Raw genomic sequence first — 144,179 nt, forward strand, 5'->3', positions numbered from 1 at the left:
ATGTCCCAGGAAGCAATACTACCATGTAAAATTTTAGGTATTCCTCGGATCCACGCATCTCCTTGAGCTCCCCGAGGTTTTGAGGAGGCTAAATTAGTCAACAAGATACTCACCTCCATTTTCAATGATAAAACATGTTATATTTTTGGTTACAATGCTGGAACTATGGTTACTCCTCCAGCAGTGCAGCCTTTCTACAATCTCTCTAGCCCTTGATTCCTTACTCTCTCAACCATCCACATGGGATAACCCTCCTTCACCAAATCTTTTCCTTATATAAATTAAGGTTTAGCTCTTTCCAAATACCTCGGTACTCAGCAGGTACCCATAACAGTAAATTTCTTTTTGTACCCTTTACCGTGTTTTATACTACATTTTGGGGGAAATGGGATCAGCTTTGCTTTACCGATTGCCCTGCAACTGCAGATTTCTTCAGGAGTTTAAAAAGCTCCCTGCACGACAGCTTCCATTTTCAGTGGCAGGAAAACAATAGTAAGCGTTATGAAGTTCTTTTTCACCCGTGTGTGGTAAGAATCCCCATACAGTCTGTCCAGAAAAAGACCAGGTATTTGTGCTATTCTTGAGAAATCCTTAGAGAACTTAGGTCAGTATTCAATAGTTAAGAAATCATTTAAAAAATCTGATATCTGAGAAATTATTCCAATGTTCTCATTCCATTGCAACCCCACTACTACTAGGTGTGCCATGCAAAAAAAATCCCTGCATTGTCAGAAATTTTACCTTTTTGATGTTAAACTTTCTAAAAGATCAAACCTATGAAAAAAACACTGTTTTAAAAATGTTAACTTTTATTACAAACTTTTTTAATGTATTCCTTTTATTTTTTTTTTCCATCATTCATCAGTATACAACATCTGAAAGACTGGGATTCAAGAAGTTATACAGTTATAAAAAGCTTACATATATTGCTACAACACAGGTATATTTACAGGACAGTTTTCCAAATCCATAAAAAAAGGATTACTTTTCATTAATAAAAAAAAAGAAAAATTCCAGCCAGCTGATTTGACACTTGTATAAAATTAAAGAAAAAAAAAAGGAAATAATTCTGAGGCACTCAAGAAACACAATTTCATGTTTGAAGTCTTAAAAATACACAACTTTCTGGCTTTATCTGGGTTAAAAAAGGCGATGACATTTCTAGCCTTTGCCAATATGACTATATGGGAAATAAATATCACATTGTGGGCTTTTAAAGTAGCAATTCTCAATTAGATATAAGAGACTGAATTGTTCATTAGTAGCATAAACTGTAATAATGAGATGACTGACCAGAGAGTTCGGGGCAATATAAATCTTTAAATGAAACCAAGTCACTAACTGAGCAATACTTATTTTTAAGACATTTAGTTAAATATGAATTTCACTAACTATTGTCAGACTACATATAACCAGCCACACACAATTTCTGATCTAAACTGTCATGTCAGCCCAACATGGTATAAGGAAGAAACATCCTATCAGATTGGATGTTCATTACCATATATAAAACGGTTTCATGGTGATTACTTTCTAAAGTTACGGTTTTCTGCCCAGGAAGCCATTGATTTGAATATCATGTGTGATGTTAAATTCTAGTTCTACAAAGTCCACACTATATGGCCGAATTATAGGTTTCTTTCCTGCACTTTCACAGAATGCTTTTGGACTGTCTCTACAACCATTTTTTTTTTAGACGTTTAAGATTTGACCAAAATATAGGCTAAATTTCACAAGGCCAATTTCTATTAAAAAACAAAAAGACCACACACATTTAGTTCCTCCATTTAAAATATATCTACAAAGATGACCAGATTTGCAAATTTAACACTACAATAAAAACACCATAGACTTGCACTAGAAGTGTTGAAAAAAGGTCTATATTTGTAGTCTGGTTACCGGAGGTTATTCCACAGACAATTTTTTATATGGTGTTCAGTGCAATGGCATTTATATTTACATCTTTAACAGGGAATGTATTTGGAGTTTTATCTGCATCCAACTAATTAGTTGTTGGCCTGTCCAAGAAAATGTATCCTAGGTCTAAGATTCTTTTTTTTTTTTTTTTTTAAATAAAATGGCAAAACATTTAAAAGTGTCAGCAATTATCGAGGCACACAGTTTCATCCTTTATGCTACAAGGTATGTGCACCTGCACCAAAAGGGAGCTAATGGTTAATAGTCTATTATAATCTTCAAGGGATGAGATATCATCTAAACCTCAGCAATGCACCACAGCTGCTGTTTTCATTAAATCCCATGCTATTCTATTATTTGATGAATGTGCTTTGTCTATGGAACAAATCTAGATAAAGTTTCAGAAAATGGGAAATTGCCTGTTGTATGTCCGCTGTATTGGGGAGATTGACAACTCAAGTTCTATATAGCTTGACCAATAAGGAAGGGAAAAAAAAAAAAACACAACTAAAACTGGGTTTAAATAATATTTTGTTTTGATGTTCGATTCCCTTTAAATAGCAGGGGGTTGGAAATGGTAGGACAAGGGCTATGGCAGCCACATTTGTGTGCAGGAGTGCAATTCAGGTACAAACCCAAAGACATACACATAAGAGAAAACAAAAAGAAAATCTTGTGGGCTGGAAACATTCAGTAGATCCTACAAGTCAGTGAAATGCTTAGACAGTGAAAGCTGAACTGATTATTCAATCAAGAGTTGTGCATCTTGAAGATCTAACTGATATAATAAGGGAAGCACATAAGACTACACAAGGTAAACATTAAAGGCATTTGTGCTGTAGGTTAGACAGTCACTACTAGTTTCTCAGGAAAGTATTAACTTAGATTTCTATTTTCCGTATAAAATCTGCAGTGCTCCAAGTCTCTAGAGCTTGCAAGAAATTTTTTAGGATACCTGTGATAATTTTTTATGTCCTACCCTGAGCTGCACAAGATCCCTGCATTTCCAAGCAATCTTACCCTTAGATGTATTATGTTATATATATTTTTTTCATACAGAGAAAATTCTACCTGTAGGTGCTACCATAGGTGCTACCAAATTCACCACCTAAAATCATTACAACTAACAAATTTCTTTAGAATACGGCAACTTATTCAGATGAAGTAATAAACCATAGGAAAGGTAGACAGCACAGTGATTGAGGTAATTTAGGGCATCAAGATAAGGATAGACCACTGTAGCTCTTGTCTATATTTTCGTTTAAAAAAATTTTGTTCTGAATTTTAATAAAAAATCCATTGCTAAAAACAGAAACCTGAAAAAATATTCTCTATTTGTTCTAACTTAAAAAAAAATACTCACATGCCTTTATTTTAAATTGTATTTGTTTTCCAACAAAAACAAAAAGTCTCTTGTTTTTGTCTTTAAATTGTAGGCACAAGGTTGGGAAAATACTTCCAGCAGGGGCGGATAACATCTGGGCAAGCTTTCTACAACTTCCACCACTTAAATAAGTTCTTATTTCATTAAGGCAAATTCCTTATGACTTCTCTTCTTCCTTTAAGCACAAGTCCAAAGTCGAGATGTCAATCCAAGTCAGTTTATTTTTATTTTCTTTCCACTGTAAAACTGAAGAGTCCATTTCTCAGGAAAGTATATAGTCAAGGCCACAAAGAATTCCATGTCTCAAAGTTTTTTTTTTCCCCCCAAACAAAAATTGTAAAACCTTTTCAAAAATTAGAATTATATATATATATAAAAATAACCCAACATATGAAGTAAAAAATCCAGCAAACTTGATGAAACTGTGGAGAGAAAAATATAAAATTACACACATGCCTTTAAAAATCTTCTTAAATAAAAGGTCCTGGGGTGGCATGAAAAATATAAAATCTGCTATATTCATCCCTCTATGGCTTCTGTTGTATACAGGCACAGGGGTGATGCGACCATCAACAGCAGAAGTTGCAGGCTGTATCCACTGCACGAAGATCAAGGGGAAATCACCACTGAGGCCTCTGTATGCCAACAGATGCTGGTGCCGCAAACTGAACTGGAGTGCTAGAGAGGTGCCAGAATAACTTGTTATTTTCATAACTTCCAGAGTGCTAAATGTAAGAAAAACAAAAAAAAAACAAAACAAAAAAAAAAAAACAAACTGCCCCTGCAGGGAGTCAAGTTATGCAATTTAAAGGATCAGCAGGGAACTTATTTTCACTTCAGGTTGCAAAAGCCCATTACAATTGGATTGCAAATATGTCTACTTTTTCTGAGCAAAAACACATCTTTGCAATTCAATTGTAATGGGTTTCTGCAACCTGTCAGGTCCCTTTTAAGTACAATCAAAGAAATGCACCATGAGTCATGTAGACATCACTGTGCAGGGTGGTGATGCATGGAGATCCTAACTTATTGTAAATGTAGTCATCTCAAGTTGATTTAGGAATTTTGACATGTGATATGAAAAAAGACACTTAAAATCATGTTTTTATTTTAAAATGTACTTTTATAAAAGTTAAGTCATTTTGTAAAGACATATTGCCTCCTTAAATATGGTATACAAAAGTGGTTGTCACTTACTTCACATATGGCCCACAGGGTTATGAGAGTCCCCAAGACCAGGCAATCCTCCAGGCAGTCCCATCTGTGGATCCACACCAGACACTTTTTCTTCCTCACGCCTTTTCAGACAAGCAGCCTTAGGATTTAGGTTTCTTTCTATGAAACAGGCCAATAATTAAATTGAGTGGTTTAATGTGTGAACTTAAAAAGGGAAGATTACAACTCAGGACTAGACTGGCATTTAATTGATTAGGAAATAAAATGTAGATTCGAATGCAGTATCCCCCCAAAATAAAGTTAAACGAAAAATAAAAAGGTACACAATGTAAATAATAATTGAAGCAAAAGTTATGAACTTTATCAATTCCAAACACAACCGAACCTTTACCAAAATTTACATAATGTACCCTTCTAATGGTCCCGAGTATACTTACCAAAAAAAAAATAAAATAGATAAAAAGCAGGGGGACGGTTAGTATTCACACTGCACAAATTAAAACATTTTACTATATGTATATAGTGAGACAGACGCACTAACACACAAAGAAACATACACTAAAAAAAAAAAAATTGTGAAGGCAAGAAAGACAATTTGTAAACGTAGTGTTTATACAACCGGAGACCTAGTGTTACATGAAAGTCCTCAATTGATTAACATAGGGCCAAGTAAAATATATGAATAAAAATTCCTATAATGTTCATTTCTTCTTCTTAGAGCAGGGGTTTCAAACTCATTTTCACCATAGGCTACACTCTTATGGATGCCTTCAAAGGGCTTATCATGATTTTTAAGACCTAATAAAGTCTTAAGCGTGTGATGGGGTATGGTGATACCCTCCCACGTGGAAAGGAGTCCTTGCATTATTAGAGATATAATGCAGGGACCTTCCCTCTACCAGCTGAACAGCGCATCAGAACTGTGCGGTTGTTTGACTGGCAGAGGGACTGTCCTTGCATTTTATTTCCATATAAATGACAGGACTACCGTCCTCTGCTCAGTGTGCAACCCCCCCCCCCCCGGATCGTGCCACCATATGGCATGTTTAAATAGGCTGCACACATTTGTGTGTAACAGGTGTTACAATTACTCTTCGTGGCGGTAAGATTCTCCTCTCAACCACCACATCCTCTCTTAAGTTAAACCCTAGGACTTGGCACACGTCTTTAGTCTCTTCCAAAGTAAACCTAAAACAAAACTGCGCTACAAACTTTGTACAGAAACCTTGGTTTATCTGAACAAAGTAAGGGTATATTCACAAGCATGTCTGCGGGGATGTATATGCGGTCACAAACTTGCAGGAATGGTAGCCCAGCGGCTTGCTTTATCTTTCTCCCTTCTGTGCGGAGTGCTATTTTCTATGGAGAAGGGAGGGGTAACCCCACCTCCTCTCCAGCGAGCCGATGTATGCCCGCCTGGCTATGGCCAAGTGGGCATACGTGTGTGAATGCACCCCAAGGGTTTCCATCCTATTATGTATGTTCAGTCTGTGGGATCTGACCAATAGATGGTTCATGCAGAACGAAGAACTGATGTGACAGAAGTTGTTTGAAAGCATTGTTGTAAGCTGTAAGAGGAAGTCAGTCATCACAAATTTTATTTGACTGAATTCATTGAATTTCTAGCAGAAAGGTTCATTTAGATTTTCTTTAAAAAATGTCCAGCAAATTGACTTACACTGTTACCTGCCCAGTTTACAGCGCATTACTAACTTTGGTCAGTCACTGAACATATTTGATAGAGCCTTTTCTTTGGCTTTCATAACTTACTATTTGATATATACAATACTACCACTGCAGATCTTCAACAGCATTATCCATTACTAAATGGTAACGGAAGTTTATTTACTGTGGAACGCCAAATCAAGTCTACATTTTACCTATGTAAGGAAATACAAAAGGTCATCTGCATTTACAAAGCTATCCATTCTCTAGAAGAATAGTTAATGAATATTGCTAAACCAGAGTCGAATAAAACTCTTATTTCTGTTTGTCAACAAACAGTCAACATTTGGCTGGTCTACAGTTTGCCAGAAAGCTTCAGTGCTCTACTCCTATTGGCTCACAACTAACTATATAGATAAAATACTATAAGGGCACAAATGCTTTAAGAAATAACAAATTTCCATAATATTTGCCAGCATATATTTCAACACCGAATTGGAGGTAGAGAGGATCTAAATAAATCAAAATTTAGCAATGGATGAACCACCACATCCCATAGGTTCCCATTTACAATTAGAAGGGAAGTAGACAAAGAAGTTTATATTTGGATGTGTAAGAAAGCAGAAACACAATTTCAAAATAAAAAGGCTATTTTCAATCGCAAAAAACATGGAAGCCACAAAGAGAAGGGATAAAGAGTTTTTAAAATAAAAGCAAGCAAGATGAGAAGAAAAGAAATGTGCTGATGCAAGGGAGAAAATTAATTTGAACATAGAAACTAGGGAGGTAGTGGAGGATACCTCGCACTTGCTGCTCCAGGCTCATAATGACCTGCACGGCCTGCTGTAAGATGACGAGCTTGGTCTGGGCTTTGTCAGCTTTTAAATGCATCTGCACCATGCGGCCCAATTCCTTGAAAGCCTCATTGATGTCTCGGACACGCACTCGCTCTCGCGCGTTGTTTGACATTCTCCTTTCACGATCTCGCGTGTCCTTCTCCTCCAGAGAGCTGCCCTCCTCCTTACTGCTTCCACTGCTGCTGGACCCCAGGAAAGTGAATGGTTAAATCGGGGAGGGTTAATTCATGGCCCCAATAAACCTTTCATTACCAGGGGTGCCAAACTGTATACTTTTTCTAAGAAAGCATTACCATTAACAAGCTGTCTATATACAGGCAATAGAAATCACTTAAAAATAGGACTAATTAAAAAGGAAATCTACCATCAAAATCAATCATGATAAACCAGGGGCACTTCATCGATCCAGGCACTATGACTGTGGTAATCTTCTTAGATTATTTTACATAGGTCATGGATAACCACATTTTTTTTAAAATGATGCTAATAAGCCTAAAAGACAACTGGGGCCGTTCCCAAAGCCACTCCATGCTGTAGATTCAATGTGCAAGAAGCACTTTCCCCTCCCACTGTGTGCTAAAACATCCTGTGCTGCAGTGCGATTACATCACGTAGAGGGAGGACGAGACAGTCTGATAGCCTGTGAAGCTACAGCATGTAGGGGCTATGAGAATGCCCCAATAGCCTTTCACGCTGATTGGCATAATCTTAAAAGTTGATTTTAGAAAGGAAGGAGGCCATGGTTTATTGTGCCTGATTTCGATGGTAGATTTCTTTTAAACTACCTGTATATGTATTCAAATTAACTTTTACATGGCACTTGTATTAAAAGCGATTTTTTTTAAACTGTTGCTTTACGTCTTACATCAGCTTTGCTTGTATTTGATACCAATATGTATATCAGATTTTTAAGAATTATTCGGCTCACAAAGTGAAACAATAAAAGTGCCACTAAACCATAGACCAAATCAGATACTGTGCATTCACAGCCCATATACAATTGAAACCATGGTAACAAATTTACTTTGCCAGTATAGTCAGATTAATAATGGCTCTGCTAACAATTAAAATACTGGAGGGGTTCCTTTGATCCAGACTGGCCTAGTCAGAAATGTTCTAGTTGAGATCCAGTCCAAAACATTAATGTGACAAGACATTTACCAAAGTTATAAAGTTTAGACTCCAAACTTTAGCATTAATAAAATAAAACTACTGTACTCTGGACGGAAAAAACAATTCTACCGATGGTAATAAAAAAAAAAAAACACACAATTAAGCTTCGCAAAATTATTTACAGAGATGTATGCAATTTCACTGTCAACCACAGACATTTTCAATTCAGTCTAAATGTATTTCCCAAATGAGTTTTATCAATGAAAGGGAAACTAAAATACAACTACAAAATGGGTTTTCTAAATAATATAGGGAAAGTATGAGTTCTATGTGTAAATTTTTTAAACATGAAAGATAAGGTGAGATCCTGGATAGGATTACTCCATATATTAAGGTTAAAACTTATTAAACATGTGCACTATTCAAGTGTAAACAAAGTCTAACAATTTGAGTACAGTTCCTAGTCTTTTACTCTGAAGGACAACTATCTTTTGAAAATATATATCACAACACATTACCATATAAATTACATGGTTTACCACCTTGTCTGCAGACTAATTCTCTTTGCTCAATATATTAGATGTTCAATAATTCTTCTCCTCAGAGCAAAAATTAGCAACTGAGCTCTTCTTTAGCATTTCAATGACATGAACTGGTGCAGCAAGTAACAAGGGGCAGTACCTGTACTGCGCAGTTAGGGGTTTCTCTGGTCATCGCAGAGGAGCATTAAGTGCAAAGTCAGTGGGACAAGGAGTGTGTGTAGGTGGTGGGGAGAAGAGGGTTGAAGAACTGTCTGAAGATAGGAAGGAGCAGTTTTTTTTTAAAAGAAATGGTAGCAACAAAGATGAAGTATAGACAATGACAATGATGTACTTCTATGCATTTTAGAATATACAAAGCTGCGTGCCAATTTTAAATGAGTTGTTGGAATAGCAGAGGTAACAACCGTAAAGCTCAAAAAAGGATTTGCAAAGAAAAGGCAGTATGAACCCCCCCCCCCAAAAAAAAGCATGCACAGCCAATGAAAGCACTCACATACACACTTTAAAACACATGCTAATAGTGCAAAAAAGCCTCCTAAAAAAACTATTGTTGGGTTCTCATCGACCTTTGGTTCTTTTTATGATTGCTTGCGCATTGTAATATTTGATTTGATTTATTAGGGCATTACAGCACAAATGACAATCTATACACGACTGTTATACCGCTGGAGTGATCTTTGTTAGCCATATGTTTCTTGCTAATTTCACCCCACCTCTAAATACAGGGGAAGGTGATAGCCTTTTAGGTTTAATTCAAAATTCCGGCTCTTGACAACCAAGTCCCTAAAAACTCAAAACAAATAAAAAAAAGGGGGGTGGGGGGAAGCAAAGGCAAAGTAACATTAGCAAGCAGAGAGTGGGGCGGTAGGAGAATATACATGTACTGTTCAGAGACGACAGACTAAAGCAAAGAAGGAAACATGTATATCTTTGGGGTGGAAAATATAAAAGGACGGGATAAGGAAAAACAGACAGATCTGTGCCCCACCACTCTTATAAAGTCCCACTCACCTCGCACTTGCTGTTCCAAACTGAGGATGACAGACACCGCCTGGTGCAGTATCAAGAGCTTGGTCTGCGGTTTCTCACTGTTAAGGTGCAGCTGACACATCCGTCCCAGCTCTTTAAAGGCCTCATTAATGTCCCGAACGCGAAGACGTTCTCTAGCATTATTAGCCACTCTTCTTTCCTTTTCACGCTCAGCTTTTTGCTCTGGAGGAAGGTTATCGTCATCATCTTCATCATCTTGACTATAGGGAGAGCCAGTCAGCATAATTAAGTAACAAATTTCAGTAAGGTTTTGGGGTAAACAGAAAAATAATTCATTTACTAAATACTATTAAAAGTGCAATTCTTTTGCACAAGAGTGCAAGCTCTTTTGCACAAAAAAAAAAAAAAAACCTCTCAAACCCCACAATAGACTTAAAAAGGAGCATAATGTTTACTACCATATTAAACCCTCCCAAAGATTAGCAAGACCTGTTTATGGAGCAGCGTGTCCGACTCCTTTGAGGTTTAGAGTCCTTCTTCTCATCATCTGATAGGTCGTCTACTGACCTATTTTCTTCATCCTCTTTATTTTCCCTTTTTATCTCAGAAACGCCACTTGACACAACTGACCTTCCCAGCCCTGGTAGTCCTGGCAAAAAAATTGGCATGTCAACAAACAAAACAAAAATAAAAAGATTTTAAAACAAACAATATATAGGAATAAGTGTGGAAACAAGATGCAGGATTAATGGAAAGCACTCCTGATAAAAGAACATTCCCCTATTCACTAGGGTCGCAGGCTGGCGCCTGCATTTTGTTCATGTGATAATGCCTCAAGAAGATGACACAAGGTTTATTTTAAAAAATAATGGTATTAGGAGCCGCAAAATAATTGGATCTCTGCATCTTGAACACCTAGTCGGAAGAGAGAATCATAGTCCTCCACATTATAAAAGTGGAGTCGGGGCTTGGGACACTAGTCCAGGGATAAGGAACCTATGGCTCACTATCCAGATGTGGCTCTTGATGGCTGCATCCGACTTGCGAGTGAAAGATTCTTTAATAAATGGTGATCAGCGCTTTGCCCCAATTACTGGACGTGCTGCCTGCATCATTGGCCACCACCATCGTTACTTAGGTTATGGGGTCTGGGTCATATAGAGAAGTTGATGGCCCAAAGCAATGATGGTGGTCACGGGTAGAATTCCTGATTTTAGACTGCCCTAAATTACTTTGTGGTCGCATTTTCTAATTCAAAGGAACAATTATTCTTGAATCCCGAAAAATGTTGGGTTGTCATAAGAATCAATATTAACACTAAAGCTTCATTACAGACACACTTGATAACTGTTATAGCTGTTTATTGTAGCCTAGGACTAAAGTACAATAAATAACCAATATACAGGGGTCGTATGCAAGTCGAGTGTTCTTAAGTAGGGGACCGCCTGTATCCAGATCCTGGTGACAGCTATATTGGAAAGCTTTTAAGATAATTGACGCTCCATGGTCCTTTTCTGCTGTGGGTGCCCAAGTATGCACTAGCATAATGACCCAAAGCTGGGGAAAGAGCAAAGTATTTCTCTTTTTTTTTTAATCCACCTGGGGGCTCCTCTTATGCTGTTCAGTTTGTATTTTAAAGATTGGAACAATGCAGATCGAGCTGGGTATGAAACAATCCACTGGCCAAAGCAGGACTTTGGCTTCTTTAACATGCAGTCATCACAAGTTTAGCTCAGTGCTTCTGAATTGAAGAGGGCAGGCCGCCATCAGGGCAGTTGTGGTGGCAAGTCATAAGGGGCCATGGGTCTGTCCCCTATGCTTAGCATAATGATCAGAACTTCAGTACTCAATGTAACCACGAGATGGTGCGAGAGTACTTAAAGGGGTTGTCCACTTTCAGCAAATATTTCTAAAACTTTTCCTTACACAAACAATATCAATTTTACAATTCAAATCAGTCTACTTTATGTACCAATCGTCAGTTTTTAGATCGTCACAATTTTTGCTTCTATAGAAAGCTTCTAAATTTACTTCCATTGGATAGAATCTGTCCATGTGATGTGATGCACAAGCCGTTATTATCGTACTCTCAGTGATAATAACCGCTCATGCACCTGCAAATCCTCACCAAGGACAGATTTTTATCCATTGGAAGAAAATAGAGACGCTTTCTATAGAAGTACAGCAAGGAGAGATCTACAAAAAAACATGAGGAACTGATACAGAAAGTATATTGTAAAATTATAAAATATTTCACTTATTTATATCAATTATTTACTGAAAGTTGCCAACCCTTTTAAGCATTGAAGTGGTTCTCCAGTTTCAGTAAATACATTTTTCTAAATCTATGTGAACGTGTGTAAATGTATAACTGACAAAATTAGAGCATTCTAGATTTCACCTATAATTTTATGTACATTTTACATAAATGTTTTAGTTATACGCAGCTCATAAAAATAAAGGGAACACTCAAATAACACATTCTAGATCTAAATGAATTAAATATTCTCATTGAATACTTTGTCCTGTACAAAATTGAATGTGCTGATGACAAAATTGGAGTCAGCCACAAAATGTCACCACACACTATGGGCTGAGCCAACTGTGATGTAATGTCCTTAAAACAAAACAAAATGAGGCTGGGTATTGTGTGTAGCCTCCACGTGCCTCTAAAGCATCCAACTCATGGAGAGTGTGGGGCACCAAGAAATTGGTGGATAGAGCAAGGCATGATGTCCCAGATGTTCTCAATCGGATTTAGGTCTGGGGAAGGCGCAGGCCAGTCAATAGCTTCAAAGCCTTCATCTTGCAGGAACTGCTGACACATGCCAGTCACATGAGGTCTAGCATTGTTCTACATTAGGAGGAATCCAGGACCAACTGCACCAGCATATAGTCTCACAAACGGTCTGAGGATTTCATCTTGGTACCTAATGGCAGTCAGTCTACCTCTTGCGAGCACATGGAGGGCTGTGCCACCCCACACCCTTATGGACCCACTGCCAAGCCGGTCATGATGAAAGCTGTTGCAGACAGATTGCTCTTCACCTCGAGTGTGAAAGCACCAACAACATTTAAAATTGACCAAAACAGTCTGAGCATTGGTAGTGAAAATTGGTCTATGGTCCCCAGCTGCAGAACCAGTACTTTATTTAGAGCGTCTATACAATTGTCTGTGAAATTGATTGACAATCAGTGTTACTTCCTAAGTGGACAGTTTGATTTCACAGACGTTTGATGTACTTGGAGTTTAAGTGTTCCCTTTATTGTTTTGAGCAGTGTATATTTCAAAGCTCATTTAAAACAAAAACAATCCCCCAAAAAAGTCAATTCTGAAATCTCTTTGATAGTGCAGAAAATTGCTGTTCGATTTGTGGGCCAACCAAGGTGTTAATAAAATAAAAGGCCATTTAAACTCATTAACCCGTTAACGCTCAGCGTCCGATATATCGGACGCTGAGCTCAATGACTTAGCGCTCAGCGTCCGATATATCGGACGCTGAGCCCATGCCAGTTCAGCTCAAGATCTGAGCCGAACCGGCATCGGGAAACACGGGGTGCCGGCTGTGACTGATAGCCGGCACCCCAGTGTAACACCCGCGATCGGAGTTGACTCCGATCGCGGGTGCTTAACCCGTTAAATGCCGCGGTCAGCGCGACCGCGGCATCTAACATGCCTCTGGGGGGTCTTTCCCCCACGATCGGCCCCCCCGAACCGTTTTCGGGGGGCGCCGATCGTTGCCATAGCAACTCTGGGGTCCAGATCGGTAAGATGGCGTCTTTTTTTTGCTTTTTCGTTATTGGGGCATTTTTTTTTATGGGATTAGATGCTTTTTCCAGTGTTACCATTTTGGGATTGGTATTCCCTATTGTTGAAAATTTAGGAACTTTTTTTTTTTTTTTTTGAGGGCAGGAGTAGAAAAGCATCAATTCTGTACTGGATTTTTTTTTTTTTTTTTTTTTTTAAGGGTGTGTTCACCATACAGCCTAATAATCATGTTATCTTTATTCTATACGATTACAAGGATACCATAGGTGAATATTTTTACTCACATTTTACTTAATTTACCAAATAAAACTCTAATGTGGGGAAAACTCTATAATTTTTGCATTGCTGTCTTCCAAGTGGCATAACATTTTTACTTTTTTGGCTACGGAGCTAGTTGATTGCTTATTTTTTGCGGGTCATGTTGTACTTTGCAACAGTATCATTCTGGAGTACATAGATTTTTTTTATCCCTTTTTATAGCATTTTTTGTTGTATTGAATAGGTAAAAATCATAATTTTGGCTCCCTGCGTCAGATATAACGGACGCAGGGAGCCAAGAGGTTAAAATTGATGAAAACAAAGAAATGGTAAATGTTAGTTTTACCACCCAAATCAGTCACTTACTGTCTGAAGGCGCTCATTTAGAAATTCTTTTTATACATAAATGCAAACTATATCAACCAAAATGTATCACTAACATGAAGTGCAACGTAAAAATAAATCTCAAAATCCCTTTGGTAAATTAAAGTGTTCTCAGGTTATAACCATATAGAGAGACATGTCAGATTACAAAAAAATTGGGCTGAACCTCAGGCTGCAAAATGTTTGTGTCAATAAGGAGTTAAACAATAACACTTAAATGCTGAAACTGGACAACCCTCTTAAGAACACCCATAATATTACCATTACTTGTCATAGCACTACTGTGGTGGGACCTCAGTACCCATTCAACACATCTAATTAGGAGGACAATATGGGTGCGCCAGCAGACAAGTCATTTTTTAGGGGGCCACAAGACCATAAAATATTTTTAAATCAATGTAATTATAGGTCAATTGCAGAAAATTACTGGAGAAGACCACCTATTGCCTACAAGATATATTGTATCCACAATTATGAGAATAAAAGCTTAGGGTTGCAGAAAGAATATACATAAAATTATATGTAGAATGTAATGTAATTACAATTATTTATTTACAAGGATATATCATTGATTAGGGGGAGGAAGAGTCATGCATATAATAACATTTCTTTATGGGGCTAGGGGATTTATATATCAAACACTTTAGAATAGGGTTCTGTCTATAATGTAATTCAGGAGGTTATTGTATATAAAATAATTCAGCAGCCTTGAACAAATAACATAGTATGCCCCCAAATAAAAACCATATTCTAGTTTAATATTTAGGGTGGGAGGGGTGAATATGTTATTGTTGTGAGGCACAATGTTATCCAGGGGACACTATACTGTACGTGACTCAGGTATTCTTACTTGCGCAGTGTGGGGATTTGATACAAGGAGGCAAAAGACATCTAGAGGAAAATTCAGCAGTGACATGTCACGACCAGAAGAAATCATCTTGAAGGTCTTGATTCAAAGGATTGTAACCTGTAAGTTGCTAGATAGCACTTCTACTTGTATTTGACAGCAGCCAGTAATTAACTGTCTTCTGTGTGAAACAATTATATGTATGAGTTCTGGTGCAGTTTAATAGCCTATTTGCTCTATGATATATGGTTGATTTGCTAACATCCAGGTTGTTACACCTCATTGTACAAAAAGGTGTGACAAGGAGAGAGTGGGATGCATGGAAGCTACTTTTAAATCTGTCAAATATTTCTAGTTTCTTTACATTAGAACCTTATGGTGATAAAGGTAGGGAGACATCAAAATTATGAGAGGCAGTCACCCCCTCCCTTGAAATTCCTCTTCTCTTTCCTAAACCAGGCCAGCATACAAGCACCCAAGGAAACCAGACAACCATAATACCAAATGGTCTGGTGGCTGAAATTCTACCGACACCCTTTACAGAGGTCAGCAATAGGTTCTCTAATTTACTATAAATTAGCCATCTGTAGCTTTTTAGCAGCTAGTAGAGGTTTTACCTTGCCCTACCCCCAGGCTACTCTCCATTTGCCATGCTTTCTGGTTGGCATGAGAAACGGTATAGAACAGTTAGAGGACAGGAGGCTCTTTGAGTCTGTAGCGCCTGTAGTGATGTCACAACCAAGTAACTCATCACATGCTTCAGGCCGGTCATTTACAAACAAGTTGTCCTGCATCATTTGAAAGCACTTGTGGCCCAAAGGACATTCAGTGAAGTCACAAGCATGTGCTTCAGATGGGCCAATTACAAACATCCCCTACTCTTCTGGCTTCAGTGGGGTGAGCGGATGTCACAACCAGGAAGTGACAACCCATATATCTCGGAATAGGAAGAAGCCAGCAGCATGATACAGGTATCGGAATTGTTATCAAAGGCTCTCTCCATCTGTGCTAAAACTATTCTTTGTCAATAACTTTCAGTTGCGCTTTAACAAGAGCCTTCTTTTCCATTAACTCAGAAGAGAAGTTACCTAAATTGATTACACTGTAACAGTGTACAGTTACACTGTCTAAGTCAAGTAAGCCTTAAATAAAGATGTTGGAAGCTAAAAATCACTTCGCTCTTCGACCCACAAATACCTGTGAGAGGATAGTACAGTGTGATCAGACATGCTCCCTTCCTGAACCCAAGTCCATGATCTTGACAAACATTATCAGACCTGGTAAACTGCATGAAGCTTGCAGAGGTATACACTTTTCACTTTTACACTTTCACTTAGCTAGTTTTCTGTATTTTGATTTCATTGCTTACCAGTGAAGGAGTCTGTTTGCCGAGTCAAGTCAGACAGAGATCCAGGCTGTGTTGAAAGAGCAACAGGGTTATGAAGCAGACTTGGAGTATTTGGTAGACCATCCTCTGTTTGTGATGTCACCTACCAGAAATGGAGGTAAACAAGTAGTTAACATGATTTAGGTGCACACAACATTTATATCAGTATGGATGACAAATAGTTATTGGTTAAATCAGTACTTCACTGTATTTGGCTTCCATTATTAATGCACATGCAATTTCCAGCAACATGTAAAATATAAAGACTGGGTCGACTGATTATTACCATAGAGTGTCGGTTTGCCAAAGAGAGCACTGCAGCAGGGAAGTTAGCGCCAAGTACTCCTGCAGCTGCCCCAAGGAGGGAATGCATATCTTCATGATTTCCCGAAAGTACACCCGTTTGCCCCACAGCATGACTCCTTAACACATGAATGGCTTCATCAAGACGATCTTCCATTTTGTTCTGCTGTTGATGGAAGGCAAAATACGTAAGGAAATGTCCTTTTTCCTTAACTCACTGACCAGTACTAGCCATCAATAAGTATTAAAATCTACTTACTAATGTGTGTAGTGTTCCCTCATAACTAGGTGACAACGCACCTGGCCCAGCAGCTCTTGGCCACTGTCCTGTTCCTAAAAAGAGAACATAAATATACATATATTGTTTGACTAGATACATTGAAATTGGATATTTTCTCATTACGTTTACATTTTGACCAGACTTAATTGCTCAGTACTATGGAATATTACAAAAGAAATCAATATAAAAAACTTTGTCATTGTGAGTTGTTTGGTACAAAGCCTAAGCAAGCCCACAATTTTTTACACTCCCATTCAAAACTCCATTCCTTACCACCGTTAAAAAAGTAAATAACGGAGGGTTAACGCATCATTTAAAAATTCCATTAACATCTATGTAAATTTTATGTCATCTGTTATGTTCAGTAAGGCAGTCATCCATTATGCATGCATTCATGGCTGCAGAACTAGGTTTCCGTTTGAAAAAAAAAAATCCATGCATAACAGCTCATTTGTACATTGAAATCAATGAGAGACATTGACAGAAAAATAAAACACTGTTTCTAACAGTTCCTATCTGTTAACATCAGCAAGGCAAGCCGAGGCTCCTACTTTTACCCCCCAAAAAACTGGGAAAACCTATTGACTAGGGTGGGAAATGCATTGGTCATAGCCTCCCCCCTACAATATATAACCAGGCCACAATCGCCCTGTATATAGCCAGGCCCAGTTTGCCCAATTCATAAAAGAAATTAAGACAATACCTCACCTTTCCAATGCCCCCTGCAGGTCTTCTCTTCGAGTCATCAGGCAAGTCCGTGTGGCACAACGGCTCTGACGTCAGCCGTCGAGGACATCAGTGTGTGCCGACACACACAATATTATGGCAGCAGCGGCTGACGTCAGAGCCAGTGAAGTTGCACGGATCGAAGGGGAAGGTCTTTTATAGCTAAGATATAGCAAAGCTTAAGTATGTCATTATGTGTTATATGCATCTCATCTCTGATCTGTCACCTCTCTTCTTCTTTAGATACTAGTAGAATGTTCAAAAGCTGAATAAAAATGTACATAAACCTGTACTCTGATAATCTAAACACTTGCATCTTACAGCACAAAAGGGATCATAATGTGACTAATAAAAAGAAAAAAAAAATAATATCATAATGTGACTGCTTAGAGAGTCCCAGATCACTCTATGGAATTTTACACTGACCATTGGCGAGTTATAGGAGTAAATAAATAAAATGAATCAAAGTACAGGGGTAAAAATTATCTTTATTGTGTAACCACCACTAGGGGATTAACATTTGAGAACTTTCTTTCATGGGAAAACTCTTAACGTCCTTAAGGACGCAGCCCTTTTGTAGGCTATAGAATTTTTGCTGGTTATTGGTGCCACATGATTTTTTTTTTTTGTTGGATGAGATGCTTTTTCCAGTGTTACTATTTTGGGGTTGGTATCCCCTATTGTTGAAAATTTACAAACTTTTTTTTGAGGGCAGGAGTAGAAAAGCGCAAATCCGGTACTGGATTTTCTAAAAAATTTTTTGTTGTTCACCGTACAGCCCAATAATCATTCTTTATTCTATGGGTCAATACGATTACAGGGATTTACAGGGTAAATTTGCCAAATACAACCCTAATGCATCGCCGTCTTCCAAGTGGCATAACATTTATAATTTTTTTGGCTACGGAGCTGGTTGATGGCTTGTTTTTTTTGCGTGACATGTCGTAGTTTACAACAGTATCATTCTGGAGTACATCTGATTTTTTGATCACTTTTTACAATTACACAATTACAATTTTGTGGGATTAAAAAGGTAAAAATCATAATTTTTGGCATGTTTATAACAGCGTTCATTGAATAACTTTTTTTTAAACTTTTTTTTATTACTTCCACCATGGGACATAAACAAGCAATCATCTGATTGCATGTTCATGATAATACCCTACAAAACCGATCGTGGGGTAAAGCCTCCCAAAAGGCAGTTTAAATGCTTCTGTCGCGCTAACTGTGGCATTTAACGGGTTAAACACCCGTGATCGGAGACTACTCTGACCGCGGGCTTTATACTGGGGTTTGGCACCATGTGTATCCAGAAGCTGTTTCGGCTCACATCGAGCTGTACCGGCATCAGTTCTTTGTTCGATATATCGGACACAGAGTGGGAAGGGGTTAAGGACACAGTCCGATTTTTCAAATCTGCTACGTGTTGAAGCACAATTTTAAATGATTGATTTTCTAATATGTAAATGTTATCTAACTACCCAAATTGGTTACTAATTAACATGTACCATATGACAGCTTTAGGTTGGAATCATATTTTTTAGCAGGTTAGAAGGCGGCTTTCAAATTGAACAGCGGATTTGTCTACCTATTGATATTTTTTTAGGGTTGTAAAGTTAATACTCACCCCATTTCTAAAACTGCATCTCTAGCAAGTTTATTGACCCTCTAAGCATCTCACAGGAAAACAAAAGGATTATTGTTTTTAGTTTTCTTTTTCTGTCCTACTCTGGGACTTGAACAAGCCATTATCCGAAAGCTTGTTCAGACTAATACACTGCCATATCCTGTCCTTCATCAGGGTTACCATGGAGACCTATAAAAGGTCAAAGAACCGGAATCACATTCACAGCTGTTATAGCAGAGATCCAGACGTCAAACACAGGGTGCCAAAGAAGCAGAGCACGTGCAATCTCCAAGGCTTATGCCACGCACTAAATACAAGCATTCCGGTATGTCATGTTAAGGGGTTAATATGCTGGTTTAATGCATTTTTAGTTCATTTTATAGTTAATTCTCTCATTACCTGTCAGTCCCTGGGGCGACCCCACAGGTGTAGATGGACTTGAGGAAAAGTTTGCACTGGAATGATCTGGAGAATAAATCTAATAAGAGAAATTTACAAAAAAAAATTAATAAATGCTATATAACAATACTAGACACATAAAAATGGGTCCACAATCTACTGCTTAGAATCAAGAAAAATGTGTTTAGAAAAAGGTGCAGGCAACACTTTTACCTCCACTTGATAGACTTACAGAAGCTAATGCTTTTCCTAATGCATCTCCTGAGCTCCCAGTAGCTGTGCCTCTGTTGCCTATAGAAAGGGAAAAAAATCCAAACACATTTAAATGTTAACATTTCTGTATTTGTTTTCCTGACTTCCAGCATTTAGAGACCTGCTACATAGTATCCAAGTGAACCATAAACTGGGTTAACATACACAGATTTCAGTGAAATCAGATTGATTTTATTTATGTTTATAAAACACCTCTTCTCAATTTTGCTAGTCTGTTGTAAATTTCCCAATATAATCTTTCTATACTTTATACAGACATGTTCAGACGTGACAAATATTCCGATTGACGGAATAATTGATTGGTTTTCAGATTGGTTTTCTGGCAAACTGAAAATTTTTTCCTGCGGTCTTGGGAAGTTTTTTAGGCATGTACATTGACCTGTGCCAAGATGATTGTGCACTGAAGCAGAGTGGCTGTGTCCTGGTGAGGACTATAACATAATGGCGCTTTTCACAGGCTCAGAAACTTAGCCCATGCGATCACAGCAGTAGTCCAGCTGCCAGTATATGCCACAGCAGTCTGTATAAACACATCCCTTGATGTCAAGGGAGCTGCCTTACAAGGTAGCTGAAAGAGACGTGGTTTTCCTTATCCCATCCTGGAAACCTCTGCATATTTTCCTAGAATCTCCCTAATAGCTATAAAACTCCACACGCCTACATGGTGGCCTTAATTGGCAGTCTCCGTAAAGAGAACTCTTACTTCCCGACCCCTAAACAGAGATAGAGGCATTTAACTGAACTCAGTAACTGCAGCACCTAAAGATGCTGTGAGGACTATTCCCTAAACAACCCCCCACAGACAGGACCAACAGCCATAACACGCTGCAAGACTTTCTTTTCTGATTAAGATGAACACTGCCTTCCAAAAATATGTTACAAAAAGTAACATATCCAAAAGGGAAGACAAAAAACAAACAAAACAAAAATAAACAGACAAACCACAAATGGGAATCTAGAGACTTTAAAACCTAACCTAGTCCATGAGGGGCTTTATCAGGACTTGTACAGCAGTTTTCTGGCATCCAAGTCCTGAAATAATCGCAATTACTAGCGACCCGTCAGCAATTGCTTTTTTATACCCCTTTCACGCCATCTCAATGCCAAGTGGGGAGACACTGACCACGCCCCTACGCACTCGCTACAATTAGCAATCGCTCAAGCTGAATGATCCCTAATAGCATAATTCTACACAAAATAGAAATAGAATTCAAAATGCAGTTAAGTTAATGAAAAAAAAAAACTGTGCACTTTAAATGTCACCTCCCCTTTATTCTTAGGCATCCCCGTAATCGCAGCAAACCAAATTTATACAAGTTCTAAAAAATTAAACATTTTGTAGGGAAAAAAAAAGTATTTTGCCATATTCTGGCGCTAAAAATTGAACACTTGTTTTTTTTAATTCAAAATTTTGAAGAAAAAAAAAAAGGGGGTTTCGGACAAATGAGTAACAGTTTTCATACATTGATAGATTTGGATTTTTTGGGATGTGGAGATATCCAACAGGTTAGGGAATTTTATTGTAGGTTTAATTTTACAATAAAGAGCTTTTAGGGTTTAAATATTTTATTTTAACTTTAACTGATGACTGACCAACTGTCATGGTGCTGGATTGTCCTCCCCAATGATGTCACAGGGAGCAATAATCACATGCTGGCAGCATGTAAAGGATAAACACCCGCAATTGCGCAAGTTTAGGCAAACACCCAGTCTGTATGGAGAGGTCACAGCCTGTGAGAACTCGCCATAAACCTCTTGCCAAAAAGGGTTAAAGAATACTATTGAATACTGGAGATTCACAAGTAAAACGGCTTCACAGATCATATATAGGCAAACTCTCAAGCTTTTTTTGTCCCAACACACCTATGATGCCATCACCACTACTAATGGGAGGTGTGTGACTTGAGACTCCATACTGTGCAGAAGCAGAAGGAAAACTTGAGGAAACAGCAGGAGTCACCTCGCTGGAATGCATCTGGAAACCCTGAGGAATAGAAGATAAACTGTAAAACGGCACATGCAAGAAGGGTCATCAAGAAAATAAAAAGTTGTCTGAAGAGGTTTTTGGACAAACAACATAACTACTAAAATGTTCGCTTGGTACATCAGTTAAAAAAATTTGTGACACTCGTCTCACCACAACGTAACTGTACTTCATGGTGCAAGGATGCACGCAAGTATAAGAAAAGAATACAGGCGGTCCCCTACTTAAGAACACTCGACTTACATACGACCCCTAGTTACAAACGGACCTCTGGATTTTGGTAATGTATTGTGCTTTAGTCCTAGGCTACAATGATCAGCTGTAACAGTTATCAGAGGTGTCTGTAATAAAGCTTTAGTGTTAATCCTGATTCTTATGACAACCCAACATTTTTAAAATCTAATGGTCACAGAGACCAAAAAAGTTCTGGCTCGGATTACAATGATAAAATATACAGTTCCGACTTGCATAGAAAGTCAACTTAAGAACAAACCTACAGACCCCATCTTGTATGTAACCCGGGGACTGCATGTATAGGAAAAAAAAAATTAAAATAACCCCTTTACTTATAACACATTCAAAACATAGTTTTTGTATATTATTAAAACACTAGCTTATCACGTCAAGCGGACATTCATTAAAGAAAAGCTTGCAAGAAGCTTGGAATGGTGCAACTGCATTTTTTGTCAACTCTGATATATTAGATTTTGGACATTTTGAGCATACAATGGTATACATTGCAAGGATACATTGGGAATTTTCCTGACATATCCTTACAACTGAGGGCATGTGATATGAATCTTGCACTGGTGATAATATATCGGTCTTTAAATACACTGTGTAATGTGTTGCCTGCTAGACTCAAAACATTTACTGGAGATTTTAAAATTACCATTCGTTCATGGGGGTGCAGCCCACTGAAGCCTGCAGGCTGTGAAAGAGAGGGTTGAGAGCCGCCTAGAATAGAACTGTAACTGCCCTGTCCAATCCCACCAGAAGGATTCCAGATATCGGACGAATTATGAAGCCCATCTGTTAACAAAAATAAGAACACATTTATATAGTATTTTCTAATTAGGAGAACTTTAACCTATTTCATCACATAAAAATATTTTGTTGCATGCATAAATTTTTTTAAAAGGCAGCCTACCTGCTCCCAGGTCACCCCAAAAAGGGAAAATTACATTATTTAAGGTAGAAGTATATCAGATGATGAGTGCAGAACCCCCAAGCATGTCAGCTCTAATAGGCAACTAGATATTAAAGTAACAGATGGGAAGATACTTACCCGTCATATAAAATGTACCGGGGTAAACGGCTGGCTTTGAAGTGTAATTTCCACGGTCTCCACTGTATTCATCGCCTGAATTGGCAGGATATACCTATATACAAACAAATAAAATTTCAGCCATCATACCAACTATATGTAGTATCTGCACAAATCTACCCAATTTCTCTAGGTTTTCATCACATATTCTAAGGGGCATCAAATATTGTTTCTCTAAGGCTTTCATTTAATCATACAGTCTCATTTTTTCCTTCTATTGGAGAATCCATTTGTACTCCATAACCAATCCAGGAGAGAAAAAATACTGAATTGCCTAATAAGGAAAAAAAAACAAAAAAAACCCCAAAAACAAAAAAAAAACCACACTTCTCATTTGTTAGTACTAAAATAATGCTGAACATTAGATAATGAAACGGGCATAGAAAACCTCGAAAATGAGCTTCACCTCGGTCAACTTCCATTTTTGTAAATTCACTGAATTTAGCAAATGATTGAAATCTGTATCTATCATTACTGGCAAGTATTTAAAGCATTGTTAGCAAATGGGTTTGTAAGATGTTACTAGCCTGGTGAAAACTAAAACATGTCAAGCATTGTATAAAAATGTACATATGGGTGTTGGACTCGTTTAGCACAAAATAACTCAAATGGGGTAAATAAAGTGATAGGGCATATTTTGTGAAAGGGGAACTTTCCTGTTCTCCAATGTGACAAAGTATCTAGTGCCAACCGACCCAGCACAAGCTTTGTTAAATAATGGAAATTAACCATTTCCAAGGGAGATCCAGTGGCCAATTATGTATATTATATTTTCAGCAAGGTAAAGTTTAGCATTATTATAAAGTTGAAGAAACCACACAAAATCAACAAATCATAAGCTACCAGCCTCTCTTGGCAGTCTAATATCACTCTCTCCTCACTTAACAGGACTGGGGAGGAAAAAAAAAAAAAAAAAAAAAGAAAAGTCACACAAACTCGGAATCAACTCCAAAACAAATATTCAGACAACGAAGAGGCAGAGAGATATCTCGACTGCCGTCTAAATTAGTACAGTACCTCTGAACCTCTATCTCATGTGAAGTAGAAACTACATCCCTCATGGTTATCCCAATCACAGTGAAAGTACAAGTCCTCAATGTAAACAACAATTGCCAAATATCAGTGGTCCCACAAATAAGTGGGCTCCTCGGGGTTACCGTTGTGGATCCCTCAGCTCCAGAGGAGATATTACTTGAGCATTGTTACTCCACAGAAAAGAAAGATCGTCACATATTTTAATGTGTACACAATTACACTACTTCAAAAGCCTTGTTACATTATGCTCAAGTGTAATAAAAAAAAAAAAAAAAAGCCTCAAGCTTGATGTGCTTGGAACGCAAACTTGTTTTTTTTTATAGAAGGTCTCTTACACCTCTTTTAATAAAGTATAACGTAATGAGGCTTTTGTAATATATTTTAAACATGTACTTGTGATTTTTTTCTTTTATGACATAACAGTGCTCAAATCTATAGAAGGCAATGGGCACACGGAGCGACATGGTACCACTCTGTACACGTGGAAAAGATGGGACATGTCCCATCTTTCCCCGTGTGCACTGCTGCACAGCTCTATGGAGAGAGGAAGGTTCGCTAATCTTGGAATTATGCCCGCCTGGCTACGGGTAGACATTTGTGTAAATGCAGCCTTACCCTGAGGGCAATGTTTGTGTGCGAGACCACTGATATGCAGCAATTTGGATCACCCTGTGTGATACGGTCTCTACTCTAAATAGAGGAAAAAGATTACACTACTAATTGGACGCCATTCAGACAGGACATAAGAGGAAGAGAAATATCTAGTCCGTTGTTGTAAAAATATTGCATCAAACGTGTAAATTGTTCTATTGCAGAAATATTGCTAAAAACCATGTGCATTAGGAATGTCAGCCTATGCTGGGGCTGGATCGAGCAGGCACATCTCCTAGGACAGACCCTTCATAAGAAATTTCAGTGTTGATGCCATTGCAGGGAGGCAGGAGGGAGCAATGACCGCAGGGCCAAACCGACCTGTTAAAGTAGGTTTCCGGCTGTCACATGACAGGGTGGGATTGGGTGCAGCGGCGTGCAGAACTTAGGATAGACTGACTGGTTTCTCTGTCCGCCTAGCCCAAGGCCCCTTAGTGACCTTTGGAGAAATCCATGAGTGGATTAGAATTAGAGAACACAGTTTCCTAAACATCTAGGTTATTGTGTAGTCTTACGTGAATATAATAAGAGTTAAATAGCAGTACAAGGAAACCGGTCACCATATTTTTCACAAATACGACAAGAAACAACTTCCCATAGAGCTCTATTAAACTATATGACTCCCCTTCTTTTTAGCAATAAAATGTTTGTTACATCCCCATAAAATCAAAGTCATCAGTCATCAGAGGTGGCATGTCCTGCTTGGCCGACCCCAGCTATTTACTCATCCTGATGCCATAGACCTCTTCCATTCTGCACTTAATGTCTTGTGACATATGCCTCAGGTATGTATCTGATCACATGAAATCATAGCATGCCTCAATGGAGGCATTGGGTTGGGCTGGGGGGGGGGGCCCTCTCTCAATGTTCAAGCAAGGCACTGTGTAAAACATTTGACAAATTTTTCTACCTTGGATAAGTAAACAGAGCTGCAAGAGTCAGCAGTTTAATAAGTATTCGTTCCATACAGCAGCATGTTCCAGTAGTAAGACAGAAACAAGCAGATGGAGCAATGCAAGTAAAATAGCAGGACTCCATTAATATCATTGGAGTTGCATAGAGTTTTTTTTATATGCAAAGGAACCAATCAAGGGTGTGTTTTTAAACACACTGAAAATGCAAGCGTTTTTGCATGTTTACAATGTGTTTGGCTGGCTTGAATGCTGTATTAACATTCACAGCTGCTTAAACTTCGACACATGAATAAAAACAGATTCATACTATTCATTCATGGTGAAAGATGAAAAAATGCATGTGTTTTCAGTTCATTTAAAAATGCTCCGTGTGACAGTGCCCTTCGAGATAGGGGCAATGTTTTTTAATCAGATTTTTTTTATGAAGTATTGATTTTGGGAGGGTCAATTTAAATGGCAGGTTTCTTTAAGGGTTATTGGATAAATTGTATAGATCCTAAACCACAGAATAAATATGTAAATGAGACATTTGAAAAAGAACATTGAACAAAATTAGAAAATCCTGACAGCTCAGCCACACATGGCATTGGTAACTTACAAAATATGAAAAAACATTTCACGTTTTAGGTCAATTAGGATTTACAAAGTTATTAGGAGGGAGAAATATTTTAAAGACATTTTTATTACTTTCATTAGAATTTGGTACCATTGCCCTTTGTCTGTAGTTGGATACTCGTAGACGGTTCTCAAGTACTAGTTCTATACAGCAGCATGTCCTTACAGTTTGACCGGCAGAGTGGCTATTCAGCGAATTTCAATACAGTACTCATTTCATGGTGAATAATAACACACTCTTACAAGTCCTTTTGCTTTTGTTCTTTGGTCTGTAATGTACACGTCAACAAAAGTATGTTAATCTCGGACACAGTACCCGTCTCCTGTGGGATGACAAAATGTCACCAGCCTGCCCAACCATAAATAAGTTAGACTCCATTGATGTGGATTCTTGCTTTTACTTGCTCTTGCAATGACATTCAATCCAATTGACAATCTGCTCCTGACGTATACAAAAATTTCTGCAAACGCCTGCAAGAAAGGCCCTCCCACAATTGTGGGTCTCCTGGGCAACCCTACTGAAAAGCAGTACATATACGGTGGACAACAAAATGCCAATGTATACATCCCATTTTTTCACAGTCATATAGACTTCCATGGAGACCACGTGCCATATAAACGTAAAAAATAGTACATGTTCACGTCTATGTCTCACGTCAGAGTCACGGTATTGTGAAAAACACGCAGATCATATAGGTTGCTGTATTTCCCATTAAAGTGAATAGTGATGTTTTTAGGACATAAAAAAAAGTTATGGTGTCCGCTTTTACATGGAAAAAAAGAAATGCCCCATAACCAATAAACCAAAAGCTTCCATGGACATAACATATGGGTTGTCCAAAATTAATAAACATTGTAAACTTAATGTATGAAAACTTTCAACTTGATAGTAAAGTAATAGATTTTATAATCCTAATTGACCCAAAATGGGAAAACTTTATTCCAATTTTATAAAAAGATGCACTTTTTCATAATGTATCATGTATTCAATTGTAGATTGTTATATATACAGGCAGTCCCCAGGTTACGTACAAGACAGGGTCCATAGGTTTGTTCTTAAGTTGAATTTGTATGTAAGTCGGAATTGTATATTTTATAATTGTAGCTCCAAACAATTTTTTTTTTTTTTTTTTGCCCAAGTGACAATTGGAATTTTATGTAATTGGACCAAGGATTATCAATAAAGATTCATTTCAGACAGCTTACAGCTGGACATTGCAGTCTGGGATTATAGTAAAGCCTCCAGTGAGCTTCAGCAGAGGTCACAGTGGGCAGAGGGGTCCGTCTAACTATGAGTTGTCTGTAAGTCGGGTGTCCTTAAGTAGGGGACTGTCTGTAATCAGTTGTATGCATCAACTAATTTAGGTTTATATCTGTTTAAAATAAACAGGAAACTTTATACCATGCTGTGAATTTGTGCTGCTGTCTTTGGAGCTTTCTAAAATAAATATTTGACAAAGATAATTAACCCCTAAGCGCACCAGGACGTTATAGTACATCCCTGCGGGAAGATACTTCTACTTCCCGCACAGGGACATTCTATAACGTCCCGCTTCCGGCACCGTCTCATGATGGGAGCCGGCACCAGAAGCAGCGGCTGTCAGCCGTTTATTACAGCAGACACCGCGCTCTAACACCCGTGGTCGGAGTCTACTCCGAACGCGCGAGTGTTAATCCCCAACATGCTGCGATCAAGCAAGACCGCTGCGTGTAAGGGTCTTCCTCCTATGAATCGGATCCCCCGTAACACTTACAGGGGGATCCGATCCACTTTTGGGCAGCCCCGAGGGCTGATCAAAGCATCGCCGGTTCAAGTTTAAATAAGTAAAAGCAGTTAAAAAACACTACAATAAAATAAATACATAAAAATATAAGCCCCTCAAATGTCACTTTCCCATAAAAACACTAAAGTATAAAAAGCACAAACACCTAAAAACCCCACAGATATGATTTACATGTACGGTAAATTGGGGGGGGGGGAGATACGCAAAAGAACTTCCCGAAAAAATCGTTTTTAATTAATACCTTTAAAAAAAAAATGCTCTAAAAAGTGATTAAAAAAATGTTACACACTTAATTAAGACTACTAAAAGAAGACAGAGGAGCCGTGCAGGGCTGGCTGGCTATACACCACCGGGAAATGTAAGTTATGAATTAATTCGGGTGCTATGACTATCTGCATTAAAAGTAGAGAATTTAGAACTTTGAAAATAAAGAATTTTTCAAAATTTAGGTTTTTTTCTTAACTAAAGACAAAAAGATTTTTAAACTAAATTTGAAGTACAATATGTCACGAGCAGAGACCCCTAATTTTAACACCAAAAACTGGGAACATCCATTGAATCGAGTGTAAACCGAGGGTGGAAAAGGCATTGGTCACAGCCTCCCAGTATATGGCCAGCCCCCTGTAGCATATAGCCCCCCTGCCAGCCCCCTGTAGCATATAACTTGCCGTTAAAAAATAAACTGAATACTCACTATTCCGAGGGCCCAGGCAGCTCCTCTTCCATCTTCATGTGCGCGTCAGGTCCGTGACAACTCCATGGGCAGCTCCTCTACTTCATGTGCGCCGCGTCCGTATGCAGCAGCTGACATCCCAGTTGTGCGCAGATCTCGCGGACCTGCCGCTGGCATAAAGAAAGAAGAGGCGCTGCCCAGGGAGGTGTTGCGCACCTGCAGCGCACATGAAGATAGAAGAGGAGCTGCCTGCGGCGTCAGAATGGTGAGTACCCGAGTATAAGCAGAGTGGGGAATTTTCAGCATAAAAATTGTGCTGAAAAACACGGCTTATACTCGAGTATATACACAATAAAATAAATGTCAGGAGAATCAATAATTTTATTTTTAAAAGCATGGTAAATCAATCTGAATCAACTAGAAATCATAATGCCATTAGCATGTGGGTGAGTGTCAGTTGGTTAGCTCACACCCCTAGTACCATATGCTGTATTATGGCATTCTGCCAGTGAAAAGGGGCAAGCCAGGAAGGCTTCTTACATACAGTATAAAGTCTATGGGGGGAGGTTAACCAGAAGTGTCGGAGCAGAATTGTTCTAGATGCTCATGGCAACCACAACAGTTTCTGCTCTCAGACACTTCTGATAAGTCTCCCCAAATATGTGAATTTAAGCATTTCTATTAACAATAAGCATATGGCCCAAGAAGGAAAGTTATTGACTAAACATGATTTACAATGGAATATATTTTAACAAGTGATATACAAAGAAAGCATCTACTGGCATTGTGGAATTTAACTCCCCCTCCCAAGAGATATTTCCATCTCTTGTCCCAGACTATAGTGTCAAGTTTCAATGGATACAGCTTAACCCTATGTAGTCTTGTATATTGTTTACCCTTTAATAATGCAAGGCCAGGGGTCGACATGTAATTCCAATGAGGCATATCTGCAGATAACATCTAAGCAAGCATAAATGCATTTCAATTTTGTCAAAAGGTCCATTTGGGACCCTTAACAACAGGTCCAGGTAAATAATTTAGGTTCCAAAATCGATCTGACAGGTCCTCTTCAGCCATCACATATACTAACATTATTAATCTCAGTTTAGATTTTTAGCTTTTTCTAGCATTTTGAAGAAATTCAATAAATACTTCCTTAACATACCCATAAAATCAGCTAGGTGTTAGAGATTTTAAGGTGCACAAAATAAACAAACTTATTATGGTTAGAAATGTATGTAAAGATGAATTTAACACCTTAGCGCTCTGCGCCGTAGCTGTACTGCGCTGAGTCCCGCGATTAGCGCTCAGCGCAGTACAGCTACGGCGCAGAGACGATGCCGGTTCAGCGCTGTATAGCCGAACCGGCATCGCTAGCCGCGGGATTTCAGCGGTAATCTACCGCTGACATCCCCGGCTAACACCCGCGGTCGGAGTGGGCTCCGATCGCGGGTGTTTAACCCGTTAAATGCCGCGGTCAACGCGACCGCGGCATTTAACATGCCTTCTGGGGGTCTTTACCCCACGATCGCCCCCCCCGCACCGTTTTCGGGGGGGCCGATCGCTGTTTTGGCTCCTCTGGGGTCCGATCGGGACCCCAGAGAAGCCTTGGAGGGTTTACCTTTAAGATGGCGTCTGTGACGTCATCTTAAAGGCAAAGTGTCAGCCTATGCATCTGCATAGGCTGGCACTGATAATACCCTGCAATACATTAGTATTGCAGAGTATTATCAAGAACAAGCAATCAGATGATTGCTTGTTCATATCCCATGGTGGATCAAGTAAAAAAATGTAAAAAAAAAGGTTTTTCAATAAAAAATTACTTTATAAATCACTAAAAATGCCCATAAGCCAGAAAACATATAAAGAGACATATAACGCTCAAAAAAGTCTAAATCATAACACAAACCCCACATATATAGTATCACCGTGTCCGTAACAATCCATAGAATAAAACTAAATAACTATTGAACCCATATGATGAACGCCGTAAAAAAAAACGTCAAAAACCCGCCAAAAATTATGATTTTTACCTATTATATCCCACTAAAAATGCAATAAAAAGTGATCAACAAAACATATGTACTCCAGAATGATATTGTTGCAAAGAACAACATGTCCCGCAAAAAATAAGCCATCAACCAGCTCTGTAGCCAAAAACGTAACAATGTTATGCCACTTGGAAGACGGCGATGCAAAAATGATAGATTTTTCCCCACATTAGGGTTTAATTTGGCAAATTTAGTAAAACATAAGAAAAAATATTAATGTCTGGTATCCCCGTAATCGTATCGACCCATAGAATAAAGATAACAGGGTTATTAGGATATACGGTGAACACGGAAAAAAAAAAAAGTAAAAAATCCAGTACAGAATTGATGCTTTTCTACTCATGACCTCAAAAAAAGTTCCAAAATTTTCAACAATAGGTGATACCATCCCCAAAATGGTAACACTGGAAAAAGCATCTCGTCCCGCAAAAAAAATGCCGTCACATGGCCCAAATAACAGAATAGCGAAAATTTTATAGCCTTCAAAAGGGGGCAACCAGAAAACTAAAATCCTGGCAGCTGCAGGGTGCTCCTTCCCTTCTGCGCCTCGCTGTGCCCCCATAACACAAGTAACGGCCACGTGTGGGGGGTCGCTGCATTCAGGAGAAATTGTAGAACAAATTTTATGGTGAGTTTTCTCTTTTTATCTTTTGGAAATGTGTAAATTTTAGGGCTAAATGAACGTATAACCGACAAAATTTGATAAATTTGAAATTTCTAAATTTCACCGCCATTTTGATTCAATTACTATGAAGATCTCAAGGGGTTAACAATCTTTGTAAAAGCTGTTTCTGATAGTTTGAGGGGTGCAGATTTGAAAATGGGTTGGTTATATAGGGGGTTTTGTTGCTAAATATGTAAAATTTGATTTCAAACAGTATTTATCCCCAAAATAGTCAATTCCGAAAATACGGAAAATCGCTATTCGATTTGTAGGCCGCGTGACGTCAAAATAAATTATCCAAACATTTCAAAAATTATGAAAATGTAAAGTAGACAAATGGGAAATGTTATTCTGCAAGTTATTTAGGTGGTAAATCTATCTGCCTGAAAACGCGGTGATTTAGAATTTCGAAATTGGCAAATTTTTCTAAAAATTCATCATTTTTTTCTTTTTTTTGTAAATAAACGCAAAACTTATCAGCCAAAATTTACCACTAAAATGAAGTACAACATGTGGGGAAAAAACAATCTCAGAATCGCTTTGATAAGTAACAGTGTTCAAAAGTTATTACCACAGGAAGAGACACTGGTCAAATTTAAAAAAAAAGTTGCGAGCCTTAACCTGCAAACAGGCTGCGTCCTTAAGGGGTTAAAAGGCATTCAAGCTTAGTCTGAGCATAAACACCTATTACACTGTAGAATGAATAAGGAATTCATGGAGAGCTGAAATAGTTAACATTTACTCAGGAAGCTGTAAATCACACAACCCCCCTCCCTCCCCTTTTGCATCCCCCCTGTTAATGTTGGAATGGGAGGGAGTTCTCTCCCCTCCAGGAAAGTGAAGTCATTTCCTCTGCTCAGTCTGGCTGGGAAAGTGGGACAATGGGGGGGGCGCCATATCAAAAGCACAGGGCCAAGACTGGAATCCTGACAAATGTGATTGAATGTGTAGTTACATTTATACTTCTACTGAATACTATATACCACATGGGGAGTTGTAAGGAGAAACCTCCTGCCACTAGGTGTTTTTTCCTCAGTTTTTAAATGAAGGGATAAGTTTACATATTTAACATAGCAGTGTGGGAAAAAAAAGAAAAAGGACAACTTAAACTAGTGTAAAGACTCATTATTTTCCTCTAATAATAAAACTACGTTCTCAAATCTGCATAACTAGACCAGCTTTGCGATCACTGGAATTTATCTTAAACAAAATTCACATCCATGTCTTGATATCCATTATTAACCTCTTAAGGACGCAGGTTTTTTTTTGGCTCATTTCTCGCTTTCCACCTTCAAAAATCCATAACTTTTTCATTTTCCCTGTACAGAGCTGTGTGAGGGCCTATTTGTACGTAACAAATTTAACTTCTCCGTGGCTTTATTATTCAATTCTGTGTACTGGAAAAAAATTTCAAATGTGCAAAATTGGAAAAAAAAAACCTGTTTGCATCACGTTCTTGTGGGCTCAGTTTTTACGAATTTCACTGTGCGCTTAAAATAACATGTCAGCTTTTTTCTTTGGTTCGGTACGATCACGGCAATACCATATTTATACAGGTTTTATTGTATTTTAATACATTTTCAAAAATTAAACGTGTACAAAAAATTTTCCGCCATCTTCTGAGGCCAATAACTTTTTCATACTTCAGTGTCGAAGCGGTGTGATGTGTCATTTGTGAAATGAGACATTGTTTTCATTACTACCATTTTGAGGTCTGCGTGACATTTTGATCACTTTTTATTACATTTTTGTAAAATGGTGGAAGTCACGTTTCAGACATTTGGGAGCTATTTTCTGTTGTGTTTCACCGCCGGCAATAACAGTTTTTATATTTTTAAAGATTGGGCATTTTGAGACGCGGTGATACCTATGGTGTCTGACTTTTACGTTTTATATCAGTTCTAGGGAAAGGGGGGTGATTTGAAATTTTAGGCTTTTAACTTATTTTTAAAACTTTTGAAACTTTTTTTATCCACTATTTTTTTTGACACATTAACCCTAGATGGTCTGATCGTTCCTACCATATACTGCATTACTACTGTATTGCAGTATATAGCATATATGTACAGTATACATTACAATCAGCCACTGGCTCATTGTAACAAAACTGCAGAAACTAGACAGCCCAGGTCTGACGAAGACGCGAGGCTGTCATGGCAACTGATTGCCCCCGCCCCCTGACGTTCGGGGGAGCAACGATCGGATCCAAAGCATTGGAAGAGTGATGCAAGCAAGCAGTTGTGGTTTGCCGCAATATGCAACAAACCCCATCTGCGTATGAAGAGGGCTCAGCCCGTAAGCCCTCTTCATACAATCCCTGCACCTCTTCGCCGTACACGTACGGCGCAGAGCGTGAAGGTGTTAAAGGGACATTGTCAAACCCACGTTTGTGTGACCGACATGCAGCGTTCAGTTTCATAGTTCAGTGTTCGGCATGTTAATTCCAACAGGGACAGGTAGTGAGGTCACTAATTAAAATAAGAACTGGAGACACGGGCTGTTAAAGGGGTTGGCTACTCTTTTACATAAGTTGCCCATGTTCCTTTACTGCCTGAATAAAAAGTTCCTGCTTCTTACTTGTGCTGTGTGCAGACTCCAATTCTTTGTTTACATGTCTGAGCTACGATAAATAGGAGGAACTGTAGTTCCACCCACCCCTCCCAGTCTGTAAGTATGGACAGACAGTGAAGAGAGAGGGTTAGTCATGAGGACCGCTTAGAACAGTGAGAAACAGCAAGTGCAGAAGTCAGGATATTAAGAACAGGGAAAGGCTGAAGCAGTTAAAGGAAGCAAAGACACAGGTACATATACATGCAGAGACACGTGTAATGGAACAAATTTATCAAAACATGGCCAACCCCTTTAAGGAAATAGTTGGCTATGCTCCAGATAAAATTCCCAACTGTGTCTTTAGAAGGGTAGTAGTTAGTTGCTGAGAATATTGCATGGTGCCACCTACAGGGACAATATTATGTACACAAAAATACACCCCACTCCCACTATTTCATATGGAGTGGTGTCATTTTTAGACGGACAAACCAAATATTTTTCATTGATTCCATAAATGGGAGAGAAAACTTTTTTTTTTTTTTTTTAATGTCCAAATCACCTTTTTTTCCTCCCATCGCATCAAAGCCTCCACTGTATGGAATAATAATTTTTCATTATTTGATACAGGGCATTTTGGAAACACACTTACCTAATCTGTGCATGCAGTCACTCTCTCATTGTCTTAGCAATGAGATAATCTTATTATACGTTGGCCTCCTTTCTTGTAAAAATCAACTTTAACAATTACGGTAATAACACAAAACCTATAAATACTAATGGACCATTTACATATACATAAACATGCGCAATGCAATGCAAGGAGGACACAAATATTGAAAAGATGCTCAAAAGTCAGACAACACCAATAGAAAAAGGAGATGAGCATAAATTGTAATAAAAATGCAAAAATTTATTGAAGTAATTTTTTTAAAAATAGAACATAACAAAAGGGTAGTGTAGTTTTAGGTGCTGGGCAGCGAGCACACAATGGCTGACAAGGAAGTAGACAAATTTAAAGTGCTTAGTGCATAGCCAAAAGGTGCTAATTACATCACAGAAGCAGGTAATGTAGAAAAATATCACAATGCATAAACAAGGAGCGCACAGAGGGAAGTAATGACCTGTACCTGACCTGGTGGGTTTAGAGTATGAGGGCGCTGAGGAGAGGATGCTGCCCAGCACCTCCCCGACACGTGTTTCGTCCGGCAGGACTTTGTCAAGGGTAATAAGCCAGAAAAGTTTTGGGGGGGGGGGGGGGGGGGGTATTGTGTTACCAGAGTCCCTCTGTACTAAAGCTTCACAGGCTGCTACATGGTCTCACATTTCCCCTTCTCCCTGGCACTCCCCCTCCCTCTGTCTGTTTTAATCTTCAGCAAATAAAGTGATGGCGGGGGAGTGCACACTGTAAAAGAACATGTAAAAGAACATGAGAATGGATTTACTATCGCAAATTCCCGTACTATTGCAAGATTTCGGCAGCCGCCCTGCGAGTGCGCTTTGCAAGCCAGCAATGCCCATACCCTAATGCCCCTGAGGGCTCAGGGATGTCACCGGATCTCAGGAGCAAGGAAGGGAGGGTGGGGGGAGGTGGAGATGGGATGCTACATGCCTGCTCTATTATGCTAATGCCCAAGCGCTGTGACACACACAGAAGTGCGTGGGCAATTAGCAAATATAAGAATCTATTTTTATAACTAAACGGACGGATTATATGCCTTACCAAAATATGTTCCTGCATCATCTCAGCTACACTTATGCGCAGGTATGTGTGGTCAGAACGACCATTTCCATATGGTAGGTTTCTTTTAAAGTTAAGGGGTCAGGACAAAATAACTAAATGCACCTGTACATCAAAGTAGGCCAAATAGAACATTTTTTTTCAGGTAAAAATCAGATTTCCACTAATGACACCGATTATTTCTGCTATGATGTATAATGTACACCTGCAACCCTGAAAATGCAGTTCTGTCCTCAGAAATAACGTTAAAGATCTGAAAGAACTGAACATAAACTGAACATATTTAGACCACTATTTTTTTTTACTCTGTTTCATTGTAGCCAAGTGTGAGTGTAAACTCTGAAACCATCGAGAGTCAAGCTGTGTTTAATTAAGCTGATTTGACTTGATTGACACCTGTCAATATAAGACCTTACAGCGCAGGTCAAAGCACATGAGAATCATAAGGCCTGTGCCACACACACCGCTTTGTCTGCTTTTGAAACCGCAAACAGAGACAAAGCGCGGCCCGATCGCATCAGCGTTTCTATAGAAACGCCAATGCGATCTGGCCGCGACCCACCCCGGTAGGCGCGGCTTTGTCTGCATTTGCGTTTTCAAACGCAGACAAAGCGGTGCTTGTGGCACCAGCCTAAGGTCTAAGGAACTAACCAAGGAGCTCAGAGACCGTATTGTGGGAAAACACAGTTCTGGTCAAAGTTACAAAAGAATTTCTGTAGCACTCAATGTTCTCAAAAGCACAGCGGCCTCGTTAAGTGGAAGAAGTTTGGGACAACCACAACTCTTCCTCGACCTGGCCACCCAGCCACACAAAGAAATGGTGTGAAGAGCACTGTGGTTGAGCAGTAGGTAGATGGGGGGGAAATTCCCTAAATCAATTATAACTGCAGCCCACCGCCAACTTTATGGCAGAAGCCTCTCCTTGGTGCAAAACATATAAAAGCCTGCACACGGTTTGCAAAAAACAAACACACATGAAAGACTCCAAGACTAGAATAAAGATTATCTGGTCTAATGAGATGAAGATTCAACTTTTTGGTGTTTTCCAAGTGGTAGGTGTGAAGAAAACTAGGCACTGCTCATCAACTGCCAAATACAATCCCAACAGTGAAACATTGTTGTGGCAGCACATGCTATGAGGGTGTTTTTCATCTGCAAGTACAGAACCACTGGTTGTCAAATAGAGATATCGTGGATGAAAACCAGATCAACTCTGACCATTCTTGAGCGCTGACCTAAACCCAATTGAGCATCTCCAGAGAGACTTAAAAATGGCATCCACCAACATTCACCATCCAAGGGAGCTGGAGAGGATCTGCACGGAAGAATGACATAGGATCCCCAGATCCAGGTGTGAAAAACTTGTTTCATCATTCCAAAGTGAGGCTGTACCATCTCAAAAGTGCTACAACTCAATTCGGAGAAAAGGATCTGAATATCTACATTTCTGGTTATTTTCTGTCAAGATGTGGTGTACATTAATGAGCCAAAAGAGAACTTGAAACAAAGTGAAAAATGTAAAGGGGGTCTGAATACTTTCCATAATCACAGTATATAATGTTATACAGAATATTTTCCCACAAATGAATATATTCAGTATAAGTAGTCCTGAGTATAAGCCGGGTCTCCTAATTTTTCACAAAAAACCCAGGGAAAAACGTATTGACGCTAGTGTAAGCCTAGGGTGGGAAATGCAGCCGCTACAATTTAATACAATGTTCAACACCAGCCCCCTCCGTTCTAACCTCCGGCTTACTCTTTTCCGCACACTGGCAGAAATCTTAGAAGTGCCTCTGCCTGAAAATAAACTAGTCTTTTTCAGCAAAAAATTTTTAATAACCAGTGGCAATTATAGTCACATGTGAATATCTGTTGGGACTCAAAAATGACATCACAGGGGAGTCCACTATTTGGACATCTATGCCCTGCTTTGTGCCCAAATATGCCTACATGCCCCATATATGCATTGAGGGTTATCCCAAACGTCATATGTGGCTATAAACTGATTTTAGGGCACAAAAGGGAAGAAGTGCCATTTTGACTTTTGAAGTCAAAATGAAGTTTCATTTTTTAGATGTGATGCAACTTTCTGTGGTAACAATAAATTGAAATGCCAGAAATGTGTATTCCCATCTTAATTAACTATGACATATCCACAGGATATGTTATAAATAGATGATAGATGCAGGCCCAACTTCTGAAACGGAGGGCTGCCGACCTCCTGTCCGCAGCCAGTGCCACACATGCATGGCCATTCTCTATTCAACTATGGGAGCACAGACAAAAGCAGAGACTATACACTATTTTTCTCTATGGAGTACTTTGAGTGTAGCAGCATAAGAGCAGCCCAGCAGCAGGAAGGTGGTCCTCAGACCTCAGTTCACAAGATGGTTTTTAGGGTTTTCAATTGCACAATCTATAAAAGAAATTTTAACTTTATAGCTTTCAAGCTTCATCTTTTTTATCCCCCTGGCAGAAAACTCTTTTATAACTGTATGACCCACTTTGGGCTGCTTATTTTATGTTTATAGGTACCATAGGCACAGAGATATCCGCTGTTAAAAGTAAAGGAGGGAGTGTAATTTTCATATGCAGCTTTAACTCCTGACTAATTTTAACAATGGATTTCTCAGTACCTACGGCACCTAGAAATAGGATTCAATACTTAAGGGGCGATTTTCCTCTTTGAAATGACACCAGAACTTTGTTTCTTGGGACCACAGTTTAGAAGATATCTCTAAAGTTTGCCCACTCCAACCTGTCAGCTGAAGGCAGCATAGTAGGTAGGAGAGAAATGAAGTGCACTACAACACGCTATATGGACAAGAAGGGCTCATTCAAAGAAACTGCCATTGCTAGAGAAAATGAATCCAAATTATAGTCACTAAAAATTCAAACATATGATCATATTGGAGTTAGTGTGTTTTTTCGTTTAAGAATAAATGAATTTTAGTCCATGGACATCCCCTGAAAATAAGCTTCAACCCATTTTTGAAGCAAAAAAATACCAAGAAACACAGTACATCCTGGTGTCATATTAAAGAGGAGATTATTTTCCTTAATATCAGAGATACCCTCTCAAAATTGCACTACAAATGATATTTTTATATTAATCTATTTAATGAATATCTTCTCTGTGTTTCTAGCTGCAAAGGTTCAGAAGATCTAACTGTTTGAAGTGTGCCCACTCTAGCCTGACAGCCGATTAGACAGTGCTACAGGGAGACATAGCTTACAGAAGTACAAGCACACAGAGACATATATTTCACCAAATTTTACTACTTTTTAAAAATACTTTAAAATTGTAAGAAGGCAAAAAATGCATGTTTGTTATTTTGAGCCATGTCGCCAAATTAAAAAAAAAAAAACGCATCTTATCAAGTTATAAAACTGTAGGATTTTTAAAGCTGTTCAAATTATATAGTTTAAAGGTATTGTCTTTTAAAGAAGAGCATAAAAGAAATGCAAAGCTTGACCTTGCCATTCAGGTCACAATGACCCTTGGTCACAAAGGGTTAATGAACCTCGCAACCTCCCGGTTTGTTTGATGTGAAATAGTTTTACATCACGTTTATGCAATTCAAATTTACTTACAGATGAAGGAAGTCCTGGGGGCACCTTTCGAACTTTCTTAGGTTGCACATCTACATAACATTAAATGGTTAATTAACAATGGGATACCAATATCAAAATAAATCAAATGAAAACAGGCAAGAGTTAATCTGTAAATTCTGTTCACACCACAAAGGGTTCTACAAAATCCCGCACATGAAGCAAAACAAATATCTGCAGATTTCATGCTGTCTATAAAAATTGCTGCAGTGAACATGTATGTTTTTTCAGTCATATTAACTATGCATTTACACTAAGAAGAAATAAAAGAAAATAAAATTAAAATACCAAGGTTTCCATCTCCGGGACGACGGCGCGAGTTGGTTGAATAGGAATAATATTGTGAGGCTCCTTTTCCTCCACTGGGTGAAAGCGTATTGGTGCTATTCATGCCGAGTTCACCAGGCAAAAATCCAGGCTAAAATTAAATGGGGGTTAAACATAAAATATAAATATTACAAAATTATTTACTCTGCCTTCAGAAACATTTTAAATTAAATATGCCATCATGACCACACATTGTCACCTAATGACAGTTTTATGGGAAGTTTACTAGCATGAAGAGAGCTCATTGCTCTTCATGCAAGCTGGTGGAAAACATTTGCCATCTTGGTTTAGATCGACACTCCCTATGACATCTGGGATCGACAATCTGTCTTGACGGTTCTTTAGAAAACCTTAAACTACATGCACACTGCCGCTCCCGTACGATGCCGTGAGCCCATGGAAGTGTATGGGGGACGTATATCGGCCATATATACGCCCCCCATACATGTGTGTGAATGCAGCCTAATGCTACATTCACACTACAGTATGGGGGACGTATATACGGCCGATATACGTCCCCCATACACTTCTATGGGCTCGCGGCGCCCTACGGGAGCGGTACGGTGCAGCACATGTGCGGCACCGTACCGCTCCATAGCCCGGGAAAAGATAGGACATGTCCTATCTTTTCCCGTATTACGGTGCCGCGGCCATACATCGCTATGGAGAGGGGTGGGGTTGAGCTGCGCTCACCTCCTCCTCCTCCTCCTCTCCCCGCACTGCCGTGTGCCCGCAATGCTACGGTGCGGCGGACTTAAGGCTGTGTATTTTCAGTAGGATTTGTTACAATGTGCCACATATACTGCTATAATGTGGTATGGCAGTATATGCTAGGATCAGACAACCTGGGGTTAACCCTTAACGCAGAAGCCACTTTTCACCTTCCCGACACGGTCCATTTTATTAAATCTGCCCTATGTAAGTGGTTACAACTTTATGTTTGTTTATGAGAAAATCAGATCTTCTGTGAAAATTTGTAAAAATTAGCGATTTTTGAAATTCAAAAAAACAAAAAAAACAACACACAAAACACTTGGTAACTAACATTTACCAAATGTTAACCCTTTAATTGTTTTAAAGGGGGTTAAAACAAAATCGGATGCAATTCTGAAATTGCATTCATTTAGCAAAAAAAAAAAAAAAAAAAAAAAAAAAAAAAAGGTATTTATAAAAATGTACACATTGTCAGTGGATAAAATACCAAAATGCTCCACTAAGTTACATACCCATCTCTGAGTATAACAATCCCCTATAGGTCGTGGTAAACTGCAGTATGGGCACACGCCAGAGCACTGAAGAGAAGCTGCGCCATTCAGAGAAGAGTATGCATTGTCTCTATTTATTGGCTAAACAATATCTTTTTTTTGGGGCAATTTGGACATAAAAGGGCTTATTTTTTGCAAAATGGGCTTTACAAATACTTCATTTTAGTAGGTCATTAGCTTATTGTTGAGAAAATCATCAATTTTGGTTTCTTTTTTGTATTTTTTTTGGGTCATACAGCAAAATTACTATATGATCTTTACTCTATAGATCAAAAGGTTTACGGTGATACCTCGTTTATAGTTTTTATTTTTACTGGAAAAAAAAAATTAAGAAAATCTCATTTGTTTTCGTTTTGCCATCTTTTCAGAGACATAAAATTTTAATATTTTTTGGTTGATAGAGCTTGTTTAGGGCTCATTTTTTACGTGTTGAGTTGTCCTTTTTAGAGGTTGCACCATTTTGGCGCACATAACTTTTTGGAACATTTTTTGGGTAGGGATTTTATGAAAAATTTACATGTTTGGCGAGTTTTTCAGGTTTTATTTTTACGGTGTTCACAAAGCGGGTCCAATAACATTTCTGAGTGGTTGTACAGATTTTTTACTTTCTAACAGGTCAGCTTGAACAAGTGCTGCCAAGATTCAATTAAGATGCCCCGTACACGCACCGGTCAACCGTGACCAAGGTGTCTGAGGGGTTAACACCCGCCAACGGAGGAATCTCCGATCGCAGGTGTTGGCTATAATATATATCCGACAGCCACAGCTTCTGGTGCGAGCTATGTTCAGGAGCTGGTGCCAGAAGCTTCACGTAATAATACTGCAAAATGCTGGAACGCACCTCCCGCCATGAAGTACTGTTATACTGTTAATATAACAAAATATGTAAAAGTTATCAGTTCCAGAATCACAGATCCCTGTGATCATACAGACCCAAAGAGTAAAGGAAACAGGTCATTTTGGGCGCGCGCCTCTCCTTCACTTCCTATGTAGCCGCACGCATGGTAAGCACCGAGCGCGTACCTCCCTGCGTCGGCTAGAAAGTTTAAAAAGTGTTTTAAACCGCAATACAGCGGTTTAAAACACTAACAAAAATAAGCTCCGGCACCAGCTCACCCTGAGCTGGTGCTCGGTATTTCCATCTGAAACCTGCCACTTCAAGTGGTAGGTTTCCTTTAAGAGAACAAAGAACGTAAAATGCCCGAAGTGCCAGGAACAAAATGCAGATTTCCTCCACATGATGTGGAACTGTAATGTGGTACTGGAATTCTGGGGGGATATACATATAGAGGTAAGCCGTGTATCAGGCTCGCTGTATAATGATTTATAATTGGATATCCCCTAAAAGACCATCCATGGCAGAATGGCATAAGAGACTAGATAGAAAAAATTTTTTAGAAAAAATTTAATATAGAGAATTAGGAAAGGAGGAAAGGTGGCAAAAAAGATGGCTAGAAGAGGAGGAAATTTGTATATATGTATGTATATATTTTTAATTTATTTAATTTTTTTTTTCTCTTTTTTTCCCCCCCCGCTGACTGGTAGGGGTGGGGAGGGAGGTTGGGAAAGGAATAGATTAGGTGGAAAGAAAAAGTAAGAGGATAAAGAATAGCACTATGATATCAAATATTTATTGTTGTATTTAAGGCGATTATAAACGAGCTGTACAAGTGAAAGTGTTATGGTTATTTCTGATTATTGAGATGTTCAGATATCAATAATATAAAGTGGATTATTGGAGACGTATAGCATATTTCTAATGTACTAGAAGGTTATTTAACACTGTGTTGATATCTTGTGATATCCCTCGCTTTTGATTAATGTTTTTTGTAATATTTATGGAAAATTTGAATAAAGATTTTTTTTCTTTTTTTCAGCAGCAGTGTAGTAGGCAGAGACTATCCTCTTGCCGTTATCTGCCATTAAGCAGATTCAAATTTGGCTGTCCAGTTTCCATGATGCCTTGTGTTTTCTCATTAAGTAATATAGCAGTGAATCAACTAAATGTTACATATTGTGTATATGGGTCCATATGGGGACTAGCATGGCAGAATTCATCACATGAAGGAGCATGTAGCACGTAAAAAGTACAAGATACCAGCAGTGGAACAGTTACACGAAGAGCATTGTCTCTGCTGTGTGAGCACTAAAGGTTCATAGCTTCTCTGATGAGCAGAAAGTTCTGGCAGAGCAGAAGTTGGAGGGGTTGCAAAGGAGCGTTTTTCTGCTGAGGTGCAGAGAAACAGAAAAACTTCTTCCGAATTACAGACTTGGATTGAAAGTGTTCGGAAGAGGAGATATCTTGTTCCTCATTATTCTGCAGCCTGAACACACTCACCTACACTTAGTCACATGGCCTACCCCATCTGCTTCCTGTAAGTGCAGGGAACAGCAGCCCCCACCACTGTATACAACTATAGGGAAATCACTGGAGAAATTACAACAACCAGGAGAAACAGCCACTGCAGAGCCGGGCTAAACTGAGGAGATCAGCAAAGAATCTGCAGCACATAGGTAATCAAGATACTTGGCAAAGTTGTTTTACATCCCAAGATGTATTGATTTGTAAAAAGATAAATAAAATCGGATGTTGCACTTTAAAAAAATTAAAAAAACTATTAATTTATTGCAATTAACCGAAATAAATTCAAAAATGCATATAACAAAGGTATGCACATAAGCAATACCTGGTTCATTGTAGGAATGCTGGGGTCTCTGCCAAACGTAGAGTATGAAGCACGTTCATTTTTCCCTGAAATACAAATGAATAGTTCAGGTTAAAATATATGATTACTTGTTATATTGTATTAAATGTAAAATCACAAAAAAAAAAAAAAAAAAAAAAGTTATCGTTTAAGTTCACAAATATGAGTACAAGTTTTTCTTTAATGTTTTATACAGGCTTTAAAAGCTAGAAATTTTAATTCCCTAATGATGTTTACACAATCATATTAACCCCTATACTTTATATATACAGGTTTACAGTTATTGCTGTTCTAGCTCCTATAACCCAGTGATGGTCATTGCAAAATTCCAGAGTGTAACCAGATACCTCATGATTCCTCTGTGCAATGAGATGCTGACAATGTGCTTAGATTATCAAGGTTCAGGGTTTATCTACACTTTTATTTAGCTTCTGAACATTCTACTAGCATCTGACACATTGAAACAGAGATTATGAAATCTAGGAGCTCTGCTACCTCACCCAATCAATAAAATACACAATCAGCTTGGCGATAAAGACCTTATCCGTCTATAGCTTATAGAGTAAAAATTTCATTGTGAATAAGCCACTGTTCAGACATGAAATTTTGGGATATACCACTTGTATAGAAGATGAATCACTGAGACTCGATGGAATCCTAGGGGATTGAGTTTTCTCCCCGAATTTAAATTACTATGTGTGAATACCGACAAAAGGCTTGTTAGTGGTGGAGACTTGTTCCGACGTTCAAGAATAATTTCCTCAGGTGGGAAGAACTGGGTGGTGAAAATGTGTCAGGCAATGTTACTCCTGATACGCTGACAGGCTAGAGGCGTGTCATGACAGTGTTATTTGGATACGCCGATTTGTACATCTTTCAATTGGTGGAGAGTAGAGCTAGAAGCTTTTAGGTTGGAACCCACGTGGGTATGAAAATGAGGGAATTTCAAATGTTAAGAAAAGATTATTTGTAAACATGTTCTATATAAGTCTTACTGTTGTTTATAATATTAAATGTATGCGTTTTTTGTGAAATATGAATGTGTTGAGGATATGTATAAATTGTAAGGGTGGACTGACACCAGTCATGCCCCAGAAGAAGCTGGTAGGCGAAAACCTGGGTCTGGCGATGTATGGTGTCCTTGTGGATTGACTATATGCACATTTTTATCTAATTTTATGCAAGTAGAATAAATAAACCAGGAATAAATAAACCAGGAAAAAAAACAGTAGTTTTTACTTGTTGAAACAGTCTACGCTATGTCCATACTTATTTCCTCTAAACAGAAAAGCTGAATTACGGAGGATATTTGTGGATAAAACTGCAGCAGTTTCGCGTCTGAACAGTGGCTTAATCCCAATGAAATCTTTAGTCTGAAAATATCTTCATGGACTGAAGGAAGTCGTACATACATAGTCATTGGAATACAAGATTACAACAACTGCAAGCTCCAGTCAGATTAAGAAAACAAAGAAAATTTGCGTGTTGGATGTTTGGTGGATCTATCCAGGACCGTTCTTATGTGCAGCTCTTAATCTGTGTTTGGATGGCGTTACGTGTTTATTTTTATAGCTTATAGAGTAGCCTCTGCAAACTGCTGCTTGCCAGCAGGAAGTACCTGGGTCTGCACTGGTGGTCATATAATGTATTGGGGTTGGGGAGGCAGAAGGCAGAGAGCACTGCAGCATGCAGACAAGATTCATGAGAAGAATCTGCCCATAGTCAGAAGATTAACAACCAAGATTGTAAACACCAAGTTAGAGAGACAGATTGGAATTTTATCTGTAAAATGCTTTATTTTTGTTACAGTGAATTAGAGTTTGATATTTTGTTATACTAATTATATTTAAGAATATTGTCTTTGTGGGAATACCCCTTTAAGTTTAAGGGGGTAGTCTCAGATGTTGAAGACCACCTGCAGGCAATCCTTACTGTATCTGAAGTGTAAAGCAAGTGTTGACTGCTTGCCAAGCACAGAGCCAATGACACGTTAACGCTCCATCAGTAAGAAGAGTGTAGCTCAATGCTAAGGGAGGCAAGAATAGTTCTACTGCCGATATTCTGCACAGTGTGAACACATGACTAATGAGCCAGTTTAAATTGAAAAAGTTCAATACAATTAATACTTCGCTGCATGTCACATACTGGCCCTAAGCTTGTTAACGGAATTTATCAGTGCTTCCAAGCCAGTTGTCTGGTATAGAAGCACTGCAATAATTGCAATTTCTCGGCCAGTGCCATGTAAGGGGCGTTTATACGAACATACACGCCTCTTCAAGCCAAGCCTAGCGTAGATTTGTCCACCCTCTGATGGGTCAGGAGGTCTAACCCCCCATGGCTTTATCATATGCTGGCTCGCCGGATGTCTGTGTATGATGAATCTTCCCTCTTGCGCTATGATGCAATGAGCTCCAAAATGGCCAGAGTGATCGAACACATAAAACAAGTGTTTCTAGGATGAAAGGTATAATGGAAAGGCTTGTACCTGTAGTGTGTTTTCGACTGCTCATGATTTTGGCTAAGAACGGAAGGAAATAACTAAACACCCGACAAATGTGAAAGGAGCCTTAAAATACAATAAGTCCACAAACTCACCAACAAGTCCAGAAGACAAGAAAGTTGTAGATGACAGATTGCCTTCATGTGATGGTACATCTCGGTGTTCCCCATAATGACTGGTGTCACCATAACCCTAAGGATAACAATATGAAATAAAATCAAATTTGTTATCCAAATCAAGCAGTCATTTTACTGCAGAGAATAAAATAAAGCTATGTGTTCTCTAAACAGAATTACAGATGTGAAAGTCTGCACATCCCCAAACACTTACGGACTGGATTGCACTTATAGGAAATCAACTAGTTCAGTGGTGGCGAACCTATGGCACAGGTGCCAGAGGTGGCACTCTGAGCCCTCTCTGTGGGCACCCAGGCCATCACCCAGCACAAAGGTCACCATTTAGGACTCCTCCTCCTGCAGCCACAGGCAGCCCAGAACGTGCCATGTTCAGCACTATTTTAAAGTGACTTGAAGAGTAAGGGAGGAGCAAGGAGGAGTGGGCAGAGCTGGATCATTGAAGCCCCTTCTCAGGGCCTGCGATTCATCCTGTGAAGGGGACCTTAGAGGGAAGCTACAATAATAATCCAAATTTCTCCATCTTTCTACTGTATTAGTGTCATCAGGACACCAATACATTTAATTCTGTGACACAGCAGGGAGCAATAATTTACTTTAAATTGGGATTTGGCACTTTGTGAAAAATATGTGGCTTTCAATTGTAGTTTGGGCACACAGTCTCTAAAAGGTTCGCCATCACTGAACTAGTTCATATATACTCACCTATGCTCCTCTTGATTTTGATCCCAATACTCGTCTTCTCCAAGCTTGGCACACAGGGATCACCTAGAAAAGAAACTAATAAAAAAGCAGCACAGAGCGTGTGGACAAGATGTCCAGTGCTCCGGGCTGCTAATGCACACCCTCACCACAGTCCTCTCCAAGTATGAAACACGAAGGCGTGGGGGCGTGCATAATTAGCAGCCACAGTGCCAGACATCTTGGTCCCGCGCTGCTTTTTAGAACTTTCTTTTCTAGGTGATCCCAGTCTGTCAAGCTCATACAAGATGAACACTGGAGTCAACATCAATAGAAGCATAGCCGAGAATATAAAGCGTTTTTTTACCGTTTTAAACTGGTAGATTTCCTTTAAAAATGGATTTACATACACAGGAAGAGGGAACTTACGTTTCCAGCTCTAACCAGTTACACCATGTGGAAACTTGAGGCTTGAAATCCATTAACCCAACCGCAGCACCCAAAAGGTCTGCTGCCAGGCGCCACCATCACAGCTGGGAGCCTATTAAAGCTCCTATAGCTGTCATTAGCATTTTTATACTACGGTCTGAGAGACAAATATAAAGGCAGTAAATCACTATAAAATATGCAGTATATTGTACAAGCACTTGAAGCCTATGGGGGATAAAATTATGTTTAAAAAAATGAAATATGAAAATGTAAAATAAAATGAAAAAAAAAAAAAATTCAAATTACCCCCATTTTCCCTAGAATACAAATAAAAATAAGAAATATCATAAACATGAGGTATTGCCATGTCCCAAAGTATCTGATCCATACAACTATAAAAACGTTTTGTTGTTTTTTTTTTTTACCCTGCTCTGGTCAAACGTGGATCCATCACTTGTCGCCCAAGACCCAGATCCACTTCGTTCTTCAATCCCTGTAAGCAATAATAAAGTTAAAGACTTTAGTTTTACTTTAGATTTGAAAAAATATATTTGTAAAGAAATAAAATATGGTTAATAACGCACCAGTGTGCATCAATGAGCAAGGGTAAAAGACGCCATGACTCAAGAAATGACTATACAATCCACCAAACCAATGAATTCAAGAACCATGGTCCAAAGTCTTGATAAAGACCTGTGCGGTTGAAATGCGCGTCGGGGTGGATGCCAGGCAGTGTGCTCAGACCTTCTGCTCTCTATCGTGCAGGTATAATCCTACTGGTTTGCAATACGCTGTAACCATTATATCTATTGGTATGTTGTGGCCTTATAAGTCGGGATCTCAATGGTGTGCACTTAACCTTGCTTCATATTTTGCACTTTATTTGTATATGTACAGATATTTGGACAAACTGCCTCGTGTCTGTTTTATTGCATTCCTCTTCCTGTATCAATTGCACGTTTACAATTATAATGAATTATGATTAATAAAGTGATATATTTTTATACAATAAGAATTGGTCTTTGGACCATGGTTCTTGAATTTGTTGGTTTGGTGGATTGTATTGGTGTAGAGGTGGCATAGTCGCAAGAGTAATTGTAATTTATTGCAGCGCAAAAGAAATTATTTCAGTGCTTCTACACCAGAAAACTGGCTTATTAGAAGCATTGATAAATCCCCCTTCCCCAAGTTTAGAGGTCAAAAGGCACTGGATATCATCCCAAATACTGTACACTATACCAACTATGTCTGAAGATGGAGACATCATAGTTTGGGGAAGCTTTTCAGAATATAGAACTGGTAACATCTAGCAGGAATATGAAGATGAAACTGGGGTGAACATTTCAGCAAGACACTCCCAAACACACAACCAATTAAAAACAGGGGTTCCGAGGGAGGAAAAAAAAAAAAAAAAGCTGGAAGGATTTGAAGAGTATTTGTGTGGAAAAGTGGGCCAAGATCACACCTGAATAATCCATGCAACTATTTTCTTTATATAGGATGAGTCTTGAAGCTGTCAAAAAGCTTGTTACTGTATTCTATATTTTTTTTCCTTATGTCATTAGTACACAAGTGAATTACCTGTGGTTCAATAACAATACCTTGACAGTTCGCATATATGTCATGTCAAAAGCACCTTTAAAAACATATTTACTTACAAAATTGGTGACATTCAATACTTAAAATGTGCTGGTCAGGAAGACCTGCCAGGACTTTTTTTTTCATCTTCCTAATACTTTTGCTCTCCTCAAGATAACATGCTGCCAAAGAGGCTGGCTATAGCTTTTCACCCTCTCCCATTCAGTACACATGCACCGCTTGCCCAAGCATAGAGGAATTTACATTCTCGTATTCAGTTGACTCTTATGTGTATGGCTAAAATAAAAAGGTACGTAGAGACATTCCTTAAAAGTAGGTTTTTAACCTCTCCTAGTAATAGAAAACATGCATTTTTCAAACATTAATGTACATTTATTATGGAGGGGATTGGTTTTGTGCCCACATGATCCTTAAAAAAAGGTTTGAAGGAGGTAAAGATTGAACACTGCAATGGCTGATAGCTAGGGCAGCACAATGCATGATAACTGTTAATTTACACTGAGAAGACAAAATACATTGGTATTTTATGTTCCAGATATTCTAAAATAAAAATCATACATATCTGGCATCAACTCAATGGCATAAATAACATTTTATTTTCTACAGGTTGCTGCAAAACTGTGAATGGTACAAATACAAAGTCAGAATTGCATTTTTATCTGGTCACCGTAATAAAAGTTTTTTTGTTCCCCAAGTAGTGCCGTTCAACCCAAACTGAAAATGAATACGTTTAAAGTCTTAGGGTAGAGACAATGACACACACACACACACAGTACCTAGTAGCTAAATTTAACCCACCCCTTTTCATTCTTCAACATTATTGACAGCTTAACTTGGCACTATTTTAACTGCAATGTTATAAAGAATCTCACTCAGGAATATAATCAATTTCTTACAGCAGAGTAAAAGTTCATGTGTTCTTCCCTGTGAATCAGCTGATCTGACAGCCATGTTCTTAATAACTTAAATAAAATACAATAACCCAGTACATAACCAGCAAAATATTGAAGCAAAATATCCATCAGCTAATGGCCTTTTGTGCCAACACCCTCCCCCCCATTCCTCTCCACACCCTTGAGAATTGCTTCTTAATTGCAATCTAATTTACATAAATATGAATATTAATCTCAGCTGCTCTTGCGTATTCATGATGCAAACCTTGATATTTTTTTTTTTAATGAATGAAGGAGAAAAAAAATAGCATATAGGATGGTTGGGGAATGTGCATAACAAATAGCAGTAAACAGGTGCTCAGATTAATGAGCAGCCTTATGTATAATAATAAAATAAAAATTCAGCACCTTCATTGTGGACTTTTGTGATTATTTTTTAAATCTACTAAAACCTATATAAATTTGGTATCCCTGTGACCGTACCAACCCAAACAATAAAAGGTCATTTGTAATTGTAAAGACTTGGCAGGGAATTGAATGTTTATCTGTAGCTCAGATTATGATTTCACTGCCTGCATCTCAGGTTCTGTATCACAGAATATCAAGACTAATAGAGATTAGAAAGATAAAAATTATAATCCTTCATATGAAGCCACAAGCCTGCTTCAAGCTGCTACAAAGTTCAAGAAAGGGTATCTGAAGTAACCCACCAGTTTTTTATCCATTTGATTCTGGCAGAGATTCACCCCCCTTCCCCCATTTCTTTTTAATTCGGTAAATGTCCAATACTTAAACCAAAAATAGGAAATTCTAAATGGGATATTTCATGCCCCACCAGCAGATGTGAGTAGTTTAGATATGAAAAAAGGCGGAGTTATCTTGAAAATGGCCAAAACCGGATACTACAACTACCACCAGCCCTTCGAGTTCAGTAAAAGCACCTCACTCTAAGGCACTGCCTCCAGTGATGATCTGACTGTCCTATTCAGTTACCATAGTAATGGAAACTAATAAACAAGATGTTTCTCTCACCTTCTAGATTTGTTTGAGTAACTGCCATCACTGCACTTAAAGGGAACCTACCACCCCGATTCTACCTATAAAGGTAGAAGGGGTGGTAGGTGGATGAATGGGACGTGAGGATAGCCCTTTTTGGGCTAATCCTCACGTCCCGGCTATCTTTTTATAAAGTTTATTGCGGGCATATGCAAATTTATTTATGCGGCTACTGGGGCGTGGAGTAGCCGGACATGAGGCTACTAGTCGCGGCTACTCCACGCCCCAGTAGCCACGTTACTCCGCCTACCATTTAATCTTCAGCGCGCAGCTCCTCATAGCTGCGCGCCCTCGTCTGAGTCCCCTGCGTTCTGCGCATGCGCAGAACCCAGGCCTTTGGCTGCGCAGCCGCGGCTCCGGGGCCGGAGCTACTGCGCATGCGCAGTAGGCCGCAGATGCCGGGGGACTCGGACGAGGGCGCGCAGCTACGAGGAGCTGCGCGCCGAAGATTAAATGGTAGGAGGAGTAATGTGGCTACTGGGGCGTGGAGTAGCCGCGACTAGTAGCCTCATGTCCGGCTACTCCACGCCCCAGTAGCCGCATAAATAAATTTGCATATGCCCGCAATAAACTTTTCTAAAAGATAGCCGGGACGTGAGGATTAGCCCAAAAAGGGCTATCCTCACGTCCCATTCATCCACCTACCACCCCTTCTACCTTTATAGGTAGAATCGGGGTGGTAGGTTCCCTTTAAGCTCACTACAGTGATGCAACCCCACAACACTGGATGTGCCCCATAATTTATTTGTGTAGCATGCGCCGGCATCTGATACATGTACCATGTCTACATTTATCCCTTCCATGTAAAAAACAATTCTTTCCTCTCCAATATACAGTCCCATGAAAATAATAATAAAAAAAAAAAGACACCACACACACCAATCACCTTTTTTCTGCTAAGGTGAACAAATTTTCAAACAACTACAAGTTACATATTAGCTTATATTTTAATGATCCATTTAAAATGTCAATTATGCTTATACAAGGAATACATCTAATTGCCTCAGTCAATGGAAAAGAACATTTTTTCATTGACTGAGGCAATGAAAAAATGTCAGGAGAATTTCCAATAAACATTCTGAGCGGAGCAAAAACCTGATGTAAACATGTCTGCAGAAGAACATGCAAAACCCTGCATAGACCATTTGAGGGATTCAGGCAGCTATCCATGTATGCACACAATTAAACCAAAGCTGTGGAAAGGTTTTAATCTCCATCTTTGCAACGATCTGGTGCACCCGAGGATGCAGCTGCTATTCTGTTTTGTGTCCAACATACATTTATCAAGAAGAGCGGCAATTATTCAAACACAGAATTTCATATAATGATTATAATTCCTTTATTTATATAGGACACAGATTATGCAGAGTTTGACAAATCAGTCCCTGTTCCCATAGTGCTCATAATCTAATCAACCTACCAGTATGTTTTGGAGTGAGGGAGGAAACCCACGCAAACACTGAGAGAACATACAAACTCTTTGGAGATGTTGCCCTGGATGGAACCCAGGACATCAACGCTGCAAGACTGTAGTGTTTAACACTCAGCCACCGTGCTACCATATGAAACTAGCTGGTAGATTAAAAGGGGGGTTGTACCAATTATTATTGTCATATGCCATCAACGGGATAAAGGAACAAACAATTGGACTGGTAGGTGCTGGAACCCCCACAGATCATGAGATCTGTCCCAATTTCACTACTGGAATTGGTACCAGGAGACCCTATGTGCCACAGATTTACAGGCTGTGCAAGCAGCAGCCTCCAAAAAAAAATGTTCTGGCTCCTTAGTATAATTATAAAAAGTTGATTTTACAAGGAAGCACATCAAAGATAACAAATAAAAGATTACCACAGTCACAGTTCCAGGATCTATGAGCGTCTAAAGTGTCTTTACCAAGTACAGTTTTTACTTTGTAGTTGTGATGAAATTTTAACCAACATGTGAACATTCCCTCATGGTTATGTGCAATTCTTACAAAGTAGGGTTAACATACCATTTGTAATAAATGTAATGTAAAGTAAAAGTGTTCATATACTTTATGTGGACACATACTATTTCAGAGAAATGCTATTGACTGCCTCAGCACAAAAAGGCCTTCTATACTTTTTAAAAAGCAGTTGGCAAACTAATTATAAGACGGAAGAGTAATGTCTTTACCGGATTCCCCAAACTGAGTGCTGGCCAGTGTTGTAGGTCTGCTCTTGCCATTAGCCACAGGCAATGGGAACATCTGGAAAAAAAGATAGTAGTTAAAAAAATCATCAATGCAAATAAACAATGTGACAAGCACAACTAACCAAAGCCAAATCAAAAACAGTAGGTCATAAAATAAAGTGTATAAATTTAGCCACTTATTTTATTAAAAGGGAATCTACCACCATGATTAAGGATTGTAAACCAAGCACACTTACATGCTGTTGTGTGCCCCATGTGGGAGGATACACTCTTCTCTTAGCTTCTTATGCCATTGTTTTTGCAAAACAAGGCTTTAAAAACTATGCAAAGAGCGGATCCTGCCAGAAAGGGACACACCTGCACGTAAGAGTGCTTGTTTTACAAGCCTGCATCCTGGTGGTGGATTTCCTTTAATCTTTTCACATTGTGCCGGACTATTAGCTGTAAATGATTTATGAACAGGGCTTTCGGGTGCAAACCCTCCAGTTGGCACGGTCATCTTTTTTTTCGATCGTTGCTCTTGCTGACATCTTCAGGGAGGGGCATTCAGTTGTCATTACATCCGAGGCTGTATAGTTTCTGCAGATTCATTACAATGTACAAAAATGCCATGAACTGCAGTACATTAGTATAAGAGTACCCCAACTTAGGTTAGAGTACCCTAGAGGGTCCAAAAAGAACTGGTATAAAAATAAAAAGCAAAAATCAAACATGTTAGGTATTGCCACATCCCAAAATGCCCAATCATAATATTAAATATACCCCATAACTGAAAATAGTGCCCAAATGTCCTAAAGCCACTTTTGATATTTTTTGCATAAAATGGCATAAAAAGTGATCAAAAAGGTTGCACAGTCCATAAAATGGAAGCAATGAAAAAAATTCTGGCTTAGGCTAAATTCACACTGCCGTGAGCCCGCCGCGCCGTAGCACGGCGGGCACACAGCAGTGCGGGGAGAGGAGGAGGAGTGAACGCAGCTCCGCCCCTCTCCATAGGAATTAATGGCGCACGGCGCTGTAATACGGGGAAAGATAGGACATGTCCTATCTTTCCCCGGGCTATGGAGCGGTATGGTGCCGCATGTGTGCTACACCGTACCGCTCCCGTAAAGGGCCGTGAGCCCATAGAAGTGTATATACGCCCCCCATAATGTAGTGTGAATGTAGCCTTAGGCTGCATTTATACTACTGTAGCCGAGCGGACATACGTACAGCGCCATGGAGAGGAGGAGGATTGACCCCTCCCCTCTCCATAAAGATACACGACGCAAGGTAGGACATGTCTCATCTTTTCTGTGTATGCAGCGGTGTGGTGCCGCTCCGTGCGCCCATTGCCGGCCTACAGGGGACGTTTAAATGGCCGCTAGCTTGCGGTCGTATATACGTAACCCGACGGTCGTATGGATGCAGCCTTACACAGCTCAAAACACTTAAATATGAATAAGCGTCAGAATATGGCGAAACAAATTTTTTTTTGTACACATTGAATACATTTTTAAAAAATTAAACCGCACACATAAGAAAACCTGTATAAATTTGGTATGACCGTGAATACCAAAGAATAAAGTAAACGTATTATTTGAAGCACACAGTGAAAACAGCCAATTTTACCACATTTTTTTCTAGCTTCCCAGTACACGGCATGGAATAATAACTCACCGAGAAGTACAATTTGTTACGTAGAAAATAAGCCCTCACAGTTTTTTTTAGGCAGGGAGCAAAAAAAATGAATGAATGAAAAAAGGCTGCGATAAGAAGGGGTTAAAGTAAATCTACCATCAAAATCAAGCATGAAAAACCAGGGGCACTTACTGATAGATTAAGGCACCATGACCATTCTAAAATCAACTTATAATTATGCTAATAAGCTTGAAGAACTAGTTGGAGTTTTCAGAGCCCATGAGTGCTGAATTTTCATAGGCTGTTATAATGAGCAGAGGAGGTCATTCCTCCCCCTGAACTTCCTGCTGCTGCTAGGTTACACAGGCAGAGGAAAGGAAAGACATGTGCATTATTACAGCCTGCGAACCAGCAGCAGTGAGGGGCTTTGGCAACGTACCCTTCAGTCTTGTTAAAATTTGAATTTAAACAGAAAGAGGCCATGGATAACAAATATAAGATTACCAGAGTTAGTCCCTTGATTTATGAGTAAGTGCCCCTGGTTTGTCATGCTAGATTTTCATGGTAGATTTCATTTAAAAAGCGATTTGGGACATTAAACCACCTTGCTGGTTTAGTGTCCCAAATCTCCCCTTTGCAGTTCTGTCTGTGCCTGGTTTAAAAAAACAATTCAGATGGAATGGTGAGGAGTTTGACCTGTTCGCATATTTCGCGTTTCGACGCATGCAAACAGAGTGTTTTGCATGTTTTAAAATGCAACCCAAACTAATGGTTTGCCATGCCAACTCCACTGGTGTATTAACACAAAAAATTCTGACCAAAATATATGCCTATGTTAAATTTATGCCATGTACTTGATTTGATTTAAATTAGAAATCTGTCCATTAGTTGAGTGGGTTTTTGATGTTGACAATACAAATAAAGGTGCCAGTCTGTAGCTCAACTCCAATACATGCACAAAAACGGTCCCAATAGACAATGTTAGAGTTTTAATTAATCTGCAGGACTGTCTAAACATCAAAGTGTCATCAACAAAGTCCTGTAGCTTTTCCACATCCTGGTTATCACCCCTTTAAAGTGGTGTTAACAGTCAGCCCTTTTTAGAGAAAGTGAACTTCTCACTTTCCTGCAATTTAATTACAAATAACTTGGGATCCCAAGTGTGAACAAACAGAGATTTCACCCTCTTAAATGAAAAAGGAAATTGAGAGTCTTCCACCTACCTCCTACCTTTTCACAACCTCTTTCACCAGCAGTAGGAAACAATAGTTGGAGGTGGGAGACTGCTGCAAAGTATCCTGCAGCTGGTTTATTAAGCGAGATGTAGAGTGTTTGTATTGCAAACTTAACCTTTTTCATTACTAACCTAGAACAAAACATTTCACTAGGCAAAAGACTAAAACAAGTTCTATAGAACTATGGATAGAAAAATTGCACCAATTAAAAAAAAAAAAATTAAAGACTGTTGCATCACATTGTTTGGTGCAATCATCTCTGAAGACCACAAAACGCTGCAAGGAAATCTACCAAGAGGATGAAGGACTGTAAAAAAGCATACAGACATACCGCACGTAGTGGCAGGATCTGCTCTTCTTTAACCTTATGCCCTTGTTTAAGAAAAAAGGCCCCTGGGCTCATTTGCATAATGTTAATTTTTTTTTCTTCTCTATAAACCGTGGCATAAGAGGCTAAAACAGAGTGGATCTTCGCAGAGGGTGCATACACCAGTAAGTGAGCGTGCTTGGTTTACAATCCTTACCCTGGTATAGATTTCCTTTAACAGCTCCATTATACAGATACATAGGCAGTATATTACAACATCCCGAGTGTACATTGAATTTCATGTTTATTATATACAGTATACACTTTTGACTTGGGCTTAGTTCACATCTGTGTTAAGCATTCATAAAAGCTCTTCTATTTGCTGATGTAAAATATTGATGAAATATTATTAAGCCATTTTAACACTTCACACTTTATTTTCGTATCCAAATCAAGCGCATCAGGGAGGAATTTCCCCCCCCCGAATGCAGATGCGTTTATACCTAAGCCCCTTCCACACTAGCGTTGCAGTTCACATCAGGGTGCAATCCGAGAAAAACTGACGTTTTTTGCTGTGTTTTTGGGCCTTTTTTCCTTGGAGTAATTAGCGGTTTTTTAACATCCTTCTTAAATTGGTACTTCATGACTTTGTTTCACATCACCTAGCAACCCATCTGTTTAAAACGCCTTGCGCTTGCAATGTGTTTTTGATGCATTTCCATAGACTTGAATGGGGCGTGAAAAACGCAAATAAGGACAAGCCCATTGGAAACAATGGGACAGAGTGCAAAGCAAGTTCTGCGCATCAAAAGCATGCGCAGAACTCGCATGTGAAAAACGCTAGTGTGGAAGGGGCCCAACTGTTTGTGTTTGGGAACAAGCAACATGTCTTCTCTTATTAACCCCTTTAGGATGTAGTCAGTTTGTAGCTTAACCCCTTAAGGACGCAGCCATTTTACAGCTTAAGGCTCAGCCCGATTTTTTGGATTCTGACTTGCTTCGCTTTATATGGTTATAACTTTTGAACACTGTTACTTATCAAAACGATTCTGAAATTGTTTTTTCCCCACATGTTGTACTTCATTTTAGTGGTAAATTTTGGCAGATAAGTTTTGCGTTTATTTACAAAAAAAAGAAAATATGATACATTTTTTGAAAAATTTGCCATTTTCGAAATTCTAAATCATTGCGTTTTCAGGCAGATAGATTTACCACCTAAATAAGTTGCTGAATAACATTTCCCATTTGTCTACTTTACATTTTCATAATTTCTGAAATGTCTGGATAATTTATTTTGATGTCACGCGGCTTACAAATAGAATATCGCTTTTCCGGATTTTCAGAATTGACTATTTTGGGGATAAATACAGTTTTGAATGAAATTTTACATATTTAGCATCAAACCCCCCTATATAATCTACCCATTTTCAAATCTGCACCCCTCAAGCTATCAGAAACAGCTTTTACGAAGATTGTTAACCCCTTGAGATCTTCATAGTAATTGAATCAAAATGGAGGTGAAATTTAGAATGGTCATACTGTTCCCTTATACGTTCATTTAGCACTAAAATTTACACATTTCCAAAATATAAAAAGAGAAAACCCACCATACAATTTGTTCTGCAATTTCTCCTGAGTGCAGCGACCCCCCACATGTGGCTGTGACTTGTTTTATGGGGGCACAGCAAGGCGCAGAAGGGAAGGAGGGCGCTGCAGCTGCCAGGATTTTATTTTCCTCATTGGCCCCTTTTGAAGGCTATAAAATTTTCGCTTTTTCGTTATTGGGGCCATGTGACGGAATTTTTTTTGCGGGATGAGATGCTTTTTCCATTGTTACCATTTTGGGGTTGGTATCACCTATTGTTGAAAATTTAGGAACTTTTTTTTGAGGGCAGGAGTAGAAAAGCATCAATTCTGTACTGGATTTTTGACTTTTTTTTTTTTGGTGTTCACCGTATAGACTAATAATCATGTTATCTTTATTCTATGGGTTGATACGATTACGGGGATACCAGACATGAATATATTTTCTTACGTTTTACTAAATTTGTCAAACAAAACCCTAATGTGGGGAAAAATCTATAATTTTTGTATTGCCGTCTTCCAAGTGGCATAACTTTGTTACGTTTTTGGCTACGGAGCTGGTTGATGGCTTGTTTTTTGCGGGACATGTTGTACTTTGCACCAGTATCATGTCGGAGTACACATGGTTTTTTGATCACATTTTACAGCATTTTTTGTGGGATTGAATAGCTAAAAATCATAATTTTTGGAGGGTTTATAACAGTTTTTTTTACGGCGTTTATCGTGGGGGTTCAATAATGATTTACTTTTATTCTACGGGTTGTTACGGACGCGGTGATACTATATATGTGGGGTTTGTGTTATGATTTAGACTTTTTTTTTGAGTTATATGTCTCTTTATATGTTTTGGGGGTTTGGGGCATTTTTAGTGATTTATGACTTTATTTTTTTATTGAATAACTTTTTTTTTTACTTTTTCACTTTTATACCATGGGATATGAACAAGCAATCCTCTGATTGCTTGTTCATGATAATATTCTGCAATACTCATGTATTGCAGAGTATTATCAGTGTCAGCCTATGCACTTGCATAGGCTGGCACTTTGCCAGTAAGATGACGTCACAGACGCCATCTTACTGGCAATTCTTGCTAGTAACTCTGGGGTCCAGATCGGACCCCAGAGTTACTATAGCAACGATCGGCGCCCCCCGAAAACGGTTCGGGGGGGGCGATCGTGGGGGAAAGACCCCCCAGATACTTGTTAGATGCCGCGGTCGCGCTGACCGCGGCATCTAAAGGGTTAAGCACCCGCGATCGGAGACAACTCCGATCGTGGGTGTTACACTGGGGTGCCGGCTATTAGTTACAGCCGGCACCCCGTGTTTCCCGATGCCGGTTCGGCTCTGATCCAGAGCCGAGCCGGCATAAGCGCCGTGGCGGATATATCCGCCACTGAGCGCTAAGTCACTGCGCTCCGTGGCGGATATATCCGCCGCGGAGCGTGAAGGGGTTAAAGCATAAAAGTAATGATTTTACCAATCACATATCCCCCTTTAAAAACAAACAGAACGATGCCTACTTCGTGCTGCTCACCCTTTTCTTGCCAAAGTTATGGCATTTTCTGTTCTGAAGGGTCCGAAGAGTTAACCCCTTGAGATCTCTATAGTAATTACATCAAAATAGAGATGAAATTTAGAATGGTCTAATTCTGCCAGCAACACATTATTTTAACCCTAAAATGTACACATTTAAAAAAGATAAGAGAAAACCCATCTTAAAATTTGTTATGTAATTTCTCCTGAGTACAGAGCACAGTTTTTTTTTTATTTTTTTGTGGGAAGAAAAAGGTAAAAATCTTAATTTTTGACAGGGTTTTAACAGTTTTTGCTTTACAGCATTCATTGTGCGGATTTATTTACGATTTATTCTTACTCTTCAGGTCGGTAAAGACGCAGTGATACTGTAAGTGTGGGAATTGTCTTAGATCTTGACGGGGATTTTGGGCATTTATTAATGTATTTTTTATTACATAAAATTCTTTTTGGACCTTTTTATTTCTTCCATCATGGGACATGAACAAGCATTGTGGGGGAAAAAACCCAGAAGCAGTTTAAAATGCCACGGGTTAAACACACGTGATCGGAGTTCACCGTGACCACAAATATTACACTGGTGTGACAGCTGTTAGTTACAGCTGACACCCCATTTTTTATGATACTGGCTCAGCACCAATCTCGAGCTGAGCAGTCATCAACGCTGCGTCCGATATACGGAAGCTGAGCGTTAAAGTCCAGTGCCCAGCATCCAAAATATATTGGACGCAGTGCGCCAAGTGTTTAACCAGCAAAATATGCGTTGCTAGTTAATGAATGCAAGGATTTGGGTCTAAACGCATATGCATTAGGTAGAAACTCTTCCCCAACCAATGAGCTTGAAATGATTTCTAAATGCAATTTAAGCTCAATGTGTCAAAATAGCCTTAAAAAGGGAACCGTCAGTAAGGCTGCTACCATTTAAAATCAGACTTGTTAGATTGATTTTTTCATTCTCTCTGGTCATCCTCAGCAAAGAGTCATCAAGGCTTGGAGCCTCCTGGTTGCGTTTCCATCTTCAAAACGCTTGTTCTCTTTCTGAATGTGATTGCATTTTTGGTTTGCGTTATGAAATGCAAGCAACCATTTTCAAAATAAGCAACCACTCCGAAAAATGCAATGAAAAATGACCCTCACAAAAGCAGACCACAGAAAATGCAATGGACTAAACGCAAAGACGCCAAATCAAGTATCCCATTTGAAATCAAAGGAAGTAAAGATGCTGTGTCTAAGATTCATCAAAATAAAGAATCAAAAAGCAATGGGAAATCACCTAAACCCCAGGTGTCACCAGCCTGATCACCATTACTTAAACACATGCACAAAACCTCATAGGCAAAGAGGTGTGACATAGCACACAGGATCATAAACAAGAGATTCTCCCTTTACGTGCACAACCAGGCAAGCGCAATTGGTCCTTTAATCAGACCAGGCTATGTCCTTTTCATGGACCGAAAACAGTGCAGAAGAAGGGACACTGTGCAACATAGCGATATGATGCAAGGAGTCTGTTCTTCACCACAGAACAGTAGAGTCCAAGTACAATTGATCAAGCTTGTCTGTTTTAAAGGAAACCTACCATTTAGAATGGCAGGGGTAAGCTGTAAGTACCGAGCACCAGCTCAGGGTGAGCTGGTGCCGGTACTTACTTTCGTTAGTGTTATAAACCGCGGTATCGCGGTTTTAAATCTTTTTAAACTTTAGAGCAGGAGAGGCTTCGGCGCTGCGTGCGCGCGCCTACATAGGAAATACCGGAGATGTTGCGCGCGCACTGTCGCGCGCAGCGCCGAAGCCTCTCCTGCTCTAAAGTTTACAAAGTGTTAAAACCGCAATACCGCGGTTTATAACACTAACGAAAGTAAGTACCGGCACCAGCTCACCCTGAGCTGGTGCTCGGTACTTACAGCTTACCCCTGCCATTCTAAATGGTAGGTTTCCTTTAAACTCAGGCAAAGCAGAACCGCTCTTGGACTTGGGATGTATGGTGATATTTAGCTCAAGTGAAAATGGTCTACGTATATGACAACTTTGTTGCTAAAATATTTGACACACTTTCAAAGTTACGAATCATGTGAGAAGCAGAGTCCTATATGGGACAGCAAGGCTGCATTTATACAATGTTTTTTGTTTTGTTGTGAGGATAAGTTGGATACTTACAGAGGGCAGCAGAAGGATCAGTCAATAGCAGGTGGGGATTTGCTCATGCCGACACTCCAAGTGTCTCCCAAATGAGGGCGAGGGTTCATATTTTGACCGCTACATCACTGGGGAATCACCCACAGCGAAGGCTGGACATGGATGCCATTCAGAGCATATATGGTTACCTCCAGCAGGAAGATCATACAGTGTTTTATGCTGATGTAACAGACACTGTCAATGTATATGCTCATGGCATATACATTCAACATTTATGCCAAGAGCTTTCCTGACATATATATACAATGAACATGCCCAAAATGCTAGGTGTGAATGTAGCCTTACATTGATTATGTTGTTATTTCTTGTGTGTCAAGAGAGAATGAACTAGAGACTAGAAAAGGACCACGAAGCATCATTATAGGAGCGTTGAGCAATTTCATTCATTTTAAGTTTGCCATTGCCCTACTTCAAATGACTAGAAATCATAGGATGTATATCAGAAGGGGAAGGGGAAGAGGGAGGGATTAAAGATAGAAAAAGTTGTGAGTGATTAGAAAAATAAAAAATGTAACTTTTAATTCGTTCTTTTTTTTATTAAAAACCTTGTATGCGATTTTGTGATAATTACGGTATATTCCGGCGTATAAGACGACTTTTGAAGACTATAAAATCTGGTCTGGGGTCGTCTTATACGCTGGTAATTGACGGCAGAGGTCGGTTTGCGCTGCATGGAGAGGGCTCACGGGCTGAGCCCTCTCCATAGCCGGTAAGTCTTTGCTACATATTAACCCCTAAAATTGAAGGGGTTAAAACGAAATAGCAGCAGGTCTTCGGAAAACCCGAGGCTATTTCGTTTTAACCCCTTCATTACAATGTGCTGATAGCACATTGTAATGAATGAGGAGGAAAATCCCCATATACTGCCATACTGTAGTATGGCACTATATGATAGGATCAATCAGACAACCTAGGGTTAAAGTACCCTAGGGAGTCTGAAAAATAGTATAAATAAAAATTATAATAAAAAAAACCTAAAATTTCAAATCACCCCCCTTTCCCTAGAACTGACATAAATATAAATAAACAGTAAAAATCATAAACACATCAGGTATCGACGCGTCCGAAAATGCCCGATCAAAATATGATAACGGTTTTTCAATGCGTTTAACCCCGTAACGGAAAATAGCGCCCAAAGTTGAAAAAGGCACTTTTTTGCCATTTTGAAAAATATAAAAAAAAAATCTATATAAAGTGATCAAAAGGTCGTACAGTCCTAAAAATATCATTGAAAATATTATCAAAGTTGGCAAAAATAAAAAAAATTATTTTTGTACAGGAGGTTCTCATTTTTGTAAATGTATGAAAACCATTATAAAATCTATACAAATTTGGTATCCCCTTAATCGTACCGACCCAAAGAATAAAGTAGACATGTCATTTGGGGCGCTCAGTGAAAGACGTAATATCCAAGCCCACAAGAAAATGGCGCAAATGCGTTTTTTTCACCATTTTCATTGCATTTGGAATTTTTTTCCCACTTCTGAGTACATAGCATGGAATATTTAATAAAATAAAAATTTAAGGTACAGTATGGTAACATTTACAGTAAAATGGAAGATGGTAATGTTGTTTTATGCCTTATGTTTATGAGCGCCAGTTTTCCTGCTATATACCTGCATGTCACAAGAATTTAAATTAAAAAAAGGACCATGTTAAATTCAAATCTGTTTTTTTTTTTTTTTTACCAGTGTTTTGTATGCGTTGGAAAAGGGGTAGTCTTGTACAGTGAATATATCTTAAACTCTATATTTTAACAGGAAAGTAGGGGGGTCGTCTTATACACCAGGTCGTCTTATACGCCGGAATATACGGTAATAATTTTACCAGTGTGACATTTTTGATTGTCACACTTAATCCAGGCCAAGTCGGATATATGGTGATATCCGGGGATGTATTCGTGGGTAGGGGTCCCCTATTTTATAACAATTAACCCCCCCCCCCCCCATTTTTCTTGAAGAAGTTTCCACCATCTATTCTGGAGGAAACAAAACGGCTGTGTGTCACCGGAATCCTCGGCGATCCGCTATAGGAAATTTGCAGACCGGGGAGGACACCAGCAGTACACCGCTGCGGTTCGCAGCACTGTACTACACCAACACCGATTGTGTTTAACAGAGAGGATTGCAACAGAAGTCGCGACCCGCCACGTCTCCACTGGTTGCGGCTACGTTGTCTGGTAAGTATCAAGTCGCGTACTGCTTTGCGACTCAGACTGCCGGCTAAGGTAACTATCCATCGCGCCGTCTCTAGAGTCCTCCTCTGAACCCCGGTGTGATTCTAACACTGTCCCTCTGATATTATATCCCTATGCTATGGCCATGGATGCTAAACGTATGACCCAACACGGTCATCCTAGAAGAAGCCGGGTAATCCCGGTGAAACAAGGAGATTCTATAGGGAATTAATGTGCAAGCAAGGATACAATTATGCACTTTTCATAAAAAGAAAAAAAAAATCCCCATGCAATGAATAGCTAAGTCTGGACACACATGTTATGTACTAGTGCGCAGGCGACACCTGCTTACATGCATTTATCATATATGTATTTTACACTTTCAAATAGCAATGATAAATGCAGCCTAGCAATACATGCAAATAGTACCAAAACCGCCAATAACGATCACAGTATGCGTTCTTGGTGCATTTTTAAACACAAAAAAAAATTAATGCGTTTTTGCATGTTTATTATGTTTAATTGGTTTGAACTAGTTTTTCTTGAATTCTGGAAGCGTAAGCATATGTGCACACTGCTTTCATTTCCAGATATTAAGAAAAATGGGTTCAAAGCAGCCAAACGCATAGTAAACATGCAAAAACGTATGCATTTTCAGTGCGTTTAAAAACATTGATTATAAAGTATACTGTTGTATGGCAGTATAAGGTAGGCTCAATCAGACAACCTAGTGTTAAAGTACCTTGGGGGGGGGGGGGGGTCTGAAGAAAAAAAAATGGTTAAGGAAAAAAAAAAAAAAAAAAAAAAAAAAAAAAACACCACACATAAAAATCCATATATTCCCCCTTTCCCTAGAACTAATATACAAATATAAGTGAACAGTAAAGATCATAAACATGCTAGATTTTGGGACCACGGCAACAACTATAACACATTATGACACACGAAAGGTAAGCAGTACTCCAAGACATCCAATGTCCAGTAGTAAAAAAGTGAGGATCTTTATTCCATGTTTAGAGGTACAATAAAGTACAGCGACGAAAAATGAAAACGCAAAAATGAAAAAGGGCCTGGTCGTTCAGGGTTAAATTACAAAGCTCTTGGCATCTGCAACAAGGATTCTTTAGGGACAAACAAGACAAATATCTACACATTGGACTTGAGGACCTGTCACCCATAAAAAAGGCACTAGCACTACCCCATTTTTAGCAGTACAACAAAAATGTATTCATGAGGGGGTGGGACTATGAGGTGGAGATTGCCCCATGGAGCCTTGCAGTCACCGCCAACCTATGGAGAGGGAGAGGCAGTTCAGGGAAGAAGCAGCGCCTCAGACCGGCCCCTCATAAATATGCCGCTTTGAGCTTGGTCCAGCGTTGCTATTGTACTGCACGGCAGTGTCCGCTAGATTTATTGCAACTAGCAGTTTATCGCTGCTAACAAGAGGTTTAGCACTAGGAGCTGTTTACTTTAAGTCCTCTTTAAAGGAGCTTTTCCACAAAACAAGTCAGGCCCTATCTCCTTCAGCTTCATAGAGATGGAAGGAGCCGAACACTCAAACTTATGTAGGTTATAATAAGATTAGATTTTTTTTACAAACCCTCTAAGAATTTTTTTTTAAAAAAAAAGTCTCCATTTCGCCATCTTATGATGCTTATAACTTTCATAATACAGTGTACATTTCTGTTTAAGATCTCATTTTTTGAGTGACAAGATGATCTCACGGGGGCCGGTGATCGAACCCAATATGGCGCCAGCTTTGCATGGTTAATGCCCACAACTGGTGATGGCACTGACCGAAAGCTTTACTGGTGAATGCATTTGCAGCAGATACACACCTTGTAGGGGGAGTGCTCTGTTCATGAGCCCTCTCCATCCAACCATTCCCGACATGCGTCAGGATGGTGTTAAAGGTAAATATGAAAGTAACAATAATATGCACACATCAGCATGAGCAGAGGTGTGCGGTGAAACGTAAGCTGGCTAGGGGTGAGAGAAGAGGTGAGCGCTGCCAAACCCTGCCCTCTCCACAGGGAGGTGAGCGACCGTACCGCAAATCAGAGGAGGAGTGGGACCTGCCCTATCCTTTGAGGGAGTAATTACCCATGCACATCTAGGCAGCCATGAGCCAGCTGCCCATTTTGTGGCGAGCGCACTTGCCAAAGCCAGGGTCCAATAGGCTACCTGTGAGAGCCGAAACATTTTTCGCTGACCATTCAGACTATAGTTCACAACTGAAAAACAATTGCCACACATGAAACATGTTTTTTACAGCTGAGAGCATTTGGTTGTGAGACTATATCTTATTATATAATATTATATAAAATTAACATTTTAAGAAAAGTGTATATAAAATATATGCCAATTTTTGTTACAATATGGAAACCAAAGCAAAATAAGGGCAAGAACGCAGGGATATGATACTATTTTACCACTTACCATGCTAAAATCCAGAAGGTCACTTAATTCCTTGTCCGTGCCCACTGCCATTCTCTGCTGCGAATTCATATTTATCCAGTTTTAGACGGATACCCTAATGAAATTAGTTTTAACAAGAAAAAATTAGTTTTAACAAGAAATGTCAAGCAAATGCTTAAAATAAAGTTCAACATTTCATTATTAACAGTTCTGCTACTAATAAAAGATGTCTAGGTAAAGGTAACAAAAGATGCACTAAAGTAAGTATTCAAACTTCGTTTCAAGTTTTGGTCCGGGTGCAGGCACACATGGTGTTCGTATTGGGTTTACAAATGCAACATGTAGCCACACAAATAGACGGCAAAGGGCGCACGGACATGTCCCATCTTTCTCTGTAGTACGGCGCCGTGCGCCATATGTTCCTATGGAGAGGGGCGGGGGTGAGCTGCGCTCACCTCCTCCTCTCCCAGGCAATCTGACAATCAGATTGCCTGTGCTTCGGAGTCCCTGGCACTCACTTCAAAGAACAAGAAGCCATGGGCCAGATGATAAGGACCTAAAACTTAGTCCAATCTGTTAGGTGATGAACTCGCTTTTATGAAGTCCACCTGCATTGTTTTAAAAGTCTTTATAAAGAAATTCAATTGAGCAAGAATCACTCAGCAATACATCTGGGCGGAGATAGGCGCCATGAACATGGAGGGGACATGAATATATTGGTAGGAGGAAGGGCAGAGATGCGCTCGGGTGACGTAGCTCTTAAACTGCGGATCATTTTAATATCTTTATTAAGTCTTTTTTTTTTTTTAGAACAATGCCCATGTCCCAAGGCTCCATAAAAGCAAGATCATCTCTTGACAGACAGGAGAAGCATGCAAGTTTGGGACATCTACCATCAGTAAATCTTCTTTAAGTTTTAATTCAAGTCTGCAGCTCTAGGCTAGTCCTTCAGAACTTCCTTTTCTCTCAAACCCATACTTCTTTAGTTTAAATTTACACATTCTGGCACAAAAGAGCTTGGTAATATACACAAGAGAATCTGTAGTGACAAATTCAGGACAGCTGCAGATAGTATAGGAACGTTATAAAAAAAAAAAAAAAAAAAAAAAAACACTGTGGATAAAAGGTCCCTCTAATGATTTGACACCAACGTGACAACATCTGCGATGGATGTCTGCATTGTCTGTGCAATGGACTTACTCTTGAAGGGCATGTCCCAAATTGACCCATTTTGATAAAGTTCACATACCACTGTTTTTATTTTTCCATGCTTAAAATATGGAAAAGTTTAAAAAGTTCTAATTCTTCTGGCTCCATTGGGAATTAGAAACAATATCAATAAAACATAGGGACTGAGAAAATGAGTGCAAAGGTCCTCCTTTGTTATCAGAGGAAAATGTTTGATGTAACAAAAAAAGTAAACCTGCTACACCATCACTAAAAAAGTCATCATAATAATATATAGTGATTTATTTAGAATATACAGTCTCCCTGATATAAACATTTAGATAAACTTTCAGCATAAAATTCAGCAAAGTGCTAAAATTATTTTACACTGGACAAAATGTTATAGATGAATCTTTCAACAATAAAGTCCCCCTCCTGTCTTTCAGGGAATTTGGGGCAATCCTCTTAATTAACTTAAAAGAAATCTACCATCAAAATTAAACATGATACACCAAGGACACTTAGTCTTCGGCTCCTTTAGACGCACACGTATGCCTGCGTGGCCGTACCAGTTTAGCTACATGCACACTGACATATGACCGCATGGCTACAGCCGGTTGGGCATACATCAGCTGCGATCGAGGAGGAGGGGTGACCGCGCCCCTCTACTTAGCGAGCCACAGTGCACGGCACACAACACAGGGAAAGATAAAAAATGTCCCATCTTCGCCCCATGTACAGAGCGGCACCATATGGCTTCCTGCGGCCATTATCGGTCTATGGGGGACGCATGTATGGCTGCAAGCAAGCTGCTATACATATAACCCTCTACTGTCCTGTAAATACGGCCTTAGGGCGAATTGGGACACCTAACCTCCCAGAGGTCCTTATGGACTGGTGGTTTAGTGTCCCATATCACCCCTTCACCCTTTCCCAAATACCTCCATGAGTGCTAAAGAGATGAGTTGTATCACATCTTTTTTCCCACGCCTGTGCAATTCTTTAAAGGACATCTATCACCAGATTACTGGCGATAGTGTCCCAATTAGACTGTGTATTTAGTCTTAGGGGTAAGGGGGCGGACTGATTTTTAGACATTTCCTTTACTCTTTTTTTTAACAAAATATGAACTTTGTAAAAGTCCTGGAGACTCTCAGGCTGATGGCGCCGGAGCACCTCTTGGCTTCCACGGCTTTTAATTTATTCACACCGCCACTGAAAGCCGCCTCCTGCTCCCTGCCAGGAGCAATTCCCCAGATCTCATTAATAAAAAGGCAAGAAACCGTCTAGAAAAGAAAAATAAAAAATACAGCCCCCAATCCCCAGTCTAATTAGGACACCATCAACAGTAATCTGGTAGTAGACGAGTTCCGCAAGTGCAGTGAAGCTTGGTGTATACTCTGACTTCTCTGGAGCACAGTAACTTTAAAGGACACCTGTCATCAGGTATCTGCCACTAGTCCTGTCACTACTACCTGTTGGAGCAGCTCACAAGGATCCATCCCAGCCTTTATCTAGTTATTTCATACATTATTCATTGTAAAATCATCTATTTTTTATCATGTAAATGAGGCTGGTCACATGATCAGAGGCAGTGATGTCACCCCGGTTACCCCTCCCCTCTCCTCCCCCTGCTCATGTCTGTGTGTAATGTATAGTAAAGCATGGCTAGTGTGTGTGTGCTGCATCTGCTGACATGCTGCATCCTCCTAATATACAGGTGAGAGACACAGACATCAGCTACACATGAATCTGACATGTTCTGATGTAACATGGCTGCCTGGAGCTGCTGTATCTCTCCTAAACACACACACATGCACACACAGGCTGCAGGGGGCATGGCCACCAGCACCAGGAAGCACAGCATTATACAGCCTCACATCATTATACAGGCTGTCAGTCAAGCACTGGGGTGTGGCTGTGCCTCCCACTCATGAATAGAGTGGACAGCTTGAATATGCTAATGCTTCATTGGACATTTCACAGGTCATTTGCATACAGCTTTAGGACCTCATTGCTTAGGTTTACAGGCATGTAGAGGGACAATGAAGGGATACAGGCAATGCTCTCTAATGGCAGATTATGAAAATATATTTAGTTTAGGGGGGTTATTTTGCATGACGGGTTCTCTTTAAACTTTTTTTTACACATAGCAGGAACATAGGGACTAAAGGGCGATTTGGGACATCCATAAGGACCTATGGATGGTTTTTTGTCCCATATGGCAAGGTTTTGACAGGTTCTCTTTAAACTCTCATAAGTAAATTTAGATATTTGGAAGTTTCCTATAATGGACAACAGGGAAACCCCGTGTGTGGAACTCATCTAACACAGCACAGCTCAAATATGCATATATAACAGAATAATAGATATAGACTATATAGAAAAAGAATAATTGTGGTTTTATGGTACAAAAAAAAAAAAAAAATACAGCTACATACAGGGGTGGAATTTAATATTGACAGATTTAAATATATTTAATTTATTATGCGACTTTCATTGATGTATAACAATTGATCATATGCATATGAGCAATTAAATCACAATATAATTTGCAAAGTACCTAGTTTGTTGAGGGACAAAATCCTCCTAACTCCAGAAACTTCCATGGACATCAAAAATCAGACAAAAGCTTAAACAGAAAAACAGCTAAAAATAGGATAGGTAGAAGAAAACTAACCACAAAAACATTAAAGAGGCCTAAAGATGAAAATTTCAATTTTCAAAACATGTGATGGTTGTTGTACTGTGAGCAATCGGCAGATTTATACACCAACTTGGGCTGATGTATAAATCTGGTTATGAGAGTCATAGTTTGCACCAAAATACACAGTGCAACAACAATTCTCAAAATGTTTCAGACAGTTTTATAACATTTTTGCAACTGGTGAGTGTTAAGGAGCAGGTCCTTGGGAAAGGGCATTTGCCTAACAAAATCTGGTAGACTTTACACCACCTACTAGATCAGTGATGGCAAACCTTTTAGAGACAGAGTGCCCAAACGACAACAAGGACCCGCTTATTTATCGCAAAGTGCCAACACAGAAATTTCATTTGTGATTTATACTCCCTTCTCTGTCACAGTTTTCATTGATAGCAGCACCCTGAGGACACCAATAAAGCCCCAGGTACAGCTGTGACTTTAAAATATTTCTGTGCACAGCAAGTCCTGGGCTGTCTGGGACTGCAGGAAGATACCTGGAGTCCTCTCTGATGATGGCCTGAGTGCCCACAGAAAGGGCTCTGAGTGCCACCTCTGGCACCAGTGCCATAGGTTAGCCATCACTGTACTAGATGGTACAGGAAAGTACAACTAGACAATTTTATAATACGCCAAAATGTATAATTCAGCATTAGGCACTTTGATAAATGTACCAATATTTAATTGGTAAACTGAAGGTTTATCTGAAGCTAAATATACAGGCAGATAAATATACAGTTGGGCATCTCTGCTTTTATAGCAAGATTTTCATCTTTACAAGGACATCAGACCCATGGTTCTAGTGGCTGTAGAATCCAAGATGGGGGCAACTGAAGCGATACATTATTTGCAGAAGACTTGAGACAACTTCCTATAGGTAAATTGTTTTATAATACAAATGGGAAAACTAGAAAAGTTTTCATACCATGTTTTCTTACTTCCTGAAGAATAAATTGTTTCCATGGGCCTAAATTCTACTTCATCCCATCTCTGGTTAAAACACTAATTCATTAAAACACCAATTCAGCTACAGAATTGTGATACAACAGTACTCCAGATGCTCCAAGTGTGGCTTTAACAATGCATACTCCAATGGTCTGCAAGGCCTTGGATGTTTTACAGGAATGGTGTTCAAAAACCACTATGTATATTTGTTATACTACAACTCATCACCAGAATGTGAGTGGGGGTTTAAGGGTAACATGCCCCAAAAATTGCAGGTATTTCTCAAATCCTTTACTGGTGCACTGGATCCAATCAGCACCAGACACTCTAGGAAGAGCCCCATTCCCATCTACTTAGTGTAATAAACCCAATATTTAATAAAAAATAAAATATGTGAAAAACTGTGCTGCAACAAAAATCCAAGACAGAGATAAGACAAACAATGTGGAATAAAGAAACATGCGGTCATGCGGTCAAGCTATATAAAACCTATCCGATGATTTAAGGAAAATATAAAATAAATTTCTCATTACATAATACAGACAGAAAACCTAATGTTGCCTTCTGCCGCACTGCAAGTACATACTGCGTGAATCCAGCTATGGGCCAATTCACAAGTCATTTATTTCATTTATTTATATAAACACAAGGAGCCAAAACAAGGCAAGAAACTGAGCAGAGGTAGGGGCAAATGTTAAGATGCCCTTGTGTTCCATCACTACTGGTTATGGCTCTTTTTATGGAAGGGGGGGCACTTTTTTTCTTTAAAATTATGTTGTGATACATATGTTCCCCAGCTGTGACTACCAAGCCACACCACTGCTACCCTTAACTGCCCCAAGACAAAATTCTAAAGTGTCCTAAGTGTTATTGTAAATGAAAAAAAAAAAAACTGCTTGATAAATATATTCATTTCCTATTGACAAAACAATGATCCTTCAAACACATGTAAGCGAAAAAGGACAAAGCAACTTTTTCATGCACAAAACAGAACATAAAACAACAAATGATCAAGGATTACGTGAAGTAGAAATCTATGAACTACCCAACACAGAAGTTTCTTTTTTTCCTGTCAAGATGAATGCTCGAGTCCCTGTTCTACCCAGTTAACACATAGCAGATGTTTCTGTAGCTCACAGAAAGATACCCCCCCTCCTCTCTACAACCACCACCTCCCTCTCATCCCTCCCCTCCTTCAACAAACCGAGCCTGCCAAACTCACTCAGGAAGAACCAATTCCTTATGGACAAAAGGTTCTCATCCACCATTACACCCCTGCCATGCGTCTGAGGAGAGCACAACCCACAAAACAAAACATTAAGTCTGTGAGCTTTTATCCACACATACAATCTACTCAGTAAGGGTTACAAGCTTTCTACAGAAAGGAACGTTCTAAAACCCAACATATCAAAACACCCTGGCATAATAGAGGGAGTGGAAAGGGGGGGGGGGTGTAAAACTTACGTTTCCACTTTGTATTTTTGGCCTGGTACACCTTTAAGAAGAAAGCATACTTGTTTGGAACATTGCTCAGGAAAAATATGGGTAGAAAAGACATTAAAAAACAAACTGGAAATCCACATTTGCATAAAAGACCTCTGCTCAGATGGGAGGATTATCCAGAAATCTTTCATCCATCTCACCCTCTATTTGTATTCCTTATTTCACCAAGGCCTAAAGCAAAAGCAATGCGCACTTACAGCAGATGGAAACAATTGCACAAATACAACATGGGAAGAGAAGCGGATCTATGCGGCAATTTACCTCTCTACAAAAGTCCACACAATTCAGGAGGATTTCACGATTTCATGGAGCTGCTAATAAATAATTCAACCCCCACAAGAAGCAGGATGAGAGGAGTCCAGAAAAAAACAAAAGGTGCAGCGATGGAGTTGCTGAGACTTCAGGGGTCCCTCCAGTGACTGCCCCTTCCAGACTGGATTTTAGAGGGCGGGGGATACAGATGTCTGTTTCAAGACTGGGAAACGGCAACTGTAACTACTTCTATATCTACAATGTAACGAGAGAGACCGAGTAAGGGGGGAGGGGGAGTAGAGAAGCCCACCTCCTCCCCCTCTAGAAGGCTCACCCCTCCCCCCACTCCGTCTGCTACCAACCTCCCGCTCGTGCCACCTCCATACAGCCCGGCCCGGCATATTTTCCCTCAGTTCGGGCCCACTTTAGCGTCGGCACAGTCGCCCCTCAGCCTCCACACAACCACTCATGTTTCCCAACACGCATGTTTTATCGGAACATTATTGTAGCTTTCATAACCTCGATAAAAAAATACATTCCCTCAGCAGTCTATTCCCTTAACTTCGCTCCCTCTTACGTACATGGTGACAAACACCCCAAAAAACTGTACTCACACTTCGCTGTCCACGTACAGCCCCCAGCCCAAGGCAAAAGAGGGCGGGAGAAATGGACTATCTTTCCTCTCGTCTCATGCGAAAGGATACTAAGAGATATCACAGCGAAGTTGTATATGTTTTACCGTCACTGGGAGAGTGCTCCGCCGCCTCCTCTCGATGAGCCAATCACAAACGGAGGGAAAGATGATTGACAGCCTAGCGTTCAAATCACATGGGAGGATCTCTGCTCATGATCGAATCCTTCGTGTTGTGAGGCCGAATTTTAGTCGTTCTTCGTCGCTTCTCGGATTACACGACGCTTTGTAAATGTAGTGTAAAGTTTACCGTGTGATCGGGAAGAGGAGCGCAATTAATACTTAAGTAAAAGAAATTGCGTGGTACGTTCTCTACTTTGGCAGAAGACGGAGCGGTGTAGAGCTGAACATAGTTATTAGCTTTCCTCTCAGAACGGATTTAAGATGGCTGCCGAAGTCTGAATGAAACTCTTAGCTGTCCCTCCTCCCAACTCAGATCCAGTCATACATGTATGGTGTCATGCCGTCATTATGTGGCCCCTTTCTACATTATTCAGGGACATAACATAGTCCTAGCACTAATAGCTGTACTCATGGCACAGTGCAATGCTTCCAGGTGGTTCGGAATACTGGGATTCTTGGGAGTGAGAATGGCCAGTGAAATAAGCTCTCCCAAAAACATTAGGGTGCCACACTGCAGAGGGTCACACCCTGACCACTGAATATAGTCGTCCAAACCACAAAGAAATGATTGCCATTCTAATAGATGGTGAATTTATGGTTTCCTTCAGGGTTACTGATTTATGTAAAAACACCATAAAGAAATTTCGAGCAATTAGCAATGTTGTAGTTAAACTGTGGAAAATTAACTGTACGCAACAATTTTTTTTTTAAATTACAGAAATCGTGTAAATGCATTGAGCATGTAATCAGTTTCTTGACCATATGATCGGAAACGCATTCCGTGTGTCATCCATATGCCATCCGCTTTGTGGAATATAGGTCTCCAGTCACATGATATATCCTATCGTGACTGGATACATCCTAACAGAATGCGAAACTCAATGTGTGGGATTTCTGTTATGTATCTGCAATGCCTTACTGTGATGTAATGTATAAAATATGTTTTCAAAAAACAGAATGGGAAACCCACCTGACATGTATTACATGCGCTTCACAAATGAATGCAGCCCCGTTTTCTATGGATTTCTAATCATTTCAATAGTCATGTCTCATAAATAACAGTGAAGGAAATAATTATATGATCCCTGGCTGATTTTGTATGTTTGTCCACTGACAAGCCCAAGACATAAACATTGTCTAATTTTAAAAATCCAGAAAATCACATTGTATTAATTATATACATTTATTTGCATTATGCTGAGAGAAATCAGTATTTGATCCCCTACTAACCATGAACCCTTTCAGGACTTTCAGACTCGTTTTTGCCTTTATATGTTTTTTTACTCCTCTCGTTCCAAAACTTATAACTCTTTTTTTCTATATTTTTTTCCAGTTACAGAGATGTGTGGGGGCTTGTTATCTGCGGTACAAATTTAACTTTTTTGTGGCACATTTTAATATTTCATGCAATGTACTGGAAAGCTGGAAAAAAAAATCCCTTGCCTTCATATTGACAGTGATTTATAGCTGTCAATTTATTTAAATTTACATGATTGTTTGATCATTTTTTATTTCAATATTTATGGATGGAACAATAGTGAAATAGTGGTGGTTCAGATATTATTTATATTTTAATTGAATGAGCATTTTCAGACTTTACCATAACTAATGATTTTACTGTTTATTTTTAGGGGAAGGGGGTGATTTAAACAGTTTTTAATATTTTTTCACTATTACCGTATTTTCCGGGCCATTAGGCGCACCGGAATATAAGGCGCATTAGTCCGATGCGCCTTATATATGTAATAATTCCATATATAAGGCGCATCGGACTATAAGACGCAGGGTCGGGGGCGTGGCGGAGGTCCGGGGCGGAGCGGAGACGCGACGCGGAGACGCGACGCGGGGAAGGTGAGGGGGAGGTGGAGGATGGCAGTGGACCATACTTACATAGGTCCCCGCTACCGGAGACAGCAGATCTCCAGCGGGAACTGCAGACCGACGCGGCAGAAGTTGTTCGTGCCGCGTGGTCTGCAGTTCCCGCTGGAGATCTGCTGTCTCCGGTAGCGGGGACCTATGTAAGTAGGGTCCGCTGCCCTGCGCCATACATAGGGCGCACCGGACTATAAGGCGCACTTTGGATTTCTAAGGAAATCCAAGGCTTTTATGTGCGCCTTATAGTCCGGAAAATACGGTATTTGAGACCCACCAGAGCACTTTCTGTGGGTACCTGAGTCACTCAAGAATCTTCCTGCAGTTGCAAGCATCTTAACTGCTTTCAGTTATATATTAAAGTGATACTTACTTGGGACTGTAGGAAGAGAGAGAATGAGTAGACAGGGCAGATTTATATTTGGAGGACCTTCTGATAGCCCCACGATTCTCTGGCAATAAATAAGGGGGGTTTTGGGTTGCAGTTTGGGCACTCGGCCACTGAATGGTTCGCCTTCACTGCTCTAGAGTACTACATTATATTAGAGTTTTACTGCTAAACTCTAAAAGCCTGCAACCAGTGTCCATGGCAGACCCACAAGTCTCTTTAAGACCGTATGCTGCAATGGCAACCGATCAGCGCCCTCTGATGATGTCACAGGAGGCGCCATTTTCCCATCCAAGATGGCAGCGGCCAGCAGCTGAGTTTGACTGGAGTACTTAACAGGTTAACTGCCTCTTTCAGTGGCAGCACTGACCATGGCAGTTAGAGGTAGGTGTCAGCTATATTATACCGTTGAGACCTGCTGTGAGCTCAGCCCATTAACTCTAGTATGCTGTGATGTTAAGGCCCCTTCTACACTCGCGTTGCAGATCACGTCAGAGTTTGATCAGGGTTTGGTCAGTGAAAAACTGATCAATCAGTTTTCAGTCAGAGTTTGTTCAGTGTCTCAGTTTTTCACGCGCATTTTCAATGCAATTTCAATGCGTTTTTCAAGCGCAGATAATGCGCGTGAAAAGGACTCAGGACTGAGCTCTATCTTTTCTATGGCAATTGATGCGTGAAAAATGCATTGCAGTTGCATGTGTCTCAGAGTGCAATGCTTTTTTGATGTAGCTCCATAGACTTGTATGGTGCGTTTTTACCATCAAAATTAGAGGAAACCTACCATGAGGAATCTACTATCAGAAGTAGAACTATTTGTAGATTCCTTGTGCTTGCCTCTGCTCTAATCTGTTATTTAATAATTCTGGAACCTAACCCAATTTAATATTAATAATAATTCCTTTATATATATAGCGCACATATTTTTACAGAGTGCTACACAGAGCTTGCCAAAACGGTCCCTGTCCCCAATGGGGCTCGCAATCTATTCAACCTACCAGTATGTTTTTGGAGTGTGGGAGGAAACCGGAGGACCACTACACAAACACGGAGAGAACATACAAACTCTTTGCTGGGATTTGAACCCAGGTCGCAAGGCTGTAATGCTTACGCCAAGACACTGGGCAATTTGTTAAATTAACTGCAGAGGCTACTGAGGCATGTACTAGCCTTAGCTCCCAGTGCCTGGTTAGGCTAGTACACGCCCCAGTAGCCTCTGCACTTGACTTACATATTACTTAAATAAAGTTTTTTAACAAGTTAGGTTAGGTTCCAGGAGTAATAAATTACAGATTAGGGTAGAGGCAGACAGGAGGAATCTACCATCAAATCTACTTCTGATAGTAGGTTTCCTTTAACCCTTTGGCACATTAGGACGTACATGTATGTCGGAAATGCGGTCTGTTGCCACATCCCAACGTACATGTATGCCTTGGCAATCGCCTGGGTTCGGTAGCAGAGCATGTGCGATCGCTGCGGGAGCTAGGTTCTATGTGAAAGCAATACGCGCAATCCCGGCTGTTTAACCCCATAGATGCCGCGTCATGGTTCCCGCGGGGTCTATGAAGCAGTGCCGGCTACTCACCCAGTAGGTCACCACAGAGGTGCAGATTACTTCCATGGCAGCCCTATGGAGGTCTTAAGGGCTGTCGGCAGTAACTGCCTGTTAGATTGTGTTTTCGGGAAAATACAAAGATGAGGCAGGCATTGTAGCAATATGGTGGTCATGCATCAAACAATGATCCAAAACTCAACAAGATAAAGCAATGTTATTCATTGACCAAATGTAAAGGGAATCTTTAGTAATACAAATAGATGACAATGCAAAACACACACAAATAAAAACACTAAAAAGGAGTACAAAGCTATGTCCTACACTAATGAACCCCACAACATGCCAAACAAGTTACAAGTAAAGAATGTGGATGAAAAACTGCCCAATATGAGTTAGAAACACCTGCACTGCCACAACCACGTGTACTAGGATGGCATTATTGTATGGAATGACACCACGAACAGGAAAGACATGGGGCGTGAAGTGTAGCTGAGAAATGCCAGTATGTAGTAAATAATACAATACCACCATTAAAGAAACAAACTGGAGGTGGTGGAAGAGTCTGCAGCTGGTAAGGGCAAGCAGCAGATGAAAAAGCAAAGGTTGTGGGGAAGAGGACCCCACGCATTTTGTCACACCATGTGACTTTCTAAGGGGCAGGTGATCAAAGGTAAGTATGTATGCATTTATATATATATATATATATATATACACACACATACTATAACATGCTACACCCCCCCCCCCCCGGGTGATTTAAAGGGAACCTACCACCACAAATCTACCTATAAAGGTAGATCGGGTGGTAGGTGGATCAATGGAACGTGAGGATAGCCCTTTTAAGGGCTAATCCTCACATCCCCACACTTTTTTGTTAACTTTTATTAGACTTTTATGCAAATTTACTTATGCAGCTACTGGGGCGTGGAGTAGCCGCATCTGAGGTTACACGAGGCTGCTACTCCACGCCCCGGTAGCCTCTTTTCCCCTCCTACTCACCGTCTTCGGCGCGCAGCTCCGCGTAGCTGCGCGCCCTCGTCTGGCGATCCTGCCGTCTGCGCATGCGGAGAAGAGCAGGCCCGCGCCTGCGTGGTCACTGCTCCGAAACAGGCACGGGCCTGCTCTTCTGCGCATGCACAGACAGCAGGATCGCCGGACGAGGGCGCGGAGCTGCGTGCCGAAGATGGTGAGTAGGAGGGGAAAAGAGGCTACCGGGGCGTGGAGTAGCCGCCTCGTATAACCTCAGATGCGGCTACTCCACGCCCCAGTAGCTGCATAAGTAAATTTGCATAAAAGTCTAATAAAAGTTAACAAAAAAGTGTGGGGACATGAGGATTATCCCTTAAAAGGGCTATCCTAACGTCCCATTGATCCACCTACCACCTGATCTACCTTTATAGGTAGATTTGTGGTGGTAGGTTCCCTTTAACGTCCCCCATATTTTTTACCCCCAATCAGCCAATTCACCAGAGTTGTCATAGTACTGAAGATGTTGCAAACCACAAGGAGTAGGACTACCTGGAATTGACGGATAAGGCACAAGACTTGATGTTGCTGAACACCTATGCGCAAGGTATCTCGAGCCCGGGCATCCACGGCCAAGAACCAGAAGTGGCGAAGAACAGGAATACACAACAATCGAAACTGTATAATTGTGCGCAATTACTCAGAAAACAAGATCGCATAATGCCCACTATGTAGATAGACATGCCATGGCAACGGGCAGTGCTGTAAACACATACACACACATAAGTAGTAATAAACATAGGAGGACAAGAAATTTTCATATCAGTAAAATATTGTAGATTTGCTAAAATCTAGTTGAATAAAGTACAACAGATTTAGAGAAAATGCATAAAAGTGAAATGTGACAATCCACTGTGAACTTATGCGCCAGCTCATAATATACAAAGGACATACAGAAATGGTGAACAAGAAAGTTACCGGATGATGGACAGTCAGAACCAACTCGGTCTAAAGCCAGTAAAAAGACAGTAACAACTAGAGATAACTATGATCAAAAAGCACCCATAGAGAGCCCAAGACTGAAATGAAAATGTGTACATGTAGGTAGGCATCAAACAGTATGACCACAGTTCTATGAGTAAAAGTTCCAAGTTCGGGAAGCATCTTGGAAGAAGCTTTCTTGGTGAAGATATTGGGTGCAATGTCCTCTTATTGAAGGTAGTAACGTACAGTATTACATACAACAAGGTCTTAATGATCCATTTTGGGTCCATATCTGAGGGAAAAAGTACTGTCACAGAACAGGTAAGTCTGTAAGGTCTATATAAAGTGCAAAAATAATAAAAAAAAAAAAATATATAAATATATATATTTTCATCAGTTTATATACAGTAAAATAAGACAACTAAAAAGTAACTATACCAGCGCAGCAGCTAAGATACTGGCTAAAACCACGTAATGTGAAATGAGCACCGAAAAAGAGACCAGTGAAGACCAGAGTGTAATCATAAGGGGACTGGTAAAAATACTCACCAATACAGAAGGGTCACTGTTTAAGAAAAAATTTTTGTGAGGATCCTCTGGACCACAGCAGGAGGTGGTACAAGCCGACATCTGGGACCAGAATCTAAGTGGCACCTGGTCTTCACCAGAGCCCACCGCAAAGCGGGATGGTCTTGCTGCGGCAGGGTGCCAACAGGGCGTTCCACATGTGCGACTAGCCCTTCAGACCCTTCATGGTTGTCACCCCTCGACAAGGACCTACAATTTATAATCTCTTATAAAATCCTGTTCCTCGTTAATATCACCTGGTGTTAAACTACTCAATCAGTGAATCCATCGTGATTCACAACACAATAGAAGAGGTACCATATCTCCTCCCCTCGGGTTGGATCTAACCATCTCTAAGCCCACTATCCGTAGGCTCTGGGTCTTACTATTGTGGTATGTCCTAAAGTGCGCTGCTACTGTTGATAATGGCTTTTCTTGAAGGAAATGGGTTTCTGCATTGCCTATTGTGGAGGCATGCTTTTGAATTCTTCGACCAAGTTCAAGTTTATCCAACATACACCTTCCTACATGGGCAGATAAGTGCATAGACAACATTCTTTGTCGGGGAATTGATATAATGATGCAGTTTGTATACCTTTTGATCAAGTGGATTCACAAAACTCCTACATACTTCCATCCAAGGGCAAATTGAACAGTTTCCACATGGGAAGGAGCCTTTGAGACTCAAGCCCCTCCCCAAGGTGGTGGTGGGTTGCTGAAAGTGGCTCTGTGACAGGTTACTGGTGACTACTCTGTGACTGGTTCTGTCATCAGTGGTACCAATTTTTGGTTGCAGAAGGGCCTCACAGTTGGCATCTCGTGCTCTGACAAATGCCTGGGAAACAACTTTCTTGGGGTATCCCTGCGCTCTAAATCTTTGGGTGAGGTCCCGGGCATGTGAACGGAAATCTTCTTCCTGCATGCAGTTGCGTTTCAACCGAAGGAACTGTCCTGTTGTCCCCTTACGAATGTGGTAAGGATGAAAGCTGTAAAAGTGCAAAAGGCTATTTGTGGCTGTTTTTTTCCGGTATAGAGTGGTTATCACTTGTTCGTCTTGAATGGAGATCTTTAGGTCGAAAAAATTCGGCTGAATACTGTGAGACATGAGACGTAAGTATTCCTGTTGGATGAACTTGTGACAAAGAGAAACAGGCCCAGTCCAGCAGAGCAAGATGTCATCTATAAATCGGAACCACCCCACCACATGCGTCTCCTCACACAATTAGCCCCCATAGCCATCCCTGATAGTAAGTATAATCAAAAACAAAATAATTTTGCTTGAGCACGAATTCCAGGAGGTCTATCAAAAAGGAGTTGTACCTATGGTTACCTGATGTATGTTGATCCAAGAAAAATGTGGCAGCTCTAAATCCATCCTGGTGGGCAATGTTGGTATATAATGCCTCTATGTCTAGCGTGACAATTCACGTCCCATGTGGTACTGTGAGATTTTCGAATTTGTTGATTAGATAGATGGAATTTCTCTTATGTACGAAGGGAAGGCCACCACCATTGGCTGCAAGTAAAAGTCAACTTAAGTGCACGCTCTTTTGCATAAACTGGCGATGCCAGCAACAATTGGATGACCTGGTGGAGTAGAAATGGACTTGTGTATCTTAGGAAGAAGATAGAAGGTAGGCACAATAGGGTGAGACAACACCAATAGAAAAAGGAGATGAGCATAAATTGTAATAAAAATGCAAAAATTTATTGAAGTCATTTTAAAAATAGAACATAACAAAAGGGTAGTGTAGTTTTAGGTGCTGGGCAGCGAGCACACAATGGCTGACAAGGAAGTAGACAAATTTAAAGTGCTTAGTGCATAGCCAAAAGGAGCAAATTGCATCACAGAAGCAGGTAATGTAGAAAAATATCACAATGCATAAACAAGGAGCGCACAGAGGGAAATAATGACCTGTACCTGACCTGGTGGGTTTGGAGTATGAGGGCGCTGAGGGCGCCCAGCACCTCCCCGACACGTGTTTCGTCCGGCAGGACTTTGTCAAGGGGTGATAGACAGACAAATATTTATTTCCCTTCTTGGCTTTAAACACGCTCGTGGGGTCTGAACGTAACGGGAAATATTAAGTATTATTTTTTAGCTGACGTTTAGCTTCAGAAAGTTTCATGTCTATTGACCACAAGACCACATTGCCCCCCTTATCTGCCTCCTACACTACAAATTGTTTATTTTTTCACAAATTCCCTAATGCAGTAAGTTCTTCCTTTGTTAAGTTTTGTCCTGAATGGTGGTCATTCCTCAAATGAATGATTTCTCTTGATACGATGTTAAAAAATAATTGGACGGCGGGTACTAGCCCCAAGTTTGGAGTACTCGGAGAAGGTAGGGAAGATGGAAAGGGATGCCTACCTGTGTGTTGTCCAAAATCATTGTCTTGTAATAATTTCAGCTGATCCTGAAAGACCCTACGATCATCGCCAAAAATGTTATCTGTCTGGGTTGATGGTATAGTGCCTTAAAAGTGAGTTGCCTACAAAACATATATACATCCTTTAAAAATTAAAATTTGTCTAAACATTTCATGGGTGAGAAAGACAGACCTTTGTGAAGTACTGAAGTACTGAGTTTTTGTTTTCAGCACGATCTAACACAGTGCCTGTCAGCCTATGCAAAATGCAATACATTCGTGTTGCAGTATATTACATTGAACAAGTGACCAAATGATCACTTGTTCATGTCTCACACTGGGACAAAGTAAAACAGTAAAAAAAATGTTTTTAAGAAGTTTAAATAAAAAAATAATAAATTAAATGAACAAAGATCCCCACATGCCCCATCTCATATACAAATCAAATTTTACATTGAAAAAAGTGAAAATCACCACAAAACACTACATTTTGGGTAACACCACTTCCGCCACAAACTGTAGAATAAAATGAAATTGTTAACCATAAAAAAGCTATATAAATGGGGTATCGCTGTAATCGTGGTGACCTATAGAATAAAAATTATTTTTATGATGCAATTAACTGATTACAAAGAAAAAAAAAATTAAAACCCTAAACCAGAATTAATGATTTTTTTTTTATCCTCACCAAGAAAGAGTTAATAAATCTCAGCAATTAGCTATTAAACCCCCCTAAATGATGTATATGATTTGGGAAACAATAAAACCCCATTACACATTCCAATAAACATTTTATAACCTGTAAAATGTAACAATGCAACTCTGCTCCGAATGGCGCTCCTTCCATTCTATGCCCGGCCGTGTGCCCATACAGCAGGTTACCAACACATATGGGGTATTGGCACACTCGGTAAAAATTGGGTATTAAACTTTGTGAAGCTTTTTGACATGTAATCTGTTGTGAATTTTAAATTTTTAGGCAAAAATTAACCCCATTAGTGACCACCCATACATATTTCTCCGCCAGTCAATAAGGAGCCTTAGGCTAGGCCAACGGGTCTCTGCAGGGACCAGGGCCGGATTAAGGTTGGTCAGGGCCCTGGGCGGTACAGCTGGTGCAGGCCCCTGAAAAATGTACTTAAACAAAGGGCAAACTTTTAACCCCTTAAGGGCGCAGCCATTTTGTAGCTTAAAGAGAACCCGTCAGGCAAAATAACCCCCCTAAACTAAATATATTTTCATAAACTGCCATTAGAGAACATTGCCTCTATCCCTTCATTGCCCCTCTACATGCCTGTGACCTTAAACAATCAGGTACTAAAGCTGTTTGCAAATGACCTGTGAAATGTCCAATGAGTCATTAGCATATTGTTAGGGTTGGGTAACACAGAAGACAGGGGATAGTGTGCCCTGAGCTTGTCCCAACCTCTGTCCCTTCCTATAGCCCCCCCACGCTAAACTGTGGGGCGACTACTTGAAGACTCGAAATACACTGGATAAGTGTGGGAAGGGAAACACAAACAGACTGACAAACATAAAACACAAAAGAATGGTAAACTAGCCGGAGTCACAACGAGAGGGTACGTTAAGAGCAAAATCAGTAAGCAAAGAGTCAAAACTAGCCGAGGTCACAACGATACAGATACAGAGCAATACAACCTAATGCAGCAAGCGAGTGATGAAGGGATTTCAAACACTGGCACAGGTGACTAGTGAAGCTGCAATTTATGCAGCCAGAACTCCACCTCCAGAACCTGATAGGAGCTGGACAGCTTCTGGGAATTAACCCCTCATGGTGCAGAACAACCAGGCATCATGCAGAGGTACCACAAGTCCCAGCAGTTCCGAACACAACTCCTAGACAGCGCGAGATCTTAGCAGCCGCTGCCCGGGACGAGAGGTGGAGTTTGCGCAGATACACGCCGGGGGTCGGAGAACGCTGCTGGCACCAGCAGAAGAACCAGAAGTCCCAGCATTCTCCCTAGCGACCCTGACACATATTCAAGCTGTCCGGCTTATTCATGGGTGGGAGGCACAGCCACACCCCCAGTGCATGACTGACAGCCTGTATAATTATGTGAGGCTTTATAATGATGTGCTTCCTGGTGCTGTCGCCCCCTGCAGCCTGTGTGTGTGTATAGGAGAGATACAACAGCTCCAGGCAGCCATGTTATAGAAGAACATGTCAGGTACATGTGGAGCTGATGTCTGTGTCTCTCATATGTGTATAGCAGAACATGTCAGGTACTTGTGTAGCTGATGTCTGTGTCTCACACATGTGTATTAGGAGGATGCAGCATGTCAGCAGATGCAGCACACACACTACAATGCTTTACTATACATTACACACAGACATGAGCAGGGAGACGAGAGGGGAGGGGGAACAGGGGTGACATCACTGCCTCAGACCATGTGACCAGCCTCATTTACACTATATAGAGAAGATGATTTTATAATGATTAATGTATTAATTGACAATATAAAGGCTGTGATGGGATCCTTGCGAACTGCTCCAAAAGGTAGTAGTGACAGGACAAGTGACACAGACCTGATGACAGGTGTCCTTTAAGGCTCAGTCCCATTATTTGGATTCTGATTTGCGTCTCTTTATATGGTTATAACTTTTGAACACTGTTACTTATCAAAGCGATTCTGAGATTGTTTTTTCCCCACATGTTGTACTTCATTTTAGTTGTAAATTTTGGCTGATAAGTTTATTGAGTTTTTTCTTAGTTTAAAAAAAAAGAAAAAAATTATGAATTTTTTGAAAAATTTGCCATTTTCGAAATTCAAAATCATCTAGTTTTCAGACATATAGATTTACCACCTAAATCAGTTGCTGAATAACATTTCCCATGTGTCTACTTTACGTTTTTTGAAATTTCTTGATAATTAATTTTGATTTCACGCGGCTTACAAATAGATTATTGATTTTCAGAATTGACTATTTTGGGGATAAATACTGTTTTGAATGAAATTTTACATATTTAGCATTAAAACCCCCCTATATAATCAACTGACAAATCCTTCCATCGAGAGTGTCAAACAATCACTGATAGACTCAAACAAAGGGGATACTGGGAGTGCATTCTCCATAAAGCAGAATGTGTAGCAAAAAATAAAACACGCCAATCTCTGTTAACCCCTTAACGCTCTGCGCCGTAGCTCTACAGTGCAGAGGTACAGGGAATGTATGAAGAGGGCTCACGGGCTGAGTCCTCTTCATACAAGGGTGGGGGTTGTTGCATATTGCAGCGAACCCCCACCACTAATAACCGCGGTCGGTGCTTGCATCAATCGCGGCTATTAACCCTTTCATTGCCGCCGGCAAAGTCATCGGGGGGCGGCGATCGGTTGCCATTGTAGCCTCGGGACTTCGTTTGACCCGAGGCTACTTGGCTTCTGCAGATTCGTTACAATGAGCCAGTGGCTCATTGTAATGAATGAGCTGCAAAAATGCCATATATTGCTATACAGTAGTATTGCAGTATATGGTAGGAGCGATCTGACCATCTAGGGTTAATGTACCCTAGATGGTTTAAGAAATAGTGAAAAAAAAAGAAAAAAAAAGTTAAAAAAATAAAAAAATTAATAAAATATTAAAAATTCAAATCACCCCCCTTTCTCTAGAACTGATATAAAACATAATAAACAGTAAAAATCACAGACACATTAGGTATCGCCGCATCCCAAAATGCCCCATCTATCAAAATATAAAAACGGTTATGGCCGGCGGTGACCTCCGAGACGGGAAATGGTGCCCAAATGTCTGAAATGCGACTTTTACACCTTTTTACATCACATAAAAAATAGAATAAAAAACTATCAAAATGTCGCACAGACCTCAAAATGGTAGCAATGAAATGTCGGCTCATTTTGCAAAAACTTACCTCCAATAAAACCTGTATAAATTTGGTATCACCGCGATCGTACCAAACCAAAGATTAAAGCTGAGGTGTTATTTGGAGCGCACAGTCAAAGTCGTAAAAACTGAGCCCACAAGAACGTTACGCACGTTGGGTTTTTTTTCAATTTTTCCACATTTGGAATTTTTTTTCAGCTTCGCAGTACACGGCATGTTAAAATAAATAACATTATGGGAAAGTAAAATTTGTTGCACACAAAATAAGCCCTCACACAGCTCTGTACACGTAAAAATGAAAAAGTTATGGATTTTTGAAGGTGGAGAGCAAGAAATGAGCAAAAAAACCCTGCATCCTTAAGGGGTTAACAGATCGTGGTAAAAACACCACAAAGTCAACGGACATAGTATTTTCCACTACATACAGCAACGAATACAATGCAATAGTGGCTATCATTAAAAAATACTTACCACTTCTCACAGCTGACTCAAAACTTAAACAGATTTTGGATGTTGGCTGTCAAATTGTCTCACCTAGAGCTCGAACTATAGGCAAAATATACATTTCTCAGGATAACAAAACACATGCGACATGGCTCAGCACCAAGGGCTCCTTTAAATGCGGAGTAAATAGGTGCACTATTTGCCGTTATATGTGCAATAGACATACTTTTTTTTAGCACTCACACAGACAAACAGTGGAATATCAAGACATTTATTAACTGCAATACTAAGTATGTGGTATGTTTGGCAGAATGCACAGCATGCAGAATACAGTATGTGGGCAGTACAATTCGCCCACTTAAGAAAAGAATCTCGGAACATATATCTGATGCAACTAAACCGCTAGAGAAACACATATCTGGTTTATCGAGGCATTTTGCACAAATGCATGCCGGAGATTTAACTAGTCTTGTTGTTACCGGCATAGAAAGAGTTACTGCTCCGAGTAGGGGCGGAGATAGAACTCACAAGCTCCGCAATCAGAAAATGCTGTGGATCCTGCAACTGGAGACCAGAATGCCTAAAGGTCTTAATAACAAAACAGACACAATGGGGGTCATTTACTAAGGGCCCGATTCGCGGTTTCCCGACGTGTTACCCGAATATTTCCGATTTGCGCCGATTGTACCTGAATTGCCCCGGGATTTTGGCTCACGCGATCGGATTGTGGCGCATCGGCGCCGGCATGCGCGCGGCGAAAATCGGGGGGCGTGGCCGAACGAAAACCCGAGGTATTCGGAAAAACCGCTGCATTTAAGAACGGAATATGTGTCGCTCGAGATGCGCTTACCTGCACTCAGCCGGCCTCGGTGAATTCCGGCGCGTTCAGATGCTTTTCAGCGCAGCAGCGCCACCTGGTGGACGGCGGAGAAACTACCTTATTAAATCCCGGCCGGACCCAAATCCAGCGCAGAGGACGCGCCACTGGATCGCGAATGGACCGGGTAAGTAAATCTGCCCCAATGTATCTATATTGAAATATTGGCAATATGTCTCATGTTACTACTTGCCCTTGTAACTTGTAATCTAACTGCTCTGTTTTATGCCATGTTTATACAATGAGATGTACGGATGTGCTAATTAGATAGTTTGTCCATAGCACCTGTTATCAGTCTTTTTAAGCTAGTGTTTGTGTGAAACCGCTTAGACCATGACTAAGAACTTTATTTCTACGTTCGAAACGCGTAGGTCTAATGGTAAATGCCATGTGAGCTGCAATTTTAATGGATTTAAATTAAGCCTAAAGATTTTTATGGAGTGCCGATCCTAACTTCCTTTTTTGTTGGAATCCTATATAATCAACCCATTTTCAAATCTGCACCCCTCAAACTATTAGAAACTGTTTTTAAGAAGATTGTTAACCCCATGTCAAATTTTGCCGGTTATACGTTCATTTAGCTCTAAAATGTACACATTTCCAAAAGATAAAAAGAGAAAACCCACCATACAATATATTTATAAATGGGGTCTGTATACAGTGATTGCTGGGGAGCTGTATACAGTGATTGCTGGGAGAGCTGTATATAGTAATTGCGGGGGGAGCTGTATACAGTGATTGCTGGGGGAGCTGTATACAGTGATTGCTGGGGAGCTGTATACAGTGATTGCTGGGGGGACTGTATACAGTGGTTGCTGGGGGAGCTGTATATAGTGGCTGAATGTGTCCTCCTTCTTTCAACTGTATTGGTGGCCTCAGGGGGCCAATATGATTGAAAGATATTGAAAAACAGATAGCAATAAGTTACTGCTTCAAATGCAATGTTGGCACTTCACGTTAAAAATAAATGGATTTTGGTTATAGTTTTGGCACTCTGTCTCTAAAAGGTTAGCCATCACTGCCCTATAATAACTATATACACCCCCTATAACTACATACAGCCCCCTATAACTATGTACAGTCCCCCAATAACTATATACAACCCCCTATAATAACTATATACAGTCCCCCTATAATAACTGAATACAGTCCCCCTATAACTAAATACAGCCCCCCTATAATAACTATATACAGTCCCCCTATAACTACATACAGTCCCCCTATAATAACTATATACAGTCCCCCTTTAATAACTATATACAGTACCCCTATAATAACTACATACAGCCCCCTATAACTACATACAGCCCCCTATAAATATATATAATAAATATATCCACCCCCCTCTCATAACTATATACAGTCCTAGGTAAAATAATAAAATTGTTCTCACCTTCCATCGTTCCCCCGATGCGCGCCTTCCTCGTCCTCCCTCGCGGTGTCACGGTGGATGTAAACACACGCTGCCACGTCACACTATGCGCCGCCAGCGGCAGGACGCCACCATCTTTGTTCCTTATTGTTCTCTCACACTGCCATAGACTAAAGTAAGGTCACCGGCGGGATTCGGCACGCCGCTGGGATCAAATATCACTTATCTATAATACTGTGCTGCGGCACAGTGTTATAAATCCTGCCCAATGACAGCTGCAAAGGGAACAGATCATCCCTCCTCAATGACGTCACGGCGATTGGAGATCCCTCCCAAAATGTTGGCATTTACCCGCTGCCAGCGGCAGGTAAATGGTTAATACACATGATCAGTGCCAGTGGTGGGTTTTGGCTGCTGTGAGCCCCCTACATTCATCCCTTAAGGGGTTGTCCGAGTTCTGAAAAAAAAAATTAGGGAGGCCGGGAGGGCGCTGCTTAAAAAAATAAAGTCCTACTTACCTTCCGGTGCCCTCAGGTATCCAGCACTGCTGTCGCTCCGCTCCGGGTGCCATGTAAACAAACATGGCCACCGGAGCAGCGCTGGACTCAGCTTCCAGTCGGACCCGACAACCTTCCAGCCCTCATACACAATGTATAGGGACAGATAGGCGTGCCAAGCCACGGCCGGCCGGAAGCTGAATCCAGCGCTGCTCCGGTGGCCATGTTTGTTTACATGGCGCCTCCCTTTGGTTTTTTTTTTCAGAACTCGGAAAACCCCTTTAAAGCAGTATGGCGTACATGTACGTCCTAATGCTTTAAGGGGTTAAAATCACAGATCCTGACTGTGTGTGCTGGTCTGTGGGGTAAAAGCAGTTAAGGGGTCTATGGAAAGGTACAGGTGGGTTTTACTCAAGTACACAGGTTTTCAATAGGAAATGCTGCCAAAATAAAATAAGGCAACTACATACCAGGCAACAAGTATTTAAGAGTGTGAGAGCAGAGACCTGGGGGAAGGGAGCACTTATCATTTATCTGATCCTGTGCTGTGAGAGAAGGTACAGGTCAGACACTGCACACAGTGCTATACTACAGGCTCCTCTTCACAAAGTGCGGCAGCCTTCATCTTTGGTCTTCACTCTAAGCCGCCCGCTGCTACTTAAAAGCCGAGCGGGGATTGGCCAGAGTCAGTGAGTTTCTCCTCTCTCTCCACGACTGCTGCGCTCCTGCCTCCTGCTACGGCTCTGCTGTAAAGCTCATTTATATTGGTGTCCTGCGGACGTCGATATATATGAGCACATAGATTATGTGTAGGGGAGGATAGAGGGGGATGGTGAAGGCCCCTCTTCACCCCATGTTGTGGAGGCCCCGGGGCGCTCGCCCTGTATGCCCTCCTATAATCTGGCCCTGGCTGGGACCCTGCTCTAACAGTCCCAATTGGAACGCCAATCTGATCAGACTGTTAAACACGTAGATCACGCACTCAATGGGGCACATTTACTTACCCGGCCCATTCGCGATCCAGCGGTGCGTTCTCTGCACAGGATTCGGGTCCGGCTGGGATTTAAGATGGTAGTTCCTCCGCCGTCCACCAGGTGGCGCTGCAGCGCCGAAAATAATCTTAACGCCCCGGAATGCACCATCCCATAGAAGGTGAAGGTGAGCGCTCCCCAAGCGACACAGTTTCGGTTTTTAAATGCGGCGGTTTTTCCGAATACGTCGGGTTTTCGTTCGGCCACACCCCCCCGATTTCTGTCGCGCGCATGCCGGCCCCGATGCGCCACAATCCGATCGCGTGCGCCAAAAACCCGGGGCAATTCATGTACAAGCGGCGCAAATCGGAAATATTCGGGTAACACGTCGGGAAAACGCGAATCGGGCCCTTAGTAAATGACCCCCAATGTAGTGACCGCAGGATCTACGTACCTGTAGAGGGGGACCTAATGAAGGTCCCCATGTCTGCCATTGATATGTGCCTGCATGTGCCCCTGGCTGGATCAAGCTGGACATCAGCCTATGCAGACTGAGACTTCTAATGCACTGCAATACATGGTTATTTCAGTGCATTAGTATCAACTAGTGATCACATGATCTCTAGTTCATATGATTATATGTATTGTAAAGACAAAAAAAGAACAAAAATACACATAAAAATAAAAAAATAGAATGTCCTAAAAGCCCCTTTCACATAAAAAACAATAAATAATAAAAAAAAGTGGAAAAGAGTCCCAAAGTTCCCAATGTATAAAAATATGAAAACGGTTATTCCTGGTGGTGAACCCCATAACGGAAAAATGTGCTGCCCGAAATGACACTTTTTTGCCCTTTTGCAAAACATAAAAAATGTAATAAAAACTAATCTAAAGATTGCACAGTCCCGGAAAGTGTAGCAATAAAAATGTCAGCTCGTCCTGGAGAAAATTACACCTTAGACATTTCCATGAAAAAGTTATTGGAGTCAGAATATGGTAAAAGTAAAAAAAGATTTTTGGGTACAAAAAGTTTTCATTTTTGGTAAAATCTATTTACACCTAATAAAACCTACATAAATTTGATATCCCTGTGATCGTACCAAACCAAAGAATATATTAGAGATGCTATTTGGAATGTGCAGTGAAAGACGTGAAAACAGAGCCCACAAGAAAATGGCCCAAATACGGAATTTAAAATAACGTCACTAGAAAGTGTTAGGGTAGGATTTAAGATATCCTCTTTTAGTGTGCATTGGCTGTGTTTCTAATCAATAAGCATGCAAAGATTGAATCAGCACTGTGCAAGCTTTATTTGGTTTCACAAAACTATATAGAAAAACACAAGAGAAACAGAAGGGGAGGAGAGTTCCCAGCTTATGAAGTCTCTTGATTGGAGAACTTCCCACTGTCGCACATTGACGTCAGGTCCGCATTCCTTAGCTTCAAAACTTTTCTGTCTCGGCGCCATCTTGAGTTCATTGTTTCTATTACAGTACCTTTTAGGAAAATAAGACAAGTAGAAATAACAGGATTTGATCTATAAACTAGGTTTACCTAGTCCCCCTAAATCCTGGAATTTCTGTCAGCTACTCTTAGTCTAGAAGGACCTACAGATCTGCCCATATGTGCTTTGTTCTCCTCTTCACCAGTTGGATGACAGCAGACCCCTGTTGGGTGTGCTCCCATTTAGTGGACTTTCACATATTGGAATCAAATCTCTACTCTACCGCTCCCTACTCCAGGGGGCTGTCTGATATGTTTCAGGGGTGGTTGATCTCAGAGGGATATCTTCATTATCCACATTTAGGCAACTTGAGTAAGGGGTCTTTGGTTTGTCTAACTCCCCACTTAATCCCCACTTAAAGCAAACTCTTCCAGCCCCCCAACCACAAAGTGAAGGATACAGCGTCTACTTCTGAGTTTTTTTTGAGTTCCCTTAACAGTCCTTCAATCTTTTCAAGTGCATGGGTAATGGATCCATGGAGGGGGATGTCATCCGGGATGTACATGCAACAAGCCGCTCCCACCATCTTACAGACTCCTCACTTCTCAGCAAGGATCATGTCCAAAGCCATGCGGTTCTGGAAAGCATCTTGGATAAAATTCACAAATCTCTGTTGATTACAATAAAAACAGTTAACAATCAACATCTTTGCTCATAGCTATCTGGGGAATAATGGACTCTAGACCTGCCCATATCTGATTGTGGGCCTTGAACTCATCTGGAAACCCTGCTTGGTACTCCTACTGTATCTATATAAATGTTGTCATCTAGGTGCTTCTTTGACCTCCATAATCTGATTCTCTACCTTTCCTTTATATGTCTGATCAAACTCATCCCTGGGGATCACAAGGAAGGAATGCACAAACTTTATCACAGTACACTCACCTTCCCAGCCTCTAGACAGGCTTGACCTGACTCTTCTATTCCCACAAATCCAGTACACATCAGACACTGCTAATAAAGGGTTACCTGTGCTGTCAATGTTACAGAAGGTCATTGTCTTGTTGCACTAACCGTAGGTGAAGTCTCCTAACCTGGGGGCATCCTGATCAGCCCTATAGATACAGTGATAGTCATGGTTGGGGTGTCCCTGAGCATACAGTCAGTCAGAAGAGACCAGCTAGCAAGAAGAATAAGGAAGTTTGCAATAGAAAGTGTGTAAGCATGCTGGCTTCCCTCTAGCTTCACAGACGTGGCACTGGCACTTGGAAAGGACTGTCGTAGCGAGGCTACGAACTCTCTCTCTGGTGTGTCTCTTTACCACCACGTAGTCTCCAGGCTTCAGGTTATGCGTCCTGAGGTCTCTGTTTGGATCTGAAAAGGAATCAGAAACAGTTTTGCAGACCTTTTCCAAGGCCTGGCTCAACTGTATGGCACATTAGACCTGGTTTCCTGCCATCAGCTATAGGGTCTATGGAAAGTAGAGGCCTAGTCTGGGTGCACAGCCAAAAAGTACTTCAAAGGGGACAATCCCATCTTTCTGTTGAAGATGTTCCTAACTGAATAGAGGGCAGCAAGAAGGCACTGGGGCCATGGTTTCCCTGTTACTTCCACGGCCCTCCAGATCTCTAACTTAAGAGTGCCGTTTTGTCTCTCAACCCCACTAGCTTGGGAAGGGTAAGGGATGTGTAGGGCCTGTTCTACACCCAGGAGGGACAAGGTTTCAGCCTTTAACTGTCCAGTGAAGTTGGTTCTGTGTCTGGGAGTCCAAAACCTGCAGAAAAAATCTCACTCACCATCTTCTTGGCTGCAGCCCTGGCAGTAGCCTTGGTCACTGGAAAAGCTTCTGTCCACCCTGGAAAGAGATCAATGCACACAAGCACATACTCCTATGTACCACTTTTTGGTAGCTGGATAAAATCCATCTGCAGTCTCTGGAAGGGATACAGCAGCTTGGGTGTCACCTTCCATGGGGTATTTACCACCTTACCCGGGTTGTGGCGGGCACAGACTATACAGGCTTTCAATAGTCTAGTGACAGGGGTAGTAATGCAAGGGGCAAACCACTTGAAGTTTATTAGCATGGCCATTTTGGATGTGTGTGTGTGTGTGTGTGGGCTACTTGACTTACTGTCGGGTGCATGGCTCTGCTCAGGCATACCCTCTCTCCCAGCATCCAGGTCCCATCGGAATCTGGGCTCTAGCTTTCCTCCACACTCCCTTCACTTTTGATGACACTCGTGCCAACAGGGACTGGAACACCTGTGGATCAAACTTTCCAACTCAGAACTCACCGCTGAGACTTCAGAACAGTCTCTGGGTTCCATCTGTGCAGCTGCCTTCGCCACTCTATCGACCGCATACTTGCCCTTGGCTTGTGGAGTTACCAAATTGTGTGTGCTTTTACTTTTAATATCCCCACCTCTTGTGGAAGTAAGAGAGCATGTATGAGCTCTTTAACCAGCGTGCCATGCTTAAAGAGGGTTCCTGCAGAGGTTAGGAAATCTCTAGCCTTCCATATGGGTTCATAGTCGTGTTTAGACCTCAAAACTACACCTTGAGTATAGATGTTTGCCCTTTTACCTTCCACCGACTGTAGCGCTTCCCTGAGTGCCGTCACTTCACCTCCTGCACTGACCTGTGTAGAGGGAGTGGTTCTGCTTTTACTACCTCATGTGCGCCACTGACCACTGCATATCCAGTGTAGAACCGTCTATCTCCTGCAGACATGTAGCCATCTATGAGAAAAACTCAACATCTGGGTTAATCAACCTTCTCCCCCCCCCCTCTGAATCCTGAAAGACTGGTGACAGAACGGCAGGATTCAGGGCTGTGCACCTTGTCAGTATGACGGGGTATCAGTAGTGCACACTGGTGTCTGAGCTGTCTGGCCTTTGCTCAGATGCTTGGGCTGTACTTGGGTGAGGACACTCAAGTCATGTGGGGTTTACACAGTAACTGAGTGATCTAGGATCAACTCACTGGTCTTGCTGAGATGATAGCTGGCTGCAGCTACTGACACATGAGGGGCTAACTAGGCTTAAGAGTAGGTCACTGGGGAGGCCACCACATTTGGTGGCTAGGATACCTGTGCCGTGAATTGGATATTTAGTGCAAAATAAAATAAAAGGTCTGGTTCAGTGGGGTGTGCCTAGGGCCGTGGCAGACAGGATTTGCTGTGGAATGCATAAATTGCCTCCTGACTAAAGGCAAATGGGGAAAAGGCAATGCGTTTATCAAGGGGCAACATCAGGCTGGAGGCAGCAGACCTTATCCCAGGTCTGCAGTAGCTGGCCAGTCCTAGAAACATGTCAAGAGGCTTAGGGCCTCAGGACAGGGGCATATTCTAGACTGCCAGCTTTCTTTCCTCTGTCAGGTAACTGCCTGTGGCTGAGAAGCAGTGGTCTAGGAAGGCCACCTTATCCTGGCAGTACTGGAGTTTGTCTCCTGGAGCTTTGTAACCCAAGGTTACATAAGGTCAATAAATGCATTCTGGCAAACCTGCAAAATGGAGGCACAAAAACAGTAGGTCATCCATATACTGTAAAAGGAGAACATCCAGTTAGAGGCTAGTCTGACAGTCTACTCTCTGTAGGGCCTTGGAGTACTGACTGGGTGAGTTTTACCCCCCCTCCCTTGTGGGAATCTGCACCAGATATACTGGAATAGTGAACTGGTAAATGCAAATAGGTACTAGGAATCTTCATGTAAGGGCACAGAGAGGAAAACATTTGCCAAAGCAATAACAGTGAATAATATATGCTGCCAGTTTGGGCTAGGGACCACTGGGCTTCAGTACACTCATTGGCAGCTTGGAGGTCATGGACCATCCTACATGTACCTGGCTGTTCTTTCTGGGTGTTTTTCTTGACCGGGAATGAGTTAATTTACACTGGGGGGTCTCCTTCCCCACAGCTCACCCATCCCTCCCTCCCCTGTCGTATCTGCCTACTCTGTTCCATGCCTACCTGCTGGTAGGAGGTATTGTATATGGTCACTATCAGGTTTTCCTGATCATACGCACAATGCTTTGATGGTTTAGACTTGGGGTTACCTTGTAGGGGGGAATTTTGTGGTCAGCTGTTTGTTACCCCGGGGTTTTGGATTTCCATCCCACACCCTTAAAAAAGGGGAGTGTTTGTGCTCTGTGCAGCACACTTTTAATTGCTTTTATTTGTTTGTGTCTCTTTATATCCATACTGTTGTTCAGATATATTGGACTATGTTTAATAAAGATTGTTACTTCTTTGCCATATATGTGCATCCCTTCTTCTTCTTTGGGTATTGACTTGCATTTTGATGCACTTTGGCTTATGGTTATATTCATTGCTGTGTCGTTCCCTAGCTTTTGTTGAAAACATCATCGACATTTCATGACATAAACAGGGCTTGTATCACAAACAAATTCCTTCAAGTCTTCTTAGACTGTCAAAAAGAACTCCAAACGCAGCAATGTGCCCCCTCCCTACTGTAAACATTGGCACTAGCAGCATTCTCAGGCAACTCAATATGGAGAAATTCAGCTGTTAACTCTTTATACTCCAGAAAGCAGGTACCAGAGACATTGCAACACTTTTTATAGTAATTTTTCTCTAGTCGTCAGGATCAAATATATTTTAACTGGACCATAACAAACCAAACAAGATCTTTAGCAGAAGTCTGAAATTAGGTAAAATCACATATGCCGGCGTTTATTCCAGACACCTGGCAAGAATCCTGAAGGGTGCTTAGCTGCTAAACCACAACAAAAAAACAGGTGCCAACAGAGTAGAGACATAGGCAATTAACTTTCAGGGACTTAAGATGGCCGCCGCTGAAAAATAAACTGTCCTAAGATGCCGCCACTGAAGGATGGTGGGGCGTGTCATCTTCTCTAGCCACCAGATACAGGGGTGGAGTCTGCATTCCAGACGCCATCTTTCCCTCCCGAGGAAAATATAATAAAATCTCTTTTTTCTCAAATTCTCTCCACATCAAAAACTTTGAAATGTCCCTATCGTCCTTCTCTTTCTTCAATGGGTACCCTGAAGGATTCCTGTCACTCTGTCCTGGTGTCCGTATGTCAAAGCCAGAGGCTCTAAGTGTTTGTTTGCAAATCTGATCAAGTTTTCTCACTTGCACAATTATCAGATCCTCTGACACATTCCAAAAGCTTCAAACCTTCACTACTACTTTTCTTTTCACCATAATGCTAACAACCCTTATGTTATATTATATAAACTTGCACTTTTCCAACAGTCCTACTTAACTCAACAACCTTCTGTCTATGCATCTTTCCCTTCCCTGCACTCAAGTAACACTAGCGCAGCAGTGGTTTCCTCCGGGAGGACGTCCTTTCTATGCCATAACCGCAGCATAATTTGTCGGAGACCCTTACCGGTGCAGCTGCTCACTGGCTTAAGGGCTGACCTTCAAGCTCACCGATCACCAGTTACAGAGACTTAGCTCACTGCGTGTCAGTTAGAGGTTTATCAGAAGGCCCCCCTTAACAATCTCCCTTTTCTCCTGTTCCTGTCAAAATCCACAGACACCCGTTCTTTACCTGTTCTCCTATTCTGGCGGCCTATGTCTGATGTCCAGACATCCGTCCTATTCTCCTATGTCTGATGTCTTTTTTTTCTCCTAATTCTAATGGCCCCTATGTCTGATCTTCACTGCGGCTTCGCTGTAATCCTCTCAGTATCCCTCGAATGTCCTCCCTCTCCCTTTCTGTTCTGGCTCAGCAAAACGTTTACACACAGCAGCCAAGGCACTTGTTTCAATTTCACACAGAAGTGTCTAACAATTCAGACCCGCGCAGGACACCAGGTGGCTATACATATTTACCCTCCAATCCCAGCGGCCTACAGTCACAGGTATCCCCACCCCCCGAGTCACAGGCAATTAGCAGGTTAACATATGTCATCTGAAACTTACCGTAATCATGGGCTGATCAGTCCCAGTCAGGAAGCGGTGATCTCGAGGCTGCAAGCGGTGCCAGAATGAGGGGGCATCCTGGTCCTACCTACGGGAATCTCTGCAGTGCCTCCAACTGTAAGGGTAGGATTTGAGATATTTTCTTTATAATGCGTCAATTGTGTGTTTCAAATTATTAAATTATTGCATGTGTGCACGGCCGCAAGAAAACGAATCAGACCACTGCTGATGCAAGGCATGCTCATGCTATTTCCCGGGGCAAAATCAGCAATGCACAAGTTTATTTAGTTTCACAAGTCTATATATAAAAGTAGGAAGAAAGTAGGAAAGGAGGAGCGTATAAAGCATAACAATATCTTCTTGATTGGAGAGTTCCCCTTCTGTCGCACGTTGATGTTTATCAGAAGGCCCCCTTAACGATCTCCCTTTTCTCCTAATTCATGTAAAAATCCCCAGACACCCGTTCTTTACCTGTTCTCCTATTCTGGCGGCCTATGTCTGTTGATTGGAGAGTTTCCCTGCTGTCACACGTTGACGTCTCGCCCTCATTCCTTTAGCCTCAAAATTTTAGGTGCAGTCTAAGATCTCTTCCGTGTGCCATATCACGATTCCCCCTGTTCCTGGTTATAAACCGGCCTATCGTCTTGTTAACTTTAACCCTAGCCCTTGCCAAAATAGGAGACCAGACCACAAACAAACCTGCCGCAAGATATCCAATTTGATATCTCGCATCAATGACCAGGAAGCCCTTACTCCCATGTCGTTTCCTTCAGCATGAATAACTACCACATCCGTCATAGTAGTGAAGTTGGGCAACAGCTTAGACCATAACTTCCCCCCAATCCCTAACCAGCACACCTGCGCCTCAAACCTGGCTGGGGGCCGGCTGGTTGGACGTCTGCCGCTGCGCTTCCCATTTTACATAGGAATGGCCGATAATCCAAATCACGGAGGATCACCTTAACCAAAAGAAAACAGATAACAAGTTAACGTGTCCACTTACAGCCTTCCTCCATAATACTCGGTTTATTTTGTTCAATTTCCCATTCCTCATCATACCACCTGACCACCACCCCGAACAGAATACATTCTGTCCAGCAAATGCGGGCGAATGTATAATCGAAAACACTCCGATTCCCAGCGCCCAATCCTCTTAATCAATTCATCCCTCAGCGAGCTGCCTCAGTAGGCGCCCCAATCCAAAAAGAATGGGACAAATATTCACTGGTTACCAAAACCACCTTCCCTATCCAAATACACCAGAAACGGACCCAAGCTCTCTGGGCGAACTGCCATAAACTCTTCAAAACATTTTACCGGACACACTGACACCTCCGAACATATGGCTAAGCATAACAATTTTCCCAGCCCAACTGATCTGTCTTGGAATGCTGTATGCAACATTCCAAAACTCCTCCCGCATCCACCACATCAGACACCAATAAACCCCCGTACCTCTTCCTGCAAGGAGCTACTAGTTTGGAGGTTCCAAATGCTCCAAAGAACGCAAGTGAAAAGGCTAACCTAAACAAACAGATCTCATAAGTTCATCAATAGCGGAAAGAACAGCGGTTTACAGGCATCCCGCACAATTCAAAGCTTCCTAAAACCCAACAACACCTGTTGCACTGTGAATCACTTTGTAAAATCCTGCAATCCCCAAAGCTTGAACCAAAAGGCAACCGCTGACAAGCGGCGCGCCACAGTCGCTGCCGACCTACCTTCATTAAACGCCATCCCAAGCCACATTAACAAACAGGACTCCCAATCACTGGCGTCCTCTATTGTACCCAGCGACTGAACTTATGTCTCCCATTTGCTCCTCACTGCCAGGTGCGCCTCCCAAGTAGCTGCACACACCAATCTCTGGATAAGAGCCCACCCAGCCCAAACCAGCTGCCATAGATGTTCAGGGCACGACTTCCCTTCCTCCTCTGCTTCTGGAGCTGCTTCCCGAAACCACTCCCACTGGAAATGAGAAATGGCATCCGATATCACAGTGTACACACCCGGACTGCTTTAAAATACGCATTTAAAACTAGGCTCTTGAGAATCAACTGCCGCAACAATTTCACTACCGGAATAGAATTGGCTGTCTGAGAGTTAATGGCCTGTACCACCCCCAAGTTATCACAACAAAAATGCACATTCCGGTCCCGCAAACCTATCCCCCCATATTTCGGTAGCTACCACGATGGGGAACAATTCCAACAACGCCTGTAGACCGGATTCTACTGCACCACCGAACACCCATTGAGCTCCAGCAAAAAACTATCCCAAACTCTTAAATCGTCTCGCACGTCAGCTGAAAGTGTCACAAAATTATCCTGCCGAAGCCAGCGCCGAAGTGCCACAATCCGATCACATGCGCCAAAAACCCAGGGAAATTCACGGCAAATCGGAAAAAAAAACTTGAAACTCGATGGAAATGCGTCCTACGGACACTTAGTATATGTGCCCCTATATGAAACCCTGTTTAGTGCTGAACTGGCAAGGCAGCAATTACCCATAAAGATTCACTGCATTATCCTGTCATTTCTTGTATTTGTCTTCCGAGGGGGACCAGCCTTGAAATGCATGGCTGCGGTATGACGAACAGTTTCGTCAGCGCAAGGCAGTGCGCCCAACTTTGAAATGGGACCACAATTGGATGCGATTGATTTCGGCACCATGGTTGGGGCAGTCCTTTCGGGAATCCCTGGGGGGGTTTAGTCCGACCCCCACCTGAACTACCTCTTCGGGAAAGGGATGCAGTTCCGGTTCGTGTTTGAGGAACCAGCACGAGCCTCCTCAGCGGAAACAGCACTACTGAACCTACGCCAAGGAGATTCATCTGTGGGTGAATATGCTGTCGAGTTCCGCACCTTGGCATCTGAACTCAGTTGGAATAACGCGGCCTTATGTGCGACTTTTAAGAAAGGACTGTCCTCACGGGTAAAAGATGCATTGACTTTCCGTGATCTGCCGGCTACTCTGAGTGGTCTTATCACCTTGCCACCCGGATAGAACCATTAATGCCCCATAAATGACCAAATTCCTACATATAAAAAAGTGACAAACAGTACATATAATATATTGCCATGTCCATAACAACCCATACAATAAAATAATTACTTAACCCCTACAGAGAACACAAAAAAAATTATAAAAAAAACCAAAATTTCAGATATTTGCACATCCAAAAAAAGCAATAAAAAGTGATCAAAAAGTCCTATTACGCCACAATGATTCCAATAAAAAGAACAACTCATCACACAAAAAATAAGCCCTAATACAGTTCAATCAACTTTATATATTAAATGTTCATCCTCTTAGAAGACAGCGTTGCAAAAACAAGTGATTTTTCTCTCCAAATGCATTTTTATTGAGCAAAATTATTCAAACATAAACAAACTATGTGAATGCGATATCGCCGTAATCGTACTGACCCATAGAAAATACATAAAATGATATATACGCTAGTGTATCTTAGAAAAGGGCTTTTTTTTTGGCAAAACCGCCAAAAACGTTAATGAAATGTAATTAATGGGGTATAGCCACTCCAAAAAGGTGTTACTATACTCCTTGAGGGGAGTAGTTTTCAATTGGGGTCACTTTTTAGGGGTTTTTCTTGTTCTTCTTGAGATTTGTTTTCTCATTTTATCCTGCATCAACATGTAAATTTTAGGGCTAAATAAACATTTTATTGTCAAAATTCCATATAGAACCTCCTTATTAAAGCTTAACAAGGGGGCGTGGCCTGACTGCGGATGGAGAATGTCGCACACTAGAGCCTCTCCTGCCTGAATCCTGCTTTAGCACCGCAATCCAGACCAATCCAGACAGCTTCAAATGGGAGCAAAGAGAAAGGGGGGTACTCGGACCCCAGCGGTACCCCTGAACCGTGCCACGGCGCGAGGCATTAGTCGGTTTTTAACCGACATGGCGGCGGTGTCCGCCACGCGACCACCTACCCCGACCAGCGATCCGGCCCTGCGGCAGGAGCCGCAGGTAACTCCACAGACGACAGATGGACTAGTGGCAGAGCCTCCTCTGATGCCCCGGTGCGCCGCCGATTCCGCTTCGGCAGCGGAGGAACAGGCCGCACTGCCCCAGCAACACACGGCCAAGATGGCGGAGGCCCGCATTGCGGGACTTCCGCAGCACAAGCGGGCTTCCCGCCACCAACCTCCACAGAAGCCGGTCTCAAGGAGGAAGTCGCTTCGGGACCCACTACACAGAGCCGCAGACCTGACGAACCGGTGGAGGGGACCTCCGCTTCAATCATCCACCCACAGCAACAGGAGGCCAAGATGGAGGTCAGCCATATCTCCCCAGGTACTGAGGGGCCCTCGCAAGGGATCCAACGGGCTCGCACCCTATGTGTGGAGGCCCAGGTTCATGCTGCTCCATGGGTCCCAATGGAGGGGCCACAGCTGAATGACTCAAAGCACCAACTTCCTGGGCCAAGTGTGGCCTTGTACCTTTCTACCGCAGTGCAAACCCCAGGGCTAGTAGATGTCCCTGGGGAGACCTCGGAGTCAGCTATGCGGCCCCTGGATGAGCCTTCTCCCCCCTGCACAGCTGGACCTTCGTGGGCTGAGGAAGTGGAGCTCCAGCTGGGGAGGAATGAGGGTCAGGATGATCCACAGTGGCTGGAGGAAGGGGGAGGCGATGCCATCTGCGCCCCACTCCCCTGTTCTTTGGTTGGACACCAGTGAGGAATGGCCGGCGACACCTGTTGCACACACTCCATGTCCCTCCCCCATGTCATCAGCGGTTTTCCCCTCACAATCGGGGCCATACCGCAGGAAGGCTTATGTTGGCCATTCTGAATCTAATACGCCCTTTTTCCAGGATAGAGTGTCTGAGCCTCAACGAGTCATACTGTCCCAAGATTTTGGCGCCCTGGCTGAATTACGTGCCCTCAGCTCCCAACTTCGTACCATCGCCACTAGGGATGACATGGAAAGCTATGTAGCCAGGTTGGAACAGTCTTTCACCGCTGAAATACATGCGGTTAGGGAGGAAGTCCAGCAGCTTGAATCTAAAATAACGGCCACTGAAGTGTCCCAAAATGATCTTAGCGCCTGTCTTGAGGCACAGGCTGCTACTATTGCCTCTCACTCCCTACAGCTCCATCTGCTGACCGACCAAATGGACGATGCAGAGAATAGGGGGAGGCGCAACAATATTAGAGTTCGAGGACTGTCCGAATCGGCGGAAACCTCTGATCTCCATAGCACTCTAAGTCAGCTGTTTAACTCCGTCCTGGAAGTTCCGGCAGATATGCCTGTGGAATTAGACAGGGCTCATCGTTCACTACAACCCAAACCAGCTGCAACTGAACAGCCAAGAGACGTCATATGCAGGGTGCACTGATACCAATTGAAAGAGGCAATTATGTCCAAGGCAAGATCAGCTGGAGATATTACATTCCAGGGATCCCATATCCAGCTTTTACCTGATTTGTCTAGGTTGACCTAGCTGGTCTGACTGCTGTATAGTAAGTGTTGACTCCCCACCGTTTGGTGTTTGTCTGTTGATTGTTTGTTCCTCCTTGGTTTGTTTGTGATTGTCCTGTAGCTGTTCTGTCATTTTTTCCCCTTTGTGTATCGTCTGTTACCCACTTACCCTTTACTTGATCCCTCCATCATAGTGCATATCGGGAAGGGCCGTCTGTTGTTCTTTTATAAGCGATGCGGTGAGATAGAAGGGCTTCAGACTTATCATGGATACTTTACGGCTGGCATCCTTTAATGTTAGGGGGCTGAATGTCTCGCAGAAGAGGTCACATATTTTGTACGATATGCACAAAAAGAGAATTAACATCCTTTTCTTGCAGGAGACTCAATTTAAATCCAATAACGTGCCTAGCATCCGAGGGGTGTTTCGATCGCCTTCCACAAATCTCTTCCGCTCGAGGTCTTAGCGACCAATGTAGACGAGGAAGCCAGGTATGTTTTTGTGAAGGTAAGAGCCTTTGGGCAGGTGCTTACTCTCGCTACCTGGTACCTCCCCAAAAATAACCCGATTCCCACGTGTAGGGCATTGCTGGGTGCTCTCTCCGGCTTCATGGAGGGACACTTGATAGTGGGGGGCGACTTTAACTTCCCTTTGGACCCATCTGTTGACACAACTCGGGGTCAGAGCGGTATACCGCTCAACCACTTGTGCAGCCTCAGGAAAGACTTACACTCCCTACAGCTGATTGAGATATGGCGGATCCTGCACCCCCAGGATCGGGATTATTCCTATTTCTCCCCCGCACACGGTTCCTATAGCAGAATAGATTTTTTTCTCCTGAGCCACAATCCGCTTAAGTGGGAACCCACAGCTGCGATTGGGAACATTCTCCTATCTGACCATGCTCCCATTTTTTTGACCTTGTCTCTACAACACCACCGTCACTGCCCATGGAGGTAGAGATTGAACGACAATCTCCTCAGGGACTCTTTATGTGCGGAAGAGATTAGGGAGTGCATTGCCTCCGTTACCGGTGACCCGGGGTGGGACGGGTTGGCACACATTCCTCAGAGCTGGGAACGCCTCAAGGGGAATCTGCGGGATATCTTTGTCTGCCATGGCACTCGCCGTAAGTCAGAAAACAATGCACGGATTGTGTCCCTTACCATGCAGATCCAACAGTTGGAACTGCGCCACAAATCTTCTCTAACAGCTGCAGACTTGGCAGAGTTGTCTCGGGCCAGGGAATCCCTGCGGTCCCTCTTAGACCAAAAATACCTCCAACATAGGGCTCGGTTCGAGAGCTATTTGTATGATCACGTGGACAAATGCGGTAGACCGTTGTCCCGCTTGTTACACCCCCGCGCCCAGACTTCTTATATCCCCAAGATAAAGGGCACGGATGTTTTTCATCCAGACGAGATGTGCGATAGATTCGCATCTTTTTACACCTCCCTGTATGATATTAGGGGTACTGAGGCACACGCTCCAGACTCCATCCGCGCAGCTCAGATTGACTCGTACATGTCCGAGACGGGCCTGCCTACCCTGCCCCCAGAAGTCAGTGAATCCTTGGAACAGGAGATTGAAGCAGCAGAGATTTCTGCAGTGATTAAGGATACCCCTGCAGGTAAAACCCTGATGGGTTTACCCCTGCCTTTTTCAAACAATCTAGGGAACTCCTTTCCTCGCTGCTAGCTAAGGTCTTTGACGCTGTGTCCTCGGTCTCCGGTTTTCCTCACAGTAGCCTGGAGGCCCACATAAGTGTACTGCCCAAACCGGGTAAAGACCCATCGCTGCCGGGCAGCTATAGGCCTATTTCCCTTATCAACATGGACGTCAAATTGTTTTCTAAGGTCCTGGCAGAGAGGTTAACTCCACACATTCTGGCGGTGATACACACTGATCAAGTCGGGTTAATTCCTGGTCGGGAGGCCCAGGACAACTTGAATAAAACCATCCTTCTGATGTCCCATGCACAGGCGTGATCCTCTTGTCTGGTATCCATTGACGCGGAAAAGGCCTTCAACCGGGCCCACTGGGGCTTCATGGCGGAGGCTCTAAGTCAGATTGGAATAGGACCAAGGTTTATGGGAAAAGTTATGGCCCTGTACTCCAGCCCTACCGCCAGGGTAAGGGTCAATGGAAACCTTTCCAGGTCATTCCCAATCAAAAATGGTACCAGGCAGGGGTGCCACCCTTACTATATGTTATAGTTATGGAGCATTTGGCAACTGCCATTCGAAATAACCCTAACATTCATGGGATTTCAATGGGCTCCAGACATTGCAAATCTGCTTTATACGCGGACGACTTGCTATTATATGTATCCCAACCCAGGATCTCCCTCCCTACGATCATTCAGGAACTCAAGAAGTACAGCGAAGTTAGCGACTTTAAAATCAAGTACTCCAAGACCGAGGCCCTCAACATCTCTCTTCCAATTACGGAAGTACAGCACATTAAAGATAACTTCCCCTTCCAGTGGAGGCAGGCTTCTCTCAGATATCTGGGAGTCACGATTCCGACTGATTTGACAAAGTTATACGCCCTAAACTACACACCCTTGTTGGAGCGTACATTAAAGGACCTCCAAACATATGATCGCAAGCTTAATGGTTCAGGAGGATTAACGCCTTGAAAATGGATGTACTTTCCCGCTTCTTGTTTATTTTTCAGGGTGTGCCGATCCTTCCACCCTTGGGCTTTTTTCGTACTCTACGCTCCGCCATGATGCGATTTATCTGGGGATCCAAGCGACTGAGGATAACCTGGAAGACTTTGATCAGACCTAAGACAATAGGGGGGGGGGCGGGCCTCCCTGATCTCAAACTGTACCATCAAGCCTCCAGACTGTTAGACTGGACGTACAACTCGGTATCCAAGCAGTGGGTTGCGTTGGAGCAGACGTGCTCCTTGGCACTCCTCAAACTTTTGCTGTGGGTCCTGTCGGGGACCTTCCCTGCCCCAGCACCTCAGGCAAACTTTCTTAAGGATGCTTTGAGCTTGTGGAGATCGTTGATAGCAAAGAAGTCCCTGTCTCGTGAAAATAGCCCACTCACCACAATTTTCCGTAATCCGGCGTTTCAGCCGGGAATGGCCAGGTTGTCTTTCTTAGGCTGGGGGGTCCTCGAGGATCCACAGATGTATGACCTCCTGCAGGGTTCCCCCCTGCCTCTTCATGGAGACTTCAATCCGCTCCAGGGTCACACGGGTAGCTCCTGGTTTGAATACTCGCAACTGCGGTCCTTCATAGTTAGGGCCGTGTCACGGTTACACCCGCGATCCTCGGTACGGATTGAGAGTGTACCCATGCCTGCTGCCGCGGTCCCCGCTCCCCCAGCTCTCACTTACCTCTCCTGGCTCTGGCCTGCACTCTTGCTCCCAGCGTGTAGGCCGCATGCTGTTTCCATGCAGTCGCGTGCTCCTGCCACTAGAGGCGGCGCGCGCAGACTTCTCCCAGCCTTAAAGGGCCAGCATCCTCCTTATTGGCTCTGGCATTCCTGGCTCGGCTATATAGCCTGGCGACTCCCAGCATCCCCTGCCGGATCTTCATGTCCTGTTGCTGCAGTGAAAGCCCTACGTGTTCCCGGGCGTTTCCAGACGCCTTTGTGGATTCTGTGATTCCTGTGTTCCCTTGTTCTGTGTTATTCCTGTGGCGGTCCTGCATTCCTGTGGCGGTCCTGCATTCCTGTGGCGGTCCTGCAATCCTGTGGCGGTCCTGCAATCCTGTGGCGGTCCTGCAATCCTGTGGCGGTCCAGCTGTCCTTCAGAGGTCCTGCCAGCCAGCTGTCCTTCAGAGGTCCTGCCAGCCAGCTGTCCTTCAGAGGTCCTGCCAGCCAGCTTCCTTCAGAGGTCCTGCCAGCCAGCTGTCCTTCAGAGGTCCTGCCTGCCTGCCTTCTCGTGGTCCTGCCTGCCTGCCTTCCCGTGGTCCTGCCTGCCATCCGTGGTCCCCTTGTCCCTTCCTTGGCTGCCACCGTGGGCCTAGTCGCACCCGTGGAGCGACCTGGTGACTCCCCGCCGCAGCAAGTCCATCCCGCTTTGCGGCGGGCTCTGGCGAAGACCAGGAGTTCACTTAGACTCCGCTCCCGGGTGTGGCTACGGTTGTTATCTCCCGCGGTGGTGCAGGGAGTCCACTTACTTAGTCCTAAGGGACTAATCCCCATAGACTGTGACAGGCCGGGCACATAGAGAGAGAAAGTGATGTCACCCCTGTTACCCTTCCCCTCTCCCCCCCCTGCTCATGTCTGTGTGTAATGTATAGTGAAGCATTGCTACTGTGTGTGCTGTATCTTCTGACATCCTGTCCTCCCATACACCAGTGTAAGGCACAGACATCAGCTACACATGAATCTGACATGTTCTGCTATAACATGTGCAACATCCCCCACCGGGGCCTAGCCTTTTCTCGGGGCCTGGAGTCAGCCGGGGCCCGCAGTACCTGAGTGGCTGGCGGTTGCGGCCTAGGCACGCTAGTGTCACGGTGCTTGGTATGGGGAACCGGAGGGCTGTCCTACAGCCTGGCAGGTCTCCAGCAGGGTGGTGTTGACAAGAAATGATGAGGGAGAGGCTGCTATTTGAAATTTTTTATGCTCACTTGGATTTTAAATCTTGAAGGTGAGTGGCCTTTGTATAATCTTTTTTTTTTTTTTTCATTTGTTTTCAACTTTGCAGGAGTGGAATATCGTTCTGTTCCAGAGGTCCGCAAGAAGTGGTATGACTGCAGGAGGAGGCTGAAGGCCAAGCTGGCGAAGCACAAACAGTCAGCTCGGAGGACGGGTGGTGGCCCTAGTGTGGCCATGCGGATGTCGTGGGTGGAGCAGAAGATTAGCAAAACTATACACCCCGATCAAACGGAAGGGATCGGGGATTTTGACACCGATAATCTTGATTTTGGTATGTACGTTTTTATTTTATGTCTCTAATACTACTCTTTTTTTTCACTTTCAATAAATATTTTGCAATCCTTTTTGTAAGCGGCTACTGGGGCGTGGAGTAGCCAGACATGAGGCTACACATTGCGGCTACTCCACGCCCCAGTAGCCTCTTGACTCCTCCTAACCTGACATCATTGGCACGTAGCTCCTCGTAGCTGCGCGCTCTTGTCCGAGAAGCCGGAGTACTCCGCATGCGCAGTAGCTTGGGCTTGGTTCCCAAGATTGCACAGCCACGTGCCTGCGCTCTGCATAGTCTACCTATGCAGATTGCATTCATTCTCATATCTGAAGGTTCGTGGCACGGGACAGGTGTGTCTGCTCTGCTCACCAAATAATACCAACAACGATGCCACTGCCACCAATGTATTTTATGGGATTAGGCATATATGTTTGCCTGCTGGGCCCCCCCCCCCCCTGGGCAACGAGCAAGGGCCCCCCCCCCCTGGGCAACGAGCAAGGGCCCCCCCCCCTGGGCAACGAGCAGGGCCCCCCTGCCCCCCCCCTTTCTTCCCCCCCCCCCCTTCTCTGTGTCTTACAGGACCGGGCCTGCTGTGGACTACTTTGGATTTGGTGGACTCCAGCGAGGACCTGTAAATAAATATTGATTTAAATGGCTGACGAGGGTGTGTCTGGTTTTCTTTCTATAAAATATATTTTTACAATGATGTGTTTGTGTCATTCTGTATAATTAGCCATAGTAGTGGTGTTGTTTAGTTGACAGTGCTCATTACTAAGGCCTGAACTTATTGTAAAATGTTCATTTTTGTTTGGGCCAAATTTACAGTAACGCAGATTAAATTACCCCGGTACCCACCGCCACCAGGGGTGCTGGGAAGAGCCAGGTACAAACCAGCACCTGACCATCTAAAGATGGTCAGGTGCTGGGGCGGCTGCAGGCGGTTATTGTTGCACTGGAATAGCCCCCTAACAGTGTGCTTTCCAAGCTCATTAATGGCAGGCTGCTGCCGCTGCTTTTTGTATCTTGCTGGTTTTAAAAATTGGGGGGAATCCACGTCTTTTTTTGTGTCATGAAAATTTTCACAAAATTTAATATAATGATGTGGGGCTCACCTGATTTTTAACATCAGCCAGATAAAAAAAAACAGCAGCAGCCTGCCATTACTGATCTTGGATATCCCTCTGTTAGGGGGCTATTCCAGCGCAACAATAACAGCCTGCAGCAGCACCAGAACCTGACCATCTTTAGATGGCCAGGTGCTGGTTTGTACCCGGCTCTTCCCGGCACCCCTGGTGGCGGTGGGTACCGGGGTAATTTAATCTGTGTTACTGTAAATTTGGCCAAAACAAAAATGGCCATTTTAAAGTAAGGACAGTGCTCATGACTAAGGCATGAAAACTAAACAGCACCACTACTATGGCTAATTATACAGAATGACACAAACACATCATTGTATAAATATATTTTATTAAAAGAAAGCCAGACACACCCTCGTCAGCCATTTTAATCAATATTTATTTACAGGTCCTCGTCGGAGTCCACTGAATCCAAAGTAGTCCCCAGCAGGCCCGGTCCTTGAAGACAACAAAAAACACACACAAAAAAAAGGGGGTAGGGGGCCATGCTTGTGCACTAGGGGGCTGTTGGCCATGCTCGTTGCCTAAAGGGTTGTGGAACATATGTCTAATCATATAAAATAAATTGCCATCAGTGTAATTGTTCATAGTATAAGTTGGTGAGCATAGCTAGGTTGAAATTATAATTACTGTGCCTATAGGATACATTGTTGGCAGTGGGAATCGTGTTTGGTATTAGTTGAGCATAGCATACTCCCCTGTCCCGTGCCCCAAACCTTCACATAAGACAAGCTATGAGGAGCTGCGCACCGATGATGTCAGGTTAGGAGGAGCAGTGAGGCTACTGGGGCGTGGAGTATGCATGACATCTTGCCTCATGTCCGGCTACTCCACGCCCCAGTAGCCGCTTATCAAAAAATACAGAATAGGGCCATAAAGATTTTAATTTAAAAATGGTGGATGGGAGGATTAGCTCGAAAAAGTGCTTTCAACATGTACTATACATTCACCTCCCACCTGTTCTACCTTTCTCGGTAGATTCGTTGAGGTAGCTTCCATTTAAGTGTGGCTATCATTTTTAATTTAAGGTTACAGCACTTGTAATTTACTTTGTTTTATCAACAGGGAGGGCTGCTCCACCCACGGCACCGCAGGCTGCACCACCACCAGCAAATGAGGCTGCACCCGGACCTCCATGTGCTTCGCCAGCCACTCCTCCTGCAGTCGTATCACTTGGTGGGTCCAGTGGGGATGAGGCTCCTGAAGCGGTTCCTGCTGAAGATAGGCCCATCACACTTGGCATATTTTCCAGCTATATGGATAAAAGCCTGGAAGCGATGGCCCTAATTCAGCAGGAACTCCGAAGGCATGGCCGGATGATGGAGGAGGGGTTCCAGCTTATTAGTCGAGATTTCAGAGCTCTCATCAATATTCTGGAACTCCTCATCCACCAAGGAACTGCGGCTCAGGGGGGGAGTGTGAGTGTCCCTCCATTCTCCCCACCCCAGGTCCCCACTGGTGGGGATCCAGTGACACAGGCCAGCCCTGCCCCCGAATCCCCGATTCAGCTTCCAACTGATCAGGATTCGGGGTGCAGTTACGCACCATCGCTGGCAGGTGCACTGGATCCCTCTCCAGTGGTCCTGGGCCCTTCCCCTGAAGCCACGTTCCTACTTTCGGTCAAGGAGGAACTTAGCTCCTCGGCTTCAAATCCACCGGGCACATCTGGGAGTTCTGTGGTGACGCGGCGGCAGGCAAAAAGGGGGAAGGGGCCTGTCCGTCGTTCATCACGTTCTTCCAAACCGTAATTTTCTTTTTTTTTTTTTTTTTTACTTTATTTATTTTTGTTTTCTTTATTTTGATCAAAAATGACAAATAAATTTTTGATCTACTTTGTCTTCCTCTGAGCTGAAATTATTGTACTAAAGAATGAAAAGCATGGATACAATTTGACATTGCATTTACTTTAATGCAATTCTAATTTTACAGACATTAAGGCATAACAAAAAAAAATGGTAACTGGCAGATCACTTTAAAAGTAAATCTCAGTCACTTGCCTGCGCCTTAGTTGTCCCGCTCTATTTGTGGGTTCAGCAGACACATCCCCCTGATGCTCTATATGCTCAGTCAAATCTGTTGCAAGGTCAATTTCTAGCCTGTTGGCTGTCGCAATGTTGTGGAACATGCAACAGACTATAATGACCTTGCACACAATGGGGGGTTTGTAGAGCATAGCCCCCCCTGAAAAATCCAGGCAGCGGAACCGACTTTTGAGAATTCCAAAGGTCCTCTCAATGGCACTTCTTGTTCTTCGATGTGCTCGGTTGAATCTCCTCTCCTTAGGGGTGCTTGGCCGCAAATATGGTGTCATCAGCCATGGCAATAATTTGTAGCCATTATCACCTAAAAACAGGACAAAGTAAAGCTAATTAGCTTAATTAAAAAAATGAGGCAGCATTCACACAAACATCTGCCTGCCGGGCGTCCGTGTGCTCCGTGTAATGGAGAGGAGGAGGGGTGACCGCTCTCCATAGCAATGCATGGGGGCTGCACGTAACACAGGGAAACATAGGACATGTGTTAGCTTCCCCCCCCCCCCCCCATGTACGGTGTTGCATGTGTGCTGCACCATATTGCTCTGTGCGGCCATTGCCATCTATGGGGACATATGTATGGCCGTAAGTTTGCAGCTGTACATATGTCCCCCATACAGTAGTGTGAGTGGAGCCTTAGTCTGAGCTTAGACTGACATTTTTGGATTATCCTCACAATATCCGTTTTTTGCTTGGAATCTGCTTGGTTTATCAGTGCCAATAATGCAAGTTATTTGCATTTGGGGATGTCTTCTTTTTCAACAATATTTTTCTCAAAACATGATGGTAGTTAAAGGGGTTTTCCAACAAACGAAAGTTAAGCCGTATCCATGAGATAGTGCCTAACTTCATGATCAGTGCTGAGACCCCCACAGACTGCAAAAATGACTAATGGAGCAGATGGCCGTGCATGCCCATTCAGCTCCATTAATCTCTATGGAGCTGACAGAGATTGGTGAGCGCTGTGCTCGGCAAGATCACTCACCTCCATAGAGATTAATTGAGCAAAACAGTCATGTTCAGCCATCTGCTCCATTAGTCTGACTGAGCGGCGAGGGCTACATTGTTTATGCAATATGTGGGGGTCTCAGCACTGATCATGGAGTTAGGTCCTATCCAGTGGATAGGGCTAAACTTTATTTTGTGGGTAAACCCCTTTAGATTGTGATGTTTACCAGTTCAGTCACATGTCCATGGACAAAGTAGGTGTTTGTAACTGATACCCCTCAGTATGTATTTGTAAATTAGGCTTAACCCTGTACTTTTTTTTCCTTTGTTCACTCTCTCTTAACGCCGGTTTTGGCCAATTAATTTCATATGCTGAGAATGTGTTTTGTTTAATTTTTTTAGCCTTTTTTTTTTTTTTTTAATTTGTCGGTGTTAACATTTTTGTTTACATTTTGTAAACTTTTGTTTATAAAATGCAAAACTATAAACAAAACTCATCACAGTTTATGAAAAGCATAATTAAAGACACACCTTATGGAGCATGACCACATTTTAAGTGTTTAGTAATTGAAAGAGCATTCACATTCACTTACCAAGCAGAAAGGCGTCCCTGTACAATTCACTCTGGAGCCGGCAATTGAGGGCACAGTTATCAAAGATAAAGGAATCGTGTGTCGACCCAGGGTACTTTGCGACCACATTAGTTATGATGTTGTTTGAGTCAACGGTGACCTGCACATTAATCGAGCGAAACATTTTTCTATTGCGGTACTGATATTCATCGGCCGCAGGAGGCACCAACGCCACATGTGTGCAGTCGATTAACCCAATCACTTTGGGCATCCCCGCTACTTGCTCAAACTCCGCTTGCGTCCTCCGGATGGCATCAGCAGTTTTGGGGAAGGAGATGTACTGTGTACAGAGCTTAAACAGCTCATCCACTACCTCGTGGAAAAAACGGCTGAAGGTTGGTTGCGAAAAACCAAAACGCTCAGCAATGCAGTGCTGGAAGGACGCGTTCGCCATATAATAGATGGCCGAGACCATCTTGGTGAGTCCAGGCACTGCATGTGACCGTCCGGTTTTTGCCCCGATGGCTACTTCAAGCTTCTCATAGAGGCTTAGGATTGAAGCTCTATCCAGCCGAAACTGCTGATACACCTCCGCGTCCGTAAAATCTGCAAAGGACACACGAGGACGGAACACTCGAGGACGCCTCCTCTGCCTCCGTCTGCGCTGTCTAGCCATGATGCGGTCATTTTGAATGGCCACGTAGACGATCGGAAGCATATCCATTGTCCTAGAAGAAAGAATATGGAATATGTAATTTTTTATGCTCATATTGGCAGATTGGTCAGATAAGGTCTGTTACTTTGTGAGTAATTTTAACTTACACTACAAATTTGTTTAATCCCAATTTGTGGTAAATACTAAACACATTTATAGTTTTTCCTGGGCCTCTCTTCCAATTTGTTTAAATTGTTTGAAAATTTGCATGTTAAAGTGTGACTTACCTTTGCAAAAGCTTTTTTGACGAGTGTTTGTCTTCTTATTACCACAAATCTCCACTCCTGTTTTACAAATTGGATTGTTATTTTTTCAAAAATCAAGCCTTTTTGCAAATTTAGAATTGAACATGTACTTACCTTTTAGCAAAATTTCAATGGATTTATTGTGCACGATCACCAGTCAAATTTTCCACTCTCCTTCAAAACCCTCGACTCCTAACTCTCTCCATTTTGTTTTTGTTTTGGAAACCATTTTATATTTTTTCCCTAAATTGTGTCGCACACACCTTTACCTTGTTCCAACAAGCATAATAGCAATCAGTTTACTCATGCGACACTTTTGTGTCGCGGTTTGAATACTGTCGCACGAGAGTTCCCCCCCTGTGTTTTCGCGCTTAATTATGCGCGTCCCCGTTGTGTCGCGCGCTATTCAAATTTAGGCGCACGGCACGTCATATTGTGTCGCGCGCTTTCGCCATTTCCCTGCTTCTATCCTTGTATTTGTGGCGCATGCACGGCGGATTGTGGCGCGAAAATATTGAAAATCTGACGCCAGCAGCAGCGTCATAAATAGAAGCCACACCTGCAACTACAGCAGATACCGTGCACAGCAGCCAGGGAACAATACTGAGAATTGTAAGTACCCACAACAACATAAAATACACCCAAAACTAGGCAAAAAGAGTGGAAAAAGGCCAAAAAGAGAGATAAGAAGGGTGGATATACAGGGCAATGTAAAGGACAGTGAAGAAACACAAGCTAATGGCACAGCACATGTTGCAGGGGGATCGCATCGTCAGAATTACATGAGTTTAACATCATAACTTCTAATCCCTTCACGTAGATCTATATTGTCGTGAACGAGGAGGGAACAACCTTTCGAAAAGCAAGATGGCCACATCCTCAGGTAAAGCGCTCAATACATTTTATATAACTCCAAAATAAACCTAGAAATGCAATGTTCACACAGAGTTTTCAATTAGGGTGTTTTCTATTCAAAATCACATTATTACATAAAAGAAAATGAAAAAATGAGTTTTACAGCAAAATAGGTTTTTATGTGTCATCACCAAAATATAAACATTTACATCAAAGTATAAGGTCATGGGCGCATGCGTCACTAGCTACGCTTTGAAGTGCAGTGCTAGCGCAATGGGGGCGCACCCTGGGCTGGACACATTTTCATATGCCTTGAAAGGCATCTACTGGTTAAGCAATCACGTGCGTTACAATGGACACACTTTTTTTTTTTTTTTAGGCCCAAAACCATGCACTTTTAAACGCAGGACTAGCGCTGTCCAACTGCACCGTGTGATTCCGTTTTTGGCTAATACACATGCATTTAGTTGAAGCCCTTAGCGCTCTGCACGGTAGCTGTACTGCACTGAGATGATGCCGGTTCAGCTCTGCACAGGAGCCAAACCGCCATCGGGGGTTGCGGGATGTCAGCGTTAATCTACCGATGACATCCACAGCTAACACCCGCGGTCGGAGTGGGCTCCAATCGTGGTTGATTATTCCGTTAAATGACGCGACCGCACCATTTAACATGCCTTCCGGGGTTCTTTACCCCACTATCGGCGCCCCAGCGATGTTTTGGGGTGCGCCAATCGCTGCTATGGCACCTCTGGGGTCCGATCGGGACCCCAGAGAAGCCTGAAGGCAGGGCCTTTAAGATGGCGTCTGTGACGTCATCTTAAAGGCAAAGTGTCAGCCTATGCATCTGCATAGGCAGACACTGCTAATACTCTGCAATACATGAGTATTGCAGGGTATTATCATGACCAAGCAATCAGATGATTGCTTGGTCATGTCCCGTGGTGGATCAAGAAAAAAAAAAGGAAAAGTAAATGTTTTTAATGAAAAAAAAAATTAACAAATCAATAAAACTGGCCATAAGGCCCAAAAAATATAAAGATACAAATTACGCACAAAAAAGTCAAAATCAATAACACAAACCCCACATATATAGTATCACCGCGTCCGTAACAATCCATAGAATAAAACTAAATAACTATTGGACCCATATGATGAACGCCATAAATCAAAAAATTACAAACCCACCAAAAATTCGGATTTTAACTATTATATCCCACTAAAAATGCAATACAAAGTGATCAACAAAACATATGTAGTCCAGAATGATACTGTTGCAAAGTACAACATGTCCCTCAAAAAACAAGCCATCAACCAGCTGTGTATGCCACTTTGAAGACGCCGATACAAAAATGAGAGATTTTACAACACATTAGCATTTTTTTTTGCAAATTTTTTAAAACATAAGAAAAAATATTCATGTCTGGTATCCCCGTAATCGTATCGACCCATAGAATAAAGATAACAGGATTATTAGGCTATACGTTGCAAAACAAAAATTTATGGTTAACTAATCCAGTACAGAATTGATTCTTTTCTACTCATGACCTCAAAACAAGTTTAAAATTTACTACAATAGGAGATAGCAAACACAAAATGGTAACACTGGAAAAAGCATCTCATCTCGCAAAAAAAAATGCCGTCACATGGCCCAAATAACTTAAAAGGAAAAATTTAATAGCCTTCAAAAGGGGGCAACGAGAAAACTAAAATCCTTGCAGCTGCAGGGTGCTCCTTCCCTTCTGTGCCTCGCTGTGCCCCCATAACACAAGTAATGTCCACATGTGGGGGGTCTCTGCACTCTGGAGAAATTGTTGAACACATTTTAGGGTGTGTTTTTGCTTTTTCTCTTTTTTAAATGTGTAAATTTTAGGCCTAAATGAACATATAAGCAACAAAAATTGACCATTCAAAATTTCACAACCATTTGGATTAAATTACTAGGAAGATCTCAAGGAGTTAACAATCTTCGTAAATGCTGCTTCTGATATCATGAGGGGTGCAGATTTTAAAATGGGTTTGTTATATATGGGGTTTAGATGCGAAAAATATTACAATTCAGTGAAAACACTATTTATCCACAAAATTTCCAATTTAACAAAAAATATATATATTTGTAAGCTGCGCAACATGAAAATTAATTATCGAGACATTTTTTTAATTAATGCAAATGTAAATAAGACGATTGGAAATGTTATTCTGCAACTTATTTAGGTTGAAAATCATCTTGAGGAAAATGCAATGATTCTAAATTTTGACAAGGTCACATTTATCCCAAAACTCCCATTTGTGACATTTTTATGGGAAATCAAAGCAAAAAATAACAGCCAACATTTACCAATAAAATTAAGTACAAGATGTGTGGAATCGTTTAGATTAGTAAAAGTGTTCAAAAGTTATAACCATATAAATCAAACCATATCACAATCCCAAAAATCGGGCTGAGCCTCAGGCTAGATTGACACTGCTGTTGCCCGCCCGTACCGTACCGTAGCGGGCAACGGCAGTGCACGGGGAGAGGAGGAGGAGGTGAGCGCAGCTCCCCCCCGCCCCTCTATATAGGAAGTAATGGTGCACGGCGCCGTACTACGGAGAAAGATAGGACTGGTCCTATCTTTTTCTGGGGTACTAAGCGGTACGGTGCCGCACGTGTGCTGCACCGTACCGCTCCCGTAGTGCGCCATGCGCCCATTGCCGTCTATGGGGGACGTATATCGGCCGTATATACGTCCCCCATACAGTCGTGTGAATGTAGCCTTAAGCTGTAAAATGGCTGCGTCCTTAAGGGGTTAATACACAATGCAAAGACTATGAAAACACACCATGAGAAGAAGGTCGAAGACACCAGACATGTGATAGGCAACACAAATTCCGAGCACAACAAGATCAGGGTAAACCCAATGCAAATCGTTGAAACAAATCTATCATAAATAATTTTTGAATTTAATATTGTTAAAAAAATAAAATATCTTGCATTCTTGTATTTTACAGATGAAAGCCAGGCAGGCACCAGCAGCGGCAAGAGGAAGCAGAAGAAGAGCGCCCCTTTTGATCGAGCAGAGCTCGTCGCTTTGATAACCATCTGCGACGAGCGGGGCTACGACCTGCTCCGTGAGACTGGTAGCTATAAAGCAAAGACCAAAATCATGGAGCAGGTCCAAGCCCATCTGCTCGAGAAATACGGCCGCTACCATTCCGTCCGGCAGTTGCAGAAGCGGTTCTCGGACATAAAGGTCCGTGAGGAGCGTTTTTTGGAGCGTGTCCGAAGCCGGAACCGCTCTGCAAAAGGTTAGAAGATACAACTTGGTTCTCTAAGTAATGACATGTCTGTGCATTTTTTGATGATTTCTCTTTTTCTTTCTAGCCGGACGGGAGAGGGCACCGGCCGTAGAAGGGGCCTCTTCTTCTGCTTCTGTTGCTGCTGCTGTTGTGGTGGATGTTGGGGACGACTCTCCCCCTCCACCAAGCCCTGTGCCACCTGGCCAAGAGGTAAAGACTGGCATCTTTTTAGGAATCTAAGATGTTGAAAATTTAATATATCCAAATTAATTTGTAATTATAATTAATTTATATATTTTTTTTTTTTTTTTACAGGATCTTGCTGTGGCTCCGGAGGAGGAGATGGTTACCCTGGTGCTGGAACCGGTGGAAGACCCACATGAAGAGGTCCAGCCACCAGAGGTAGCCACCACAGCAGTGGCCGAGGGTCTTCAGGTGTCCATCGGTGAGCAGCTCCTCCATGAAATGGAGCTGCTCAACCGAAAGATGGACATTCTGATGGCCCATTTCGAAAGGTTGTTCCACCCTCCTCGTTCTTAAGTTTGTTGTTAACCTTTTTTTTTTTTTTTATTTTAAAAGTTTTTGTTTTAAAAAAAATTAAAAATGTAAAAAAAATTAAAAAAACAAAAACAAAAAAAAATATAAAAATGTTTTAAAAAAAAAAACAAAAAACAAAAAATGTTTGACCCAAAAAAAAAAAAAAAAATTACCTTTTTACCATGATTATCCGCCAAAACAGGCAACGGTGTTATTAAAGTTGTCTTTTTACCATGATTATCCCCAAAACAGGCAACGGTGTTTGTAAAGTTGTCTTTTTACCATGATTATCCCCAAAACAGGCAACGGTGTTATTAAAGTTGTCTTTTTACCATGATTATCCCCAAAACAGGCAACGGTGTTTGTAAAGTTGTCTTTTTACCATGATTATCCCCAAAACAGGCAACGGTGTTATTAAAGTTGTCTTTTTACCATGATTATCCCCCAAAACAGGCAACGGTGTTTGTAAAGTTGTCTTTTTACCATGATTATCCCCCAAAAAAGGCAATGGTGTTAGTAAAGTTGTCTTTTTACCATGATTATCCCCAAAACAGGCAACGGTGTTATTAAAGTTGTCTTTTTACCATGATTATCCCCCAAAACAGGCAACGGTGTTATTAAAGTTGTCTTTTTACCATGATTATCCCCCAAAACAGGCAACGGTGTTTGGAAAGTTGTCTTTTTACCATGATTATCCCCAAAACAGGCAACGGTGTTATTAAAGTTGTCTTTTTACCATGATTATCCCCAAAACAGGCAACGGTGTTATTAAAGTTGTCTTTTTACCATGATTATCACCAAAACAGGCAACGGTGTTTGTAAATTTGTCTTTTTACCATGATTATCCCCAAAACAGGCAACGGTGTTATTAAAGTTGTCTTTTTACCATGATTATCCCCCAAAACAGGCAACGGTGTTTGTAAAGTTGTCTTTTTACCATGATTATCCCCCAAAAAAGGCAATGGTGTTAGTAAAGTTGTCTTTTTACCATGATTATCCCCCAAAACAGGCAACGGTGTTTGTAAAGTTGTCTTTTTACCATGATTATCCCCCAAAAAAGGCAATGGTGTTAGTAAAGTTGTCTTTTTACCATGATTATCCCCAAAACAGGCAACGGTGTTATTAAAGTTGTCTTTTTACCATGATTATCCCCAAAACAGGCAACGGTGTTATTAAAGTTGTCTTTTTACCATGATTATCACCAAAACAGGCAACGGTGTTTGTAAAGTTGTCTTTTTACCATGATTATCCCCAAAACAGGCAACGGTGTTATTAAAGTTGTCTTTTTACCATGATTATCCCCAAAACAGGCAACGGTGTTTGTAAAGTTGTCTTTTTACCATGATTATCCCCCAAAAAAGGCAATGGTGTTAGTAAAGTTGTCTTTTTACCATGATTATCCCCAAAACAGGCAACGGTGTTATTAAAGTTGTCTTTTTACCATGATTATCCCCAAAACAGGCAACGGTGTTATTAAAGTTGTCTTTTTACCATGATTATCCCCAAAACAGGCAACGGTGTTTGTAAAGTTGTCTTTTTACCATGATTATCCCCCAAAAAAGGCAATGGTGTTAGTAAAGTTGTCTTTTTACCATGATTATCCCCAAAACAGGCAACGGTGTTATTAAAGTTGTCTTTTTACCATGATTATCCCCCAAAACAGGCAACGGTGTTATTAAAGTTGTCTTTTTACCATGATTATCCCCCAAAACAGGCAACGGTGTTTGGAAAGTTGTCTTTTTACCATGATTATCCCCAAAACAGGCAACGGTGTTATTAAAGTTGTCTTTTTACCATGATTATCCCCAAAACAGGCAACGGTGTTATTAAAGTTGTCTTTTTACCATGATTATCACCAAAACAGGCAACGGTGTTTGTAAATTTGTCTTTTTACCATGATTATCCCCAAAACAGGCAACGGTGTTATTAAAGTTGTCTTTTTACCATGATTATCCCCCAAAACAGGCAACGGTGTTTGTAAAGTTGTCTTTTTACCATGATTATCCCCCAAAAAAGGCAATGGTGTTAGTAAAGTTGTCTTTTTACCATGATTATCCCCAAAACAGGCAACGGTGTTATTAAAGTTGTCTTTTTACCATGATTATCCCCAAAACAGGCAACGGTGTTATTAAAGTTGTCTTTTTACCATGATTATCACCAAAACAGGCAACGGTGTTTGTAAAGTTGTCTTTTTACCATGATTATCCCCAAAACAGGCAACGGTGTTATTAAAGTTGTCTTTTTACCATGATTATCCCCAAAACAGGCAACGGTGTTTGTAAAGTTGTCTTTTTACCATGATTATCCCCCAAAAAAGGCAATGGTGTTAGTAAAGTTGTCTTTTTACCATGATTATCCCCAAAACAGGCAACGGTGTTATTAAAGTTGTCTTTTTACCATGATTATCCCCAAAACAGGCAACGGTGTTATTAAAGTTGTCTTTTTACCATGATTATCCCCAAAACAGGCAACGGTGTTTGTAAAGTTGTCTTTTTACCATGATTATCCCCCAAAAAAGGCAATGGTGTTAGTAAAGTTGTCTTTTTACCATGATTATCCCCAAAACAGGCAACGGTGTTTGTAAAATTGCTGTAAATCAATAGCATGAGATGTATTTATGAAGGTATCATTATTTTTCGTTGATGTCTGAATTGAAATAAATGTAATGTGATTTTAAAACAATGCTTGAATAAATTATTTTTTTGGACCTCAAAAAGACTGTTTATTACGTTTACCTCAAGAATAAAACAGGGGCAGCAACACACTGGTGGAGGTGGGGGGGGATGGTGACATAAACACTGGTGTGGGGGGGGGGGATGGTGAAATAAACACTGGTGGGGGGGATGGTGACATAAACACTGGTGTGGGGGGGGGATGGTGACATAAACACTGGTGGGGGTGTATGGTGACATAAACACTGGTGGGGGGGGTATGGTGACATAAACACTGGTGGGTGGGAGTCCAGGGACACAGACACTTTGGCTAAAGATAACTTACATGATGTGGGCAGCTTGGTGTATTTTGCTGGGTTCACACCATATTCTTGGTCTAGGCTCAGCGTATATGTCACTAAAGCCCCTGACGTGTGACCTTTGTGTATACATTGGCACATAGTTGCAGACGGCGGCCGGCCTTTTGGCTCCATCTGATGCTCAAACTTTAAATCAAGGAGTAAACTCTGGCAACAGTTACCAAGATAATAATTTTTATTTATATTGCGTCTGTAAATTACATAAAGCTTTACAAATAAATATACATATTTCCACTATGCAGCCTCCACAAGAGCAATGTATGCTGGGTGGCATGGTGGCTCATTAGTTAGCATTACAGCCCTGCAGCACTGGGGACCTCGGTTCAAGTCCCATCCAGGTCAACATCTGCACAGAGTTTGCAGTTCTCTCCATGTTTGTGTTGTTTTCCTCCAGGTCCTCCGGTTTCATCCCACGCTCAAAAACATACTTGCAGGTTTTTTTGATTGTGAGCCCCATTGGGGACAGGGAACATTCTGATAAGGAATGATTATTAATTCTTATGTGCTCATCGGAGGCAAGTGATGCCTATGTTAAGCAAAAGCAGTGTTTTGCATCCTTATTCACTTTTGACAAGCACTTATATCACTCATCAGGAGATAGGAGCAGGGTGTAATGCACATACATCACACAAAACACCTTTAAATGGGCCAGGAGGAGAGAGCATAGCTGCAGACCCATCCCTTTAATTTGTGCTTGTGTATGGAACATAGCTGCAGACCCATCCCTTTAAGTGGGGCTTGTGTATGGAACATAGCTGCAGACCCATCCCTTTAAGTGGTGCTTGTGTATGGAACATAGCTGCAGACCCATCCCTTTAAGTGGTGCTTGTGTATGGAACATAGCTGCAGACCCATCCCTTTAAGTGGGGCTTGTGTATGGAACATAGCTGCAGACCCATCCCTTTAAGTGGGGCTTGTGTATGGAACATAGCTGCAGACCCATCCCTTTAAGTGGGGCTTGTGTATGGAACATAGCTGCAGACCAATCCCTTTAAGTGGGGCTTGTGTATGGAACATAGCTGCAGACCCATCCCTTTAAGTGGGGCTTGTGTATGGAACATAGCTGCAGACCCATCCCTTTAAGTGGTGCTTGTGTATGGAACATAGCTGCAGACCCATCCCTTTAAGTGGGGCTTGTGTATGGAACATAGCTGCAGACCCATCCCTTTAAGTGGGGCTTGTGTATGGAACATAGCTGCAGACCCATCCCTTTAAGTGGGGCTTGTGTATGGAACATAGCTGCAGACCCATCCCTTTAAGTGGGGCTTGTGTATGGAACATAGCTGCAGACCCATCCCTTTAAGTGGTGCTTGTGGATGAAACATAGCTGCAGACCTATCCCTTTAAGTTGGGCTTGTGTATGGAACATAGCTGCAGACCCATCCCTTTAAGTGGTGCTTGTGGATGGAACATAGCTGCAGACCTATCCCTTTAAGTTGGGCTTGTGTATGGAACATAGCTGCAGACCAATCCCTTTAAGTGGGGCTTCTTGCTTTTCAAAAGCAACATTCTCCAAGTAGGATCCTAAGCAAAAGAAAAATGCCCTGACTTTCACCTCCTTCAGCCCGGTGTATCTGAGTGCACGTTTTGCGACACAATTCGGTTTTTAAATTCAGGGGCTTGTCCGAATAATTCGGGTTGCTCGAAAACCACACCCCCTATTTGTGGCGCACGGAAGCTGGTGCGCGCGCGACAAAATTCAAACCCGTGCGCCACAATCCCGGGGCAATTTAGGGGAAAACGGCGCAAATCGGAAATATTCGGGGAACACATCGGGAAAACGCGAATTGGGCCCTTAGTAAATGTGCCCCATAGTGTGTATATGCATTACATTGGCATATGTGACACAATGAGACATTATACAAATGTATAAGTACCTGCCGACTGACATTCTTACCCTTGTATGAGTGGCATCCAGGTGCTATCTCTGTAACACCCCGGTCCCCTAAGGACCCGCAGTTTACGGACTACCCCCTTACAAACTTCGGTTTGAGGCATAAGATAGCGGTCAGGGTTTACATATTGGACGGTCCGACACAGCCACACTACAATCTGAAAAGCCTATAAAAGGTTAGTGCAAACTACTGGCATAAATTGACAGTGTGCAAACATTTTGTAAACTCACATTGGCTTAGGAGCCCAATGGGTACACATCTTGAACTTTACAAACGTTACAGATAGATAGGCTACTCAGGGTAGCAGCATAGAATGTCTCTTTACCTGAAAAGGAAAGGCATAAAAGTGCATGTAAAAATAAATAAAGTAGCAACTTTATCTTGAGGTTGGCAAAAGTCTCTCAGGAGGTCTTTAATAGCAAAGTCCATCTTCTGGGTACAGCCCTTGAAGTGGGGAAAAGTGCAATAAAAGAAGCAAAGGGTCTCCTCTTTGTGTAGAGGGACAGAGTCCTTTGGTAGGAATCTCTGCTGTGGCAGAGGAAGGGGTGCTATCATAGCACATGACAGTGGGCAGTTCAAGGAAAGTCTCTTGACTGAGATTAATAAGGGTGAGAGTCCCAGGAAAGTCTCTGGCTCTATAGGATAGGTGGGTATTCAGCCCAACTGGGATAGCAGAAATAAGTCTATGTCCAATATACACAGTACCTGAAGAGGGCTACAGCCCATCAGGGGTTACTCAGTATCCCCTTTGGTGGTAAGTACTTCGGTGTCAGAAAAGCGTACCTGCCTCCTCCTTCTGTGTGACACCAGTTGGTACTCCTGCAGGTACGCAGGAGCTTTACCTTTTGTCTCCCTTTGAGACCTCCGAAGTTCCGGCTGGGAGAAGATAACAACCTCCTCATCGTCCTCCTCTGAGTCAGGCGCTGGAGTCGGAGTCTCAGCTGTCTCTGATGCTTCAGGGGTTGCAGACACTGGAGCCGGATCATCCTCCACAGGCAGCAGTATTGGAGACTGCGGTGGGGATGATGGTCTCTCTGGGTTACCTCTTACTGGAGTGGAAACAACAAAACAGAGTTGAGGCACAGTCACAAGTTCTAAGAAACTGGGGGTAGGTGAACACAAGGAGGTCTGTAAGTTGGGGGTCGAGGTGAGAGGTGTGGACATAGGGGCAAAAGGACGAAGACATCTCTTCAGCCGGTTCCTATGTACCCGGAGTAGTGGACGGTCTCCTCTTGAAATCTCGTAGACTTCAGGGGAGAGACTGTCCCTAACTAGGTATGGCTCACGCTCCCTACGCCCATCTAGCTTACTGGTGGGATGGTTGTTGCGCAGCCACACTCGATCTCCTGGGGCAAGAGGCTCAGCACAGGCATTACGATCGAAGTCTCTTTTTTGTTTCTCTCGGGCCTCTTCCAACCGCAGATCCACAACTTCTCTGGCATCCGCCAGGCGCCTCTGGTGTTCGTGAACCCAGTCAGTCTGGGGGAGTAAAGACTGGGAATCAGGGGATTCCTTGTCACAGGTCATATCAGCAGGGAGATGGCCGTGTCTCCCGAACATCAGATAATACGGGGTGTATCCTGTGGAGCAATGAGTGGTATTGTTGTACAGGTACACTAATTCGGGCAACAGTTTTGACCAGTCAGCCCTTTTTGCAGGGGTCAGAGTCCTCAGCATGTTGATTAGAGTCTGATTCATCTTTTCGCAAAGCCCGTTGCCTTGGGGATGATAGGCTGTGGTCCTCAGCTTTTTACAGCCATATAGAGTGCACAGCTCTTGGAAGACTTGGGACTCAAATGCTGTTCCTTGGTCCGTAAGGATCTGGTCCGGACAGCCATGGGGGAGGATGAAGCTCTTCCACAGGGCCGCTGCGGTGGTCCTTGCAGATAGGTCTCTGACAGGTACTGCAACCACAAATTTGGTATAGTGGTCGATGATCGTGAGAGCATAACTGTGACCGGATCTGCTGGGCTCCAACTTCACATGATCCAATGCCAGGATCTCTAAGGGCCGTTGGCTCACAATGGGATGTAGAGGGGCTCTCCTCGAGCGATGGCGCAGGCTGGGCATTCCCGACACCAGGCTTCGATGTCGGGCTTCATGTTGACCCAGTAGAAGCGCCTTCGGAGGGTGGCTTCAGTCTTCTGAGCGCCAAAGTGTCCGGACTGGTCATGATACATATCCAGTACTATCTTGGCGTCCCTCCTGGGAATCACAATCTGGTACAGCCGGTCATAAGTGATAGGGTCCAGAGTTCTTCTCTTTAGCAGACCCTGATGCATGTTCAGAGTCTTTCTCTGGAGCCACAATTGAGACAGTTCTCCATCAGCTCTTCTGCGGCGGATTCTTTCAGGCACTCGCCCACTAGAGAGATAGTCCATTACTTCTCCTATGGCACGGCTATCAGCCTGAAGACTTATCCAGAGGTCCTTTTCCGCAGGGGGCTCTGACTCTTCTTGAGGAGTAGCTGGCGCTGCCTCTGACGGTAAGGAGTAAACTCTCTGGGCATCTTGACGCACAAACCGGGCATAGAATGCTGGCATCTCCACATCTTCCCACTCAGCATCCGTGGAGGGTCCCTCCCACTGGTCAGGGAGACGGGACAGAGCGTCGGCGTTGTCATTGGTCTTACCAGCCCGGTACTTGATGGTAAAGTTGAAGTTGGCAAGTCTGGAGGCCCACCGTTGTTCCAGTGCTCCAAGACGCGCGGTGTTCAGATGCGCCAAGGGATTATTGTCTGTGAAGACAGTGAAGAAGGATGCAGCCAGGTAGTCCTTGAACTTTTCGGTCACAGCCCAGACTAACGCCAGAAACTCCAACTTGAAGGAACTGTAGTTCTGGTCGTTTTGCTCCGGTTCTTGGAGGGAACGGCTGGCGTAGGCTATGACCCTTTCAATTCCGTTTTGGAGCTGGGATAGTACAGCCCCTAGGCCTTGCTTGCTGGCATCAGTGTATAGGGTGAAAGGCAGACTGTAGTCTGGATATCTCAGTCAACCGGTGATTGAGCATCTGGAAGGCAGCTTCTCGTTCGGCTGTCCACTCAATGGATATTCGGGAACGTTGGCTCTCTTTTGGCAGGCCCCTTAGAAGTTCTTGCAGGGGAGCCGCCAGCTGGGCAAACTTCGGGATGAAACGCCTGTAATAACTGGCAAATCCCAGGAAGCTTTTGATTTCCCATATGGTTGATGGGGTAGGCCAGTTGTGGACAGCTTCAATCTTCTCTGGATCTGGCTCAATTCCATGAGCGCTCACCACATGTCCCAGGTACTTGACGCTAGGTTATAGCAGGTGGCACTTGGATGGCTTGACCTTCAACCCATGTTGGATCAGGATTTGGAAGACTTCAGCCAGATGGTGGAGGTGGTCTTCATAAGTCTTGGAGTAGATGATGATGTCGTCCAAATATAGCAGGATGGTCTCGAAGTTGCGATGACCCAAACATCTCTCCATCAGCCGTTGAAATGTGCCTGGGGCGTTGCATAGCCCGAACGGCATGTTGTTGAACTCGAACAGGCCCATTGGGGTGGTGAAAGCCGTCTTCTCTCTGTCTTCTGGCGCCATGGCCACTTGCCAGTAGCCACTGGTCAGGTCCAGGGTAGAGAAGTAGGCAGCTGACCCTAGGGCTGCGAGGGATTCCTCGATTCGAGGCAGAGGATAGGCGTCCTTGTGGGTGATATTGTTGATCTTCCTATAGTCAACACAGAATCGAAGGGTTCCATCCTTCTTCTTCACAAGGACCAGCAGGGCAGCCCATGGGCTGTGACTCTCCCGGATAACGTTGGCTGTCTTCATCTCTTGTACCAGCTTTTTCACTTCTTGGTAGCGGGCTGGAGGTATGGGCCGGTATCGCTCCTTGATAGGGGGATGAGAGCAAGTAGGGATGGTATGTTGGATCAGGGTAGTCTGCCCAAAATCCAGTGGGTGTTTTCTGAAGGCCTGGTGGTGCTTCATAACGACATCCAGGACACCTTGTACTTGGTCTGCAGGAGTAAAATCGTCATCCCCAATATTGAGCTCAAGCCACCAGGATTGCTTGGCAGGCTCACCTTCAGCACTTTGCTTCAGTTCCAACTGTTGGGAGGCAGACAGAGAGGTTTCCACCAAGTCTTCAGGGTGGACGCTGAAGAGAGTGGCTACGGCTTGGTACTTTCTCAGATCCACTGGGGAGTCTCCCACATTTAGTAGTCGAATGGGTACTTGTCCTCGGGATACAGTGACTAGGCTCCTGGCGGCTAGAATGGGCAGGTCTTCATCAGCTGGTAGAGGTTCTACTATCGCCTGGTAGTCTTGACCTTGGATGCCCATGCAGGCTCGACACCATACTAACGTCTCAGTCCCAGGTTGAAGGCGGACTGGTTGGGGATCCTTGATCCGGGCTCTGCAGATTTCACCATTAGGGCCAGCAAACTTCTGTTGCGCCGCTAGAACCTGCATAGTCTCCTGAATTACCTTCCGGGAACCGTTGGGCACTGTTGGCAGGGAGTCGTGGAGAGCCTTCAGCACTTCAGGGTAGCAGTTGCGGAGGACATTGGTACACAGTACCAGGGAAAAGTTACCGTTTTCGGGCACTCGTGTCACCACTACGCCCTGTCTGGTTACCTCAGTGTCTCCGATGGTTAGCGTGGGCTCCCAGTAGCCACGGATGGGTACGGGCTTTCCGTTCGTAGCAATAATGTTCAAGTAAGCCTTGGGAGGCTGGACTAAAGATGCTCCTCCTCGGCATTTCTCGAAGGCAGCACTCCGGAGGGTGGTCACTTGAGAGCCGGTATCAATTAAGGCCGGTAGGGTAACTCCGTTGATGGTTACATAAACCATGGGGCGAGTCCCCACGAACCTGGGCATCCAGTTAGCATCTCGGGGACTTACAGGTTCTTCCCTTGGAGGTCGTCCCTTAGCTCCTAGGGTTTGTCGTTTAACTGACGACATCCATCCTCTTCATGCCCGTATTTATGGCAGTAGCTGCACCGCTGGCGGGGTTTCTTCTGACTCCAGGTGCTTAACGACTTCGCTTCTCTTGGGCGCTGTTTGGCCGGAGAGTCACGAGGGGTAGCTGACCGTAGGTTTCTTCCTCATAGCGGAGACAGTCACTTCCAACTGGGTCAACCGATCGAGTATTTTATGCAGGGTATCCGCGAGATTAGGGATCTGTCCTGCTAAGCCAGCAACTTCCGTAGCCGCAGGAGTAGGTGATGTCGACTGCGTTGGATGGCAAGCTAGAGCAGAGTCCTCCATTTCCACGGATTCAGGCTCTTTCTGCGGTCCAGTAGGCGGTCGGTCCCCTAATATGTCAATGACAATTTCCTTAAACTCAAGAAAGGAGGCCTGGGCATGTTGAGAAGAGATGATCTTTAGTTGACACCTTTGATTTCTATCAACAAGTCCATTAATGAATTGTTCCCTCAGGGTTTGATCAGAGGTTTCAGCGTCTTTGGGATCAAGACGGGTTATGGCCTTCCATGTCTCCTGTAGGGAGAGGGCAAAGTCTCGGAGGGACTCTTGGGGCTTCTGTCTTTTCCTGAAGAATTTCTGCTTCAACTCCGAGGCAGTACACTTGTCAAAGGTGTTGCGCAGCCTATCAAGAATTTGGACCACATTCTGACACTGTTCTCGGGGCCAAGACTTGACTTCCCGGAGAGCGGGTCCTTTCAACTGCCCGGTTAGGATGCCCACTTTCTGTTCCTCTGTGAACGGGTACAGGGCGAAGGTGGCTAACAACTTGTCCCTGAATTCAGGGAGAGTGTGTGATTCTCCCTCGTAGTGGGGTAACCAGGGGGCCCCCAGATAGTAGGGCATAGTCAGAGGCATCATGGTGGGGGTCCCAGGGACCCTGGCTGTAGCAGTGGTGAAAGGACTCTCTGGAGGGCTTAACATGCTCCGGTACCCTGAGGAGGGACCAGGGGACGGGACCTGCTCCAGTCCCGTATCTTCGTCCTGGGCGGACATGACTGGCCTAGCTGAGGGAAGTCTGTAGGGTTACACAATGTCCGTTGCTATGGGCGATGGCTAGAGTGGGACGTGGGCACTTTAAGACACAGTCACTATTCCCTGGGAGGTGAGCCAATAACCTAGCGTCGGAAACAATCTCTACCCCCCTTTAACTTCCCCAGCGGTACTCACTCAGGATCAGCTGTGGTGACAGGACAGCTCCGGTGCATGAAGGACTCCGTTCTCGATGTCCGGCAGGCAGCAGGAGCTCGGTGATGCTCAGCGGTGTTCTCCTCCAGTCGCAGGACACGTGTGCCGGAACTCCGGATGAGGCGCACGCTGCTGGCAGGCTTCAGGTGCGGCCTGCGCCGAAATCCAAGATGGCCGATTAACCCTCTTCGTTGCCGGCCGCACACGCTCCAGCTCCTCCTCCACGGTGCTTCGCGCCACTCGCGCAGGGGGCGGAGCCTAGACACGACTCTGGAGTTCCCGCCAGTGAGGATTAGGCGGGCTGGAAATACTTGCTGCGCCACAGCCTTGTGAGGTAAATGCTTCAACCGCTCTGCACCAACTGTAGTTGAGCTAACAGAGTCAGTTGGCAGGGATTAACCCCCTGATTGCTGGAGCGATGCAGCAGCAGTAATAAAGTCAATGTGATATATAGCACAAAATCACTTGGGCCTATACCCGAATGGTAGCAGGGTTAGGCAGCACAGTAGTTTTTCAATAAAGGATAGTCTCTAGTGCCAGAATAAGGCACAGAAGTAATGATCCTGTGTTCGTGACGCCACTTGCAACATCCCCCACCGGGGCCTAGCCTTTTCTCGGGGCCCGCAGTACCTGAGTGGCTGGCGGTTGCGGCCTAGGCACGCTAGTGTCACGGTGCTTGGTATGGGGAACCGGAGGGCTGTCCTACAGCCTGGCAGGTCTCCAGCAGGGTGGTGTTGACAAGAAATGATGAGGGAGAGGCTGCTATAGCGGTTCTCCCTGGGGCAACCCTTTGGTGTCTAGAGTATAAGTCTCTGTGTAGTGGACAGGGTGCCTGTGATGATGGCAGCCGTAGTAGCAGGGACCAGACGGAGGCAGAGGTTGAACAAAAACAACTTACATTTCTTTATTGGAACCGACAGGAACCGCAGCAACGTGCCTTAACAAAATGGTGGAGTGCTGAGATGTAGTTGGAGGGAGCCACAGGAGGGATCATCAGCCTGGATGCAATGGCAGGCTGGGAGATAGCTGTGTCCTAAAAGGCTGCTTCAGCTTGTCCTGGGTTGCTTCAGGTATCACCCTTGAAGGTAGGATGATACCCCTTTCCTCTCTCTGTCTAACTCACTACACTCTACTGTCTCACTGCTTGGTCTTACTGGCTAGTCTTTCTGACTGAATCCTGTCAGACTCACTTCTCTGACTGAACTGACTGTTGTAAAATCTCCAACCGTCACCTTTTCTCAGCTCTTGGTCATGTGGTGGTTACTCCTCCAATTACATCCCAGCTTACAATACATTAGGATAACACATGTGATTGGATGACACATCTTACATCACATCAAAGAATTAACTCCTGCCTTGCCAGGCAGGATCTACCACTGCAGTTCTCATCTGTGTTATCTAGTGTTATGTAGTGACATGCTGTGGGGCTGATGAGACCCTACACAGGCTGCAAGCTACATGGTGGGACGTATTCGCAAACACTCCTCTGCCTTGCATCGGCGAGGGTGTTGCACATGGCTGCATGGAGCTGTTGTATCTCTCCTATATACACACCGGCAGCAGGGGGTGCGGCCATCAGCATCATGAAGCCCATTATACTCACATCATTATACAGGCTGTCAATCAAGCACTGGGGGTGTGGCTGTGCCTCCCATTCATGAATAAGCTGGACAGCTGAATATGATAATGATTCATTGGACATCTCTCAGGTCATTTAAATACAGCTTTAGTACCTGATTGCTTAAGTTTACAAGCATGTAGAGGAACAATGAAGGGATAGAGGCAATGCTTTCTAATGGCAGTTTATGATAATATATTAAAGGGGTATTCCAGGAATATGAACCTCTGATAAAAAAAACAATAATGCTATAAATATGTTACTACAATAATACACAGTGTCAACAATCACAAAATAAAGGTTACTTAGTTTGTTTTTATGTTCTGAAAACCTTTATAGGGTTTGTTAAGTAGGTGGAGTCATATGCAAGATGGCCGACACACAGTACTACAAGTCTCATGAGCCTTTACTATGAGACATGTCTTCCTGACCTTTTACTTATCTTCACAGAGATGTCAGTTATATAGCCCCTCCCTCTCCTGCTCCCAGTGGTTACCAAGGTGATCACCTCACAGAAGGGCCTGCTCTATTACTCCAGTAATAATAGCTAATAAATCACATTTTTCCATCTACCATTGTTTTGTTTGTCTGTGATTATCATTACTTCTTCCTGCCAAAGCATGGATGGTGTCAAACAGCTGTGTCCATGTTGCAGTGTCCAAGAAGTCTTACATCCTAGGGTGCAATCACACGTTGTGTTTAACGCATGCGTTTAAAAAGGCATTGGAATAGCTGAAGTGTGATTTGCCTAATTAAACAGCTGTTAACACTTGCGTTTAAAAAATGAAAATGTTAACGCTTGTGTTAATGATGTGTTAACATTGTGTTAACAAACACATGTGTTAACCGCTATGTTAACACATGCATTAACAACGCATTAATGGTTGCATTTTGTAAACACATGTGTTAACTGCTGTTTAATTAGGCAAATCACTCTATTGCAATGCGTTTTTAAACGCATGCGTTAAACATGACTTGTGATCGCACCCCTAAAGTTAATTTTACCCATCAGTATCCTGCTTAGTACTTTGCATCAATATTAAAAGATCAAAACCAATCTCTGTTTAGCAATTGCTCTTGCTACTCAGTAAGGGCGCGTTCACACGTTGTGTTTTGACCTACATTTTCATTGCGTTTGAAATGCATTACAACAGCTGAAGAGAGGTGATTTGCCTAATTACATCACTGTTAACATTTACGTTTATAAAAACATTGTTCACATGTGTTAACATTGCGTTAACAGAAGCAAACAGTAATGTAATTAGGCAAATAAACTCTCATCAGCTGCTCTAATGCATTTCAAACGCAACCAAAACGCAACATCTGAACGCTCCCTAAGGATGCTGACACACGTCACGTCTTTGGACCGCCTTAAAACAAGTGTTTTCTATCCATTTAAAACCGCATGCGTTTGGCTACTTTGAACCAGTTTATCTTAATTTCCAGAAGTGTAGTAACATACAGCAGCACCTCAACTTATCAAGATCAATAGGGAGTTTTCTCCTACTGTTATGTGCATCCAGTTATTTTCACTACTATGCTATGGATAGGTGATGTGGATGCAAGTGTAGAGTGTATTTGAGTATATGGAATGAGTGTTTGTTGAGTTGTGTTCACATATATGGTAAAACTACATAGAATCATCATGGTTGGGAAGCATTTTGGTGTATATCTCTCAGACATACAGTGCACACCCCCAGATGGGTTCATATATCCTTTGCAAGTTTGGAACACAATATTTTAATATTGAAATTTTGAAAAATTGTGAATAGTCCTATTTAAATAAAATAAAATTATACAATTAAATACAATTAAATTCTATATAACTGAGTTTTTTGTATTTGGCTGTAGTAATAATTTAAGCTATGTTCACAGGATACAGTGAGGCAAACTGCACTACGTTTGATAAATTTGGGCCATTGGTGCAGAGTGCACCACATTATTAATTACTGCTGCACTCCGGATGTGCGAATCATGTTTAGACTAATTATACCTTTTTTTTAAAATTTCAATCAAGTAGATTTTTTTTTTCAATTGATTATGTGTTATTATATGGTAGTAGCCAACTAGTGGAGACAGCTGAGCGCTGCTGGTCCCAGATCTTCAAGGAGCATATAGTATTTGGACAGTGTATATTAAAGTATATATAGATAAATGTAATATATGGATAGGATGTAGAGATATATACAGTATATAAATAGGATTAAAGATATATACAGTGTATGGATAGTAAATATATCTCTATTCCCTATCTATATACTGTATATATATCTACATGTCCTATCCATATACTACATATATACAGCATGTGGATAGTGTATATACAATATATGGGTAGGGTGTAGATATATACAGTATAGCGATAGGATTAGAGATATATGCAGTATGGATAGGGAATAAAGATATATACAGTACATGGGCAGTGTATATAGATATGTACTATATGTTCATACACTTTATTTATTCATATCCTAAATCCATATACAGTACACATCTTGACCCTATATATTTATCGGGTGTAGAGACATTTGCAGTATATGAATATATATAGTGTCAAGATATGTATTGTATATGGATTTAGGATATGAATATATAGTTAGAGTATATATATATATATATATATATATATATATATATATATATATATATGTATATATATATATATATATATACATATATATATATATATATATCTACATCCTATGTACATCTACTCTAACTATATATTCATATCCCATATCCACATACACTCACCGGCCACTTTATTAGGTACACCATGCTAGTAACGGGTTGGACCCCCTTTTGCCTTCAGAACTGCCTCAATTCTTTGTGGCATAGATTCAACAAGGTGCTGGAAGCATTCCTCAGAGATTTTGCTCCATATTGACATGATGGCATCACACAGTTGCCGCAGATTTGTCGGCTGCACATCCATGATGCGAATCTCCCGTTCCACCACATCCCAAAGATGCTCTATTGCAGTGATGGCAAACCTTTTAGAGGCCGAGTGCCCAAACTACAACATAGACCCGCTTATTTATCTCAAAGTGCCAACACAGAAATTTAAATTTGTGATTTATACTCCCTTCTCTGTCACAGTTTTCATTGATACCAGCACCCTGAGCCACCCATATAGCAGAAAATAGTCCCAGGTAGAGCTGTCACTTTAAAATAGCTCTGTGCACAGCAAGTCCTGGGCTGTCTGGGACTGCAGGAAGATACCTGGAGTCATCTCTGGTGATGGCCTGAGTGCCCACAGAAAGGGCTCCGAGTGCCACCTCTGGCACCAGTGCCATAGGTTAGCCATCACTGCTCTATTGGATTAAGATCTGGTGACTGTGGAGGCCATTTGAGTACAGTGAACTCATTGTCATGTTCAAGAAACCAGTCTGAGATGATTCCAGCTTTATGACATGGCACATTATCCTGCTGAAAGTAGCCATCAGATGTTGGGTACATTGTGGTCATAAACGGATGGACATGGTCAGCAACAATACTCAGGTAGGCTGTGGCGTTGCAATGATGCTCAATTGGTACCAAGGGGCCCAAAGAGTGCCAAGAAAATATTCCCCACACCATGACACCACCACCACCAGCCTGATTTGTTAATACAAGGCAGGATGGATCCATGCTTTCATGTTGTTGACGCCAAATTCTGACCCTACCATCCGAAGGTCGCAGCAGAAATCGAGACTAATCAGACCAGGCAACGTTTTTCCAATCTTCTACTGTCCAATTTCGATGAGCTTGTGCAAATTGTAGCCTCAGTTTCCTGTTCTTAGCTGAAAGGAGTGGCACCCGGTGTGGTCTTCTGCTGCTGTAGCCCATCTGCCTCAAAGTTCAACGTACTGTGCGTTCAGACATGCAACTTCAGAAAGTTGAAACGGGAGAAGAAGAGACCAACGAGCCTGTCTGGGATTGAGACGCTGGGCAGTCTAGAGGTACAGGAGGTTTTTGTGATAAATATAGATACTGACTGGATGACAAGCATCCACCAGAAGATAACGCCATTCTTCCAAAGCAAGTTTAATAGCCAGAAGCTCGCAATCACCAATAGAGTAGTTCCGTTCTGCAGTTGAAAAGGTCTTGGAGAAGAACCCACAGGTGAGAATTCGGTCTTTGGTTCAAAATCATCAGGCAAACTCGTGGTCAGGGACATACAGGAGGTCAGGACAGGCAGCACGGTATCAGAGTCAGGGACCTAGCAATAGGTCAAGGCAGGCAGCGGAGGAGTGTAGTCAGGAACGGAACTGGGGTCACAACGGGAAATCACAATAATAGCGCTTGGTATCAGAAAAAGCCTTCTTAGGGAACAAGGCACGAAGCTCCGGTAGGGTTTGCAGGGAGAGGCAGATTAATATAGAATTCAGTGAAAATGGCCAGCGCTGGCCCTTTAAATTTTCTGAAGCCTAGAAGACGGGGACACGCGAAGAAGCGTGTCCTAGGAGACGGGGACATGCGCGTGGCCCGTGGTCCAGAAACAGGTGCAGGGAGCGGTAAGAAGTGCACGCCACGCCGGCACACACAGAGGGGCACGGGTGATCCCACGACCCAAGATATGGGTCACGGGAGCACCCGTGACAAATTGCTGTCGAGTGCTCTCGCCAGCTGTGCTAAAACTATTTTTTTCAGTAGCTTTACAGTTATGCTTTAAGTGTCTTTATTTGGCATTTCCTTCATTGTGCATTTGAAGGTCTGCATTTGTGAAATGCGCTTTCAATTTTGGATTCCGAGGTGGTTTTGTTTTTGAAAGTTGGTTTGAATTATGAAGCGATCAAGTGCACAAAGAGAAGAGTAAAGAAGAAATCCAAAAAGAAGTTTTTAAAAAGTCCAAGAAACAGATGGATTCAATTAATATATTAAGCATTGTGTTTTGTTTTACAATATTTTTATTGGGTTTATAAAAAGTTTACAAGGGGATAACTGAAAACAAATAAATTTTAAATATTGGAGTAGCAGAAAAAGGGATCAGGGAAGGGTGAAGGAAATCCTGCAGAGCTCCATAAAAGACACTGTCAAACTCTGGATTGAAAGTTCGTCATGGCGATGGTCCATCGCCATATATGGACAATAGAGTCTATATTTTACCATGATCCACATCAGCTTGGCACGAATCAGATCAAGCGGTACAGTTGACACTGGCTATTTTAGCAGCCAGAAAGTAGCATTGCATTAGGAAAACGCAACCGAAAACACATGCGTTTAAAATATATGTGTTTTTTGAATACATTCAAAAATGCCAGCAAAACACCACATGTGTCACTGGCCTGAATGTTTTCACCCAGACATCTGTTTAAATTACAATCCATAAAAAAACTAAACTGCAAACTGGAAGCCAAAATGCAGATGGGAACTAGTTCTTAGACTGGCAAGTCTTTGCACCTACTTTTAGTTGGTTTAGTTTGGTGCCTTGTTTGGTGTTTACACTTTAAAAAGGCAAAAGAGCAGCTAAGGTGAGAAGATTTGCCTAATTACGTTGTTGTTAAAATTTGCGTTTACAAAACCCAATCTTAAGGGAAAGTTAATGTATGCATTAACATCACGTTAACATGTGTGTTTTGTAAATGCTATGTTAATGCAATGTAAACATGTATGTTACCATTGCCTTCTGTAAGTGCTAATGTTAACAGCAATGTAATTCTCCTTTCCTCAGCTGTTGTATTTTATTTCAAAATGCAATGTAAACACCACATGTGAACACATTCTCACATTACAGGAGATGTACAAACTGTTGTTTTACTACGGAGTAAAATAATATTAAGTAACAGTTCTATATATATCTTATATATGACATTGAGACAGCCAAACGCATGGTAAACGGTTAAAAATGGCCAAAAATGGAAGCGTTTTAAACCGACTGAAAATGCATGCATAAAAACAGACCACAAAACGCAATGTGTGGCATCACGCTAACACTATGGTAAACCCACATGATCCAAGAGGTGGTCCTTTTAAGACCGTCCGGTAGCATTCCACGCCAAGTCCCGAGTAAGATAACCATATCAAAACTATAGCTAGTCTACATTTTTTTTCTTATTGTCCTATGTTTGTATATCAAGTTACATGGTTTTTAATGATAAATAAAATTTGAAGACTTTTATCACAACGACTGGGAGTTGAAAAGATTTTTGCTGTCTGGAACCTATAAACTGTTGTAGTATATACATCAGTGGTGTTTCCTCACTTGATAGAAAGGCTGTGTCCATATATCAAAATCTGTCATGAGCTCCAGAAATGTGTCTAGCAGTCTGAGAACAAGCTGAGCATGCTGCCCTGGAGTGGAGCAATGGCAGCTGCGGCATCAGTGGCTAACCTTGTCTGACAGCTCGTCCAGTCGGAATTGGACCCAGAAGGACAGGCAACAGACATCCAAATATGGTTAATGTTTTGCGTCCGGCATACCAACAGCCATCAACATTTTATAGACCGTCGTACAATGAATCCAAAATCTATGATAACAATTGCAGTGGAATGCAATTTGATATTGCAAGACCAAATTTCTTCTGGTCTACTTTCTGACAGTTTCCACCCCGCCAAAGTTATGCCTCTTTTCGGAGCAGAGTTGGTGCAGGAGAAAAAAGTAAATTTTTTTATGACGTCGCCCACCAATAAATATGTTGAAAAACAGTGCATGCGGTGAGAGTGCAAGTAAGGAAAAGTGACCCAAAACTTTTGAGTATATGTGTATTTATGTATAGTAAAAGTTGAAATTACACCCTTTACCTAGACACACCTTAAAATAAACATAAAAATCATACATCTGCAATAGGAAGAGGTACAGTATATAAAAAATACTATTACCGGCCATGAACACTGTAACTGGAAATAGTGCCCAAATGTCCAAATCGCCACTTTTTCAACATTTTCTCCATCCATAATTATTTGAAAACAAATTATTAAATGGTCATATAGGTCCTAAATTAAATTAAATTCAAACGTTAGCACCATACACAGGTCCATACACCAAATTTTTTTGTACAAAAGATTTACATTCCATTAACAGCATGCCAATGCCTCAAAGGACCCCGTGCCTGTGCCTGTGATGTATTGACAGATAAATAGATCCCTGCTGAAGCCATATCTGGTAGAGAAGAATGAAGTGAAACTGAGATCAAGATGGATGATACAAATTGAAATAGTGGGAAAAGCTAACTTCAGTTGCTCGCATCAGGTATCATGAGTTTTATTGCCTGAGAACTTGTCAAGTATTTGTATATGAGAAACAGCTTAGCGTGCTTGGTTATCACCTATGACCTAATTAGGAGAGATTTATCAATCTGTCTACTCCAGAATTTTGGAATAATTTCCGTAAGAAATGTTGTGTGCACCACATTTATTGAGGGTTTCAGACCATTTTTGGGCAATTTTCTGATTTGTATGAAAAGGGAGTGTAGTCTCTGGAAAACGGGGCTTGCAGTGGTGGATTAAGTGTCCAATGGGCCCTGAGCCCCAACTAGGGCCCCCAGGCATTCCAACCAAACCAACATGTTCTCGGATGTTAGGACATAAGTACTACTCTATATCCTTAAAGAAAATCTACCAATTAATTATTATTTTCATTTTTAATCAATAAAAGACAATCGAACAAGTTTCCGGCTCGCCAGCCGATACAAACAGTGCCATGTAATACGTATGCTTCATGTAGTTTACCTAAGTGCAGCTTGCATCGCAGTGCGAAAGAAAAAAAAAAACGGATAGACTTATCAGTGGCATATTGTAGGCAGACTCATATGGTTTGCCTAGATGCCATTTACATTGTGGTTCATAAACTTATAGACATGCCATACACCTCATGACTACCAAGCACAGCGTGTGGAACAATTTGGGCACATACTGTATGACTCTGTGACATCACCTTCTATGGTCTCTACTGGGTCACAATGGAACAGGAACAAAAGTGGGTCAAATGTCAGGGATATCCACCACATTATTTCCTGTATACCCCTTATTTCTTCCCACAGCTGTCATGAGTGGGATCATTCCCACAGTCCATGGAACAGGTCTGTGTTTGGAGTTTGGCATTTGGGCAGGCCACCAAGCCTTCTGGGTGGTGTGGTGAAGGTGGGAGATTAAATGCATAGATAGCTCTATGTATGGATCCTAAAGTGAGTGTCCCTCCACACTTCGTTAGTCACTATTCTACTAATTCTTTTCCTGCCCTTAAGTAAGAATTCCCCTGCCACTGGATGTCCTATTTGGGTTGCCCATTTCGTAAACTGCACCTCCTTCAGGTCTACTTGGGAATTGATGGCTTTGTAAAGAAAAGAGAAGCTCCCCTTGCGACCTGATCATGGTAACAGCCCGTCAAACTGGTTTGCTGAGGCCTCCCGTGTCACATCCGCTAAGCTATTCTTGAAGGCGTATTTTATCTGAGCAAATTGGAAGAATTCTAATTGGTAAGTTCAGTTCAATTTCCTAACCTTCAGAATCCCCTTTTCCCTCCATTCCTCAAAAAGTCTACTTTGCCTGACTTGGGGGAAGTTCGGGTGGTTCCATAGTGGGAGATTTTTGGTTTTGGTTATAGCCCTTGCATACCGTCATCCATGCAGCCAATGTATCTTTAAGTATTGAAAGCCCTTTCAACTGGTGGGTTTAGGCCCCCATTTTCCTTTAGAAATTTCTTGCTGGACAGTTAATGCAGCGGTAAACCCTTCCAGTGCTGGAGTGTAAACTCCTAAGGTGCTGTAGCAGCGCTTGACTGCACAAGGTAGCAGAATAACACAGTCTGAGTTCAATCACAGAAGGGCCTTAACCTGTTGGGCTGGGCAACATAGATCACTAAAGACAGTTCAAAGTGCTAGCATAATGCACAGAAGTAGACAAATCCTGTTCGTGACGCCACTTGAAACATTCCCCACAGGGCCTGACCTTTTCGGATGGATGGAGGAAGCCAGTGTCCTGAATACCAGAGTGGCTGGCTAGCGATGATCACGGGGCTTGATATCAGAAGCGGAGGCCACGTCCACAGCCTGGCAGATCTCCAGTAGGTAGTTCATGCAAGAAAATGGAGGGAGAGGCTGACAAAGTCAATTTCTCCCTGGGGCAATCCCGGTGTGTAGATAGGGGTCCCTGGAGATGAAGGATAGGGCAGCCGTGGTGGTGTACAGCCTGATCCAGGGGCTTTATAGCTTCCACATGTGAGCTGGCAGCTCCCTTGTCCAAGCAGCTTGCTCCTACCATCTCAGTAATTACAAAGCATTTACTTGGACAATACAATTAACACTTAGCCTACCAGGAAGACTTACAGCATGCATAATAGATTTCAATGCTGGAGACCCTCCTAGAGAGGGATGTGTTTCACAACACCTTTAACACTTTGCATTGTGTTGCACATGCATAAAACTATATGGACTAACGCACAGATGCACCACACAAAAAGCTGCTACAAAGGGATGGGAATAAAAAGATGATAAGTGTGATCATGCAAAGTCATCACACAGAGAATACACAGGACACAGGAAGGAAGATGGGAGTAGTAGTAGTGTAGTGAGGGTGTAGTGTCTCACAGTAACGCTCATACCCTCTCTCTTGGGAGTTTCTCCTGCCTCCGTCACCTTAGTTTCATAGTGATATCAGCATGTCTTGTGACATGGTGATTTCAGATGTAAACTTAGCGCTCGCTCCGTACTAGAGCGTTAACAGGTTAAAATGTTCTAACAGTAAGGCTGCATTCACACAGCCGGACTGGATCCTGTGTGAGCACACGACCAGGAGGAAGAGGTGAATAGGATACATAGAAGTCTATGGGGCAAATCACGCAACTTGATCACTGCCTCCCAAACGGCCATCTGAATGAGAACAGTGATACCAGCATTGGTGGAAGGTGTACTGTCCATTGCTCTTGAGACAACATGGTGCCACAAAATTAAGCTTCCTGGCTGACAACCTCAAGCTGCTGGTACAGAGTATCCCCTCATGTCCAGCGGTGATACGTAGGTTGGAAGTGTTACTTAACTGCTACAATAATTGTTGCACAACAAGGGTTGATGTGGGATAGTGTGAGGGGTTGAGGGAGACAGCTCTCTGGTACTAGGACCAGCTGTAGTGCACCTTAAACCTCACGCTCTGGTGTAGCCTGGTGTCTGGGTCATCAATCAGGCCTGTACTGGCACTGTGGTTTGGCGTTTGATGTTTGCCAGCATATTCATGGTCGCTGGAACTTCCTCTCAGGTACTGGTACTAGTGGTATAAGCACCCGTTGGTGGAGAATTTTTGTGGGTTGGCAGTGCTTTGATCCTCTTGATCCTGTTGATGCTATGTGCAGGCACTGGAGAGGTGCAGGGGGTATATTTCTTTGGGGCACCGCTGTGGCCTCCATGTTGTCAGCTGCCATGATCCATGTATAATGCATGGAAGGCAGCCAAAATCCTGCCTTTGCAGCGCCCATATGTTCTGGTCCATACCATCACCACTCCAGACCGATAGACTGCAAATAACTGTTTCTCCATAAGGTGCTGCACAAATGCGCTCCTGGGTTGAACACAGGGACCCGTGGCTTGTTGCCCCACTACTGCCCTGAATATTGTGTGGGATTTTATCCCTGCTGGCGCAGCTTGTGTGCTCCCAAATGCCAACAGCATGGTCTTATAGCAGCATGCCAGGCAACCGATCATTACCAGTCTGGGAGCTGAGTTTTTGGTGATTGGAGCCTGGGTCCCGGACACAGGGAAGGCCTGTTTTTGCCAAGCCCCTCCCACTTAAGTTTTGTTTGCATTAAAATCCATCCAAAAAGCCAAGTGTGTACTCACCCAGAAATGCAATACAACAGTTTAGGAGAGAAGAGCCTTATTTTATTAGAAAAAAGAAAAAACAAAATTGTGTGTGCTCACCCCTCCAAGGTCGGTCTTGAAAGTAGGCTGTGCTGGATAGTGGATGGCGCTTGGTCCGGATCCAAGGTAAGATGAGAGAAAAAATATGGAAATAAAGAAAATCCGCACTAGCCGCTGTTAAAAAGTAGAAAAAATCTTCAAGTTTATTGGTAACACATTAAAAATGTGATATCACATAGGGACAAGTTACAGGTGACGCGTTTCGGACAGAGAGTAGTCCTTAATCATACCTGTTGGAGGAAGCATCAAGTTAAGTTTATATAATGGAGGAGAACGCCACCGGAAGTAGTGTAGTGGGTGTGTAGAGGGCGTATGAGGGGCGTGTATGAGAGTAGAGATCACATGATATTGAAATGTAGGAGGCATAGGATAGGGCTGGAATGAAAAAGAAAGTAGAGAAAAGAGTTTTAATAAACGAACATGAGATCGTTTCTATAATTCATTCCTTTGGGAAAGCGGGTATCAAGTATCATGATCCAATAGGCTTCTCGCTATGGAGTTTTTTTGTGCGATCGCCACCTCGCTTCATAGGTAAAGTTTGTTCGATAGCGATGACAGACATGGTTGTCATAGAGCCATTGTGAGAGTCTCGGAAATGTTTAGATACTCCGGATATGTTCCGGGTACTAGATATATTTGATGGGTTAGATCCGGTAATGTGTTCCGCAATGCGGGCTTTGAGTTTTCTGGTAGTACACCCTATGTACTGAATTTTGCATTGTGTGCATGATACCATATAAACAATGTATGTGGATTCACAATTGAGATGTCTGTGGATCTGATAAGTGACATCAGTAGTATAAGAAGAGAAAGTAGAGGTTTTATGCAGGAATTTGCAGAGATTGCATCTAGTTTTGCCACAGCAGACGCTGCCCTTGAAGTTTAGCCAAATATTGGTTTGCTGGTCATTGGAAAAATAGTTAGGGGAAAGTATATTACCCAATGTGGGAGCTTTAGTTGATACACATCGGATGCCATTGAGCAAAAGTTTATCCATAACGGTGTCACAATATAAAATAGGTAGATATTTTTTTACAATGGACGTTATGGCAGTATATTGTGTGCTGAATTGTGTGGAGAACACAGGCAGCTCGTTAGTTTTAGTTTTGGCTTTGGGGGTAGCTTCAGATAAATAATGCGAGCGATCTCTGCTGTTAGTGATGTTACGTGCTCGTTGACAGAGCTTGTGTTTATAACCTCTTTTGGATAAACGTTTAGTAATGATGGCGCATTCTTCATTGTATGCGTCAGGAGTGGAAGACGCTCTTTTGGCTCTAATGAACTCACCAACGGGTAAGTTTTTAATGGAGTGTGAGGGATGACAACTGTCTGCTTTTAATAGGGTGTTGCCCGATGTGGGTTTACGGTAGAGTTTAGTGGAAATGGTAGAATTATGAGTGTCCCCAATAAGCAAGATGTCAAGGAAGGGGATACTATTTGGTTGGTGTTCATATGTAAACTTCAGATTATAGGTATTGGTGTTAAGGTATCGCATGTACTCGACGACTGTCTCCCCACTGCCAGACCAGATGAGGAGACAGTCGTCGATATACCTCCCGTACCAAAAGATACAGTGGTGGAAAGGATTGGCTTCGGAGAAGAGAAATTCCTCCTCCCACATGGCCATATAGAGATTGGCCAGAGTGGGTGAAAAGCAGGCCCCCATGGGGCAACCCATTTTCTGCAAATAGAACTGATTATTAAAAATGAAAAAATTATTAGTCAACAGAAAACGCAAAACATCAATAATAAAGTCCTGGAGAATCACAGAGAAATTACCATATTTGCGTAAATGTGATGCAACGGCCCTTGTTTTATTGCTGCTAATATTTGCGTTTAGCACACTTTGACTGCATCAATCTCTGTCCATGCAGTAATAGTGCGTCATAGATGCTTTACTTACTTAAAGAGAACCTTTCATGCAAATTAGAGTGGAGTGGAGTGAAGTCAGAGTCACAACGGGAAATCAGTGTAAACGCACATGGTATGGGACACAGCTTTCTCAATGGCATGAGAGCACAAAGATCCATTGGGAAATGTGGGAAGAGTCTGGCTATTTATTAAATTAACTGGTGGCCAACGCCATGGCCCTTTAAATCTGCGGAAGCTGGTGCGCACCCTAGGAGACGGGGACGCGGACGTCGGACCGCTGGAGCCATCGCAGTAGCGCGGTCAGGTTAGTCACCCTAATGCAGAAGGAACTTCTTGACCCAAAGAAA

The 144,179-nt window shown here is 42.1% G+C and overlaps 3 protein-coding genes and 1 long non-coding RNA gene across 12 annotated transcripts; 2 read left to right on the top strand and 2 right to left on the bottom strand.

Annotated features, from left to right (window-relative positions):
- Positions 1 to 2,010: 2,010 nt before the first annotated feature.
- TCF3 (transcription factor 3) lies at positions 2,011 to 73,937 on the bottom strand. Of its 9 annotated transcripts, none has more exons than XM_072113725.1 (20): positions 73,514 to 73,652; positions 66,353 to 66,446; positions 53,245 to 53,317; positions 47,962 to 48,029; positions 46,388 to 46,484; positions 43,775 to 43,839; positions 39,784 to 39,913; positions 39,478 to 39,527; positions 23,170 to 23,263; positions 22,774 to 22,913; positions 21,761 to 21,881; positions 19,857 to 19,915; positions 19,625 to 19,703; positions 16,852 to 16,925; positions 16,576 to 16,758; positions 16,272 to 16,392; positions 10,134 to 10,293; positions 6,943 to 7,178; positions 4,499 to 4,636; positions 2,011 to 3,723 (listed from the first exon to the last, which is right to left on the bottom strand). In XM_072113725.1, the coding sequence occupies exons 2-19, from the start codon at positions 66,419 to 66,421 to the stop codon at positions 4,500 to 4,502; spliced, it is 1,956 nt and encodes a 651-aa protein (XP_071969826.1). In that variant the 5' UTR covers positions 66,422 to 66,446; positions 73,514 to 73,652; the 3' UTR covers positions 2,011 to 3,723; position 4,499. The 9 variants fall into 9 exon arrangements, with proteins under 9 accessions (XP_071969826.1, XP_071969817.1, XP_071969824.1 ...); XM_072113716.1 differs by lacking the exon at positions 6,943 to 7,178 and adding an exon at positions 9,666 to 9,904; XM_072113723.1 differs by lacking the exons at positions 2,011 to 3,723; positions 6,943 to 7,178 and adding exons at positions 3,764 to 3,979; positions 9,666 to 9,904.
- On the top strand, positions 15,678 to 39,191 carry LOC140066197 (uncharacterized). The gene is made up of 3 exons (XR_011848160.1): positions 15,678 to 15,873; positions 19,400 to 19,550; positions 39,030 to 39,191. It is a non-coding gene; the product is annotated as an uncharacterized lncRNA (long non-coding RNA).
- A 38,894-nt stretch (positions 73,938 to 112,831) lies between the features above and the next one.
- LOC140096607 (putative nuclease HARBI1) lies at positions 112,832 to 113,879 on the bottom strand. Its single transcript, XM_072126582.1, has 2 exons — positions 113,767 to 113,879; positions 112,832 to 113,552 (listed from the first exon to the last, which is right to left on the bottom strand). Exon 2 carries the CDS (start codon positions 113,546 to 113,548, stop codon positions 112,838 to 112,840), a length of 711 nt encoding a protein of 236 aa, XP_071982683.1. The 5' UTR covers positions 113,549 to 113,552; positions 113,767 to 113,879; the 3' UTR covers positions 112,832 to 112,837.
- A 772-nt stretch (positions 113,880 to 114,651) lies between these two features.
- LOC140121487 (uncharacterized) lies at positions 114,652 to 118,455 on the top strand. The gene is made up of 4 exons (XM_072141177.1): positions 114,652 to 114,667; positions 117,628 to 117,924; positions 118,001 to 118,125; positions 118,231 to 118,455. The coding sequence occupies exons 1-4, from the start codon at positions 114,652 to 114,654 to the stop codon at positions 118,453 to 118,455; spliced, it is 663 nt and encodes a 220-aa protein (XP_071997278.1).
- The last annotated feature ends 25,724 nt before the right edge of the window (positions 118,456 to 144,179 follow it).

The sequence above is a fragment of the Engystomops pustulosus genome, chromosome 1 (assembly GCF_040894005.1).
Source record: "Engystomops pustulosus chromosome 1, aEngPut4.maternal, whole genome shotgun sequence".
Taxonomy (NCBI): Eukaryota; Metazoa; Chordata; class Amphibia; order Anura; family Leptodactylidae; genus Engystomops; species Engystomops pustulosus.

Bases quoted from the DNA above. Each gene is read 5' to 3' on its own strand.
- TCF3 (XM_072113709.1), bottom strand. From the start codon at position 66,421: ATGAATTCGCAGCAGAGAATGGCAGTGGGCACGGACAAGGAATTAAGT. The intron at 48,030-53,244 runs GTAAAGACATTA...TATTGCTTACAG, and splicing joins CACTCAGTTTGGGGAATCCG to GGATTGAAGAACGAAGTGGA. The intron at 43,840-46,387 runs GTGAGTTTGTGG...TTTGTATTTCAG, and splicing joins CTTGTCTTCTGGACTTGTTG to GGAAAAATGAACGTGCTTCA.
- LOC140096607 (XM_072126582.1), bottom strand. From the start codon at position 113,548: ATGGATATGCTTCCGATCGTCTACGTGGCCATTCAAAATGACCGCATC.
- LOC140121487 (XM_072141177.1), top strand. The intron at 117,925-118,000 runs GTTAGAAGATAC...TTTTCTTTCTAG, and splicing joins CCGGAACCGCTCTGCAAAAG to CCGGACGGGAGAGGGCACCG. The intron at 118,126-118,230 runs GTAAAGACTGGC...TTTTTTTTACAG, and splicing joins CTGTGCCACCTGGCCAAGAG to GATCTTGCTGTGGCTCCGGA.